Here is a 144,179-nt window from a genome sequence, read left to right on the forward strand (position 1 = left end):
TTGCGCACACAAACAGCTTTTATCAAGAATGAGTAATTTACACAGGTTTTAACATTATTTATTAATGACTAACTGGGCTACACATCACTTGGAAGTTGAAACAAAGAAAAAAAAAGTCATCTGTAACATCGTAACATCTCGTTCTAAATAGGCATATGCAACATTATAGGCCAACATGCCAATAAAAACAATTATTTCTTAACGAATTAAATTAAGATAATACATTCTGAATAAGATGGTTATTTGGGAATAACGAAATTAAGATAAAGGTTCCGTGGTATTTGCTTCGGCACTTTCTTTACATTAATGCCAACATTAGTCTATATCCTCTGTCTAAATTATGTATTTAAGACTAAGTAATATTTAGTTATACATTAAAAAAACCTTTACTCACCAAGATTAGGCTACATTTTTGTTGAGGAAATTATTAAATCCACTGTAAATGGCTTCAGCGTGGTCCTGCGCTTAGGCATTCAGCAGCAGCATTGAACTTGACCGCTCATTTAGCCTATACCGTGCAAAGGCGGAGCACGAGCCCGTGTAAAATGTTAGAAATGAAGCCCGAATCCGACCGAACCCGTCGTGTTCGGGCAAAGATCTTCAGCTCTAAAATAGCCGTTATTTTCTCTGGTAAATTAAATTTAAAATGAACCTCGTCTCGTTGTTTGTCCACTTACATCTGACTTTGTTGACACACGCCATGTGTGCCACCGGAGCGGAAATGACCTAAAACTTTTTCTTCTTTGCAACCATAAAAGGACCTAAACCTTAATCGCAAATCATTATTTATTCGGCAAATAACGTTTCCATCAGCGTTTATCGGATAAGCCATATATCGATCAAGAGAAAATCCAATGAGATCTAACGTATTTCTTTTGAGTCGATATTCATGAAATTCAATCGAATTTTACTGTTTCCATATCGCATTTTTCATTCGATATCACTTAATTCGGATAAAAACATGTGGATGGAAACATGGCTACAGTTTCATTAAACATCCTGACAATTACTACCTTAAGCGAATTATCAGTCAGTTTCTCCACTGTGAACATGGAAAAATTGGCTTTTAACGTTTCAAACCGAGACCAGAAAACGTTGAGCAGCGAAGCGCTCTTAAAACTTAAATCAAATTCACGGTTTTGGGGCAAAGTCAATAAACAGTTCACGTCAGTCACCGAGAAACCCAACACTTTTTGTACTAACTTCCCAAACAGAGAAGGTGATCGCAGACTCGTCCACTTGATCTTAGCCAAAAGGCCGAGAAGCGATACCATAATAAACGCAGCCAAAGGGGGAGCGGGCGAAGGCGCTTGCTTTCGAGGGTAGAGGCTATAGCGGGAATTTAACTCTATACGTTCTCATTGTATAACCCCATTGGCTTGTTTAAAGCACAAATTCACCTAAATTGTATTTTTTCCCCTTAAAACTAAACATATTTTCTTAAATGATTTTGCTAATCAAGAAAATACTTTACTCGTTGCCTTTGTAAGTTTAACAAATACAGCTATGCTTCCAGGTCTGTCGACGTTGCTGTGGTTTTTCGACAGCTGTAATATGAAGGGTAGAGTGAAAAAAAGTGTTTAAGTGTTTTAAACATTTAGTATTTTCTTCCTGTTTTCGAGTAAAAAAGAATTCTTAAATCGAAATACATTTACTTGTTAAGCAAAGTGGCTTAGATTTTAAGTCTTGTTTAGAGAAATAAATTCTAAAATGTAACAGGTTAAGGTCTAAATCAAGTAAAAATATCTGCCAGTGGGGTAAGAAAAATAAACCTAAATTGAGTTTATTATTGAATTAAGTTGAAACAGAAATTAAGTTTATTTTTCTTACCCCGCCGGCAGATATTTTTTGTTTTAAATATAAACCTGTTGATTTTTAGAATTTATTTCAATTATTACAATACATAATATCTTAAGCCACTTTGCTTAACAAGTAAATGCATCTCGATTTAAGAATTGTCAGATATTTACTAGAAAACAAGACAAAAACAGTAAGACAGACATTAATTTACTTTTTTCCTTCCAATCATGAATTTACAGATGGCTGGAAATTTTAAACAAAATAACTAGTGAAGAAGTTTTATTTTAATCCCAATCTACATTAATATGATGAATATGAGTTTACCATTATAATCACACGCAATTTGTTTACTATGAAGTTATGCAGGTCATGTGTTATGTTGTGTGGATCAGGAGTTTGTTTGCCATGGGATTGCTATTGGAACCCAGCTGTGTGTATTCATGTTTCAGGGCACAAAGGATTTTAGTATTAGCAAATAGCCAAGGGTCAAATAGGTCAAGGAAAGGAGACACTGGTCTGGTCTGGGGACTGTCATGTGATTCTTCAAGTTACAAGCCTGAACAGAAACATATTGTTAAAGCATATGGAGGGGAGGGACAAAGACCATATATATTTACCAAGCCTGGCTCAGAGCTTCAGACTGATTTGGAGAATGCCCCCAGAACTTCACTCGGGTTCTGGGGAGATTCCTCAGGCAGGCTCGGCTTCTTATTTTGTCCGGAAAATAAAAGTCTATCTCTTGAAATCAGAACCTAAGACTGAAGATTGTTTAATTTGAGGAAAAGGAAAACCACAACATTTGGTGCCGAAACCCGGGATAGAAAAGAGCTGGACAGTCGCACCACCTGAGCGGATCTGACGAGCAACACAAACAGCGTATGGCCATATACTAAAGGTAAGCACTTTTTGCTTATTTATTAGGTTTGTGTTGTTGGCCAGACTTTGCTCAACGTGGTGAGAAATTTAAGCTCTTCTAAATTTAAGAACCATACATGTTAACTGGGTTTTGATTTCAAGGTTACAATCTAATTAAGGCATCCATGCAGGAATCTGTTACTTTGGCTTTGATGATCAAGGTGAATTGAAACAGATTTTAAGTGAAGAGAACGCGTAAGAGTTGCCTGTATCTGTTGGTTGTAAGTGTATGATACAGAAGTCTATACCAGTGGAGGAGGTGCATGGTATAGAGGTCAATGTCGTGTGGTCGGAAGTGTTTATCGATATTGACAGTATACCGTGTAAAAGTGGTATATTTTATTGTTTTAGTTAACGACCATGTTGTAGGAGGTGTAATGGTCATTCGATTTGGGTATATTAGGTGATATCAAGAGGTGGCATACAAGGTTTTATGTATGAAAATATATGTACTCTGTGTGTTTGAATTTTGAGTGTGTATGCAGCTGAAAAATGTTTGACAGTGAGAGAAATGTGAACGTGCATCTGGCAGGCCGGGAGAAAGTTTCCCTTAGGCAGTCTCTGCGGGCTGTTAAGGGGGGTATATCCTGTGAGTATAGGGTAAATTACTGTGTTAGAGTGTGGAAGAATGAGCCCTAAAAAATAAATAAATAAATGCTAATTGGTTATTACTGAAAAATGGTTGGGTTAACAATTTGGTTTATAGGTTATCAAACATACATTTGAAAATTAAGGTTTGGTAAAACAATTGACACCAGATGGGACATCAAAAGGAGCACAGAACCTGAGACCACAGCTGGCTTTCTCTATGGACAGTGCAATCAGGTGGCCACCTACAGAGATGAGCAGTTTTGCTTGTTAAAAGATTGTATTGTTCACCTGAGATGGCTCGGGGTGGTCAAGTCACAAATGCTCTTCCAAATTTAAGAATAAAATGGGGAAATTAAAAGATTACTAGATTAAATGATAAGAATAAAGGGTTTCATTTTCAAAAGGAATGTGTGCTAGGACAGATGATGGTTTATTGTGTGAATGAGTTTTATTTTTGTCGTTGAGTGGCTTGGATAAAGATTTAATGTTAAGTTGAGAAAATGCCTAAGAAGTTTCGCGAACCTGAGTGTTACCGTGTCGGGGCAGACACGTTGGGGTTCGGAGAGAAGAGTTATTAAGTCCTGCAGGTCAGGTACGGTCTATGTGTTATTTGTCTTGTTGTTTTGGAAGGCCCGGGCTGATGAGAGATATTGTTTTTGTTTTATTTGTCATGTTGGATTGGTAAATTGTGTAAGTGAATCTTTTCCACGTTGATGGAAGTGAAGTGGAATGATGAACTTGGCCAGGTAGTCTAGATAGAGTTGTTTTATTTTATTTGTGTGAGAATGCAATGTGTCTGTGCTGACATAGAGTCTGTGTGTGAATGTCTGAGATGGAAAGAGTGGGGGCTGAGTGAGCAGTGGGTGTGTCTTTCTTCTGTTGCTCTGTAGAGAGCACAGAGAGGTGTTGTGTTACAGGAGTGAAGATTGTTTAAAACTATAAAAAAGGAGATAAAGTTTGAAAATATGAGTAAGAGTATGAATAAGAGACAGTTATAAATGCTGGGTATTAAAAATTAGATTTGAAGACATTGTGGTTCTGAGGTATTGTAGCCAAAAATATTAGTTATTACAGTGAAGTATAAAGCTAATTCTAGAAATTAAATAATTCGTTTAAATGATTGATTAAAATAAAAAAATTGTGCTCAATAGGAAAAGATTGCTTGTCCAAAAAAGGACAGATGTTGGTGATGGTATTTGATTCTATTTGACAAAACACTACAAAATATTATAAAGGAAATTTTATTTTAAAGACACATTGGAAATCTAAGTAACAATTTGGGGAATATATAAATTGGATAAATAAAAACAATAAGTTTGTGAAGTGGTTAAATGAGAAATAATTATAAAATATAAGGTGTGTTATATTGCAAAGAAAAGATTATGGCAGTCACATTAATGGAAAAATAAGGATTAAACAATTGTTGTGTGGAGAATTAGAAAATAAAATAATTGGAGTTCAAATGAGGAAACATTTGATGTGGCATTGTGTGAGGAGAAATGCAATTAAATAAAAATATAAACTAATGAAAGATAAGAGGAGATAATTAACAGACAAAGAAATGCTCATAGAGAGAAGGAGAGAAAGAGAGAGAGAGAGAGAGAGAGAGAGAGAGAGAAAGGGAGGGGGAAGGTCAACTCCCATAGCTCGAGGGAATAGTGAGATTAAAATCTAGCAGGAAGACAGAAGTAAAGCTTTGAAAAGAAAAAACAACAAATTAGAGAGAAAGTAGAGACCAAGTTATTAAAGGTGGAAATAAAGAGAAAAATAAAAAGGACAGGAAAATTATTAAAAGGTGAATGACACAGATAAATTATACAAAGATAAATTATTACAAAATGAAGAGGAGTCTTCATCTGATGATTGAAGGTGGTCACAAAATAAATTCTATTTTAAATCAAAAGGCAATATTTTGCATGGGTCAAGCTAAAACCTTGTGGGCTGATCATTCTGATCCTTTGACATTCAAGAAAGGGAATAAAAGCTGGCGATGAAAAGACAATGGCAAAAACTGTGTGACATCAAAGTGTCGGAGTTGCAAAGACAGGAGAATTCATAAACTGGACTGAGAACACATCCTACAGGAATGGGAATATAACTGTATGTCTCAAGCAGTGAAGGGGGCACTGCACACTGCACAATGTTCTGAAACAATGTTCAGAAAAGACTGAGTGGAGTCCAGAAAGACTCACAAAGACAATATTGTTCTTGGAGACAAGAGAAAAACTGGACTATACTTTTGCTTCTTCATACAAGCCTTTGGGTGAAAAGGGAAATAGTGAAACAGCCGTTCAATGTTTGGCTATAGGACCTTATATCTTATATCTATAGGGACACATACAATCTTTAGGTGAAAATCAGCTAGACAAATTTAAAGGCTGATCAAGAACTTATGCTGATAGGTGTGACTACCTTTTCTGAAATCAAATCAGACTCCTATTAATCTGACAGAAAGAAATGCATAATGAAAATTGGGGTTATTTCTTAAATTTGGTATTCTACAAGAGGAAGTTAGAACTCCAATGATGGTACTAAGCTAAAAAGCAAATATAAATGGCATCGAACCGCTATGGCAGAAAGGAAAATAAAATAGATAAAAGAAATAAATTGAAAAAAACACCATAGGATACTATAATAGGCAAACAAGAAAAAGCTGTGAGAATAGGAAAAAAAGAAATAACTAATTATTGTAACAAACATACGATTTAAGGAAATAAATCTAAATTGTATCTAGTCACGATTTAAGAGCAATAAATGACAAGAAAAGATTGATGATCCAAAAAATGTACATACTTTGCTTACAAGTGTTTCTCCATTTGATAAACATTTTTACTGTGAATTATGATTTGCATAAGAAGTAGATACTTGCATTTACGTATTTAATTATAAGGGAAAATATTATACAGGTTTAGAATGGATGAACTACTATTACAACATGCGGAAAGTTAATTTGGTTGATTAATGCTAAAAAGTTGATAAACTGATTGGTTGTCATTGAGTTATAGGCACACAGGAGAACAGTTGATTTGCCAGCATGGGCAAACAGATGTGGAAGCTAAAAAGGGTCTCAGAGTGTCAGGAGATCTTTTTAGATTGTATAGAAGTGAAAAATATCAGTCATAAATATTATTATCATAGATGTACATGGGGCAAATAAGTGGAATGAGAATAAATCATTTGATTCATGAGAAGAATAAAGATTTTGAGTTGAGATAAGAAGGGAAAAATTGAAGTGACGGATAAGAGTGAAGAAAAATTTGACTATTATCTACATTTACAAGGGATGGTAGATAAAGATGTATAGAAAAGGAATAATCATCAAAGCCATACTTAACAAAATGTGTGAAAATACTAATCATAACAGAACTTAAACTAACAACCGTACACCTTTAACACTGCATGAAATATTCGCCGATAGACCTATGCGTATTGTAAAAACATCTGGAATTAAGTGTTATATGAACAAACTAATTGTCTATGTATTGAGTTATTTGTGTACAGAAAAAGCTGAAAGGAGTTGAGGAGGACATGAGACAACATGACTTGATGAGTGCGAGATGATCTAGCTTATCTGAGGTTCGAGAGGTCGGAGGAGGCCAAACACGGCCACAGGTGGCCTAACTGGGGGAGACAGGATGAGACCAGCCCCAGAATGTCCAAGTGGGGGGAGCAGCCAATGTAGCAGAGCTCGTAGGAAGGAGAGAAGGAGAAAGAATGCCAATGATATGAAAGAAGAAACATCAAAACCAAATTAAAGTAAAAGCAATTCAAGTATACCGACGGATGGAGAGCAAAGTTTTGAGCACCGAGAGGAAGAAGTGAAAAAGAGAAATTGTCAAAAGAAATTGAATTGAAAAGAACGAAGCTGATTACTACAGAAGATTTGCATTTCTACAGTCAATTAAAGAACGAAGCTGATTATTACAGAAGATTTACATTGCTACAGTCATTTAAAGAACAAAGCCAATTACTACAGAAGATTTGCAATGCTACAGTCAATTAAACTTCCTGGCGATGGACTTTTGCCTTGATGGACTTTTGCCTTAAACAAGGCCCAGTGAAAGAACTGCAATAATTTCAAAGGAACAGACTCTGAAAGAAAGACTGAAAACATAGAGACATTGAACAGAGAACTTAAGGTGGACATTTTATGGGAAACATCCCAAAGATAACAATGATACAAATGGGGAATATTTACAGTTAAGGAAATATATTTGCAAAACCAGATTTCAATAATGCAATAACATTTTCAAGTCCACATACTTTGGGGTGATAAATTCAACAAGAATTCTTATGGATTACGAGAAAAAGTTTAAGGTCAATTTATCTGGATAATATTTAGGTCTTTTGGGAAATTCTGAGTTTAAAAAATACATCTGGTAGGCCACAATTTGGAAATTTGTGTCAATGGACGTAAATAACAAAACACTAAAAATAAAAAAGGAAGGATAGATATTTCAGAATGGTACAGTAAAAATTCTAAATGGTACAGTAAGATTACAATCAAGAAAATATAAGCCTTATGGAATTATAGACTTAAGGAAATTAAATAGGAAATGTTTTATAACAAGAATTTTGAATGAATCAACTAAGAAACCTCTAGATCTATTGTGAAGACATAAGTATAACTTAAGGTGTAAAAGGGAGAAAAGAAATGCTATTAGAAGAATATTATAATCAAATCAGAGCAACATATACAATGAAGATATTTGAAGATCAAATAATATCGATTGGGAATTATTCTGGATTGGTAGAAAAAGAAAATATTTGACCTCATTGGGAGGGAGAGAAAAAGTACTTAAATATGAGGGAGACAGGAAATCACTACAAAAGAAGGGTATTTAGAATCTTTATAAAAGGATGACCAAAACAATTAATCATAAATTATATGTAGATTCTGTTGATCAACCAAATGGATACCAAATTAGATTAAGGCATGGGTTTAAGCTAAATAAGGAATTTAATAAAGTTTTGTCAGAATAAGAATACAGAACAAATAAATTATGTACAGTACTACAATCAAAAAGTAGATTATTAAGTTTACAAATAAGGCATTAATTAACTTAGGATAACAACTAGATGCAGCCATTAAAAATACACGATAACATATACTGAATCAATTTTAATTAGAGGTTAGTGGGTAAATGAGGCATTGGTGTCTGGTTAGAGAACCAAATGAAAGTTAAAATATGATGGAAAAATTTACTTGAAATCAACAAGAATGTTATCAGGAATTACGTTACAAGACAGTAATGAATTTACAAATAGTAAACGAGAATTCAAGCACCTCTGATAAGGATGGAAAAAATTAATTTAAATTGTGATCAAGAATTATTATGGATGATTTACTTAGTTATATTATGGGTTATTTCCATTTACTAGTTTTATTTGAATTAATTACATTTATGCGTGTACTATGCAATCTTTAATTAGTTTATTATTGGTTATTTACATTTAATTGTTTTATTTGGAGTACTTTACTTTCATTTGTGTTGCAATCTTTACTTAGTATATTAGTGGTTCACATTTTATTGTGTTATTCGAGTTAATCTACATTTATTTGTGTTTTTGATGCCATCTTTACCTAGTTTTATTATTGGTTATTGCTCTTTACTTTGTTTATTTGAATTAACTTACAGTTATACTTGTTTATTATAATGAATTTTTGAGTTTTTATGCTTCAATTCAGCATCAATTAGTTATATTTACTCGTTTTGAATTTGAATATTGAATCTTTAACATTTAATTTGTGTTTATTATGCATACTTTACTTTTGTTTTATTATTTTTTACTTGGATTCATTAACGTTGACTTTACATTTACGATGCTTTATCATATACTATACATAGCTAAAATGATAACTGTAAGCGTAGAACCAATTGCGCACAAACTGTTTAGGGCTTAAGTACTTTTACTTTTACATTCAAGTCAAAATGAGAATGGAAAGATGTTTGTCTTATTGTCCATAGTTCGAAGTGCAGTGGCATAATTTAGTAATTGGTAAGGTATAGTGGCTTTCTTTAGCCACAATATATTAATAATTGAAACGCTGAATTATGAAACTGCACTCCGGATTAAAATAAACAGGAAAGGTGAGGCTAAATTAAGCCTCAGAGCGGGGATTATGAAGAAGTTTTATTTTAATCCCAATCTACATTAATATGATGAATATGAGTTTACCATTATAATCACACGCAATTTGTTTACTATGAAGTTATGCAGGTCATGTGTTATGTTGTGTGGATCAGGAGTTTGTTTGCCATGGGATTGCTATTGGAACCCAGCTGTGTGTATTCATGTTTCAGGGCACAAAGGATTTTAGTATTAGCAAATAGCCAAGGGTCAAATAGGTCAAGGAAAGGAGACACTGGTCTGGTCTGGGGACTGTCATGTGATTCTTCAAGTTACAAGCCTGAACAGAAACATATTGTTAAAGCATATGGAGGGGAGGGACAAAGACCATATATATTTACCAAGCCTGGCTCAGAGCTTCAGACTGATTTGGAGAATGCCCCCAGAACTTCACTCGGGTTCTGGGGAGATTCCTCAGGCAGGCTCGGCTTCTTATTTTGTCCGGAAAATAAAAGTCTATCTCTTGAAATCAGAACCTAAGACTGAAGATTGTTTAATTTGAGGAAAAGGAAAACCACAACACTAGACATACCTATTCGGGTCTGCTCCCGTTTGCTGTGATGAAGGGGGTCTTAGTCCAAAGCACATTTTGAGGAATGCTTCTTATTTCTTTAGAATTAATTTCTATTTATTTTCAATTACAAAGTATGCAATCTGATTTTCTTATCGCGGTGTGTGTTTTATTCCTAGTTTGCTTGCATGGATTTGCTTTATTGATTTTTATTTTTTTTTGCTTGTTGCATTTAACCCTCTGGGGTCCGACCATTTTGGGACACTGTCAGAGGTTCTGACATGCTCTTGCATTTGGTCTTTTTTCAGTTGCTTTAAAACATAATAATGGCAAGTGTCTCATACCACTGCGTTCAGCACAAACTGAGCTAAAATATTATATGAGCTACATGTATGTAAATGTTTGTATTTTTGAGAGAAAACGGTTTATGCGTGGTTTTTAAAAAAGCAACTTTTTTAAGTCACTGATATAAGTCCACAAAACACATACTAAACATGTTTTAGAGTTTTTTCTTTAAAATGATGTGAAAATCATACTGCCTACTTATTCACATAAAACAATGTATTGATTTAGAAATTGTAAGACACTTTTTGTTTAGAGGGGCTGTATGCGAGAAGGATTGATTGACAGCTAGCAAACAAAGACTTGCATAATGAGCTGCATAATGAGCCTTTAGGCAGGAATCTGAGAGTGAACTACAGTAAAGAATGTGAGGACAAATGTATACATGTTTGTTTGAGGTTTATTAAATTAACAATATAATCAATATAGAAATGATGGTCAGTAGGACATTTTCAGTTTATTTGGAAACATACCCTATTCAAAAACTTTGTATAAACTAAGAAACTGATACACAACAGAGCTGTAAACTTCATGTGGCTCATGTTTCCATATAACTTTATGTCGAAAAAGTGTTTTTCCACTTCATAGTTTTGTACTGATGAGAGAGATGCAGACCTCTAAGAGAGTTATAAACAGCTGTTAGCATAAGTTGTCCACAGAAATACCCTTACATATATAACTGATGGGTAAATGTCACTGATACTACATTCATATAAACTATCTTGTACATAAACTAAATCTCAGATAAACATCTGCAGCGATTAGTTATATAAAAAGCTGTTTTCAGATGACTGTTTTCAGATGCCCATCCCCTTATCGTCTAGCTTCTGTTTTAAACGCGTCTCTGTAAGCGCGTATGAACTTTAAAAACACATCGCATATGGCGCGTCCATGTGCGCGAGCTCGCGTCTCCTAACGCGGCGCTCATAAAAACGGTGTCGCGTGTAAAGCGCAATGTATGGAATTGCCTTGCATGTAAACAATATGGAATCATTTTACAGCAAATCCCGCAGTGCAGCAAGTTGCCATGAAGGATGTGTCTAACGCTGTAAAACATGTAAAAGATATCCGGCATTACAGGAGGTCACGGGATTTGTTTGTAAATAAGCATGTTAACATGGAATCATATTACAGCACACACTTAAAAGATACAGCAGTTCAGGGTTACTGAAAGTTGCCACGAAGGATATAAGTGAATAACTGTGTTTAACACTGTTACAGCATGCAACAGTGAAATCCGCCCAGTGAGATCGCGTCCGTTTGTAAACAATGCGAAAGTTTTTCAATCCGAAGCGTACAGTCTGTGAGGTTGCTTACTGTATGTAGGCTGAACTGCACAAGCCATGAGCATATTAAGTTACATGATAGCAAATATAAATGGTATAAATTAACTGTTAACGTTACATACTTCTAATCCAGCTGCAGTCCGTCCTCCATTGTTCTTCTAAGGTAATGTTAAAGATAAATGCTTCTCTTCCTCAATGTCCAGACATAAATGAAGATATTCCTCACGTGTGTGTATAAAGTTTATAATCCAAACATGCGGTGAAAAGTCTTTAAATCTGATAAAACTTTACGCTTTGCTTATCGTTTGAACAGCTCGTGTTTTCATTACCATGTCAACAGCTGTGGGCTTGACCAAATTAAAGATAATGAAGTCAGCCAAGAAAAACGGTACTCTCTTTACTTCAATGCAGATTACATAAACAGGCATTATTTGTTTTCGATTATATTTAGCTTGTTTAAAGGACAAGTTCGGTATTTTACACTTAAAGCCCTGTTTTCAGATTGTTTATGATGAAATAGAACGGTTTTGACTGAAATTTCGACATATGCGGCTGCCCAGAGAATTTTTGGGTGTTTGTGTTTCAGCTCCTACCTTTAGAATGGGTTTAATGGTGCACTGGAACAATTATTCCTAAAATGAATTAAACTTTCGTTTACAAATACGTGAAACTCACCGAGTGGTCAGGGGTGGTATGCTCACACAAAAATCGCCGCAAAATACGCACTCCAACAGGTCTTATCCTAATTTTTGCCAACTCCATTGACTTGTATTAGTTGTGCTGTGAGGTACGGTATTACTCCGCGCCGGGAACTTTGTTTCTATTCTTGCAATTGGCAATGGCGGATTAGCGCCACCAACTGGGCTGGAGTGTCTATTATTCAAGCTCTAAGCGGAAGAATGTACGGGTGTGAGGCGTTTGGAAAAATAGGTCCACAAGTTAACAACGAATGCTAAAACAGCTGTTGGAAAGCATCTTTTAACGCGATTTTTGTGTGAGCATATCATTGAACACCCCTGACCACTCGGTGAGTTTCACGTCTTTGTAAACGAAAGTTTAATGCATTTTAGAAAGGATTGTTCCAGTGCACCACCAAACGCATTGGAAAGGCAGGAGCCGAAACACAAACACCCAAAAATTCTTTATTAATGATGGAGTATTTTAAGTTGGTTCTGCCATGATAAGGAAAAAACACGTCAAAACGCGGCGCCGCGTTTTTGGACCCCAGGGGGTTAAATGCACATTTGATTTTTTGCCGCATTATTCCGTGTTAATGTTTATGCAGTCCTGCAGTTTTTTTTCTTTACGCGTGTATATAAGTGTATGTACCATTTATATAACTCTTTCCACATGTAACATCTGAGCTGTGGTTTTTGAGACTTAAACAGAAGGCGAGAGTATGTTTGTGTGCTTTGGTTTTGGTTTATTTTTGGTTCATCACTGCTTTTAAAAATTATGCACTGATTTTCTGTGTGGTTTTTCCCTTCTGTTAAAAAGTGGATTTAGGGTGTGTCTCATTTCTCTGTCTTAACCCTTCCCCTTACCACTTCACCTCGGTTTTGCACGTTCATGTGAGGCGAAGTGGTGTCTCAATTCTCAGTTTGATCAAGGGCTAGGGCCAAGGCGTAGGGATACATAGCCCTTGAAACGAAGTGTGATAATGACCACACTTGAAAGAGAGGGGTAAACGTTAACGTAGGAATATCTCAGGAGAGCCAGCATCAATATGTTTTATTGATAAACGTCGAAATGTCAAGGAGTCGCAAAAATGAAAGTAACTTTATTTTCTGCAGTTTAATTGAGATTATATTATGACACACATGTTTTATGACACTTTTAATAAAATGTTCAAGCGGTTTTAATTGTAATGTTTTTGTTTTGAATCGCTAGTTAAGGCGCTAGCTAGCAGCTAAGTTATGTGCTATTTGTTGAGCTCCGCTCAGGCAATCGATACCACAACCTGAGACAACGGCATCTTCTTTGTTTGTCAACGCTTGTCTGTTTACGTAGCAGCCGGTTAGCGGCAAGGGAAAGTGACGCAAACAGTAATCGAGTGGCGTCTCATTTTTTAGATGAACAATCTTTCTTACCCCTTTCCCCTTTACTCGGTTTCGAGGGGCAAGGGGAAGACGAAGACAAAGGGGAAGGGGTAAGACAGAGAAATGAGATTGGCCCTTAATCTAGTCTCTCCAATTGTGAGTAAATAACTGGTGGGCTGTAAATGGTGTTTTTTTAAATATTTTTAAGCACTTTCTGTAAAAATAAATTTGTACTATTTTTGGAAAGTCACGTCTATTTAATCCCATCCGAACCAGCAGGGTCCTTTTCATATTTTTGTAATTTTTTGTTTGTTTAATTTGTCTCTTGGGTTCAATCTATTTTCCTGTGTGAATAAATAACCCAGGTGACCTAGTCGGTTCCTTTTCATACCTTTAACCAAAGGTTACACATCCAAGCAAACGAGGAATAACACATACGATTAGATCATCACGTCGCATCCTTTGGAATTAATAAGAAATAATTATTCAGTCTAAAGAAATAAGAAGTAAAACGTGTATGTACTTCTCCAAATGTGCACACTTTGGACAAAGACCCCCGTCATTACAGTAAACAGGAGCAGACGCAAACAGTTGTGTATGTCTCGTTATTTTATTTGAAATTTACAGCTGTCTTACATGTGATATATTTTCATAATACGAAATGCTAAAAAATTATTTGAAACATTATTCAGTCATTTCCAAGTAACACCTAAATGGACAATATCTGCTATTGTTATTTTTGACAAGTAAATTCGTTTTTGGAAGAAAACATGCAGTTGTCAGTCCATATTATATTGAGTGGCCATCGTAGTGGTGGAGCTGGAAGGATGTTTTCCCTACTTCCGGTCAAAGCCGCCATTTTGTGAAATGGGCATGTAGGCGACGCTGGAGCATGCCGCCATTGTCTCTGTTCAACAAAACAATTGTGTGTTTATATAGATATATTCGATTTTTTTCCTCAATCAATCACCGAATACAAGGTGCAACTCGATGCCATCTGACCCTTCTCTCTGGTTTATGTTTGTAAGGAAAATAGAGGGCGAAATTCCATTTCAGTCAAACATTCCTTCGTGCCACGCTGCTTTTTGTCTTAGAACGAAAAAAAAAACATGTGCTCCATCTACACAATTCATTTTCCTGTTTACGCTTAAAACAAGCAAATAAATATGCCTACAGGGTAAGAAAAACGTGAACTTATTTCAAGAAAAACTGTCCTACCCCACTGGCTGATTTTTTTGCTTGTTTAAATTCACTTCAACTGCATATATAAATATATTGTCTACAAACTAGATCATCGGGCAGATGTTTATCTTTTTAGTATCCACCAAAGACACATGCGAACATGCATATGGGCCAAACTTTTCCACAATACACATTCATTGTGTGCACGCGCCATTGTCTTTGTTCAACGCGACAAGTCTGTAATGTTTTTCTTTGAACGAGGTGCTCCGCCTAAATAATTTGACCAATTTTTACATGGGTTTATTCCTCGTTGTTGTCGTTTTTTCTTTGATAACAATCTATATAGCGCTTTCCACAATCGTTTCGGTGTTAGCTTTACGTGGAATAGAAACACAGAAAAGTACTGAGCGATGGAGAAACAAGGAACGCGCAACGTATTTTAAAACACGGGTTAGAACCCGATCTGGCAACCACGCAAAAAAGAAGCAAACTCTGGTTTTAAACTCACCTTATTTGTACCCGTAAAGTGCCCGATTCAATTCATGGAGTTGACGGAGCAAGACTCGCTTCCACTTCCAAAGGTCAAAAATCCAATTAAATGTGTATTCCACAGTGACCAAATGATCTTAACCAAAATGCCGAGAAGCGATACCGCAATGGGAGCCGGAGAAGGCGCTGGCTGTCGGGAGGGAGGTTGGTGGGTCAGACGTCCGGCACCGATGGTCTGGGTCCATTCCTCAATGTGTGCATTTCACTCTATACGTGTAAAAACAACAACATACAAATACATACAGAAACAGTTATCACTTATACAAAAAGAAACATGAAGGTAAAGCTTCAGTTAATTTGCTTGCTGATTGCTTTTTGCATGCACATACAAAACTGAACAAAACTGATATACTAAACAAAATAGGCCCCAAAATGCCAAGTAGAGGTAACTGCAGACTGGAGCAATGGGCGTGCCATAAGGTTGGAAAGAAATGGGGCGTGCCATGAGGAATGGGCGTGCCGTAAGGTATTTTCAATTGGACGCGAAAAGCTTCCTGGTCCACATAAAAGCAAGCCATAAACTTAATCACTAATTACACAAATAATTATAAAAGACAAAATACATGTCTTATACTGTAAAAATAGCAATAATGATGGAATACATTCTAAAGTATGTTACCTTCGAAACCTGTATGACGCGGGTTACATGACGTCATCGCCACCGCGACTTTTTTAGGATCAGTCATTAAAAAACATTCATACTGTTTGTGATAAATAAACTTTTTATAACACATCACTTGAAGATATTAAACATTTATTTTGTATTGCCCTTTCTCTATTTAATTTTGGACTGACTTTGAAATAGATAAACTTCCTAAAATAGAAACTCCTAGATGTAGAATTTAGAACCTCACATTTTACTTTGTTTCCAAAACCCATATTTTTCTGAAAAACTAAACTATATAATTGAATTATTTTAAGCATAAAACAAATAAAAGAAACCCTTTTATTATAAGACTGATCTCACAGTATACTTTGAAACCCTTTCAAACATGACTATAACTACCTTGATTCATAAACTTCTATTTTTGTATTTATTTGTATTTTTCATTTTATATTTGTTATTCTCTGATTTACACATTTTGAGCTTTGTATTCATCGTTTTTTATTGCATTACACTTGAAATGTCTGTACTTAAACTTAATAATAAAATAAAAAATAATAAAAAAACAAATTATTTTAAAGATAAAAATGTCTCATGACACTATTAAAGTTAAACTTATTTTGTACTTTCACTTAAAGTACATACAAATTAAAAGTAATGTTATTTTTATAATAATGGTACAGCAAATATTTGCTGTATAAAGGCATATATACATGTTTGATCAAACACTGACCCTATAATTATAAAATACAGTAAAAACGGTTTAATAAACTTCTTTTAGATGACATTAATCAATTAGGCAAAACAAACACCATTGTATCCAAAAAACATTTATTCAGTAGTCACTTTTACAATTATGTTTTTAAACGTCAATTGAATTTGTCCTCAAAGGCTTGTGTTCTAAGTCAAAACTCATTCCTTCACCGATTCATACTGTAGGTGCAGTCTATAGAACAGAAACCATCAAACTCTCTATCTGAATAGAACGCGCAGTGAAGACCCCCTTCATAACGAACCGTGCGAAGTATGTGGCTTTGCAAATGACTGTGTATCTTCTGATATTCACAAAGTATAAAACACTGAGAGCTTTGAAATCGGACCCAAGAAACGCAAGCAAGGTCCAACCCCAAAGTACACTTACTAATCAAGTTCATATACATTAACTCTTTCACCGCCAGCGTTTTTTTTTTAAAGTTGCCAGCCAGCGCCAGCGTTTTTCATGATTTTCACAAAAGTTTAATGCCTTCCAGAAAATGTTCTTCATTAAATATATAAACATACAATACAACAAATGAAAGAACAGACCCTCTGCTTTCAAACAAAAAAAAAAAACGTTTCATCCTACCTTGAGTAGTTCTTTTGTAATCAGCTTTTGAATATGGGTAGGTTTCTGCAAAAACACCACATTTTGAGCAAAAAGCAGAAATAATTCAATTTTTGTGACTGACTTTTCATAGAGATCCCATTCAGAGCGATCTTTAAAACAGACACGGACATGCAGCAGCTTGCCTTAGGGCAATACTTCCGAGTTTAAAAAGTTGCGGAAGGGCGCCACCTAGTGGATAATAGCGGAAAGATGGAAATACTCGCCATCTCGTCAATGGCGGGGAAAGAGTTAAGGTTTCTTATGAAAACATTTTAATTATTATTTACATAAAATAAACGTAATACAGCCACACAACAAACTTATGAAAATATTTTAATCGCTATTTTGCATGAGAATTTTTTAAAGCAGCCACACAATAAATAAAAACTATCACCACAATGCTCACCACTATTATTTCCCTTATCTAATGTGTTAATATTTTTTATTGTAACAATTTATGATTTGCAAAAATAACTGTTGCATCTGTGTAGATTAGATAAGCGAAGTGTGTGCGCCTTGTGCACGCTATTCATTATGGTCAAGCATGCGCCCTTAAAATAGAATAATGAACCACGCGCAACGCGCCACTGACTTTAGACTAGTTATTTTTGTTCAGTGGCGCAATTGTTTTTTGAAACTGCAAAATAGCATCAGGGATGTTTTGTGCCGGAACACGCCTCCTTTTTTGCGCTGAACCGCCCATGGAGCGCAAGTTCATTCCCTAGTTTGCCGACGTGCGTCTGTGGAGGGAAAAACCCGCTGTGCGCCGGTGCAAAATACGAATGATACATGCGTCACGGACAAAGTCAATTGCGCTGGGTGCAAGATAGGGCCCCATGTGTCTTTACGGCATAAACAGATTCCGAAAAATCATTGGCAGTGTACGTAAATGAACCAAAAATCAAATGGTCCTGGACCAAGTTTAATTATAATATGAATGGGCCTTTCTTCAATGTATCGTGTCTAACAGATACCAAGTTGCAAAGTTTGTCTCACCTGTGGGCCACAACACTTCGTTCTGTCTTAGTATACGTCTTAGTTCTCAGTCCAGATCTCGCCCACACACTGCAAACGGACCAGAAAAGAAACGTTAGTTTGTAAGTAGAAATGATAAGTGGACTCAGATTTGTTCCAAAATGTATTAAATGAAATTCACATGGTGTGCTTTGTCTAACATAAAGGAGAAAATGCACTGTTAAGTAATTGTCTGAACCAAGTCATCTTGTTGCTTTAACGTCTTTCTGTTTACCTTTCTGTTACCTTTACCTTTTACCTTTCTGCTTGTTAACAGCAAACATCATCATTAGTGTTCAATTATCACTTTATTCGTTACTTCATTATTTTATTAATGTTAAATAGGGCTGCATGGTTTGGGATATTTTCCCCATTGCGGTTATTGATGCTAATATTGCGATGTGGGTTGCGGTTTTAATAGATGGTATCATGAGTCAACTTGATGGGTTTTAAAGGAAAATGCACACACAGTTTAGTGATAATGCTAAAATGTGTATTTGTAAAACTAGAAATGTTTTCCACGTGAAATTGCCACTTGATGTAGCAACTTTAATTTTGCAAATCTTGCACAATACCTCTCTCTGCTCAGTGTCAGTAATCCTAAACCCAAAATACCACCATACAACAGATGTAGTTTTTTTATTTTAGCTACCAGATCACTGTCAATCTCCTCTGCAGCCATCTTCACTCTGGTATTTCCGCGCTGCGCACACACAAGTGACGACGCACACCACACACATGCATGCCACACGTGCACCGCCTTTTTTGTTTGTTTTTCTTTCTTTTTTTAAACAGCAAGGAAAATCATCAAACGGTTATCAAAAAGTTTGTGTTAACAAGTCCACACATTTATTTATTTAATATAATTGCAACATTTTGCTGTCATATAATCACACAGGCTGACATCGCGATTGCGATGCGATTCATTGTGCAGCACTAATGTTAAACACACCTTCAGTATCATCAGTGTACTCAAATAGATATGACTGAGCAGTGTTGATTTACCACCAGGGATTTTGATTAGTGATCGACCGATATATCGGCCGGTCGATACATCGGGCCGATTTTAGCAGGTTTTAGGTGTATACGCAGTTTTTCCCCCGGCATTATTTACAGACAGGCGTCCACAGGCAGCTCTGTGTTGCTTGAGACTGCCTGCAGCCCGTGCATTGCCCCTCCACCCACAAACCTGCTCTGGTAAGTTTTAAACTTCAAAAGCATCTTTTAGCTATTTGCAGGGACGGATTGGCAATCTGTGCGTTCTGGAAAAGTCCAGAACGGCCGTTCAACTGAGGGCCGTCGCAAAAAAAATCTAATAACGCAATATGAACAGCCAACAGCAAGGGCACTAATACGATCACTTATATGCTGCTACGTGTAAAAAAAAGTAGAAGAAGAGGAGTCGGCCTACAAGCTGTGATTGGTCCGCGGATTTCCGGAATTTGCGAGCCTGAATTCGCGAGCCTGAGCATCCACAGCCTGGTCATGATGAGGGACAGACAGAGTTAACTTCACATCAGCAAGAGGTCCTGTAAGTGCCAGTAGTAGCAGGACAAGTGACATTATAATATAAAATACACAATATAAAAACAAATAAAATTCACGTGAAAATTAATGTAATGCGCAGCTACTGTTAGAGAGAGACGTTTGTGTGAGTGTGGAGGCTCGCGTTGCGGACCAAGCGCCAACTTTTAACCGGAGAGAGCTCAAAAGCTGATGGATTTGCGAATGCACGGGACGCAGTCTGAGCGCATACACGCACACTTTGGGAAAGATAAAACAATTGCATGGAAGTGACTGAAGAGATCTAAAGTGCATGCACACTCTCTGGGCTAGAGTGGAGAGAAATTCAGCGCATACCTGAATGCACACGTCCCAGTTTTGTCCGAAATCAAAGGAAACCCACAAGAGGAGAGGTTCGCGCATCATTTTAATGTAGGCTACTTTGTGCAAAAATAATGCCCTCTCGACATTTGCCATTTAAAGTCTTAAATAACTTTTAACAGAAACCATGATCAAGCTGTTGTTAATAAATATTTAAAGTTTGTCTAGGGTTTTTTTGTTTATCTTTTTAGTCTTTTTAGTTTAGTTTTTAGTTATCTTCTACACCGTGCTCCACTGTTAATATATTAATTTCAAGTTAATCTATTTATGCCTTTCTAGCATGTTTTTATGCACCTAAATAAATGATATAATCTATACTAATATTAACAGCTAAATAATGTAGTCTTAACTTGGGTGGTCAGTAGAGGTCGACCGATTTATCGGCCGGCCGATTAATTGGCCGATTTTTGGCATATTTTAAAAGATCGGCTTTGGCCGATTTTGCTGCAAAATTAGGCCGATTAATAGGCAGGCGCATCTGCGGGCACCTAAGCGCTGTTGTAGAACTCGTGACGCTGCCTCTTGCTGCAAGCAGATCGCTCCCGTCTCGTGTGTGTACAGCCATGCCTTGTTCACAAACAGCTTTACTAAATGATGGCGGGATCGCGCGAATTAAGCAGCCAGTACAACAGCACGACGGGCTTATGTCTCGCGGTGCACTGTCTGTGCAAAGATTAGGCTCATTTCATGTGATTAATGAGTGATGATGAGTTTTGTTTGCGTGACAGAGTGAGAAGAGCCGCGCGCGCACGCTTTCTGTCTCCCTGCTTTTATTACTCAAAACAAAACTGACTCGATGACGAAAGGTCGGAAGATCAAATCATATCCACCGAGGAAATATTTTTCGTGTCGTTACAGTAACACTTTGTTTACAGTTTTGCGCTGCTCAGCCTGGATAACAACACAGCGCATCCGATTTGCGAACTGACTTCTTTGAACGGATTCGTTTGAATGAACGGTTGAAAAAAAAGATCTGTCCCAACACTAAACTCACAAGACGTCACTGTCAGCACAATCAGTCACTTATAGCGCCTCAGAAATGAGAATGTAAATGTGTTTAGAAAGATTGCCCTAAATAACAGTCTCAACTAAAAAACAGACATTTACAATGTTAACTTTATGATGAATAAATATTTTATCAGGTCTACCAAATAAGGATTTTATCCTACAAAGCAATAAAAGCCATGGTAAAAAACTGATCAAAGATGATGACACTGTGTAAGGTAATATCTGTGTCTGATAAATGCATGGTGCAGAGGAGGTTGTAAAACTCTTCAGAAAAACCGGTCATATTTTTTTAAATACTTTGACTTAAATAGTGACATTTTTACATTTAAAATATCTGCTAATGATGAGAACATTTTGATTATTATGTACATATAGAAAATCGGCCAAACATATCGGCCATCGGCTGCCCTGATTTCTAAAAATCGGCATTGGCCAGAGAAAAAGCATATCGGTCGACCTCTAGTGGTCAGTCTGCATTTGAAAGTCAATCTGCATCTAATCTAGCTAAATCGAGTACAATTACTCGCCTTACTCAAATTTAAGTCATTTTAGGATGCCAAAGTCAAGTTTAATCATATAAAATTTATTTTACCAGCAACAAAGTTGTGGCCAGTGAAAATGCTGAGTGGCTAGCTTTGGAAAAACAACTAGCCACTTTGGCTGGTGAGCAAAAAAGTTATTGTCAAGCCCTGTACGCGACATACAATAAAACTCACATTTGAAATAAAAAAGCTCATAACACAACAAGACATGATGAGAAAAGCAACAGCAGTAAGGCTTCAATGTAAATTAGGGCTGTTGAAACAAATTTCAGTAATCATAATATAATTCAAATATTAAAAAAAATAATACTAATCGAATGTTAAAACTACTATTCGAATGGATTTAAAAATATTTTTTATGTGTTCACTATCTAACGCATTTATGCTGTTAAATACCGCTAGCTACCTCGACCCGCATTTCCATCGGCTAATTCATTTGAAACAAGACCAGCAGCAGGAGGTACGTGAGAAAGAGAAAGCGGAGCTGATAGCGATTGCGGAGGAAGGTTATGAGGAAGACGAGAACGGAGCAGCCAAGGTGAAGAGGACAGTGTCAGGAGAAAACCGCTCTCAGTCGGGACGACCGTTTTGGGAATGTCTTCAATGCTAATTTGTTTGGATAAGTTTGTCTTTTCGACCAGTGACAAAATACTTGTTCAAGATCACACTTCCTTTAAGGTGTGTTTAAATGAAAAAAGAATAGTGAAATTGGAGGCCAGGGGATGTGTGTGCTGTGTGTAAGTATTGCATAACTAATGATGCGATCTACGCAGCCCTCATACGTGAACAAAGAGAACTGCGTTGATAATGAAATTTTTCATTAAAGTTGACAACTGTGTTAATTTTATGTCTAAGCTTAGTCATTAATTAGCAAGAAAAGATATCACCTGTTATTAAATAATTACATGTTTATTAGTAATACTGCAATGTCTTCTAGTGGACATAATTTAAAACAAGTCAACTATACAAGCTCATAGTGGCATTGGCAATGCATAAGCCCGTTTTTACAACGTGTGTAGATAGGTATAGTAAATATTAATAAGTCAAATTTGAGCATTAAATAATCGATTATAAATCGAATATTAAAAAAATAATGAATGAAATTCGAATGGGATAATAGAGGAATATTGACAGCCCTAATGTAAATGTATGATTTTGTCAGACAATTATAAATCGAGTCTATATATCACGATTTCTGCAGAGTTACAGATGTGGCCCTTAAAAATGCGCGTCTCTGAGAGCAGAATGCCGCGAGGACTTCCGAAATTCTGCGAGATCCCGCAGAAGGGGGGTTCGGTGGGGGATGCAGGAAATACAAAAACCTGTAGATGGCAGTCGTGTTTCATGTAAGCCATAATGACGACAATTTGTGTGCTTGACTTCATGCTGAGCGTATACTCTATGATTTTGAAGTAACATGACACGGATTTTCTGTGTTTAGGAGATACTCTTTGATGCCATACAAATGCAGGCTTTTTTGGCAAACCTTTCGTTGGCGAAGTTTTCTTTGCCAGTTACATAAACAGTGACATATTCTTCATAAAATTTCGACTCAAACGCGCATCATTTGTCTTATTTTTTTCCGTGTACTTACAGTAGAAGAGACGTGATATATGATAACTGTCTTATAACAAAATAACTCGCGAAGACCTTTGAAGAGACCGAGCGCATTTACGCAATATCATTAACTAATTTATCTAATTTTACATTTAGTTCATTTTTGCATCTGAACGTTTAATAGCTTTAACATGGTTGTGTTGTGCTTTTCTGCATTACTGAACAGTAGGAATATAAGTAGAAATATAAGAAAATATAAGTTAAGCGTGTTGTGTGTATTTCCTAATTATAAGCCTTTGGGAAATTGCACCAAATCTAAACGTGCATAAAAACATGAACATGTCATTTAAATAAGCGAAAAATCTTTTTTATGAGCTCAAAATTTTGAATATAATGTGCTATTGCAAAAAATTGCCCATCTCTAATGCGAATATTCATCTTTAAAGTTGAAGAAACCAAAAAGTAATGTACTGATAAGCATTCGTCAAACATAAATAAATAAATATATATATTAGGGATGTGCCCGAAGCAGAATACGTTATTCGCAAGGGCACGGATAATGGCTTTAAAACGAATAACGAATTCATCCGAATAACAGAAAAAATATTCGGCCAGACATCATAACGTGTTTACTGGAACAGCTAAATTATAAAGCCCTTAAAGCACGTATAATATGTGTGTGAAGTGAATGAGTGTAATCTATAAATTACATGAATGACATTTTCTGCGCGTCCCTTATTTAGAAACGCGAGATGTTTTGGAATTAGTTTTAAAACGCTGCTAATATCAAACGTCTTTTAATCCAACTGTTAAAAACTACCCTTTTAGTTTATTTTATTTTATTTAATTACACAAGACCAGAAACCCTTGATAAAATGCTGCACTCTGATAATAAAATATTCGTTAATAACTCCGTGTCTCTATGACTTCGGTCCTCTTTTAATTACTTCAAGTTAAAGCCAGCTTCATTGTCAAGGTGAATATAAAATTAAGAAGTAAATAGATAAAAATATGAAAATGTAACATTTTAAAAGCAAAATTTATACTGAAGATTATTATGACATGAATTGCAATTAACATAAAAAGTTAGATAAATTGTAATTGTAAATAACAACTGAAACATTTATATTACATCTTTCTAATTACCTTATTGTTTAAAATCATTTTGCTTGTTTTGAACTAAGTCAAAACTGACTTTAAATAATAGAGCTGTTATTTGAAATTATAAACGAATATCTGATTATTTATTAATTTAGATGAAGATTAATGAGAAAGTTTTTTTAAACAATTCGTTCTGTTCGCTCAAACGCTGTAGGCTATGTACATATTTAATAATGAGCTTAACAAGTTTGTTGTAATGCTTAATATGCTTTCGTAAATTCTTTCCAAAACAGATGTTTTTTTACTATTCTGTCAGTGCAGGTACTTGCGTGTCTGTGCGTTGCGTTTCGGATCTGTCAGTCAGCGCGAGTCTTGTTGATCTTAATAACTTTTTAACATAAATCAGTCCCGAACTTTATCTCTGTTAATAACTATTTAAACATCAAGCAAGTCTTGCATTTTATTTTCAAATTCCTGCATGTTTTTAAACCGAAACCAAGATGTCAGACATGACACGCATCTTAGTATTAATCATTTCACTCTCAGAAAACGTATTAGATGTTTAATTAATAGAGTACTTGAAAACATCCCACTCATTTAGACAGAATGGGTCATATATGTAATGTGCTGAAAGACACAATAAACGCTTAAAGCGCTCTCAAATTCAACGCACATAGGCACAAGCTGTATGAGGCTTTGAAAATGAGAAGTTTGTTTTCCATGGCTATTATTAATGAGAATCAAGTTATTTGTCTTTTTGATTAAAAAAAATGTAATATTATTTTTAATAAATATTTACAGTTATTTAAGTTAGAATTATAATAAAAGCAAAAATTCATTTAAAATTGTAAAACAAATTTAATGCTTACTTTACTTACAAATTCAGAAAATATTTTTACAGTGAATAAATAAAACGACATGAAGGAAGTTAATTTCAAAATGTAATTATTGCACATGGTTAAGCTACTAGTTTTAGCAGCTACCAGTGACAATTAAAAACCACCCACCCCCAGGTCTGCCAATTCTTTGCCAACCCCCAATGCTATAACAAAGGAACTGCAAGAGAATCAAGAGAAAACCGGTTTTTCAAGTATTCACCAGCGTGTGGCGTTTTATTTCCCACCCTTGCAGTTCCTTTGTTTAAATGCAAATCTAGGCCTACTACATGCGCTGTAAGTTCTTTTAAATGAATGTTTATAACTTATAAAATTAAGTGGATATCGGGTAACGTAATTTGATATATGTTGATATAACCTGGGCTCTCAAGTCCCACGCATTCGCCATGAGACACGCGCATTTCTGTGAGTTCACGGTCACACGCCAAACCGTGTAAGCTATTTCTCACGCTGAGAAGTAAAATAGAACTTTTCCTAATAAAGGATGTGCTGGTATACACAGAGCATTCCTGTCGAGTTTAGCAGTACGGTTCTTAGGTGTGGTCAACTTTACGCAGCGCGTGCAAGAGCCGACAAGCAGATGACATCAGAATACCGCGAGAAATAAGGCAGAGGAGGTTGGTTTCAATCGCTCTCGCGGTACTCTGATGTCATCCACTCATGTTTGAGTCTGTATCAGATAAAAATACAGATTTTGAGGAACAAGTTATTGTTTGGAGATTGTCAATGGACGTTTCTTAGTGGTAAGTTTGTTTTTTCAGTATGGACCAAAACGCCAAATGCATAAAATAAAAATGAAGTAATATTGTAATGTCTTGGCATGATATGTTTTCTAAAATGTTTAAAAATGAACAAATCAGTTGTGCGAAACTACACAGATATATATTTTTTTAATGAAACATATTCAGTGGTTTCAGTGCCTCAGTGCCTCAGTGCCTCATGGTGGGGTTGAACCGCTGGTTCAGTTTACTCCATTCACTTTGCCCCATTTTGGGAAAACTGCCTAGTTTAGTAATTCAGGCTAATCTTTAGCTAAATCATTCACATGATTTTATACATTAGCCTATCACCAATATTTATGGTATAAATAATTAGACCTGAAAAAATCTATTTTGACATAACGACCTGGTATGTATACATTTTACTTTAATCATAACTCTTTAATTTTTCCTTCTCTTTAACATAGCCAAACAGAAATTATGGTTGCTACCTGTATTTGTGGTCACACGGCTACAAATCTGGTTGCCTAGATAAAGGGGGTGGGTTAACTTTCCCACTGGCTTATTTTGACCCACTCTCCCCTACTTGGTTTGAGAAACGGCCATTGTTTACAGAAGCCGGAGCGCGAGCTACAAACTACAGAGCGAGTGCGTGGGTGCACAATGGTGAAAGAGCAACACACGATGTAAATAACTAAACCAGTGTTCGCAGTACAGACACTTTATATTTTAGCGTACTGCGTACCTTCACTTTCTTTTGCGTGCCACCACTTCTCATGTTGCTGGTACTCTGCTGTAAAGAGTCAAAGGCCGTTTCTATGTGGCGCTGCGCAGACAGTTCGGCACCGAAGACATCAAAGTACCTTGAGAGCAAGTCGAAATGTTACAAATGGTCCGACTTTACCTTTGCTCTCGCAGTACTCTGATGTCATAAGCCGACCAGTCAGCGCCGCACCATTTAAAGTCGAACACACAAAGCGTCAAGGTCTGGGCCCGGTTTCCCAAAAGAATCGTAAGGCTAAGTAGATCGTAAAAACGATTGTACGAATCATCTTAGAATTACGGACCGTTTCGCAAAAGCTTCATAACTTAGCACTTGAAAATCAGTGCTAATCCGGAGTAGTCGTTAATAGAGTTACAAGGTCACCTGCAGGACAACCAACAAATTGCACTTCAGCAATGACGATAATGTAATGTTTTAAATGTATATTTATTTATTTATTGGGTTCTTCATTGTTTATTTGTTTAAATTACTTTAATATAATATATTTAAAATTAAAATGAGAAATCAAATTTAAATGACTAAACATAAATTAATAAAGAAGTAAAACATATTTGGTAAATTTTGGTAAAAGTTGGTACTAGCAAATTGATAAATGGTTCCTACCAATTTGCTTCTATAATTAATCTACTGTAAAAATAATTGTTTTGAAGTGAAATGGCATCTGATTAAGGAACCCAAATAATATGTACGGTACAATGCAATAATCCCTAATAATAAAAAACATAGATAATAAAAACAAATAATAATAATAATCTAAACTATTTCATAAAATGCAGAATGCATTTCGCAGTGGGAGAAGTCCTAACTAAATACGGAAAAGAATATTTCATTAGGCACAAATTTTTAAAACATTTAAATAATTTTAAACCAATAATTGTTTAATGACTAAACTTTATAATATTTACTCATTAAACAATAATGGGAAATATTATAAAAAAAACATTAGTGCACATCGGCTGAAGATCATTAGCCTAAACAAGCTTCTGCTACAAATTCGAGTCATTCTATAGGTGACATTTCAGCACTTGACAAACGGATAGCGACTCGTAAGTAGCACTTAAAACTCAGCTGCGAGCGATCGTTTAACGTGCATCTTTGGGAAACGTACGTACATGAACAACGAATGTTCGTTAAGTAGCTCGTAGAAACCGCTCTTAAGTGCTAAGTTCAATCGTTATCGGGAAACCCAGCTCTGGAGGAAAAGCATATGCCCGGAACCCACGCACGCAGATACCCTCAGAAAACGGCAGATTCATTAACCCTCACCCACGTGTGCATGTTTGTAAGTAGTAGAAGCCAGCGTGATGTTTGCTTTGACAGTTTTTAATAAAAATATTTTAAAAAATCAATTGATATTTGACGTCTATTAACAATAATATATTTATATACTATATATACTTATATGACTTGCACATTGTGTGTTGCTTTAGTTTACTATAAAGTGCTCATTTGGTTTGGTGTATTTTGAGTGTGGCAGTCATTCTATTAGCTCCAATCAATCACAAATCATCGCTTCTCCTATTTCTTAGTAGGTGAACTGAATCTAATCTGCTGTCATCTGCAGTTATATTTACAGAGACCAGTATTCATTAGATTTTAAGAACTTTTTTGCCACTTTTAAAACTGTAAAACTAAATAAAAAAGATCATATGATATGCCGAATGAGCATATAAACATATGTTTTCTTGTTCGCTCCACGGGTTTAAACGCCGTTATTTTCCTAAAGAATAATGTTAAAACTTTATTGGTGGTGGTTGAGAATAATTTATATGGCAGAATAATTTATATTGCATTTTAGCGCAATATAAGTGTATCATATTGTTATTCTTAATATAAGATAATACTCATATATTTTTACAACACTTTTAACTTTAAAACATACATATAAAGATGCTTAGTACAATAGCTTTGCTTCTGACAACAAGTTTCTGTAATAAATCAGTAAATCAATCACAAAATGTTTTGACAGTGCCGAATAAAATGCTTGTCAATTCAAACAAAGCTGAAAGGTGTATAAAACCGCTTGAATTAACAATATCTGAACTGTGCTCTTTTGCATACCTCTACTTTTCTCATGTCTTTCTTTATACCACATTTATCTCTTTAAAATATTGCTACTTTTAGAAATAATTTGTTTGCATTTTTGTGTATACTGCACACTTTATTTACATCATCTATACCCATAATAACATTTTCTACGTTTTTCTTTCAATAAAGATAAACACATTTATTATTGTCTTAACTTAAAACTTTGTTTTTTTTAATTTATAAATTAGATTATATATAAATAAGTTTTAAAAACGAATGTCTGAGATAAGATATCTGGAAGGAGACGCAGCGTGTTTGTCGCTATAGCCACATGTTATTAAATGTATTAATTTACTCACACATTTCACAAAGTATACAAATTGTAGGTGTAAATATTCATAAACTCAACACTTCGGAGGTGTTTTCCGTCCGTAAAAGCTGTTCGCTATTTTATTAGATGTAGCATACGCTTATAATATAATATAAATTTTAAATTAAAATGTCTGTTCTATTTCTAATCATTTATTTTGGTTTGACCAAATAAAAATACATAAGTGACATTAGGAGATTTTATTAAGTTAATTAATACACTTTTTATATAAATAAGTTTTGAAAAGTGTTGAATACGAATGTCTGAGATAAGGTATCTGGAAGGAGACTCGGCGTGTTTGTTTATAAAGCCACATGTTATTAAATTGATTATTTTACACACACATTTCACAAAGTACATATTGTAAGTGTAAATATTCATAAACTCAACACTTCGGGGGTGTTTTTTGTATGTAAAAGGCGTATTTCTCTGTTCGATAATTTATTAGATGCAGTATAGTTTCCATATAAAGTCAATTTTAAATAAAATTTCTGTTCTATGTCTAGTCATTTCTTTTGGTTTGACCAACTAAAAAATACATAAGTGACATTAAGAGATTTTATAAAGTTATTTTAATCCATTATTTTAATGATATTTACAAAGCCACTGTATATTTTTACAGATATGAATTAGCCTACGGCTGAAAGGATTTTTAAAAATCACAACACATATGCGCAAAAAAGGTATTATTAAAGGTATTATAAATATAAATATGTAAAACTAAAGATATCATATGCCAACTGTACAGTATGTAAGCATAGGCCTATGTTTTCTTGTTCGCTCTAAGTGGGTTTAAACAATGTTTTTCAAACGAATAATTTTTAAACTTTATTGGTGGTGGTTGAGAAGAATTCCTCTTTCCATTCCTCTTTCCATATGTAAAGCATTTTAGCGCAATATACATGTGTCATATTATTGTTCTTAATATATAAGAATACTAATATATTTTTACAACACTTTTAACTGTAAAACATGTATTTTTTATACCACATTAATCTCTTTAAAATATTGATACTTTTAGAAAAACGGACATAATTATAAATATTATGAACAAACAATGAAACGAAGTCAAAATTCGACAACACAAATAATTAGGATATTCATTGTAAATAGAGTTAAGTGTATTAGGCTCACACTAAATTCTCCGTTGCACTAAGTATAAATGCATTGTACATACAGTCATCGTTGTATGCACTGTTATGCTGGCAAAAAGGGGTTGACGTCACTTTGCTGTTTTAATAGCAATGTTAAATATACGGCAATGCCCTTATTAACTTCTGGAAACAACCGCAATGACAACGCATATAAAAAAAATTAAGAGTTTTTTATGCGCCACCTGGTGGATTTTCTGTGAAGCGAAAAACATTAGGGGAAAAGGCAAAGTAGCCCCCCCGAAAACACTTGCAGAATTCTGCGTGACTCCGCGAGACGATTTGGCGAATGCCGCGGGAGAAAACGCGCATTTTTAAAGGCCACATCTGTAAAGGAATAGCTGGTTGGATTAAACACAAGGGGCCCTATCTTGCACCCAGCGCAATTGACTTTGTCAGTGACGCATGTATCATTCATATTTTGCACCGGCGCACAGCGGGTTTCTCCCTCCACAGACGCACGTCGGCAAACTAGGGAATGAACTTGCGCTCCCTGGGCGGTTCAGCGCAAAAAAGGAGGCGTGTTCCGGCGCAAACCATCCCTGATGCTATTTTGCCGTTTCAAAAAACAATTGCGCCACTGACCAAAAAAAAACTAGTCTTAAAGTCAGTGGCGCGTTGCGCGTGGTTCATTATGCTATTTCAAGGGCGCATGCTTGACCATAATGTATAGCGTGCACAACGCGCACACACTTTGATTATCTAATCTACACAGATGCAACAGTTATTTTTGCAAATCATAAATTGTTACAATAAAAAATATTAACACATGAGATAAGGGAAATCATTGTAGCATTGTGGTGATAGTTTTTATTTTTTGTGTGGCTGCGTTAAAAAATTATCATGCAAATAACGATTAAAATATTTTTATAAGTTTGTTGTGTGGCTGTATTACGTTTATTTTATGTAAATAATAATTAAAATGTTTTCATAAGAAACCTTAATGTATGTGAAGTTGATTTGTAAGTGTACTTTGGGGTTGGACCTTGCTTGCGTTTCTTGGCTTTCAGTGGTGAGGGTGGACGCAGCGATGTCCTCTGCTGGCATCAGGTCCTGTGTAGAGGCAGATACACCTCCCGTTACACGGCGTGCCCGATTTATGCTGGTAAGCTTGGGATTCCCCCGTCTCCTGACATCATTGTAGCGCGTGCGGCGCAACGGCCTGGAATGCCAGCTGATGAGACAATTGCGGCTATTTCTTCTCATGCCTGTTTAACCGACGCTGATTTGGGCGGGTTTCTCCCATCCCCATACAAAACAACTTCTCTGTCTTTGACTGCTCTTACAAGAACGTGGGTCTCCTCGGCTGTGAACCGCTCCTGGCGTGCGCCTGGTAAATCTGTCATAATAATAGCAACCCGCCATGGAACTTGCGCCCTTGCGTTTAAAGGGAATGTTGGATAGCCTTCTGATTGGTTTATTTGACGTTACGCCCAAACCACACCTATGAATAATGAACCTACTTCAGACCAACCCCTTATTGATTTGCGCCTAGCGCAAGACTTATTTGTTTCAGATCGTTAAAATAGGGCCCAAGGTGTTACTGGGTCATGTTTACTCACTACTTTATAGTCTACTCGTTTATGTCTGACAACAGAACAGATAATTAAGAAACAGAACGGAACTTCTTTCCAACACATGCATCATTTAAAATTTGTTTATCATATAAATGTATTAACTACCATTGACAAACAATGAATGAGCAATATATTTATGTATACACCCGACCAACCCCCACCCCCCAAGCTGTAAACCTAGAGGAAACACTGTAAAAACAGTCTGTGGGTGGACATTCATCGTATTGCATTGGTTTTCATTTCTTTCATTGACTTTATTGTATATGAGAGGATATGAGCACACATTTTCTGCTAGAATGGAGACTAAGATATTGAATTAAACGGGAAAATATCAGGCATGCATTGCTACCACTCTAAACTGCTAATATACAAGAAAGTGGGCTAAATAATTGACCAAATATTAGTTTAACCAAAAAATCCTAGCTTGCACTTTCTGTCTGTCTTCCATCAGAGTGCAGTTTTCCTTGTCTTTCATATTTGTGTTTATTGTGGAATTGGCAAAGACCTGGTGGTTGTTTGTGAAAGCTTTACAGACAAAATTAATAGGGCCTAGCCATTTTCATTATTTCACAGCCTTATTATACATCAAAGTGTAATATGAGATTGACAAAATATGAAATAACCTTGCCTGATAGTCTGACAGTATTGTGGCATAGTATCAGGACATTCTTCTGTTGCGCACGGCTAGGGGCCAATGGCCAGATAGTGGGCCTATTTGGGAGAAAGTCCAGGGCTGTTTTTTAGCCCCAGTCTGTCCCTGGCTGTTTGACTGAAATATTGCCATATACTTTGAAAGTGTAAACACGTTGCTCAATATGTGCGTGCATCCATAGCTAAGAAAGTTTGGTGGTCCAAATGGAAAACGCGAATGCCTATAAAACTGCTTGCCATTGTATTTAGGGAGCTTCAAATAGCGTTTAGGCTAACCGTATGCATACGGCAGCTGTTACGAACACTGGTCATTGTATTAAAAAATGCTGACGTTGTTCCGTGATTCCGTGGTATTTGTAAGAGTTTTATTCAGCGGAATTTTCGTCAGCAAAAAAATTAAGAAATTCGACGCTAAGCACTTAGTTCCGAGCAGTTCCCACATGACTTTTATGTGACCGGAGAACTTATTTTGTAAGTTTTGTCAACATTTCCGTTCACTGGGAGCGCAAAGATAGATGCACTCTAGAGCTGCAACTAACGACTATTTTTTCTGTCGACTTATCTAGCGATTATTTTTCCGATTAGTCGACTACTCTAACGATAATTTTTTATTATTAATATAATGTTATTTTTTTGATTAGCTATTTATTCTGTTGGATAATCTGTTTTTCTACTCTCTGTCTGATCTGACAGTCATTGTTTCTTTTATTGTATTTTAACACAACTGAATGCTATTTTCACATATTATCTGTTCTGTTGTCAGACATAAAGACTATTAAAATAGTGACTAAACATGACCCAATAACCTTGTGTTTAACCTTGGGTAAAGCAAGTTTTATCAGAGCTTCTCAGTGATTTTAGTTAGGGATGCACCGATGTAGTGGAAGATTTTTATTATGCTTTATTTTTCATCCTTTTTCATTTTTTAATAACAATCATAAGCTCACAAATTGTGATTCATATGGAGATCATGTTTTTCTGCTAACGTACAGAAATATGCTCTTTCTGTCTTTTCAGCAAGTACAATGTCCAAGGACTTAAACATCATGTACCAGCATGTACTGTCCTATATGACAAGATGTTTAACTGTTTATGTTCTTAATCACTGACAAACTGAAGGTTATCTTCTAGATGACGTAGAAACGGATGATTGTACGTGTTTCAGCATCTTACTATAAATGTGTGTTCAACCTTGTAATCGGGGCTATTGGGTTTAGACTTCTAGTTCTAGCAACAGGGAGTGAGAGCTTATTCTGCAGAATATATAAAATTCAGACAAATAAAATTCTGTTGACAGTGTGTCTGTGTGATCCTTGACTTTCACTCTTCGTGAGGATTATTTGATGCGGCTAAAATTCCACGACAATAATGGCGACGAGGATACGGATTCCAAAGCTGGGGACTCCAGAAGGTTTGGGAGAGACCGACTGATCACCCCTGAGACAAGAGGTCTCGGGCTCCGTACCCCAGGCCTAAGGGAAGGGAGAGTCTCAACCATTTCTGGAGTCAAAGCTGACGGAATCCTGGAAAGAACCGTTGTGGTGGCATCTGAATAGATAATATGGTAAGCGTTTTTCGTTCGTGACCATGGGTCAGGGTAATTCGAAAGAGAGTGAAAGTCAATGGATCTGGAAAATGGTGTGTATACTCGAGTGATCAAATCAAAGGGCACGGGGGCGATGGAAAGTGTAAAAATCTGGGAGAAAAGGTATGATTTTCCTCCTAAAAAGAACACTGAGTGTAAAAGCACTCACTTTATTAAGGGAAAAAATCATTGCGGATGGCAGAGAAATGAGAGCACAGAGTAAGATAAAGACCAAGGACAAACTGACTCAGACTAAGTCAGAGCTAAACATTAAGCAAATGTTTTCCTACATCAGATTCATTACATGAACCTAACTTTCTGTTTTTTCCTCCTCAATATGCACCTGCACGTACCCCACCTGGGGTAGATTTCTCTTATACAAAGGTACCTCTTCTAGACGATGATCTCCAACCCCCTCCAAGAAGACTCCCACAACCACCTGTACAAGAAGCATTACCAAAAATACAAACTGCACCCCCGCCAGCACAAGAACTACCACCTGAGCTAAACTCACCAATCCTCCTCGACAACACTTTGGAAGGGGAAGAGGAGGAAGTTCATATAAAAAACATCAACACAGGAGAGGTAACATCCTGGGAATCCTACCTAAAGCAAATGTTCCTCGGGGACTTCAACCTGAAATTCCAATGAAGGTAAAGCAAACCTGCATCGGATGGGAATCAGGAAAGCTGAGTGAGGTCATTACACATTCTCTACATGCTGAATGCCTGCATGACGAAGAAAAACGAAAGAAGCAGAGAAAGGCCGATCAACAACTAGGGCTGCACGATATATCGAAAATGTATCGCCATCGCGATAACTGTGTAAGCGATATGCATATCACAGGGAGCTGCGATAACTTGCAGTTATTTTACGTGTCTATCATTTGTGTGTTGCATGCTTAGATTGTCCAAATTACACCGATCAGAAGGTGGTTCCCACAAACTTACTTTACTTGAGCGGCTCTCTCAAGTATATTAACAACTGCCCATATATATTTAGCATCAAATTTTGTCTTTTTTTGTCCGTGATAATGACATTATGCGTGCGAGCACATCGTGTCTTTTCTGATGAGTTCGCTGTGCGTTCGCGTGCTTTCTGTTTCTCAATGAATTAGGTGCGACGCAAAGCTCAGTGTCACATTGTATCCTTCCATGTTCCTGAACTTGATCATAGTTGTATCCATTAGAGGTCTTCACGGAAGGACACGAGTCTATATTTTGAAAGGTCAGTCGGGTCCGACTCGGTCCCATTTTAATTACTTCAGGTACCGGGTCTGTTTAAACCCAAGTCGATCAGAGACGGCCGTGAAGAGTGAGCGCTAACACTATAGCGCATGTGCAGTCTCAAGCGTGCCTCCGGTTTCTATGGCGATGAAAACTTACTCTTGTTTATATAAAGTGACGGCCACGCGGTGCACTTTCTTTCTCCCATGTTTATAGTATTATTATCAATGAACCGTCTTTTTATATCTAAAATGTTTGCTACAAAGATGGTAGTAAATAACCAATGTTAATGCCAAGCCCATTGTACTGAACGAGCAGCTCAAACTGTCAAACATCACGTCATGCTGAATCTACATACTTTACATAGAGTATACTTTTGAATCTAAAATAATGACGGATTAAGCTCTTTTAATCTGCAACAGAGGAATAGAAAGAGAGGCACTTTTACTGCTTCTACACAAACCTATCAACTTTATAATCCATAGACCTGCATTGTCTATCATTAATATACTATACATTTTATTGTATAAAGTTAGTCTTTCTACACCTCTCACAATGTTAATAAATCCCTTTAAAGGGGGTCATATTCACAAGTTCATTCAGCTTTGTTCATGTCAAAGAGAAAGAAAAGAGAGTTTGCAGTGGTTGGATTTATGAAATTAATATAAATATTCAATAAATCAAAGTACTGCGTTATGGTCACACATTACTAGTTTTTTGTCACATGTATAGCATAGTTTAATTACATCTTAAGAATATGCATTACCTCTTTATTTCATTGCATATCTAAATGCTAAAATAAAAGCAAATAAAAAAATAATTTCTCTAAGTAAGACATATCGCAAGGCATATCGCCATCGCACCCACCAACAGAACTATCGCATATCGCATATTTTCTCATTATCGTGCAGCCCTATCAACAACTATCTTCAGCTTTTGTCAAGATAGGCGAATGGGGCCAGCAACGGTGTAATCAGCACAGTTTCCCTTCACAAGGACAACGTTTCCAGGAGAACTGGCAGCAGAAAGAACGAGAGAACAGGAGAGCAAAGCAGCGGCGGGAAAATAAGAAAGAAAAAGTTTGCTGGTATTGCGGACAGAAAGGACACTTGAAAAACCAATGTTTCCAATTCCTGAAATGTCAAGAGACACCGGAATCCCAAACGGCGCGGGAACCTTTGCGGGGTGTAAAGAAAAAGGGGACTGAAGCCAGGAGGGGGAAAGAGAGAATCAGACGGAAGGGGGTAAGTCCAATCTTGTTTTTTCTGCGGTTCGAATGCCATATTATCTGCTTGCTAATTCTGTTTTTTCTGATGTGTGTGATAGGGAAAGGAATGCTCTATGCAATGAAGAACTTGCTTTGCTTGATGTTGATCGAGAGGCATACTCTAAATTTCCTCTCTAAGAAATAATGGTTGAGGGACAGGCATTGTTGTTTATGGTAGACTCTGGTGCAACTCACTCTGTCATACGCAAAGATGAATTCCCATTTGTCACCTTGAGTGGGCAGTTTAACTCATCTATGAGTGCTACGGGGCATATAGTGAGGGAAGAATTTACTGCTCCACTCTGTTGTATGCATGACGGTAACGAGTTTATGCATATGTTCTTTTTATCTGACGCGTGTCCGGTAAACCTCATGGGGAGGGATTTGATGTGTAAAATGAATGCTAGCATCTTATGTAACAACCAAGGCCTGAATATTTCTTGTTGGGATCCCAGAATGTCGTCTATGTGTGTGTCTCTGTTATATGTGTATGAATGGGCCTTTCAGAGTGAAGAGTTGCATGCTGAAGGGAAGATAAGATTGCCACAAGCCAGCGAGGTCATTCCAGCTGATAACATGCATTGCACAGCTCATGTTGTTGACACAACAGAGAGAGAGTGGGAAAAGAAATGGTTCGCTGTAAAAACAGAAGGTTTGACTATAACCCAAATATATGCTGGAATGACTCATGGTGTGTGGCACTCGTTAAATTGACAGAAAAGCAAGAACAACTTTTTGATGTTGAAAATTCGGTACCCCATGTTTCCATTGCAAAAAATAACAGTCAGCCATGGGAAAAAGCAGGTGACTTGCAAAGGCCTGTAGTGAGGCTGTTGATTGGGAAATGTTGTCAGATAACGTGCAGTTCTCAGAGCAGATAACAGCACACAGAAGTTGTGTTTCTTTTTTCATTGCTGAGAGAGAGAGAGAGTTATACAGAAAGCTGTTTCTGCAGATTCAAATTTACAAAACATTTTGCAAGCACACATGACATGTGCTAGTATTGATTTACAGCAACAAGTTCTTGACAAAGTACCTGATTACCTGTGGGCTAAAGATAAATATGATGTGGGTTTGATTAAAGGGTGTGAATCAGTAGTTATCACCCCAAAGAGTGATTACAGACCATGTAAACCCCAAATACCCTCTGAAAAGGGAGGCGCTTCAGGCCACCATTTCAGGCCTTATTGGAAAGAGGGATAATTGTTCCCTGCCCACACTCACCTGTAAGCCATTTTTCCTGTACAAAAGGTCAGAGAAGCAGGTCAGCCCACAGAGTGGAGGTTTGTTCAAGATCTCCAAGCAGTAAATACTGCGGTACAAGCAAGGGCACCTAATGTGCCAAACCCTTACACAATTCTCTCACAGATACCAGCTGACAGCCAGTGGTTTTCAGTGTAGTGGATATTTCGAATGCATTTTTCAGTGTTCCTGTCCATCCTGATAGCCAGTTTTGATTTGCTTTTACATTTGAGGGGTATAGCGAGAGCCCCACGATTTACAACCCAGAATTGCATTGTTCATTACAGACACTTGTGTTGGATGACGATGTTGCTTTATTGCAGTACGTGGATGACCTCTTGGTGGCGGCACAGACTCAGCAATCGTGCACAGACAACACCATACGGCTGCTCACTCATCTAGCTGAGGAGGGCCACAATGTCAACCCCAAGAAGGTACAGTGCTCTGTCCAGAAAGTAACCTTTCTAGGACATGAAATTACATCAATGAATAAGTCTCTCTCTCCAAATAGAATAGAGGTGATAGCTAACATACCAAAACCCATTACAAAGAAACAAGTGATGTCATTTTTGTAAGACATCTTATTGCAGGACTTTTATTGCTAACTATTCTGAGATGCAAGAACCATTGCATGACATGATTTATGAGAAACCTTTAGCACCATCAGAGAAGGTAGAATGGACAGAGAAGGCTGAAAGGGCATTTGTGGAACTAAAACAGACATTACAGCAGGCACCCACTTTGGGGCTGCCATATCCAAAAAAAGCCTTTTATTCAAACTGTGGATGAAAGAAATGGCTGTATGACATCTGTTTTGTTGCAAGAACATGGTGACCAGTTGCATATTTTTCAGGTCACCTTGATGCGGTGGCCAGGGGCCTACCAGGATGTCTCAGGGCAGTGGCAGCTGCGGAGAAAGCTGTACAAGCCAGCAGTGAGTTTGTGGGATACGCACAGCTGCGTCTGTTGGTTCCTCACTCTGTGTCTCATATACTGCTTGAACAGCGCACATCTCACTTGTTTGCAGCAAGGTGGCTGCGTTATTCCTGTGCATTGTTACAAATGTCTAATGTCACAGATGAAAGATGTACAGTTCTGAACCCGGCGACATTGTTACCTACACCTAATGAAGGTACACCACATTGTTGTTTGTCTGCCCTACGGGAAGTATGTACACCAAGGCCTGACTCACCGACACACCCATACCTTAATGCACCCTCACATATTTTGTGGATGGTTCCTCTTCCAGAGATGACAGAGGCATGAATAGGATGGGGTGGGCAGGTGTGTCTGACTTTGAAGTCGTGAAATCCGGATGCTTACCACCTCACAAATCTGCAAAGGTGGCTGAATTGCATGCACTAACACAAGCTTGTCAACTTGCTACTAATCAATCTATAACCATTTACATTGACTGCTGGTTTTACTGACAGCTGCTCTCCTAGAGCAAGTTTTACTCCTTTCTCAAATAGCTGTGTGCAAATGCAAAGCGCACACCAAGGAACAGGATGTGATATCCAGAGGCAATGCACGCGCTGACGCAGCGGCAAAACAAGCGTTTCTCATGACTACTAACGTAGATTTTTCTCTTACACAGATTTCCCAGGAAAAGGAAGTTGAAACAGCACAGGAGTCACTAATAAGCATGCAACATTTTCTCTCCCAACAGAAATAGCTCTATGGAAATCGTGTGGAGCTACCAAGACTCCTGAAGGGATTTGGATGGGTCCAAATCAAAAACCTTGTTTACCTAAACACTTTTATTCTCATTTTGCTAGGTTGAACATGGTTTAGACCACGTGTCCAAAGGAGGAATGCTGACAGCCATGGCACAAAATTGGTTCACAAAGGGTTTTTCTCCTGTAGCACAGAGACACTGTGAAAACTGTCATATATGTCTAGGTAATGATGTTGCAAGAGGGGTAAAAACTGCACCTGTGAGGCATCCCATTCCTGAGGGACCATTCACACATGTAATGATGGATTACATTGAATTGACACCAGCAGAAGGTAAACGTTACTGTTTGATGATGACAGACATGTTTTCGAAGTGGACTGAAGCCACGCCCACCAAACATGCAGACAGTGCTGGGGTGACAAAAATGTTGTTGAAAGACATTATTCCCAGATGGGGATTCCCAAAAAAAATTTCCAGTGATAATGGAGCACCCTTCACTGCTCAGGTGGTAAAAGATGTGGGTAAATTTTTGCAAATAAATTTGACCAATCACTGCGCCTACCACCCACAAAGTGGAGGTGCAGTGGAAAAAGAGAATGGCACCATCAAGGCAAAACTAAGCAAAATGTGTGAAGAAACAAAATTGAATTGGGTTCAATGCTTACCACTGGTACTCATGTACATGAGAATGAGGGTCAGAGACCGAACAAAATTGTCCCCTTTTGAAATACTTTTTGGAAGACCCCCACATATGGGGTGGGAACCACACAGGGCGACAGGTGATACCCTTCAAAATGAAAATGAAATGTTGCTGTATTGTATTTCTATGTCTTCCATTTTTCAAAATATCTCAAAACAGGTTAAAGCAGCACTACCACACCCCGCAGAGGGACCTTTGCACAACATCAAACCAGGAGATTTCGTGTTGGTGAAAAACCTGAGGAGGAAATCCTGGAAGGCTAGACGGTGGGAGGGGCCATTTCAGGTTCTGCTGACGACCCACACCGCCGTGAAGGTCGCGGAGCGTGCCACCTGGGTGCACGTTGCCCATTGCTGGAGGGTTGGTCCTGGACTGCAAGGTGTGAACCAAAGGGAGGACGACTCCAGTATTCTAGGGGTGGTTTGGACACGCGCACAACATTTTTAATAATAGCTTGGCACAACTGCACCGTGTGGTCATACCAAACCCGAACCTACAAAGGAAATTAATCAACAAGGGCTCACGACTCCAACTCTAACTGTGCTCCAGAGCTCACGACCCCAACTCTAACTGTGCTCAACATCTTCACTACAATTAAAAAAAAACCTATGTAACGATGAGAGTCATGAAGCTATGAATAAATCATAAAAAGGGAGGAGTGTAGTGGAAGATTTGTATTATGCTTTTATTTTCATATTATTATGTTTTATTTTTCATCCTATTTTTCATTTTTAATAACAATCATAAGCTCACAAATTGTGATTCATATGGAGATCATGTTTTGCTGCTAACGTACAGAATTATGCTCTTTCTGTCTTTTCAGCAAGTACAATGTCCAATGACTTAAACATCATGTACCAGCATGTACTGTCCTATATGACAAGATGTTTAACTGTTTATGTTCTTAATCACTGACAAACTGAAGGTTATCTTCTAGATGACGTAGAAAGGGATGATTGTATGTGTTTCAGCATCTTACTATAAATGTGTGTTCAACCTTGTAATCGGGGCTCTTGGGTTTAGACTTCTAGCACCAGGGAGTGAGAGCCTATTCTGCAGAATATATAAAATTCAGACAAAGAAAATTCTGTCGACAGTGTGTCTGTGTGATCCTTGACTTTCACTCTTAGTGAGGATTATTTGATGCGGCTAAAATTCCACGACACCGATACCACATTTTCCATCTCCGATCCGATTCCGATACCCGAATTCTGAGTATCGGCCAATTCCGATATCTGCCGATCCGATACTACTGTATCTACTGTTTCTTGAACAATTTAAATTACACACGCACACTATATAAATGTGTATAGTGCTTTCTGATAAATCTAGCATAATATAATTATATTATTTATAATTATAATTTTAAAGTAAAAAACAATAATTTAAAATGATTTACAAGTTACAAGAACATTAGTAATTATTAACCATGGCAGTGTTTAGGAGAAAGTAAAATAGGCACCTTTGATCAAATAAGTATGCTAAATATATTTTCCTTAATTGCGCAAAAAGTCACAGTAAAAAAGCTTTAGTGTGAAGATGGTTATTTTGGGAATTATGCGCTTAACTGGACCTTTTATGCACATTTCGAGTGCAGAATTAATGCGCCTAAATCATATTGAGTGCGCAATACTGTGCTTCCTGGATGCAGCATTGATGCTATAGAAGCATCCTCACATGGGAATCCTTGCTCCGCAATGGAAAGTTACGTTCATAACTATTAAAACACAAAGAGATTAGATGCATCGTGTGGTCAGCACATACTGAATTGCATCCATTCAACAGCTTACTGAGACTTTATAAAATCAGATCTTTAATAAAGCCTAACGTTACAGTTATTGTGTGTGTGCGTGTGTTGAATGACGCGTTTTCATCTGTCCGCTTCTCATCAGTGGATTAACTCAGTTTGCAAGTAAGTTACAGTGTTTCTGTGAACATTAATATCTTTAAATGTGAGTTTGTTCCTTCACATGAAGCTATTGAGTGTAAGATGACTTTGATTATAGTGCATAAAAACGTTTATGGTGCGTTTATAATACTTTGACGTTTTAATCGCTTGTCAGTGACAACCATGGGTAATGTGCAGTATCGGAGTTGGATCGGTCCTGTTAGTCCGATATCCGATCCAGCAAAAAAGGCCGGATCGGCCCCAATACCGATCCAGAATATCGGATCGGTGCATCCCTAATTTTAGTCCAGTCCGAATGCTCCATTGTCAGTAGATTACGTCGACTTTTACCTTCTGTAAAAAGGTCCGGAGAAATTACCTCAGGTAATACTAAACCAGTGCGAATAGACCAGCTGTAAATATACACATAAATTGGGTCATTTCCTTTTAATTTGTGGGTTTCTTTTAAAGGAACAGTATGTAAAAATGTATATCAATTAATCATAAAATGGCCCTGATATGTCACAAGACATTAAGAAATTTTTTCATTTCAAATACTTATATCACTGACAACAGTGGTATGGCCAGGATATTGTTATTTAAAAAGTGGAGTTGCAGCCCTCAACTGATTTTTATGTTGTCATTTTGTGTACTGGCCACTAGTTGTTGGATTGCAGTACCAGTTTTAGCCACAAGTTTTGTGAGTGCAATACCAGTTTTGGTCACAATTTTACATACTGTTCCTTTAAATTAGGGATGTTCACATTGACCGTTTAACCGTTAACTGAAGGTAAGAATTTATGACTGATTTACATTATCAGTTAAAATAAAAAAATATTTGTTAATACATGGTGCGTGTCGTCATGAGCCGACAGACATTTCGCCACTTTTCTATCTTTAATTTGTGAATGTCCTGTAAATGACACAAATGATTGCTGCCCTGACGGTCTAATAAAGTAATCATTTGTATTAGAAATCATTTGTATGCGTGTTTGGAAGCTGAACGCGCGCGTGTTCGCGCAAGATGACGCGGTCCGTCTCTCGCACATCCGGACAGACGTTCGCTGATGGCCTCTGACCCTGAACATACACGTCTTTTTTTGCACAAACGGAGAAAGACGACGCAAAACCAAAACTTTCAGAAAAGCGTCCTGCTTTAGAAATGACCACTGTGGTAGATGAAACAGAGACAATCTGCCCTTTGGATATTAATCCTCTGGACAGATCGCGTGCTTTTTAATAAGGTAATGTTGCGTGGATATCTGATATGTATGTATGAATCCTGGTTCTGTTGTTGATCTGTCGCTGCTGTTTGCACGTTCAAATTAAATGTTTTGTTTTTACTAGTTCACAGACAACCGTCAACTGTATTTTTACTCAATGACAATTATATATTAAAATCGTATAAGTTAACGGTAAATGTTCGGTTTAGAAGCTACGGTTGTCGGTCGGGAAAATTAACTGCATCCCTACTTTAAATATAAAAGCGCTTAAAGAAGCATACTTGCATTCTAGGCGGAAATACAAGTCACTAGCTGGCAAGTCAGTTCCTGAATTACACGACACAAACCTTTTTTTAAAAAAAGTCAAATTTACTTCTCAGAGGCAAGGAACTGTTTCTGAAACTGACGTTCTCCCAAAACTGAAATTAAACACAGTGTTTCGCGTTTCCCTTGCCTGTTTCATATTGTTTGCACATCTGATATCAAGAAGCAAGGTATTGCGCACATGACGACGAGAGGTGATTTATAAACGTGACATCGCAGACAATTTCGGCGCAAATTAAAAAAATTGCATTACACAGAGTTACTACAGAAGAACCAGTGTGTGTGGGAAAACACTGCTAACCTTTCATGATACTCTCGAATCAGTCGTCTTCTCTGTCAGTAACATCTGACGTTTACGTGAAAATGCAAGTACACAGAGGAATCCGCATGGAAAACACAGCCAACTTTTAATTTTTCACTCAGTGTCACGTGTGAGAGGCGCTGTCGAGGGGTTTTACGCAGAGAGAGAGAGAGAGCGAGCGGGCGCGTGCACAAGAGAGGCACCACTGAGCGCTCACAACAATAAATGAAGCCATTTTAAATGAAACTAAAAATGTAAATGTTGTGGCCATTGTTGATTTTGTGGCGCACACAAACAAATCAATGCATGGGAAACACTGGCACTGCCAGAAGCCGCCATAACGCGAGATAAATGTAAATAGCGTGACGCGTCGACGCATTTTTCGCATGTCGACGTATTTTCGTAGTCGACGTAATAGGCTAGTTGCACGAAGCCGCCATATTGGATTTCCGGCCAGCGTCTGTGGGCGGGGATACTTCCGGTTTCACTAACCGCAATGGCGTTTTACACAAGGTGTCTGATGGATCTGCCAAAAATCACTATAAACGATGTACATCGCATCATACAAACCTCCTCGGCGGCACCAAAAAGTAAGCGCGAAAAGGGATTTAAAATGTATGTGTCTAGTTACATCGATAACTATGAAGGTAAGTGATAAATATATGACATGGCAGTTGAAGCTAAATATGGCTAGCCTAGCTAACGACCACTACCAGTTAGATAAATATTAACCTAAATAACTTTCTGAGTGATTTGTGTAATTACACAGTGTCCTTGTCTGAATTGTGTTAATATGTTATGACATATTTGTAGTTTCAAACAAAGATGACGCAGGAAAAGTGAACGTCCGGGCAATTTGCTACAGATCTATGAGGAAACACGAAAAACCTCACAGCCTTAGAGTCAGTTTAGCGTCAGTCTTGTTCAGGGGTTTTTATGTGGCTAGTGTAAATTCTGTTGAAAATTGTTCGTGATCATAATATATACTGGAAATCTAAATATCATTTAACTAACAAGCTTTCACAGTAATGAGTTAGCTAGCTTACATTCACGCTATCAAGTAAGCTAGCTCACGTTAGCAAGTTACATAGTAAATGTATCGTAAACAATTTAATTCTTGCATTATCAGAGATTTCAGGTATCTAGCTCTCATGGAAACCCCTGACCATGGATGTGACGGTTGATGTTCTCTGTTCAGAGGTGTTCTGTTCCACCTAAACCTGTTCAGTGTTCATTTTTATACAAACATTTATTAAATGTACCATGGATGTTGATGTTCAACTTCTCTGTTCAGAGGTGTTCTGTTCCACCTAAACCTGTTCAGTGTTCATTTTTATACAAACATTTATTAAATGTTATTCAAGATGGTCATTATAGACTAGCTTATTGTCATGACTATTTAGGGTTATCTGATAAGCGATGTCTCATATATTAATATGTATATATTTTTTTGAAGATTAGCTTAGTGGATAGATCCCCTGTTGAGATGTGTGATGCTGAGTGTTCGTGTGTGGCTGGAACAGCACTATGCAATCATAATGTTGCACTGCTGTATCAAACTGCACACTATTCCCAGCTAAACCTTCGCGCAGTCCCTCCAGTTTTGAGTTGCACAGAGACAGAGCAAAGCTGGCACAAGCCAAGAATAATGGTAAGTCTCTGAGCATTAAAAAATTACATTTCAAACATTTCATTAGACACATTTCATCATGTCACTTTTAAAATTTGTCTATTTTATTTCTTAGGGTGTGAAGCCAGGTCGAGTGAGTGACATGGTTGTTGTATCGGCCAAGACTGTTGCATGTGGTGTAAGGTAATGTTTTATTGTTTTTGCACAAAATTGTTTATTCAACAATGTAATATCGACTTAATGTATTTTACTTGCATGATTATTTCCTAATTTTAATGTAAATGTGATTTTAAATATTTTGCGGTTTTAATTCTGTCAGTGAGGGATGATGTCATGCCTTGTTTTATTTTTAGTTTTGACAGGAGTAATGTTTAAATCTTAATTTATTCTTTATACTCTAGTGACCTGTTGTGTTAAAAAACAGCAACTGAATTTTCATTCCTTATCCTTATTTTGTCCATCTATTTTTTTTCCAGGAGCACACTTTACAAAGCAGTGCAAGGAGACCTGCCTGATCAGGATGTTCTTAAAGTAGCAGATGTTTACAAAGACTTCTCAACAGAGATTGCACCACTCATTACCATGATGGCAATTAATGCTGACATTCCATTAGTTGAATCTTTTCTTGGAAAAGTCCAAGAAGGCAGTCCCATCTCCTTCCGACATCCACTGCCAGTGAGTCGGATAGTAATTTTTCATCCAGATGCCCCTCCTCCACCACTTCTACCCCTAGATGGCTACAGGCTTGAGCCTACCAGCTGCACGTTTGTATGCAGTCAACAACAACACTTACATCTGCAATCACTGGAGACTACATTGGACATGGCCAGAAAAATAGAGGCAGCCACAAGGGAACAGAGTGACTCTGTAGAATGGCACAGATTAAGAAAGACTCGGATCACCTCTTCTCGCTTCAGGGAGGTCTGCCATGTTCGTAGAAACAGCTCATCAGAACACCTTGCTGACCGAATTCGTAGAGGAACAGCACAGACAGCAGCAATGAAAAGGGGCCTTTCACTGGAACCTGTAGCCATTCAGGAGTACTGCAAATCAAAAAACATTAACTACTGGCCTTGTGGGTTTGTCATCCACCCTGATGCTCCCTGGTTAGGGTCGTCACCTGATGGTGTGGTCTTTGATCCAACTGAAAGAGCACCCTTTGGCCTGGTTGAAATAAAATGTCCGAATGCAAAAAGCTATGTTGATTGTACCTATCTAAAATTGCACTGTGGCAACATGAAATTAAAATCGCAGCACAGCTACTACTGGCAGGTCCAAGGACAGCTTTTGATCACAGGAATGGAATGGTGTGATTTTGTTGTTTTTGCAGAAGATGACATGTTGATTCAGCGTATTTACAGAGACAATGAAGTATTCAAAATCATTAGAGAGAAGGGAGATTACTTTTTTTATTATTATTACATGTAAACAATGTACAGTGAATGTTGCATAGTTTGCATTTATTATATTGAGATTATTTTATGTGACATAAATACTATTAAAATAATAACATTTGTACAATAAACTTTGTAACAAAGTTTTTGAAGCTGTTAAAACTCATTTGAGGTGCACAGTGTTTTATATACAGACTACTACACAGGGTGACTAAAAGGTGGTCTTTATTTTAATTCCAGGGTGTTCAGTGCTGCTTCTAGAGAGCTACTGCCCCACATGGTTCAGCTCCAACATTAAACATACCTTAACCAAGTAAACGATTTAGTGATTTTACAATTTAATGCAGATGGGCTTAATTGGGTTTGCAACTGAAATGTGCAGGACAGTGGTCCTCCAGAAGCAGGGCTGAACATTCCTGTAATAATTTTTAAAAGTTTGCCAGTTTAAATGTCAGTAAACACTTCATATTTTATTGATATTCTAAATGCAAAGATGGTTGTAAATTACTTTTTCATTTAGCATTTAACTGACCATGACTTTACCAGTGGTCCATTCTGGTAGTTGACCAGAAAGCAAGCTACACTAAATAGCTGGTCGATGCTTCCGCACACTGACAATGGTATGGGTTTGTCAAAGAGTTTGTTCTCCTTCACCCTCCGGATACACCTCTCAACATGTACCCTCAATCTGGCAATGGATTGTGTATGCTGGACATCCTCCCTGGACATCTGAGAATTTCTTGACCGGAAGGCAGGTCGGTACACTTTGCAAGGGACCAGATCATCTACTAAAAAGCCCTTGTCAACCATAATAGCTGTGTCTGAGGTAAGGCATTTGATTATTCCAGAAAGTTTAAAAATTTCCCGGTCGCTAATGAAGCCTGCGTAAAGCCCTGAAACAAAGGTAATGGCACCATGTGGTGCAATGCCAATCATGGCCTTCAGTGTAGTGTGCGATTTATATTGAGAAAACACCTCACTTTGAAGAAGTAGAGAGGAAGGTGTTTGACAGTTTAATTCAGTGCAGTCCAGTATCACTTGAGTGTCGGGGAATGCAGAAAACTCTGGTGGTAACAAAGCTTTGACCTCTTCCTTTGGTATCCACAAGCGGATGGAGCCAAGCAGAATGTACAGAAAGTGTGACCATGTCACAATGATTCTGCTAGCTGTGGTGCGATGAATACCAAACCGCTCGCCTAGATCCCTGAGAAGCAGGCCCACAGAGAGGTGCATCAGAAACAGCAGTAGCTCATCTATGGGTGCAAGTTTCTGTGAAAATAATGTAAGATTTAGATACAGAATAACTTTGTGAGTACAAGTCACGACTATGCAACACATTTGATTTTAAACATTATTTTCACAATGATTACAATCTTTGACATGGTTTTACTCATCCAATATTAAACATATCAAAATTATACTTTCACAGAATGTTCTTTACACTATGTAGAATTATTTTATGTAGAAAACAGGAAATTTCAAAAACTTTAGCTGGGTTTGCATTAACGGGGTCACATAATACCTTATTGTATTGAGTATTGTGACCTACTATTTTACCACTATTTAGTTCCATACCGTTGTTCTTGTTTGGGTGAGTTCCTCAAAGTTGGCAACCTTGGCCCTGGTTATTCGCACCATCTTGGTTTTTGCAGCAGGCTCAATCAGTTCCCAAAATGCCATCAAATGCTTGTATGAGGCAAACCTAAGAATAAAATGATAGTTGATATGTAAATATATGGTCAGTCATAATCAAATTTGACAGACATTCATATCCATTTAATGATGTATAAACAACATATATCCTACAGTCAACATATATATCCCACAGTTAACATATATCCTACTGACAAATAGACGTGAATGAAAACGGGTTAATAAGGGTATCCAACATCAATAGAAACAAACCTTGTGTAAAAACGAATATTCTCGTCGGATCCAGCGATGCGTTGTAAACCAAAGCGACACTGCAACTGCATCGTTTCCAGTTGGTGTTGTAGTTCATCGACTTTCATTTGTAGCTCCTCGTAGCTCACAGCAAGTTCCCCTGCCATCTCTGATGTTACTAGAGTTACAGAGTAGTCGTGATCGTGGGCCGTTTGTATTTCATTCATCTCGGAGTCTGACGGAGATGTCTCAGGCGGGGGGCATCTTGGTCGACGATCCCAAACATTTTCTCTTGGGTTTGGTACAGTGTATTGGTTCCAGGCAAAAAGAGAAGGGACAGTTCCTTTCTTTAGTTTTCTAAGTATCCCGGTCGTTGAGACAAAATCTTCTCGTTTAAAATGTATACTGCAGGGACTTCCGGGTTCACGATGTAGTGAGAGGTCGCGTGTGTGTGCGCTCCGTTTTCTTGTTTGCTTACGTGCTTATAATAGTTATCATTTCTTATATTTTGTACGCGATACAGTGCCTTTGGTGTCAAGGGATCAGAATCAATACAGAAATGGGCAAAAATACGAAACCCGGCGGTGTTAAAAACCAAGAAGCCTCAGGTAAAGACGGTGAAGCATCCGACATGGCGACGGCACCTACGCCTTTAACGGTAGAAGTCCTCGTGTCGGAGCTCGAGAAGTCAAGGCGAAGTTTGACAGACGAATTCACAACTTTGCTAAACTCTTCTTTATCCCCTTTACAATCGTCTCTGGAGAGTATTCACAGCACTTTGACTTCACACGCCACCACTATTTCGGAGATGGAGACTGCTCTCACTGACCACAGTGACAGGATTACGGAGTTGGAGAACGAAGTCACTTCGCTAAAGACCAAATTAACGGCGGCGTCAGACCTAAATGCAACGCTTGGTTCTGCAGTAGACGATTTGGTTTCCCGATCGAAACGACAGAATTTGCGGGTGGTAGGTTTCCCGGAGGGGATCGAGGGCAGAAACACAAGAGACTTTATCACCGACTTTTTCTCTAACACTCTGAAAGATGTCCTATCAGCCCCTCCTGAAATCGATCGTGCCCATAGAAGTTTGGCACCCAAGCCTCGTCATGGCGACAGACCGCGGCCGCTTATAGTCAAGTTCCACAGGTTTTTAGATAAAGACACTGTTCTGCGTTGGGCCAAGGAACACAAAGAGATCTCCTATCAAGGTCACAATATAAAGATCTACGAGGATTTCAGCGCGGGTGTCGCCAAAAAACGCGCAGCCTTCAATAGGGTGAAATCAAGTTTGTACAAAAAGGGCATACGCTTCGGTATGATTTATCCAGCTCGTCTGCGTATAACTCATAACGGTGAGCACGTTTTTGACACCCCCGAAGCAGCTGAACGTTACTTTCAGGAACATATTCAAGACAGATAATGTGCAGTTGCGTTGCCCTCTCTCAACAGTCAGTGACAGTGAACTATTTCATATGCTGTCTCACGGTCTCACACCAGTAAGGTGCCACCAATCAGCATGGTTCATTCTGGTGCGCTGTTCCACATTTACAAGGGTTTCTTCAGTTGGACCGTTTTTTTTTTTGACATATAAAGAAACAATTGTTTCTATAGTATGTGTTGATAATTGCGGTATTTTGTAAATACTATTATTACGTTTGTCTTGTTATTAGTATAATTCATTCTCGGAGTGGATTTCACTGCATGGTTTTCCGGTTGTACTACGTCTTAGTCCTGCAACTCGTGAAGGTTTCTATGTCGAGTTTAGGATATTTGTTTTTTTGTTGTTCTTTGTGTTCTATTTGTTGTAAAGTTGTTTATACTTATATGGAGGAGAATGTTTATTTAATTGCATTTTTTCCCCTCTGCTTTAGTTTGCAGGGATTTTCTTTTCTCTTTTTTACAGCATGGATAGTTTTAATACAGGGCTAAATAGTGGAGGATTTTCTGTTAAACTTGTTAGTTGGAATGTTCGAGGCTTAGGAGGACCAATCAAACGTTCTAGAGTGTTTTCTCATCTCAAAAATTTGAATTCGGATATTGTTTTCCTTCAGGAAACACATCTACGTAACATAGACCACATTAGATTACGAAAACCCTGGATAGGCCAGGTGTTCCATTCTAACTTTAACAGCAGATCCAGAGGTACTGCTATTGTTGTGCATAAACGAGTTAATTTTTCTCCCTCTCAGATTATTTCAGATCCTGAGGGACGTTACGTTATAGTTGCTGGCCATCTTTTTCACATTTCAGTTGTATTTGTAAATATTTATGCACCAAACTGGGACAATCCCACATTTTTTACTTCCCTTTTTTCCTCTATTCCGAATCTGAACTCTCATTATCTTATATTGGGAGGGGATTTCAACTGTGTCATAAATCCAAAGTATGATCGGTCCAACCCTAAAACTTTAGAACAAACAGCCATGGCTAAGGCAGTGTCAGCATTTATGGATCAGATTGGTTGTATCGATCCATGGCGCTACTTGAATCCTTCAAAAAAGGAATTCTCTTTTTTTTCTAATGTTCATCAAACCTATTCACGTATTGATTATTTTTTCGTGGATAAAGCTCTTTTGCCATTAGTCTGTACCTCTGAATATTCGGCTATAGTTATTTCTGATCATGCCCCACATTCCCTCAGCTTGAATTTTGCCCATATTAAAGGGAGGGCAAATCAGTGGAGGTTTGATTCAGGATTACTATCAGATGAAAAATTTTGTGAGTATATTAGTAATAATATTGATATATTTATTGAGACTAATAAATCAGATTCGGTTTCTCCCTCCTTACTATGGGAAACATTTAAAGTGGTAATCCGGGGTCATATTATCTCATACTCTGGCTATAGGTACAAGCAAAGAAAACAAAAACTACAAGACTTGGTCAATTCTATTATTGAGATTGACAGGCAGCTTCTTAATAATCCTACCCCTGATCTGCACGCTAAGAAAGTGGAGCTAAAAACAGAATTTGATTTGCTCAGTACCAAAAATGCTGAATATATGTTGCGAAGAACTAAGGCAACTTATTATGAGTATGGAGATAAAGCTGGCCGGCTATTAGCATCTCAGCTTAAGGGACTAGCAGCCTCTCGTTTAATCACTCAAATCTATGATTCCTCTGGTTCTCTAATTAAAAATCCATCTGGCATTAATGATGTTTTTTTCTCTTATTATTCTAACCTATATAAATCAGAATCTCCCGATGATAATTCTGTTATGGATAATTTTTTAGACAGTCTAGATATTCCTCATGTTGATGCAACTATAGTGGAGAATCTGGAGAGGCCTTTAGAGTTAGACGAGATTTTGCAAGGCCTTCAATTAATACAAAGTGGTAAGGCAGCGGGACCAGATGGCTTTCCGAACGATTTTTACAAAAGGTTTGCCAAACAATTGGCACCTTTATTATTAGACATGTATAACGATTCTTTAATCAATGGCTCTCTTCCCTTAACCCTAACTCAGGCTTCAATTTCACTTATACTTAAACGTGATAAGAATCCGGATGAATGTGGCAACTGGAGGCCCATTAGTTTGTTAAATTCAGATGTCAAATTATTAGCTAAAGTGCTGGCCTGCCGCCTGGATCCATGCCTTCCTAAAATAATTTCTGAAGATCAAACCGGTTTTATTAGAGGGCGACAATTATCTTCAAATATTCGACGACTTTTAAATATTATTTTTTCCCCTTCTACCTCTGCTTCTAGTGAGATGATTATTTTATTGGACGCTGAAAAGGCTTTTGACCGGGTTGAGTGGAAGTATTTGTTTACTATATTAGACAGATTTGGTCTAGGCCCTTATTTTACATCATGGATACGCCTTTTATACACTGCACCTGTTGCCAGTGTGAGAACTAACCTTTTGTGTTCACAATATTTTCCCCTCACAAGAGGTACCCGTCAGGGGTGTCCTCTTTCTCCATTATTGTTTGCCTTAGCTATAGAACCTCTGTCCATAGCTTTGAAAAAGTCCTTACTTTTCTCAGGTATCACAAGGGGAGGGATAGAACACCGTGTCTCACTCTATGCTGATGACCTTTTGCTTTATGTTTCAAATCCTGTCGGCTCGGTCTCTAATTTGCTGCATATTTTTGACACTTTTGGATCCTTTTCTGGATATAAGCTCAATATAAATAAAAGTGAATGTTTCCCAGTAAATAATTTGGCTAAACAAATTCTGTCTGGGATGTTGCCATTTCAGATATCCTCCACAAAGTTTCGTTACTTGGGAGTAATTATTTCACATTCCTTTGATTTATTATATCAGTATAATTTCTCTAAACTGCTCACACAAGTTAAAACAGATCTGCAACGTTGGGATAAACTACCTCTTACTTTATTTGGTAGAATCCAATCAATTAAAATGAATATTTTACCTAGGTTTTTATTTCTTTTTCAGACTCTCCCAGTTTTTTACCCAAGTCCTTTTTTAAACTTTTGGATGGGATTATTTCTACTTATATATGGCAGGGCAGACCTCCTAGGTTAAAGAAGACATATCTTCAGAGACATAAAAAAGATGGGGGTCTTGCGCTGCCTAATTTTTTGATTTATTACTGGGCAGCAAATATCAATAAAATTCATAGCTGGTATAATTCTCCGCATTTAGATTGGTGTAGGCTAGAAGCACAGTCCTGCCCCTCATCTTCGCTTTCTGCCTTGGTATGTGCTCCTCTTTCCAACCGCCCCTCAAAGTTAACTACTAATCCAGTAGTATGTACCTCTCTTAAGATCTGGAGGCAGTTTAGACAACATTTTAAGCTTGCTAATGCCTCTCTTTATGGACCTATCTGCAATAATCATCTATTTGTCCCCTCAACCTTAGATTCTGTATTCGTTTCATGGAAAATTAAAGGCCTCATGTACTTTTCAGACTTATTTATTGATAGAGTTTTCTCTACTGTTTCTAAGCTTGCTGAAAAATTCAGTTTACCACAATCTAATATGTTTCGTTTTTTTCAAGTACGCAGTTTTGTTCAATCTCATTGTCCTACGTTTCCGGATTTGCCTGAATCTTCTTTACTTGAGAAGTGCTTAGTACAGAACTATAGGTCTGTATCCTCCCTATATCATTTAATTCTTCCCTATGTTTTGCCTTCTTCCTCTCGTTTTAAAAATCAGTGGGAAGAAGAACTCGGCTGTAGTCTGGATTTGGAATGGTGGGAATTAGCTGCTTCTAGAGTGAACTCTTCATCATCCTGTGCCAGATTGAGTCTGATTCAATTTAAAGTTTTTCATAGAATTCATTTTACTAATCTCAAATTAAGTAAATTATTTCCAGATGTAGAGGCTTCTTGCGATAGGTGCTCTATCGCTCCTGCTGACCATACCCATATGTTTTTTTCTTGTTCGAAACTTAAAAAATTTTGGTATTCCTTTTTTGATACTTTTTCTAAAGTTTTGAATATCCCACTTGAACCGTGTCCTCTGATTGCTATTTTCGGTGTTCCATCGGCCCTGAATATAAACACAAAAAAGTATGCCAATGTTCTTGCCTTTGCCTCGCTAATAGCTCGCAGACGAATTTTATTACATTGGAAATCTTCTAAACCTCCTCCCACTTTTTCATGGCTAGAAGATTTGTTATCTTTTATATACATTGAAAAAATTAAGTTTGCTTTTAGAGGTTCCAATGACAAGTTTTACAAGGATTGGGGTCCTCTACTTGCTTTTGTTAAAAACACATCACTTACTTTTGCTGATCCTTAATATGTTTGTTTAATAATTCCACAGATTCATCGGTTTATTTTTCTATTCAATTTTTTATTCCTTTTTATGATTATTCTATTCATTTATTTATTTACCTTTTTTTCAATTGAAATATGTATTTATTCTCCTCCTTCGGGGTGGGTGGGGGGTGGTGACTGAGGGTTGGGATTGTTCATGTTTGTGTCAACCCTTAGTACTTGTTAAAGGAATAGTCTACTCATTTTCAATATTAAAATATGTTATTACCTTAACTAAGAACTGTTGAATCATCCCTCTGTCATCTGTGTGTGTGCACTAGGGCTGGGTAAAAATATCGATTCATCAATGCATTGCAATTATTTTTTTCTCAATTCAATATCGATTCATCAAATCCTATGAATCGATTCAGCCCCCCCAGCCAGTGGCGGCTATGTGGGCAACACTCTAGTGAGAGCGTTCAGCGTTGTACAAGACGCGCTATATTCAAAACAGAAAGATCAAAGATGGCAAACAGCAGCACTTCTTTCAAGCCTGTACAATCAACGTGATCAAACATTAGCAGAGGTGGAAAGTTAAGAATTACATTTACTCATGTTACTGTAAATGAGTAGTTTTTTGTGTACTTTTACTTTTTTGAGTAGTTTTTAAAATCTGTACTTTTACTTAAGTATGTTTTGTTTAAAGTATTGTACTTCGCTACATTTTAAATCATATCCGTTACCGAGTAAATTTTTTTTTTAAAAAGCAAGGTGATAAAGACACGCAACAGATGATTGATGGGCGGGGGAACGCGCAAAAAGAACCATGGAGACGGACGAGACAGGTGCGCGCTAATGCAGACCCGCCTCAGTTCAAATCTTATGAAAGAAACCCCTGGTCATATTTAAGCGACCACTTTCCACTGACGCGAAGCGAGTGTTTCATTCCTATGAAAGGTAGGATTCATGCTCTCGAGTACGAAATTGCAGACCGGGTTTTACAGCTCATTTGCACGACGCGTTTTTAATACAATGCGCATTATCCTCCGCAGTCTAGCAGCTTCGCGTCCTCGTGAATGCGCAGGTCATTAGACATGAGAGAGAGAGAGAGAGAGAGAGAGAGAGAGAGAGAGAGAGAGAGAGAGAGAGAGAGAATAAAGGTCTGACATCAGGTACCCAGGGAAGCTAGAAGCTTATAAACGTGTCAAAGTATGACATGGCACTCATCTCATTATATGCTCATTTAAACTAGATATATAGTTTAATAAAATAATGTATGTTACCAGCAATACATCAATTACAACCTTACTATAGTGATTGTATTTACAAGCTGCTGACCACCTTCAAAAGTGCATAACTCACATGTAAAATCATTAAATAATTCCATTAATGTTTCTTAGTTTAAAAAAGCTTTTTATTTTATTAACTTTTTGTTATTGCACTTTAATTGTAAAGATGTTCCTACAATTAAAAATAACTAGTTTGAGATTTATATTCCATTGTCGTTTTTGAACTATACTAAATTCCTCCACCTCTCCCCACTGTAAAAAAATTAACTTTTACTCTGAGTAAAGTTCAAATGACTTACTTTTACTTGAGTAGATTTTTAGACCAGTAACTTTACTTTTACTTAAGTAAAATATTTTAGTACTTTTTCCACCTCTGAACATTAGTAATACTACACACATTATTAAAAAATATACTCAGGTACTTAATTGCTTGTGTATTTACTTATTATTGAATCGATATCGAAGGAAGTTAATCAATATTGAATTGAATCGAATCGAATTGAATCGAAGCATCAAGAATCGAAATCGAATCGAATTGTGAAATTCCTAACAATACCCAGCCCTAGTGTGCACGTAAGCACTGGAGCGCGCTGCTACGCTACGATAGCATTTAGCTTAGCCCCATTCATTCAATGGTACCATTTAGAGATAAAGTTAGAAGTGACCAAACACATCAACGTTTTTCCTATTTAAGACGAGTAGTTATACGAGCAAGTTTGGTGGTACAAAATAAAACACAGCGCTTTTCTAAGCGGATTTAAAAGAGTAACTATATTTTATGGCGTAATAGCACTTTTGGGAGTACTTCACAAACGTGAATAGCGTAAAGAAAAAACTTGAAAATCAACCATTCTGATGACTGGCGTCCCCATCCGAGTCACCACCTCAGACAACAACAGTCATAAACTCACAAACACAAATACACTCAGTAATGGGCTTAATAAAGAAGGCTTAACTATGATTTTATCTGTGTTAACCTATGATATCAGTTATTGATGTATTTTAAATATTTACGTATTACTAGGCTTATCATACATGCATTGAAGTTTTAAAATGTATCTAATATAATACTGTAATTAAATTGAATGTTTTGGATACCACCATTACATTATTTTGTGCATGTAAAACACAAGCAGCAATGTTTTTATTGAATTCAATTTTGAATTAAATTGAATGTTTTGCATAACACCATTAAATTATTTTGTGAATGTTAAACACAAGTAAATGTTTTATTTATTGGAGATAAAATGGCTGTTTAATTAATAAAATACTTCTGTTTGTTAGGCACTAACAAGTGAAAATAGTTAGGTTTAAGTACATTGATTAAAACCTGATAGCTGTAATGCTTCTGTGCAGAAGAAAGCCCGTGAGCCACGAAGGTAAGTTTGCGAGCAGATTCATCTCCACTTATTAGACAGCAGTCCGCTCATCGTGTTTTGTATTGCATCACTTAAAGATCGTAAACCTTTAAAATCGAGTTTAGTAAGATGTATACTACAGTCAGCTTTGGTTAACTATTGAAGCATCGTCTTTAAGGCTCAATGTGACCGCAGTATTTGTTGAACACTGCTGGCTGCGGCGACGTCTGTGTCCGTACCATTTTATCAATGAGAGCATAAGTTCGTATCTCTCTGCTCCCGAGCCATAAAGCTCGTCTTTAATTGAAATAATGTTTAATAACTTAAAAAATATGGCGTTTTTTTTAATTTCCTGAAAAATAATGGTTTTGGAGATACGGGGATCCCGCCCGACAGCGGCGAAATTGTAGATGGGACATTTGTAAAAAAAACAAAAATTCCCCCTCTGTCTGGGCCCCATCCCGCCAATCGGGCCCTAGGCACGTGCCTAGTTTGCCTTTGGGTTAATCCGGCTCTGGCTAAGGCTAATGGGAAAAAAAATCGGCATCGGCACAAAAAAAAATCCATATCGATCGATCCCTAATTTTGATCTGTAACTGAATTCAGTCAAAGCAACAAGATGACTGTCTGATGACTCGAATGAGTTAAAGTATTACTCCTCCCAACAAAATGAAAATTGACTGATTATTTACCATCATGTCACCCAAGAAGTAATCTATTACTTTTTCAACAGAACACAATCAGAGTTATATTAAATAATTTCCTGGTTCTTTACATGTATATATTGTATTTATATTTTAACTTTATAATGGCATTAACTGGGATCAATGTTTTTCAAAGCTCAAAAGTATATCCATCCATCATTAAAGTAATGGATATATAACCCAGTGGGTTAATAAGTGTCTTCTGAAGAAAAACACTTTGTGAGAAAAAACGCTTAGGTTACTCACTTAACCCCGGTTCCCTGAAATAACGGGAAGGAAGCATTGCGTCAGTTGCTGACGCTATGGGGGAAACGGCTGTTTACCGTTTAAACCTATTGGTTAACGTCTGTACAAAGTACAGACCAATGACGTTTGAACCGGAGCGCGAGATGCACACGTCCTTATATAAGCGCGGGTCAAGCGTCAAGAGCTCATTATTATTCGACTGAAGCACGCAGCCGAATAACACTCGCTGCGTAGACGTTTGTAGCACGGCAAGAGACGCAATGCTTCGTTTCCGTTATTTCAGGGAACCGGGGTTACGTGAGTAACCTAAGCGTTCCCTTTCAATACGGTTCACTTCACATTGCCTCAGTTGCTGACCATATAAAATGTTAACGCGCATACGGTGGGGTTTAAAACGCACCGGGAGCACATAACATAGCAAAATACAACGAGATCACCGAGTGCGCCGCGGGTGTGCGAGATAAGTAAATTCAGAGTCCTGTTGGTGAGCTCGCCGAGCGCACTGTGGTGTACACATAAAACGCATGAGCGTGCATGATTGAGCCGAGAGAACCTGCGCTTGTAGAGCAGGGACGTCTAAGCTGTACAATCTGACAAACGTAGACGGCAAAGACCAGCCAGCCGCGTAGCAGATATTAAATATAGATACCCCTGTAGACCAAGTCCATGAAGAAGCCAAACTCGCACAGAGTGGGCTCTATATAGGACATAGCTCATAGAGGGGCGTGAGCCAGTGCGATGGCTTCAACGATTCATCTAAATAACCACTGTTAGCAACAGGCATACGTAGTGAGTGATCTGCGAAGCTCACGAACGGCCGATCTGACTATAATATGCAGCAGAACGGTTCATAGCGTGGGATTATACAGATACCACAATAGTGTGAACCCAAGTGCGCCCTCGAGCGCATCGGGATGCATATAGGTAGTATTATAGTGCACAGATTGGAGCTTTCCAAGCACGGCGTAAATGTGTATTTACTATAAATTGCACGGGCACAGGTGAACACTTGAGTACATTGTGAATGCATATAGATGAATCAGAGTGTTATAATGCACAGGCCGGCAAGATTCTCGAGCGCGCCGTCATGTGTTCTGATAATAAATTGTGCGCACACGGGTGAACTCTTCAGTGCACCGTGAATGCGTATAGATACAGTAAATCAGTGCACAGAACGCGCCGTGAATGTGTACAGATATGATTGATGAACGTAACAGTGGGCACCCAACGCACCGTGAATGTACACAGATGAACAACATTGTATGTGTCACAAAGCATAACACAGCCGTGTATACAGGTGAGCTTTTCCAAGCGCATCTTTAGTGTATACCGAAATGTTATAGCGTGCATATGTGAGCTTCTCTAAGTGCACGGTGCATGCATATAATTAAAAACCATATCGTGCATACAGGTGAGCTAACAGGCGCACCTTTAATGCAACAAACCTCAGTGCGCGAAGCAGGGATGTCGAAGCTTTAAACTGACAACGTGGACGGCGGGGACCAGCCGGCCATGTCACAAATGTCAAATGAGAAACCTCTAAGACTATGCCCGAGGAGCTAATCCATACATGGAGTAGACTAACCACGAGTGAGCATCATTGTCACGGGAGGTGATAACGTCAACGATCCATAAATAACCTGTATTGACAGGTGCGCTAGTGAGTGATCTGTGACGCAGATGAACAGCTGATCGTCTGATGTACGTCAGACGTATCTGTCATACAGGACCTTGGACAGTTCCAGAGCGCGGTGCCTCAGCTTGTACAGGGGTGAGATCTCAGTCTGGTTCGGTAAATAATGAAACCACCGTAGTTTGCCCGACCGCATTATGACAATGACACGGTCGAGAGTGCTGCAGTGCTAAAATCATCCCCTTAATGGATCGTATGTACAGTACAAGGTGATTGATATGAGACAAACGGGCGTTCCACGCGCCGAAGGCTGATTGCTGTCGTAAAGCGTGTTCAACCCACAGCAGATGCTGGCGAATTCGTAATGATAGCACTTCATGCAGCTGTGTGTAACTTAAAGCATAAGCCTCCCGGCCGTCAGCTCGGGGCGGGACCTTTGCTTAGTCAAACTGAAGTGGTCTTATGAACAGAATGCCACGATATTCAGCTTTCTGGGGCACGTTAGAGGGGTACGTGAGCCGGTCTTAAATGAGATTACCCTTAATATCTCCGAGTATTAAACCGTCATAAACCGCTTGGCTGTAAGCCTTTGAGTGGCCGTCTGGAGAGGGCACGATTCAAACGCTTGGAGCCATGAAAAAGTCTGAGGCTGCCGTCTCTCTAGGATGAGAAAATAACAGCCGTAAGACCGTGCTCGTTTGCGCCGTCAGTATCTTAGAGGAGAAACTGAGGTGGGCTGCGAGCGAATTTGGCAGAAAGGTGTTAGAGACACCGTACAGCCGTGGGGTGTCAATACACAGTATAGTAAGCACGGAAATTGCTCTTAGAGGAATTCAATACCGTTCGCCACTATAGTGAGGTCGCATAACCGACAGTATTACACAGTATGTTTTTTGGATAAACAGCACACAGAAAACATTTCAGGGCAATCCAGCCGAGGCGCGACTTCTCCCAGACAGTTCGTTCTCTGTCGACGCAGCTGTGCTGCAAAGACCAGAGCTCGGTTGTTCAGGTGCACGAGCCTCAGTAGTGACGGTGACCAGAACGGCTCACAGAGCAGAGCAGTATGTCTAAGTGGTTTAATGTCAGACTGGACCCCTCACAGAGAGGAAGTCTGCGGTGAGGCCCGTGGTTTTGCCGTTTATTAAAGGGCAGAAAAAACGGGTATATAGGAATGTATTAATATTCTGCGCACTGATATAGGACGGGACTGAATAAAGGGAGGTATTCGGGCCTCAGTATATTATAAACAAATTCGTTCTGCCTCTGATTCCGTCTAAACCAGAGAGAAATGACTGGGCAGACGAATAATGAGCTCTCCCGAAGTGAGACAGACTCAGGCCGGTTAAGCTCTTATAATAAGTGTTTTTAGCGCTCCAATAGAGGCGTGTCCGCCTTATCGAGCAGACGAATGAGATCGCGCCACTCCAGGAGGGGAGGGGCATGAAGCTCTGTATAGACGAATAGTGAGCTCTACCGGAGTGAGACAGACTCAGGCCGGTTAAGCTCTTATAGTGAGTGTTCTTAGTGCTCCAAAAGCGGTGTGTCCGCCCTATCGAGCAGACGAATGAGATCGCGTCGCCCCAGAAGGGAAGGGGCATGAAGCTCTGTAATCGTTGAACACTACATTAAGAGACAGCGAGCCGTAAGACCGCGTGCTAACTCTAAGAAGCCGTTAAGAGACCTCACCACTGTGGGGAAAGGAGCGAGGGACTCCGCGAGCGTAGAGCACGAGTGGCTGTGCTATGACAGGAAACGGGGCAGACCCGCCCGTGTTTGCTTGTCGTATGCATCTACCTTAGTTCTACGGTTCCCCCGCTTGTTCATCTCAACGAGAGGAACTGCAGAGGGGAGCAGCAACACAGATAGAACAGCCATGCATCGTATGAACGGTATCACCCGATGCACTCGGGGGATTCATATAAATGTGCCAGAGATCTCGCCACTGAATGTGAGAGGAGCGAGGGACTCTGTGAGAGTAAAGCATGAACGGTTGCGTTGTGACAGAACACAGGGGGGGTTAGCCCGGGTGTGCTTGTCTATGCATCCATCTAGTCTCATGGCTCGCCGCGTGTTCATCCCGGCGAGAGAGGAACAGCAGGGGGAGCACGAAACATGGATAGGACAACCGATGCATACAAGCGTGGTCCCGGCGTGGGAGGTGTCAGACCGGTGAAGCGCTCGGGGGAAATTAATAGCAGAGAGGCTCACTCGAGCCGCTGTGCTGGACGCTATTACAACAGCGCCTGCTTTTTACTTATAGCTTTATATTAAAAATATCGATCTTACCGGGTGGCCGCAGGTGAGACCTCGTCAGGCATGTGTCCGCTTGCACTGGGCCCGTCCCACGGCAGGCGAAGGCTATATTCGGTCCTCGGCCGGAACGCGGATGGGTAAGATGCTTTACCTGGATTCTGCTATCTTCGTTTCTAAGCCGGAAAACGGCAGGGGAAGACGCTAGGCCTGGACTAGGTGAGGCTTCTTCTTCTTCGGAGCAGAGAGAGGTTCCTGCAGAAGGAGAAAATTAATGAGCTCTTGACGCTTGACCCGCGCTTATATAAGGACGTGTGTATCCCGCGTGCAGGCTCAAACGTCATTAGCCGTGTTTGGACTATCGGGCTTCAATCGGGCGTGCCAGTGCCTGCTGAGGCCTGTGGCGTTTGCATTGTCACTTCCGGGGCATGATCGTGCTTCACTGGTGCTTCGTTGGGGCTTAAGGCTTGGCTTTTCTGGCCCGCCGAATTCCTTGGGCCAGAGCGGGCTTCTCGGGGCTATGGGAGGGGTAAAGGTCAAAGGCGGAGTTTATCTGAGTCTCTGGCAAGATGCGCATCCATCTGTCTGCAGATTTAAAATTTAAAAAATAATTGGGATCACCTGTAATTTACTGTTTAACGGAAGATGCCTGCTATGTTTGTACTTCGGACTGAAGAAAATGATCTGCATTTGTAAAAAACAAAGACACGTTACAACGCCAAACTCGCCACGCTAAGGATCCGGCGCACACCGCTACCGGTTCGGGAGAAGTTTATAAAGTTTCGGGCACAGAACAAAGTGTTTAAAGTGCAACAGTGCTGAGAAATTAAAGATGTGTGTTGGATCATCATTTCATCATCCATATATTAAGCGATCACTCGAGTTACGATGGTATCTACAGTCGGTGAGTTAACATGCTACATAATGTTTGCATACAAAACACTTAAAATACAATACAAATAACGATTGCATAAGTGTCTTACATGGGTGTTTATTGTGTTTTTTGTGTTATATTGTCATCTCTGTTGAATTTTTTAGTCAGCCCTTAGAAAAAGTAACCATGGTTTTATTATATTAGTCATCATAGCCATGCTTTCTGGTACTTTGGAGATTAATTTAACTCTTATATGAATGTAGCAAACTTTATATGTTGGTATACTGTATGTGTATTTACAAACCCTTTATACAAAACATCACATGTGCTGCTTTATTCTTTTGTGTCCGTTTTACAGAAAAAATGCCAACGTAAAGCTTTCAGTTTGTCATCCAGGAGTTTTTATTTTGTATATGAGAGATGACACAGCAACAAATGCAAGAGCAGGAGATGAAACGAAGATGATGATGATGAGACGACAGGAGCCATGGATGTTGAAATCCGTCCGCAGGAGATGTCTTTAAATACACCTGTTTGTGCACTGATATAAACTTCATATGTAAATAAAGTACTGCGCTATTTTTACTATGGCTGCTTGTCAGTTTATTGAAAATGATTGCTTAATAAGGATCACATCTGAAACACAGAAATGGTAAGATGCAACAAAATGGTAAATATAACCATCAACTTAACCACTGTAACATAGCTTTTTAAATACTTGTGTATATTCAGAGTTGATTCTTAACAAGTAAATATTCTAATGATTTCTCCAACGTTTTGATTTTTGAGATGCAAGTAAAGTGATTTTAAGGGCGGGGTTTTCTGAAGCGCTGCGGCGCTATTGGCTTGACAATGCAAACGCGTCGTGATTTTGGCTACACAGCTGGAGGTCTGAGGCTATTGGCTCTGTGAGGCCTGTTTGAAGCCCTGGCTCGCACAGGCCCGATAGTGCAAAACCGGCTATTGGTCTGTATTTTTTACAGACATTTTCCAATAGGCTTCAAACGCGGAGTAAACAGGAGTTTCCCCCATAGCGTCAGCAACTGACGCAATGCGAAGTGAACCGTATTGAAAGGGAACTATTCATATTTACAGCTTTTTGTGATAGAGACAAGACATTTACAAGGAAAAAGACAATTTAAATATGGCGGTCGGTGCGTGTTATCGCTTGGATGTCATGTATCTCATGACTAGTCATAATATGAATTGTGATGAAACTAGAGGTGCAACTAACGACTATTTCTTCTGTCGACTAATCTAGCGATTATTTTTCCGATTAGTCGACTACTCTAACGACTATTTTTTATTATTAATACAGTGTTCTTTTTTTTGATTAGCTATTTAATTTGTTGGATAATCTGTTTTTCTACTCTCTGTCTGATTTGAGAGTCATTGTTTGTTTTATTGTATTTTAACACAACTGAATGCTATTTTCACATATTATCTGTTCTTTTGTCAGACATATAGGGGCGGTTTCCCAGACAGGGATTAGACTAGTCCTAGACTAAAATAAATATAAGAGCTGTCCAAACTAAAAACATCTTGCACTAACATATCTTAAAATACACCAGTGCCCTTAGTTTGGCCTCAAAATGCACACAAGTAATGTTTTTAGTAAGGCATGTTTGTTTAAACTAATTATATTTCCTTATTAAACTAAGGTCTAGTCCTGGCTTAAGCTAATCTCTGTCCAGGAAACCACCCCAAAGACTATTAAAATAGTGACTAAACATGACCCAATAACCTTGTGTTAATCCAACCAGCTGTTACTTTAACTACTAAGTTACTAAAATCTTGATTTATAAATGCGATATCGCAGACAATTCGGCGCAAATTAAAAAATTGCCATTACACAGAGTTACTACAGAACTCATGCGCGGGCATAGGAGAGAGAGAGAGCTTGCGCACAAGCACATAGAAAGCCAGTGTGTGTGGGAAAACACTGCTAACCTTTCATGATAAATGCATGATAAATCAGTCGTCTTCTCTGACAGTAACATCTGACGTTTATGTGAAAATGCAAGTACACAGAGGAATCCGCATGGAAAACACAACTTTTAATTCTTTCACTCAGTGTCATGTATGAGAGGCGCTGTCTAGGGGCTTCACGCAGAGAAAGAGAGAGCGCGCGTGCACAAGAGAGGCACCACCGAACGCTCACAACAATACATGAAGCCGTTTTAAATGAAAATAAAAATGTAAATGTTGCGGCCATTGTTGATTTTGTGGCGCACACAAACAAATCAATGTATGGATAACACTGCCAGGAGCAGAAGCCGCCATTACGCGAAATGAATGTAAACAGCGACGCGTCGACGCATTTTACGCATGTCGGCGTATTTTCATAGTCGACGTAATCGATGGCGTCGACGCGTCGTTGCAGCACTAGATGAAACACAGTAGAGACACATGAGAACCAATGTGATTTGAGTTGTTATTGTCTGTTTACATTACATATGCATAGTAACTCACTTAAAGCTTATTATATATAAATATTTTCTCACAAGCCTATCATTTTGCATCAGAAGACCCACTGGGTTATATATGGATCACTTTAAATGATGGATGGATGCACTTTTGGAGCTTCAAAACATTGATGCCCAGTCAATGCCATTATTAAGCATTTGAAGAACCAGGACCAGTGGCGGACAATGACTTATTTTTCAAGGGCGCACAATGCAATGTGAAGCTTGTCACAACATGTATGTAGCCTGTCATGTGTTTGGTTCGTCATTTTAAAATGTGTGTCAGGCGTGTCGAGTGAACCCATGTGAATCACGTATCATGTCAAAAAAGTGCCTGCTGCACACACGTCTGAAGGGTTTATGATAAAAGATACTCGCATAATCTCATGTGTTATCAGAGTTTAGTGTTAAGTGAATGTCTTGCGTGTATTTTGTGAATGTTAGCGTCTCTTTTATCATAAACGGTTTTGACACGTGTGCAGCAGGCGCCCACCTTGACAAAACACGTGATGCACATGGTTCACATGACACAACAAACACATATTTTGAAAACACAAGCAAAACACGACACTCTGAACACATATTTTGAATTCACAACTCTCAGAAGAGCAGTCACCAGCCGCCACTGGCCATTAAAGTATTAAATATAACTCTGATTGTGTTTGGCTAAAGAAAGACAAACATCTTGGATGACATGGGGTTGAGTAAATAATCCTTCAAAGCTAAAGGTTTACCTAAAAATTACATCATTAAAAATTACTTAAAGGCACACCATGGAATTTTTTGGCCACTAGGGGGTGCTAGACATGTATTTTTCATGCCTAGTGCCCCTTGAGGCCACAAGCGCCGCAGCACTGTCGCAAAGGAAAGGAACTGGCCAACCTTAAAACTAAACTAAACATTTAAAACGCTAAACGATCAACATTTTGAGACAACAGGGAGAAACACAGTCATGTTACAACTTTCTGATGAGGAACTCGTCGTGGCAGAAGCCATTTCTCAATCTGAAGGTTGCAGCCTCCGGATGTCGTATTTCTAAGCTGCATACGTCATCAAGACTGTCTTATTTCAGAATATTAACAATTATAAAGTTGACTATTACAATTAGTTAATCGTAAATTGTTGCAGTATGCTTATGACTTGCAAATGTAATGCTCAGTTTACCTTAATAAACCAGGTTTGATGACGTATGCAGCCTGCATATTTGACCTCCAGAGGCTGCAGCCTTCCAATTGAGAAAGACCAGAAGTATTTCCTTGCCTTTTTCTAAACAAATATTGTTGCATCGTCTCTCTCTCCCTCGCCACCAGGATTTTCCGCAATGGCGCTCGTTTTTCCTCTCTTTTGTGTGAAAATTGTCGCTCCAAATTTAGAGGTCTTCTCGGGTCCAAAGAAATGTACCCGACCCGAATCACTTCATACCCGAACCCGACGTGCATAAATAAAAAAAATTTAAAGAAAGACCCGACCCGAGACAAACCCGAGAAAATTAGACCCAAGTCCGACCCGAACTAGTGAAAAAATTGTTTTAACCCGACTGGAACCGAATGTAAACGGCACTGACGTGTGTGCATTCTGCAGACCCACACGCAGCAGTCAGACAGAAAGAAACTCCGGTGGCCTTGCAACCAATTTGGCGAGCTGCTCCATTCGTTTTACTTTGTTATCTGACGACGACACCAACGTAACCGCTAAAATGTACATTTATAATTGACTGACATGTTTGTCTCAACGAAAATGAACCTTCCGACAACCACACAATGTCGCAAGCACTCTTGGCAAACAGATGAGAGGTTTGAAAAGGACATTGACGCACACAGGCGAGAGAGTTCGGGTCTTCTCGGGTCCGTTCAGAAAAAACACATTAATTTTTAAATTACCCGAGACCCGATGCCGCTATTATTGTACCCGACCCGTGTCCGCGGCACATGTGAAACTTTTAGACCCGAACCCGATCGGGTCTCGGGTCGGACCTCGGGTTTTCGGATCTAAGTGGACCCGGGAAGACCTCTACTCCAAATCCAATAAACCGATGTGTTTAGGCAAAGAGTTTAGGTCTGCCGCTTTGAAATACGTCACGCGAGTGACAGCGGAACGCAGCAAATGAGGAAGAGAGAAACGCTCGGATCTGATTGGTGAATGAATAGGGTTTGGTTTTACACTGTGTGAGTTTGAGCAAGTTTGAGTGCTATAGCATCCTGGATTGTAATGTAAATACCATAGACACAGTAAGAGAAAGGTAAATACGTGAACACAGCATCTGAATACAGGGAACTATATGTAAGATAATCGCCGTCATTTATAAAGATCACATTTATGTATGAATCAAGATTGTGAGTTTATATTAAAAAATTGCCTTAAAGGGGAATCGAACCCGGGTCGCCCGTGTCATAGATCCGTGACACTAACACGGTGCCACAGAGTCATATAATAGAAGTTGCTCTCTACACTCCTTAAGTAGCCTTCAGCAAAATTCACGTTAAAAACAAATTGTGTGGAGGAAGTGACGTATGCCGTAAAGCAGTCGAATTTTGTCGGGTTTTTTTGTGCTCTGGTTACTACCAGAAACCCTAAGTTTTAAAATATGAGTAAAAGTGATACAGACCCCGTCAGGCTATGGTAGACATGTCATTCAACCTATTTAAAGTCGATGTACTATCACAAGGGTCTTGAAAATGTATTATGAAGGTTGAAAAATTACATGGTGTCACTTTAACATCATTTATCAAAATATCTTGTTTTGTGTATATCACAATAAATAAACTAATGCGGGTTAAGAACATAAACAGGGCCTGTGTGATTTCTAAAGCACAATGAAAAGACATGTAAAGTTATCTTACCTTGAAATAAAATTTAACACGGACTACTGAAAATCTAATGAATGAAAAAGACAAAAAATTATATATTACGCACAAATGTTAAGTACAACATTGCAGTATAGTGCTTAGTATAATGTGTTTCAAATAAGTAAATTCAACTTACATTATTTGTATAGCATATTAGGGATAGGCACGAGTACTCGATTGCTCGTGTACTCGAACGTAGCATCGATGATCGACCATTGAAAAAAATGATCATGTGGGTTTATTTATTTATGTTTTATGGATATGGCGGCATTGGCTAGCTGGTTAGCATTACAAGTGCATCTGATAGTGAAAGAGCTACGCAGACCGGCGTATGACATCAGTTACGTTACCATGCGTGATTCAAAAACAAACGGTGCGGCAGCAACCCGCCGATCCGCACAATGCACGGCAGCCCGCCGATCCCGTGAAGCAACCCGCGGCCGCCGATCCGTGCAATACACGGCAGCCCGCCGATCCAGTGAAGCCGGCCACACCTCACATCACTGAGGCACAATGGTTTAAAAGGATGCCGTGATTTTCGGAAATACAGTCAGTCAGATGCAAAATGTACAGCGCCGTCGAAAGTTCAATGGGTTATCATCAAATATCAAGAGATACCAGAGAGCCATACGAGCATCCTGAACAGGTATGGGACGACGCCATGACACAGCTAATCGCTAAAATGATAGCAAAGACTTAAACCTGCTTAATGTTATGAAGCTTGTGCTTTGACTGGACGTGTTTAAAAGCGCGCTGTTTATGATGCACAGCAACAACAGGAGTTAAACTTTCTGTACATAACTTAGTTGAAAACTTAGATGAAGTCTTGCATTTTATGCAGACAGATGCACGTTGTACATTTATGTTGTATAAAGGCTTAATATTATGCAGAGTGCGTCATGTAGAAAGCGCTTCGGTTTGTGTTTATTAACCCTTTAGTTTCACTTCATCACACAGCTATTCCTGTAAGAGGTTTCTGTTAAAAAACATTTAATTAATTAATAATCTAGTATGTGTTCATTGTTCTCTCATAGTTTATTCAAAATTAAGTTTTATTTGAGTGTTTTTAATAAAAATATTTTAATTTTCGCCATGACGTGTACGCCCGCCCCTTTGATTGCCCCGCCCCCAGTTAAGGCATAAAAAAAATAAGTTTGGTTCTGGTTGGTTGTCAGTTTAGGTCATGGGTCGGTAGGGATTTTATTTTATTTTTATTTTTTTCAGTGGCAGCAAGGGATAGGTAGGAAATTGTTACATTTTTAAATCGTATAGCGGATATATGAGGTGACTTTGGCTATATTGCGTGTTTGTCTCATGCAGCGCAGCACGTCTCCACGGATTATCTCTTTTGTCATAATCAGGATTTGACATTAACTTTTTTGCTCACCAGCCAAAGTGGCTAGTTTTTCAAAGTTACTAGCCACTCAGCATTTTCACTGGCCAAATTTTTGTTGCTGGTAAAATCAATTTTATATGATTAAACTTGACTTTGGCATCCTAAAATGACTTTAATTCGAGCAAATTTACTTGCTTAATTAGATGCAGACTGAATTTCAAATGCAGCCTGACTACCCAAATTAAGACAACATTTATTAGCTGGTATATAGCTGGTATATCAGTATAGATCATATCATATATTTAGGTGCATGAAAAACATGCTAGTAAGTAAGGCATAAATAGATTAACTTTGAATGAATATATTAAAAGTAGAGCAGGGGTGTAGAAGAAACACTAATTCTAAACTGAAAAGATAAACACAAAACCCATCGACAACCACTTTAAATATTTATTAACAACAGCAGCAAATACTGTCAAGAAATGTACATTAATTTTACTGTCAGCTAGTTTATGCATTTGTATTTTATAAGCTTGATCATGGTTACTGATAAAAGTGATTTAAGACTTTTTAATGACAAATGTTGAGAGGGCATTATTGTAACATTAAAATGATGCGCAAACCTCTCAGCTGGCGGGTTTTCTTTGATTTCGTGTGCATTCAGGTATGCGCTGAATTTCTCTTCGCTCTTGCCCTGAGAGTGTGTGTAGAGGTCCAAGAAATAAATGTGCATAAACAAAGAAAAACAGATACCCAATGTGCATAAACAAAGAAAAACAGATACCCCACAAAATTAAATGGTAGAAAAAAACTGTTTAGTACATGTACCTGATTCTGTTCTGTGTAGTATGGACTCATTAATGTGTTTTTGGACTGATCCTTAAATTGTTATTATCTTTGCCGCCTGTAGAGGGCGCCTAGCGCTTCTGAGTAATAGAGGCTGCAGAGCTCAGGTCAGAGTTCATTAAACATTGCAAGAGCTCAGCAGCATAAACGAGTCTCTCTTATTTCTCTGCAGGTGAGCAAAAATATGGTTTGTCAATCACTTAAAATGAAACTAAATGAGTCTTGATGTTGTTGTGATATGTTTGAGAGCATAAAAATGCAATTACGTTTGTTTAAAAAAGGTTATTTAGTTAGTTTTGTCAAATTCATAATTAAATTGTGTAATACACGAATGAATATGCAAAGAAACTATAAAATATATGCAAGTATGTACACAAAATGAGTTCATGAATGTGTTAAAAGAGTTTTATGTATGGATTGTGAGTTTAAAGGGATGTGTATATGAGTTTAATGTGCATTTGAGTCTGAGCCAAAATGGTGGTGTGTGTATTTGTGTTAGAGCCAAAATGGTGGCGCCCATGTGACAAATAATTTGAAACAAAATGGCGTGTTTAAAGCCTGTTTAATGAAAAGAGGACATTGAAATCCATGTTTTGTTAATGATTATGAGAACTGTGAATATGTGAGTAAAATACAAGGGAAACATTTGTGATATAAATCGCAATATATAATGTGAATGTGATGATAAATATGATATAATGTGAGTATTTACAGTCATCCAGAATACACAATGTAATGTATTTTTCACATTGATGCTCTATTGACTTAAAGGAACAAATACGGACTTTAAATAGACAATTGATTTGAACACATGGACATTTAAATACATAGTTGATAAGAAGTGTATTTTCTTTTATTGTGTTACTGTGTTCTTTATCTTGGAAATGAATAGATGTTGTTCATGTTGACCTTATTTTATAGAAAACAGAGAAAGGAAAGAAAGGTCAGAGTTCATTAAACATTGCAAGAGCTCAGCAGCATAAACGTGTCTCTCTTATTTCTCTGCAGTGTATTCATTCAACTTGCCCCTCTGGGTTTCTCGGGCCTGGAGCGGGTAACAATTTGGGGGCTCGGCCGGGATTAGCGCCACCGGCTGGTTGGGTGCTAATCTGAATCAAATAACCACAGTCAAGCAATATCGGTCCAGATTGATGAGCTAAACGAGCAGATACCAGTGTTCTAGTGATGGCAACCCTTCGAGAACTACGCTGGGATATTGAGAAACAGCTCCACCTGCTGGTCGGCGAGTTGAAACACCAGGTGCTGTACAGAGTAGCTGAATTCTGCCAGAAGGAAGGAGGAGAGTCTTTGCCAAGCAAGGGTGCTACGGAAGTGGAACTCTATGACTTCATCGTTGACTTTCTGCGTGGAGCGCAACTGCAGAGTCTGGAGGACCAAGGCATGTCCTGCTTGCTTACGCTCCAAGACCTCATCGATGAGCTGAATGCTCCAGAGTTACCTTCTGTTTTAGAAGAGGATTCAGAGACTGCTACAGCCAAATCACCTCCAGCATCGACACCAACTTCTGCAAAGGTTCAGGTAGAACGGACTGTAAATATGTTGTCCTCTGTAATAACTGAGAGTACTTCACCACAGCCAATTGTAACTGAACATGTGACTGGCTTGATTAAATTCTCAGATGTAGCTGCATACTTGCCACGTAGAGAGTTTAAAATTTATGGTGGACAAATTTCTGATTCAAACTCTGATCTTAGTTACAGTAGCATCTGTAAACAAATTGATGAAGGTTTGGCAGAAAAATTCACAGAATCTGAAATCATTAGAACTGTCTTTAAAGTAATTAAACCAGGTACCTTTAAAGAGATGCTCATCACCAAAGATAGTCTCACTATTGCAGAACTTAAACGGTTTCTTAGGGCTCACCTTAGAGACAAAAGCAGCACTGAATTGTTTCAAGAGTTAAGTAATGCAAAGCAGCAGGACAAAGAAGCACCTCAGCAATTTGTGTACAGGCTCATGGGTCTAAGACAGCGAGTTTTGTTTGCATCACAGCAACTAGGAGCTGAGTTTCAGTATGATAAGAAGTTAGTGCAGGGTGTGTTCCTTCATTCACTCTATCAGGGGCTAAATGAACGTTATGGATATGTGAGGAGAGACATTAAGTCTGCTGTTGCTGCACAAACAATTACAGATGATCAGATTCTTGAACTAGTAACTCAGTCAGTGAGCGAAGAGGCAGAGAGACAAAAACGCCTTGGTCCAACAAGTAAACCAGAAATCACTGTCGCTAGTGCGATACAGCAAAGTGATACAGAGACAGGACCTACCTCACAGATGCAAGTAGAGGTTAAAGCTAACCGTGATGCTATACATGAACTGTCTGCTCTAGTGTCTGCCCTAACAAAAAACCTGGAGAAAGTTGTGTCCATGGGAAGCAGTCCACAGCAGCCAACAGCTGCAGTAGCCATAGCGAATACCAAGCCACAACCTAGATCTGCAGCAAAGGGCAAATGTACACAGTGTCAATCCCTGGGTAATGATCACTGCACACACTGTTTCCGTTGTGGCCAAGCTGGGCACAGAGCAGTGGGGTGCCTAATGAAAAGTAATCAAACGTTAAAAGAGTCGAGGTCACTGGGACGGGACCACCAGTGACTGAGATGCCTCTTGTGTCCCAACCCCATGTGAATGCTATCCAAGGTGATGTGTCAGCCTCCCAAAATCCTGTTAAGAAAATGCAAAAAAATAAGGGGAGAAAAGTTGCACAGTTAATTGGTAGTCGTTGTATGATTGCCTGTCATTTAAATGGGGTACAAACACAGATGCTCTTAGATAGCGGAGCCCAGGTTAGCATTATTGGAAAAGAGTGGCTGCAACAAAACTTACCCAGAGTCCAAATTCAACCACTGGAGACCCTATTAGCAGATCGACAGCTCAAAGTCACAGCAGCAAATGGAACAGTAGTGCCCTTTGAAGGGTGGGTCGAAGTTCTGCTTGAGATAACCAGTGATAAGCATGGAAACATCACTATCTACGTACCCATGTTAGTTAGTCAAGAGGGAGTAGATTGTCCGCTGTTGGGTTTCAACGTGATTGAAGAGATCATTCGAGAAAATGGTGACACTGTGACAGAAGTCCATCTAACTGATTTGCTCTCAGAGGCTATGAACTTACAGAAAGGCATGGCAGAGGCGCTGGTCTCCACTGTTACTTCTGACACGCCCTGGAATGTTCAGTCAAGTGTGGTAAAAACAGGAAAAGTAGGCACTACCATTCACCGTGGCCAAATCCTGAATATAAGATGCAGACTTAAGGCCTGGTCTATAGGCGGTATGATGATGTTTGAGCCTTTAATCGGACACAGTCTCCCAGAGGGCTTGGAACTATTTCCAGCAGTTGTGAATGTACCCCGGGGTGCCTCAAAAATTGTGAGAATACCTATTCAGAATCTTACCAGTCAAGACATCTACCTGCCAGGCAGACTGCCATTAGGTACTGTTGAACCAATCATGGAAACTAAACCTGTACGTCTGGGATCTGATATTACAGGAATCGAGAAGCCTAAATTCAGGCCTTTTTGTGTACCACTCAAACTGGCTTGAAGGACAACAATTGTCATGCGGAAAACTGCCTCACTCAGGAAACAGCAGACAGATGGTGGCATCCACCAGTAGACCTTGACCATCTTAATGAACAGGAACGGGAATAAGTGGAACAGATGTTGTTTGAGGAATCGGATGTGTTTGCCCGTGATGAAGGAGAAATTGGTTGCATCCCTAGCCTGCAACTGAAAATCAACCTTACTGATAATACACCAGTTCAAAAGTGTTACAATGCTATTCCAAAACCTCTTTATAGAGAAGTAAAGGATTACGTGCATAATCTTTTGGATAAGGGATGGATAGCAAAATCAACATCTTCCTACTCTTCTCCTGTGGTTTGTGTACGGAAGAAGGACAACAGCCTACGCTTGTGTGTTGACTTTCGAGACCTGAACCGCAAGACTGTACCGGATCGACATCCTCTACCTAGGATTCAAGATCTTCTTGACAACCTTGGTGGTAACACTTGGTTCTCCATTTTAGATCAGGGTAGCGCCTACCACCAAGGGTTTGTCAGTGAGGAGTCAAGACATGCTACAGCTTTTAGTACTCCATGGGGCCTATATGAATGGGTCCGTATCCCATTCGGCCTAACGAATGCCCCAGCAGCATTTCAGAGATGTATGGAGGGGGTGCTAGAGAGTATACGAGATGAATGCTGTACTCCGTACTTGGATGATGTCCTGTGCTTTTCAAAGACATTTAATGACCACTTGGAACATCTTAGGATGGTCCTGCAACAAATGAGAAGGCATGGAATCAAACTTCGTCCAAAAAAGTGTGAATTCTTTAAGAGACAAATTCGATACATTGGCCGTTTAGTGTCAGGAGAAGGAATTCAAATTGACCCCCAGGACCTGGAGGCGGTAAGAGCCCTGAAAAACAAACAGCCACGAACAGTTGGAGAAGTACGGACCTTGCTTGGGTTCTTTAGTTATTATCGTTCGTTTATCCAGGACTTCTCTCGCCTTGCAAAGCCTCTGTTTGAACTACTCCAATGTTCACCAGATGATAGCGGAAGTGGTGTAACCTCCTCACCTAGCAAGAAAAAGGGTAAAGGTAGAGCACAAGATAAAGGACAACTGCATTCCAGAACACCAGTTACCTGGACATCTGTACATCAAGATGTTGTGTCCAAATTCATTGATATCCTGACCAGTCCATCCATATTGGCATATCCAGATTTTGATTTGCCCTTTATTCTACACACCGACGCTTCAAATGAAGGCCTTGGAGCAGCACTTTATCAGCAGCAGGGTAACCAACTTCGTGTCATTGGCTATGGATCCTGCACCCTAACCCCTGCGGAAAAAAATATCATCTTCATTCCGGTAAACTGGAGTTCCTAGCACTCAAGTGGTCAATTTGTGACAAGTTTAGGGACTACCTTTATTACGCACCAACTTTCACAGTTTACACGGATAACAACCCGTTGACCTACGTCCTCAGTACGGCCCGGTTGAACGCAGTGGGGCATCGCTGGGTGGGTGAATTAGCTGATTTCCATTTTGACATACGATACAGACCTGGAAAATCCAATGCTGATGCGGACACACTGTCAAGGTATCCCCTAAAGCTTCAAAACCACATGGGAGAGTATAACTTGACAATGACACCAGAAGCCATTGCCACGGTGTGGCAGGGAAGTAAAGCAGTCCTGGATGATGATATTCCATGGGTAGCAGCATTACAACTTAACACAGCTTGTGAAGAACCTACTGTGACAGAAAGCAGTGTCCTGTGCATTACCCCTGAAAATATTCAGGCTGCTCAACATGAAGATGTTGCAATTGCTGAAGTCATTGCATTAAAGGAAAAAGGAGGAATGTTAAATGAAAGTAAAAGACAGCAGGTAACAAAGGCAGCACGGCGGCTTCTCTACGAGTGGAGTAAACTGGAATTGGAAGATGGAATACTGTATCGGAGGACAGGACAGTATAAGCAATTAGTTCTCCCCCAGAAGTTCAAAACACTGGTGCTAAAGAAACTTCACAATGAGATGGGACATGTTGGAGTGGAAAAAGTACTCCAGTTAGCTCGAGAGAGGTTTTACTGGCCCTCGATGAAGCAAGAGATTGAGGAGTATGTGACAACGAAATGTATGTGTATCAAGCAAAAATACCCTCACCTTCATCAAAAAGCACCAATGGGTTCCATTTCATCAAGTGCACCATTCGAACTAGTGTGTGTAGACTATCTCCACCTAGAGCCAAGTAAGGGAGGATATGAGTACATTTTGGTCTTAGTAGACCATTTCACCAGGTTCGCACAGGCCTATCCCACAAAGAATAAGTCTGGTACAACTGCAGCCGAAAAGATTTTTCAAGACTTCATTCCCCGTTTCGGGTACCCCGAGAAACTTCACCATGACCAGGGGAAAGAATTTGAGAATGGCTTGTTTCGCAGATTACAACAGCTGTCGGGAATCGCACACTCCCGTATCACTCCATACCACCCCCAATGCAATCCTGTGGAAAGACTGAATCGAACACTCCTTCAGATGTTGCGCACTTTAGAGGAGGAAAAGAAAAGTGAGTGGAAAGATCACCTACCACATATAGTGCACGCCTATAACTGCACTAGGCACGATGCGACAGGTTTTTCCCCATTTTTCCTGTAGTACGGCAGAATTCCACGGTTGCCAGTTGATTTACTATTTAACCTAGGGGATGAAATGGAGAAAGCCAAGCCTCAAATTTTCGTCCAAAAGTGGGCAGACAGAATGAGACAAGCTTACCAGATAGCAGCAGAGAACAGTGAAAAGTCTTCTGCCAAAGGAAAAAAATACTATGATCGTACAGTGAGAGGTGCCGTTCTTCATCCTGGTGACAGAGTATTAGTTAGAAACATGTCAGAAAGAGGTGGGCCGGGTAAGCTACGTGCCTATTGGGAGAGAGAAGTGCACCGAGTGGTGGAACGAGTGGGAGATAGCCCAGTGTACAAGGTACAGCCAGAGATGGGTAAAAAGACCTTACGTGTGCTCCATCGCAATCTTCTAATGGCTGTTAATGAACTTCCAGTGGAAGAACCTGCACCTGTGAGTAAGGAAACAATGAGAGTTAAACCAAGACCGTTGTTGACCACTCAGACAAAAGAATGCACAGACATTGATACCTCTGATGAGGAGGAACAGACTTACCATTACAACCTACGGAAAACAATCCCTTGTTACCAACTGGTCAAACTTCCTCACAAGAAAACCAAAACTGTACCTGTGGTGCCTCAAAACCAGATTGGCCTTCGTCCAACTGCCAGAGAGTTCCATCCTGCAAAGCCGAGTAGTCCAGTGCAGAACCAGGTTCTAGAGCAGAGTCAAGGAGAAGAGGTACTCGACCTGGAATCAGACCAAGTCACTCCAGATGGAGAGCAGAGTGGAATAGATCATATGGAAGTAGCAATGGATGAAGGACAGAGCATTGAGAATGAAAGAGAGGTAGAACAGAGACAGGAGGAGGAAGTAAGGAGATCACAGAGAGCTGGAAGACCAAAGGAAGTGCTCACATATGACACTCTGGGTAGACCCACATATCGGCCATGGTGAGCAGATTTGAAATCAATACAGCTCACACAGCCACCCTATTACCAGCATGAAACCTCTCACTTTCAGTACATTCCAACTCATCCTTGCTGTTATTGGTGCCATAAAGTCTACTAATTAGAGTTGAAGTGAAACAAAGCTGTAGATTAAAGAACAATAAGATGTCAGGAGCCATCTAAAAAAAAAATAGGGGAGAGTGTAGAGGTCCAAGAAATAAATGTGCATAAACAAAGAAAAACAGATACCCAATGTGCATAAACAAAGAAAAACAGATACCCCACAAAATTAAATGGTAGAAAAAAACTGTTTAGTACATGTACCTGATTCTGTTCTGTGTAGTATGGACTCATTAATGTGTTTTTGGACTGATCCTTAAATTGTTATTATCTTTGCCGCCTGTAGAGGGCGCCTAGCGCTTCTGAGTAATAGAGGCTGCAGAGCTCAGGTCAGAGTTCATTAAACATTGCAAGAGCTCAGCAGCACAAACGTGTCTCTCTTATTTCTCTGCAGGTGAGCAAAAATATGGTTTGTCAATCACTTAAAATGAAACTAAATGAGTCTTGATGTTGTTTTGATATGTTTGAGAGCATAAAAATGCAATTACGTTTGTTTAAAAAAGGTTATTTAGTTAGTTTTGTCAAATTCATAATAAAATTGTGTAATCCACGAATGAATATGCAAAGAAACTATAAAATATATGCAAGAATGTACACAAAATGAGTTCATGAATGTGTTAAAAGAGTTTTATATATGGATTGTGAGTTTAAAGGAATGTGTATATGAGTTTAATGTGTATTTGAGTCCGAGCCAAAATGGTGGTGTGTATTTGTGTTAGAGCCAAAATGGCGCCGCCCATGTGACAACTAACGTGAAACAAAATGGCGTGTTTAAAGCCTGTTTAATGAAAAGAGGACATTGAAATCCATGTTTTGTTAATGATTATGAGAACTGTGAATATGTGAGTAAAATACAAGGGAAACATTTGTGATATAAATCGCAATATATAATGTGAATGTGATGATAAATATGATATAATGTGAGTATTTACAGTCATCCAGAATACACAATGTAATGTATTTTTCACATTGATGCTCTATTGACTTAAAGGAACAAATACGGACTTTAAATAGACAATTGATTTGAACACATGGACATTTAAATACATAGTTGATAAGAAGTGTATTTTCTTTTATTGTGTTACTGTGTTCTTTATCTTGGAAATGAATAGATGTTATTCATGTTGACCTTATTTTATAGAAAACAGAGAAAGGAAAGAAAGGTCAGAGTTCATTAAACATTGCAAGAGCTCAGCAGCATAAACGTTTCTCTCTTATTTCTCTGCAGTGTATTCATTCAACTTGCCCCTCTGAGTTTCTCGGGCCTGGAGCGGGTAACATGTGCACGCAATTTATATCTAATCAATAACTTCCATGCAATTGTTTTATCTTTCCCGAAGTGTGTATGCGCTAAGACTGCGTCCTCTTGTGCATTCGCAAATCCGTCAGCTCTTGCGCGCTCTCTGGAAGGTGACGCTTTGGTCCGCAACGCCCCGCTGATCGCGTGCACGTCTCTCAACAAACGGTCTCTTTGCGTTGCGCTGGGTGCAGAGTGCTCATGGAAGTTGTCGCATTGCGTATTGTTTATCATTTCGCATAACTTTTAAGAAAACTACAATTAAAAAATTATATTCAACCTGGCAAAGTGGCTAGTGGGATTGGCTGTCTTACCCGCCACGGCCGAAATACCCGCATTTGGCGGGTGTTAATGTCAAGCCCTGGTCATAATACCATAAATTCAAATATATAATTCACTTTCTGACCGCAAAAATGAGCCTTGGTTTGTCCTCTCTGGAAGAGAAAAGCCCACTTGCATATCGTTGTTCAGCTCGTCTTTTTTAGGTCTGTAAGTTACAACTTTCGGCGGGCGCAAAAGATTACGTTGCTGTGCACGAAAAAGCATCTCGAATGCACACCAAAAGTTACCAGTGCTTTTGTAAGTGACGACAACGATGTGTGAACGATTGTGTTAACGACCGTGTAGCTGCCTTGTTTTTAGCATTGGTAGAGGACGTTGCATCGCGTGCTTTACAAAAACGGTGCTGTACTAAAAGGTAAATTATAGTTCGCCTCAAAGTTTTTGTGTATTTATTTAATGTGTATTATTTCTTCCCCAAGCTCATAAAATAAATTTGGGTCGCACATAAATTGGCAGGGTCGGTCGGAAACCGGAACCAAACAAATTTTTTTCTTATCCCTAATCAAGTACTCGTTCTTCAGACCTATGGATTAATCGAAATGAAAAAATGACATAAATGCACATCCCTATAGCATAGGGAAAAATTCTGTTAATGTGAACACTTAACAGGGGGAAGATGAAATTATCTCCAAAAGGCATAAAGTTAAACATGAAACACAGATAATTACCACTGTGTGTAGTCCAGTGCTGGCATCGTCTGAAATCCTTGCAAGGGCCGATGTCATCTTTCCATTTGTGTTAGGTCATCTGACAGAAGCAGGATCCAGACTGCAGCTCACATAATTGCTAGTAGAAATAGAAAAGGAAATTGAGAATATTAGCGTGACTGCTGTTCATAGCTTTTTAGGTAGTGGATAGATGAACATTGAGAACACAAGCACCAGGGAAGCAGTAAGTGTGCGTCTTACCTACACCTGATGTAGCGTGTAAATGGCGGCCGACGGAGGCCCCGGTGATCCCAACATAGCATCCGGTCTCATGAAGGGGGGAAAAGTGGGGATCTCAAAAGCCTGAGGCAATGTGGGGGGAGAAGTGCTGGCTCGTGTCTTCCACTGTCGGTTTACTGGCATTGGAGAGAAGCTCATCTGGATAGACCGCATCCTAGATGTACATTGCCTGCACAGAGAAACAGATGGCTTAAGGCTCTTTTCCATTGCATAGTACCCTACGGTTTAGTTTAGTTTGGGTCGGGTCAGCTCACCTCACTTTGGTTAGCTTTTCCAATGAGTTTAGTATCACTTCGCAGTGGGAGGGATAATAGGCGTGTCGTTATATTTGCGCTGCCTACAGCTGTGACACCATACAAGTGAGAGGAGAGGGTCGTTGTATATTTCCATACATTCATTTCTCAGTCCGCCACAAAATTTAAATTGGCCACCACAAATAGATGTTTGCACATCGCGTTTATCACTACCTCTGTATCACATGACAGTTTCTGTTCAAACACCCAACGGCGCTCCGAAGAGCCTCACTGAAGTTGCATTTAAGCATATAATGCTGACGTGCTTGTGGCGAATGTTCCGCCACAAACTGCAAGTCTGGAAAAAACTGTTATGGTGTCCCTGATTCTCAACATGTGGATGTTTTTCATCGCTAAAAGGGAGTTTGGGAACTTATAGCAGAGCACAGATGACAACATGTTTGCTCGAGACAGCGCAAGCTAGCACTAAAGGTAAAGCTAAGCGATGACGCTGTTAGTGACGTTTCTTTCAGACCAATCAGTGATCTACTGTGTTTTCGAGTCACGTTTGGTATCAGCTCGGGTCGCTTGGAACCCCAACCGAGGTGGTACGAAAAAAGTATCGTGTACCACGTACTGCACTTAATGGAAAAGCTCCCAAAAGTAAGCTGACCCAACACAAACTAAACCAAACCATGGGGTACTATGCAATGGAAAAGCGCCATTAGAGGTGGCAGGTGCGCGCGGCACTCTATGTCCTTTCTCCGATAAAACTAATATGACAGTATGGTAAAGATCAAAAACACTTAGGTTTAAAGTCAAATACTAAAAATGTTTGTAACAGCTGGTTAAAAACAGCTTGCAGCAAATTATGTTGTGATCTGTTTTGCAAAGACATAAAACATAACAATTGAATATTACAGATTTACATAGTACTTGGGTATAATTTAAACGTTTAAACAGATAATGAAAAAATATTACTGACACATTAATCTATGAAAATGTATTTCCAAATCCTAAATGGTGGTACAGAAACATTAATTTATCACATAAGTGACTGGAAAGCAGTGAAAGGGAAGGACATCATAAATGATGTCCAGTTACACCCACTAAAATGTCTTGAGGTGTCGGTCAGTGAAACACTTACACAGCAGTGCCAATGACCTGTTTACACACAAGAAGAGAGAACACATGTGAGGCAAATATTAGCTAAGAAAAATTCAATCAATGCATTCAGTCATTTCCAGCCCTTGATGCCGTTACAATCCACGGTATGGCAAATGACTATGATATGAAACACCTGTTCATTAAATCACTGTACACTTCATACATCTGGCAGGGTTGAAACTTAAAATAATTTTCTTATTTCACAAATGTGAATGAACGTAAATGAGATTGCACTGTGCATAACAAATTGGTTGTCAAAGAATCTGAACTAACTTACATAATGTCAATGTAAACATCTCTTGTTTTGTTTTTAAATTTGCTGACATTGCAAGCACTCAAACTATCATACAGATTATAATAATACACTTAACACAGTAACTAAAACTGCCAGAGGGGCATCATAAATATATATAGAAAAAAATAATATTATTTACACAAACTAAATGTGTTTAAAATGAAAATTTAAAATGAAAATGAAAGATATTTGCAAAAGTTTTTCTAACAAACGGGAGTGAACAATTAACCATAATATTATGTTTATCATTTAAACACCAAACAAACACTCATAATGAAATGAAACACCCAAAATTACCATGTTGTTGAAGTCAATATATAAGCATCCTCATATTTTTCCTAACATTTAAATTACCTCAGAGTACTTCCAACTGCTGTTCAGACAAGCAATGGCCACCTTTCATCGTTTATATAGTAACAAAACCACAATACTGAACAAGTTAAAGGTATTTAGATTGATTTTAAGTAAAAACTTAACATATTTTTGTCATAGCATAACTAAAAACTAGATGAGAAGTTACCTTTCTGTCCAAAACATTAACGTTACAACCGGGTCAAGCTACACCAACAAGCTATCATTGGCTGACACGTATTGTTTTACAAAAATATTTTTTTAACTACAAAAAAATAATGCAAATTACTCTCTATTAAATAATCCACAGGCATTTTAGCAAAAATGCCTCAAATCTGAATAGCACTGCTAGTACATCTAATTTTACAACTACTTTATTTGCTGTGCTGTAGTAGACGGAGTGCCTTATACAAACTTTTAAGGGTCACAGACTGAATAAGATTTTTTATCGAATTTATCGAAAACTTACCTGAAAACCACGGACGTCGGCGACGTCAGCTTCTCTCAGCTCCCGCACTTTTGTTCATGGCAAGACGAGACTACTTCTTCTTCTGCTTCTTCTACTCAAGTTTAATGGCAGTTGGCAAACCAAACTTAAATGGTGCATTCCCGCCACCTACTGGATTGGAGTGTGGATAACGTTATGGTAGTAGTGACCTAAATCCTGTTAATTAAAAAAGTATCTTTTAAGTAATTAAATATTCCTTCATATACTTTAACCTGCTTTGGGCAATCACCTAATAATGTTTGCATAGACACAACGTTCATTTCCAACTCGCTTAATGCTTGAAATAACTTAAATCTTTCTCTATCATAAGCCTCACATTTTAATAATACATGTTCAACTGTTTCCATATTTTCAGAGCCACATTTTTCACAATACCCAGTCTGGTGTTTCCCAATTCTGAACATACTTTGATTTAATAAACAATGGCCAATGCGCATTCTTGAAATTAAAACATCCTTCTTCCTGTTTCCAATGCTTCTTCTTTCCAAACCTACTGTTCTTTGAATGTTGTATAAATGTCTACCCTTATTTCCACTGTCCCACTCCTTCTGCCATTTATTCCTAATTTCCTTACCAATTATACTTTTTATATCAGTCTTACTTAATGCAATTTTAATATCAACTTCTGAAAATTGTATGGCCTGTTTAGCTAAACTATCCACTTCTTCATTTAGACGAGACTACTTCTTCTTCTTTATTTTATTGGCGGATCACATCTCATTGGTGTATACCGCCACCCACTGTACAGGAGTGTGCAAAGAGACTTAACAGACTATAATCAGACACTATCAAATTAATTAAAAAAAAAAAAAAAAGGATCCTAGATCCTCTTAATTAAACCTGACTCACTCAAAAAGATAAATAGGGATTTAATCTTATCACTCTTCATTCCTTCTTCCTTAAGGGTGTTTTCTATGCCACTTTCAGCCTCTCTTTCTTTCCATTGTTGTCTATATTCTGTGTACTTCCTGCAATTAAACAAAACATGATCTACATTTTCCATAACTTGACATTCAGTACATAAACTGTTATTCTTCCCTATTATCCTGAGTGTGCCATTAAGACCTGTATGACCCAATCTTAGTCTACTATAAACCACTTCTTCCCTTCTGCTAAGACCTAATGTTATTCTTTTCCTCCACACATTTTCCTCAATTGTATGGTAATGCCTTGCATTGTATTCTACCTTCCATTCATTTTGCCATTTCAAAAGCATTTCTGATTTTATTTTAGCTTTGGCTTCACCTTTCCCAATTGAAATATTAATTCCTATATGTTCTTTTTCTAACATTTTCTTCGCAATTTTGTCAGCCATTTCATTTCCTTTTAACCCAACATGTGCTGGAACCCAACAAAACTGAACTAAAATTCCAAGGTTCTTTATACTCAATAAAAAATGTCTTGCCTCTAATATCAAATCCTCTCTTATTGAATTTGTCAAGACGAGACTGGAGTGGCTTCCGGGGGTTACGGAATATATCGCCATCTGTTGGTTTGGCATGCTCTTGACAGCGCTTAATACCGGGGTTTTGCGTGTTCGCGTTGACGCGGAATTGTGTTTTTTTTTCCACAAAGGTGGGGAACAACTCTGTTTCTAAAAACATCAGTGTACGTGTGAAATAAGCCAACAATCACTTATTTTACCTCACTTACAACTCTACTCACTCTACTTGGGTATAAACGGTGGCTGGCAACCAGCTTATGTGCATTACTGCCACCTACTGTTCGGAATATGGAACAGAGCTTTGTTCTCATTAAAAGCAAAAAAGCACTGCTATTTAATCTACATGTCTATTATATTAAAACATTTACATTTACTTAACGAATTCCATTTTTTTTCTTTACTTACTATTATATTATTTATGATGAAACAAGTCGTTTAAAGGCATTTCCACCTCAGAAAAGCATTTTAGAGTGAGAATTCAACATTTCAAGTTGGAATGTGACTTTTCATGCAAAAGTGCCCAATTCTGCTTAAAATGCTTATAGGAGCATTCTTATGATGAAACAAGTAGTTTAGAGACATTTCCAGCTCAAAAAAGCATTTTAGAGTGAGAATTCAACATTTCAAGCTGGAATGTGACTTTTAATGCAAAAGTGCACAACTCTGCTTAAAATGCTTACAGGAGCATTCTAACGATGAAACAAGCCGTTTAAAGTGATTTCCAGCTCAGAAAAGCAGTTTAGAGTGAAAAATCAACGTTTCAGGGTGAAATGTGACTTTTCATGCAAAAGTGCACAACTCTGCTTAAAATGCTTAGGAGCATTCTAAAGATGAAACAAGCCGTTTAAAGTGAATTCCAGCTCAGAAAAGCAGTTTAGAGTGAAAAATCAACGTTTCAGGCTGAAATGTGACTTTTCATGCAAAAGTGCACAACTCTGCTTAAAATTCTTACAGGAGCATTCTAACGATGAAACAAGCCGTTTAAAGTGATTTTCAGCTCAGAAAAGCAGTTTAGAGTGAAAAATCAACGTTTCAGGCTGAAATGTGACTTTTCATGCAAAAGTGCACAACTCTGCTTAAAATGCTCACAGGAGCATTCTAACGATGAAACAAGCCGTTTAAAGTGATTTCCAGCTCAGAAAAGCAGTTTAGAGTGAAAAATCAACGTTTCAGGCTGAAATGTGACTTTTCATGCAAAAGTGCACAACTCTGCTTAAAATGCTTACAGGAGCATTCTAAGCCGTTTAAAGTGATTTCCAGCCCAGAAAAGCAGTTTAGAGTGAAAAATCAACGTTTCAGGCTGAAATGTGACTTTTCATGCAAAAGTTCACAACTCTGCTTAAAATGCTTACAGGAGCATTCTAACGATGAAACAAGCCGTTTAAAGTGATTTCCAGCTCAGAAAAGCAGTTTAGAGTGAAAAATCAACGTTTCAGGCTGAAATGTGACTTTTCATGCAAAAGTGCACAACTCTGCTTAAAATGCTTACAGGAGCATTCTAAGCCGTTTAAAGTGATTTCCAGCTCAGAAAAGCAGTTTAGAGTGAAAAATCAACGTTTCAGGCTGAAATGTGACTTTTCATGCAAAAGTGCACAACTCTGCTTAAAATGCTTACAGGAGCATTCTAACGATGAAACAAGCCGTTTAAAGTGATTTCCAGCTCAGAAAAGCAGTTTAGAGTGAAAAATCAACGTTTCAGGCTGAAATGTGACTTTTCATGCAAAAGTGCACAACTCTGCTTAAAATGCTTACAGGAGCATTCTAACGATGAAACAAGCCGTTTAAAGTGATTTCCAGCTCAGAAAAGCAGTTTAGAGTGAAAAATCAACGTTTCAGGCTGAAATGTGACTTTTCATGCAAAAGTGCACAACTCTGCTTAAAATGCTTACAGGAGCATTCTAAGCCGTTTAAAGTGATTTCCAGCTCAGAAAAGCAGTTTAGAGTGAAAAATCAACGTTTCAGGCTGAAATGTGACTTTTCATGCAAAAGTGCACAACTCTGCTTAAAATGCTTACAGGAGCATTCTAACGATGAAACAAGCCGTTTAAAGTGATTTCCAGCTCAGAAAAGCAGTTTAGAGTGAAAAATCAACGTTTCAGGCTGAAATGTGACTTTTCATGCAAAAGTGCACAACTCTGCTTAAAATGCTTACAGGAGCATTCTAACGATGAAACAAGCCGTTTAAAGTGATTTCCAGCTCAGAAAAGCAGTTTAGAGTGAAAAATCAACGTTTCAGGCTGAAATATGACTTTTCATGCAAAAGTGCACAACTCTGCTTAAAATGCTTACAGGAGCATTCTAACGATGAAACAAGCCGTTTAAAGTGATTTCCAGCTCAGAAAAGCAGTTTAGAGTGAAAAATCAACGTTTCAGGCTGAAATGTGACTTTTCATGCAAAAGTGCACAACTCTGCTTAAAATGCTTACAGGAGCATTCTAACGATGAAACAAGCCGTTTAAAGTGATTTCCAGCTCAGAAAAGCAGTTTAGAGTGAAAAATCAACGTTTCAGGCTGAAATGTGACTTTTCATGCAAAAGTGCACAACTCTGCTTAAAATGCTTACAGGAGCATTCTAAGCCGTTTAAAGTGATTTCCAGCTCAGAAAAGCAGTTTAGAGTGAAAAATCAACGTTTCAGGCTGAAATGTGACTTTTCATGCAAAAGTGCACAACTCTGCTTAAAATGCTTACAGGAGCATTCTAACGATGAAACAAGCCGTTTAAAGTGATTTCCAGCTCAGAAAAGCAGTTTAGAGTGAAAAATCAACGTTTCAGGCTGAAATGTGACTTTTCATGCAAAAGTGCACAACTCTGCTTAAAATGCTTACAGGAGCATTCTAAGCCGTTTAAAGTGATTTCCAGCTCAGAAAAGCAGTTTAGAGTGAAAAATCAACGTTTCAGGCTGAAATGTGACTTTTCATGCAAAAGTGCACAACTCTGCTTAAAATGCTTACAGGAGCATTCTAACGATGAAACAAGCCGTTTAAAGTGATTTCCAGCTCAGAAAAGCAGTTTAGAGTGAAAAATCAACGTTTCAGGCTGAAATATGACTTTTCATGCAAAAGTGCACAACTCTGCTTAAAATGCTTACAGGAGCATTCTAAGCCGTTTAAAGTGATTTCCAGCTCAGAAAAGCAGTTTAGAGTGAAAAATCAACGTTTCAGGCTGAAATATGACTTTTCATGCAAAAGTGCACAACTCTGCTTAAAATGCTTACAGGAGCATTCTAACGATGAAACAAGCCGTTTAAAGTGATTTCCAGCTCAGAAAAGCAGTTTAGAGTGAAAAATCAACGTTTCAGGCTGAAATGTGACTTTTCATGCAAAAGTGCACAACTCTGCTTAAAATGCTTACAGGAGCATTCTAACGATGAAACAAGCCGTTTAAAGTGATTTCCAGCTCAGAAAAGCAGTTTAGAGTGAAAAATCAACGTTTCAGGCTGAAATGTGACTTTTCATGCAAAAGTGCACAACTCTGCTTAAAATGCTTACAGGAGCATTCTAAGCCGTTTAAAGTGATTTCCAGCTCAGAAAAGCAGTTTAGACTGAAAAATCAACGTTTCAGGCTGAAATGTGACTTTTCATGCAAAAGTGCACAACTCTGCTTAAAATGCTTACAGGAGCATTCTAACGATGAAACAAGCCGTTTAAAGTGATTTCCAGCTCAGAAAAGCAGTTTAGAGTGAAAAATCAACGTTTCAGGCTGAAATGTGACTTTTCATGCAAAAGTGCACAACTCTGCTTAAAATGCTTACAGGAGCATTCTAACGATGAAACAAGCCGTTTAAAGTGATTTCCAGCTCAGAAAAGCAGTTTAGAGTGAAAAATCAACGTTTCAGGCTGAAATGTGACTTTTCATGCAAAAGTGCACAACTCTGCTTAAAATGCTTACAGGAGCATTCTAACGATGAAACAAGCCGTTTAAAGTGATTTCCAGCTCAGAAAAGCAGTTTAGAGTGAAAAATCAACGTTTCAGGCTGAAATGTGACTTTTCATGCAAAAGTGCACAACTCTGCTTAAAATGCTTACAGGAGCATTCTAACGATGAAACAAGCCGTTTAAAGTGATTTCCAGCTCAGAAAAGCAGTTTAGAGTGAAAAATCAACGTTTCAGGCTGAAATGTGACTTTTCATGCAAAAGTGCCCAACTCTGCTTAAAATGCTTACAGGAGCATTCTAACGATGAAACAAGCCGTTTAAAGTGATTTCCAGCTCAGAAAAGCAGTTTAGAGTGAAAAATCAACGTTTCAGGCTGAAATGTGACTTTTCATGCAAAAGTGCACAACTCTGCTTAAAATGCTTACAGGAGCATTCTAAGCCGTTTAAAGTGATTTCCAGCTCAGAAAAGCAGTTTAGAGTGAAAAATCAACGTTTCAGGCTGAAATGTGACTTTTCATGCAAAAGTGCCCAACTCTGCTTAAAATGCTTACAGGAGCATTCTAAGCCGTTTAAAGTGATTTCCAGCTCAGAAAAGCAGTTTAGACTGAAAAATCAACGTTTCAGGCTGAAATGTGACTTTTCATGCAAAAGTGCACAACTCTGCTTAAAATGCTTACAGGAGCATTCTAACGATGAAACAAGCCGTTTAAAGTGATTTCCAGCTCAGAAAAGCAGTTTAGAGTGAAAAATCAACGTTTCAGGCTGAAATGTGACTTTTCATGCAAAAGTGCACAACTCTGCTTAAAATGCTTACAGGAGCATTCTAACGATGAAACAAGCCGTTTAAAGTGATTTCCAGCTCAGAAAAGCAGTTTAGAGTGAAAAATCAACGTTTCAGGCTGAAATGTGACTTTTCATGCAAAAGTGCACAACTCTGCTTAAAATGCTTACAGGAGCATTCTAAGCCGTTTAAAGTGATTTCCAGCTCAGAAAAGCAGTTTAGAGTGAAAAATCAACGTTTCAGGCTGAAATGTGACTTTTCATGCAAAAGTGCACAACTCTGCTTAAAATGCTTACAGGAGCATTCTAACGATGAAACAAGCCGTTTAAAGTGATTTCCAGCTCAGAAAAGCAGTTTAGAGTGAAAAATCAACGTTTCAGGCTGAAATGTGACTTTTCATGCAAAAGTGCACAACTCTGCTTAAAATGCTTACAGGAGCATTCTAACGATGAAACAAGCCGTTTAAAGTGATTTCCAGCTCAGAAAAGCAGTTTAGAGTGAAAAATCAACGTTTCAGGCTGAAATGTGACTTTTCATGCAAAAGTGCACAACTCTGCTTAAAATGCTTACAGGAGCATTCTAACGATGAAACAAGCCGTTTAAAGTGATTTCCAGCTCAGAAAAGCAGTTTAGAGTGAAAAATCAACGTTTCAGGCTGAAATGTGACTTTTCATGCAAAAGTGCACAACTCTGCTTAAAATGCTTACAGGAGCATTCTAACGATGAAACAAGCCGTTTAAAGTGATTTCCAGCTCAGAAAAGCAGTTTAGAGTGAAAAATCAACGTTTCAGGCTGAAATGTGACTTTTCATGCAAAAGTGCACAACTCTGCTTAAAATGCTTACAGGAGCATTCTAAGCCGTTTAAAGTGATTTCCAGCTCAGAAAAGCAGTTTAGAGTGAAAAATCAACGTTTCAGGCTGAAATGTGACTTTTCATGCAAAAGTGCACAACTCTGCTTAAAATGCTTACAGGAGCATTCTAACGATGAAACAAGCCGTTTAAAGTGATTTCCAGCTCAGAAAAGCAGTTTAGAGTGAAAAATCAACGTTTCAGGCTGAAATGTGACTTTTCATGCAAAAGTGCACAACTCTGCTTAAAATGCTTACAGGAGCATTCTAAGCCGTTTAAAGTGATTTCCAGCTCAGAAAAGCAGTTTAGAGTGAAAAATCAACGTTTCAGGCTGAAATGTGACTTTTCATGCAAAAGTGCACAACTCTGCTTAAAATGCTTACAGGAGCATTCTAACGATGAAACAAGCCGTTTAAAGTGATTTCCAGCTCAGAAAAGCAGTTTAGAGTGAAAAATCAACGTTTCAGGCTGAAATGTGACTTTTCATGCAAAAGTGCCCAACTCTGCTTAAAATGCTTACAGGAGCATTCTAACGATGAAACAAGCCGTTTAAAGTGATTTCCAGCTCAGAAAAGCAGTTTAGAGTGAAAAATCAACGTTTCAGGCTGAAATGTGACTTTTCATGCAAAAGTGCACAACTCTGCTTAAAATGCTTACAGGAGCATTCTAAGCCGTTTAAAGTGATTTCCAGCTCAGAAAAGCAGTTTAGAGTGAAAAATCAACGTTTCAGGCTGAAATGTGACTTTTCATGCAAAAGTGCACAACTCTGCTTAAAATGCTTACAGGAGCATTCTAACGATGAAACAAGCCGTTTAAAGTGATTTCCAGCTCAGAAAAGCAGTTTAGAGTGAAAAATCAACGTTTCAGGCTGAAATGTGACTTTTCATGCAAAAGTGCACAACTCTGCTTAAAATGCTTACAGGAGCATTCTAACGATGAAACAAGCCGTTTAAAGTGATTTCCAGCTCAGAAAAGCAGTTTAGAGTGAAAAATCAACGTTTCAGGCTGAAATGTGACTTTTCATGCAAAAGTGCACAACTCTGCTTAAAATGCTTACAGGAGCATTCTAACGATGAAACAAGCCGTTTAAAGTGATTTCCAGCTCAGAAAAGCAGTTTAGAGTGAAAAATCAACGTTTCAGGCTGAAATGTGACTTTTCATGCAAAAGTGCACAACTCTGCTTAAAATGCTTACAGGAGCATTCTAACGATGAAACAAGCCGTTTAAAGTGATTTCCAGCTCAGAAAAGCAGTTTAGAGTGAAAAATCAACGTTTCAGGCTGAAATGTGACTTTTCATGCAAAAGTGCACAACTCTGCTTAAAATGCTTACAGGAGCATTCTAAGCCGTTTAAAGTGATTTCCAGCTCAGAAAAGCAGTTTAGAGTGAAAAATCAACGTTTCAGGCTGAAATGTGACTTTTCATGCAAAAGTGCACAACTCTGCTTAAAATGCTTACAGGAGCATTCTAACGATGAAACAAGCCGTTTAAAGTGATTTCCAGCTCAGAAAAGCAGTTTAGAGTGAAAAATCAACGTTTCAGGCTGAAATGTGACTTTTCATGCAAAAGTGCACAACTCTGCTTAAAATGCTTACAGGAGCATTCTAAGCCGTTTAAAGTGATTTCCAGCTCAGAAAAGCAGTTTAGAGTGAAAAATCAACGTTTCAGGCTGAAATGTGACTTTTCATGCAAAAGTGCACAACTCTGCTTAAAATGCTTACAGGAGCATTCTAACGATGAAACAAGCCGTTTAAAGTGATTTCCAGCTCAGAAAAGCAGTTTAGAGTGAAAAATCAACGTTTCAGGCTGAAATATGACTTTTCATGCAAAAGTGCACAACTCTGCTTAAAATGCTTACAGGAGCATTCTAAGCCGTTTAAAGTGATTTCCAGCTCAGAAAAGCAGTTTAGAGTGAAAAATCAACGTTTCAGGCTGAAATGTGACTTTTCATGCAAAAGTGCACAACTCTGCTTAAAATGCTTACAGGAGCATTCTAACGATGAAACAAGCCGTTTAAAGTGATTTCCAGCTCAGAAAAGCAGTTTAGAGTGAAAAATCAACGTTTCAGGCTGAAATGTGACTTTTCATGCAAAAGTGCACAACTCTGCTTAAAATGCTTACAGGAGCATTCTAACGATGAAACAAGCCGTTTAAAGTGATTTCCAGCTCAGAAAAGCAGTTTAGAGTGAAAAATCAACGTTTCAGGCTGAAATGTGACTTTTCATGCAAAAGTGCACAACTCTGCTTAAAATGCTTACAGGAGCATTCTAAGCCGTTTAAAGTGATTTCCAGCTCAGAAAAGCAGTTTAGACTGAAAAATCAACGTTTCAGGCTGAAATGTGACTTTTCATGCAAAAGTGCACAACTCTGCTTAAAATGCTTACAGGAGCATTCTAACGATGAAACAAGCCGTTTAAAGTGATTTCCAGCTCAGAAAAGCAGTTTAGAGTGAAAAATCAACGTTTCAGGCTGAAATATGACTTTTCATGCAAAAGTGCACAACTCTGCTTAAAATGCTTACAGGAGCATTCTAACGATGAAACAAGCCGTTTAAAGTGATTTCCAGCTCAGAAAAGCAGTTTAGAGTGAAAAATCAACGTTTCAGGCTGAAATGTGACTTTTCATGCAAAAGTGCACAACTCTGCTTAAAATGCTTACAGGAGCATTCTAACGATGAAACACGCCGTTTAAAGTGATTTCCAGCTCAGAAAAGCAGTTTAGAGTGAAAAATCAACGTTTCAGGCTGAAATGTGACTTTTCATGCAAAAGTGCCCAACTCTGCTTAAAATGCTTACAGGAGCATTCTAACGATGAAAAAAGCCGTTTAAAGTGATTTCCAGCTCAGAAAAGCAGTTTAGAGTGAAAAATCAACGTTTCAGGCTGAAATGTGACTTTTCATGCAAAAGTGCCCAACTCTGCTTAAAATGCTTACAGGAGCATTCTAACGATGAAACAAGCCGTTTAAAGTGATTTCCAGCTCAGAAAAGCAGTTTAGAGTGAAAAATCAACGTTTCAGGCTGAAATGTGACTTTTCATGCAAAAGTGCACAACTCTGCTTAAAATGCTTACAGGAGCATTCTAAGCCGTTTAAAGTGATTTCCAGCTCAGAAAAGCAGTTTAGAGTAAAAAATCAACGTTTCAGGCTGAAATGTGACTTTTCATGCAAAAGTGCCCAGCTCTGCTTAAAATGCTTACAGGAGCATTCTAAGCCGTTTAAAGTGATTTCCAGCTCAGAAAAGCAGTTTAGAGTGAAAAATCAACGTTTCAGGCTGAAATGTGACTTTTCATGCAAAAGTGCACAACTCTGCTTAAAATGCTTACAGGAGCATTCTAACGATGAAACAAGCCATTTAAAGTGATTTCCAGCTCAGAAAAGCAGTTTAGAGTGAAAAATCAACGTTTCAGGCTGAAATGTGACTTTTCATGCAAAAGTGCCCAACTCTGCTTAAAATGCTTACAGGAGCATTCTAACGATGAAACAAGCCGTTTAAAGTGATTTCCAGCTCAGAAAAGCAGTTTAGAGTGAAAAATCAACGTTTCAGGCTGAAATGTGACTTTTCATGCAAAAGTGCACAACTCTGCTTAAAATGCTTACAGGAGCATTCTAAGCCGTTTAAAGTGATTTCCAGCTCAGAAAAGCAGTTTAGAGTGAAAAATCAACGTTTCAGGCTGAAATGTGACTTTTCATGCAAAAGTGCACAACTCTGCTTAAAATGCTTACAGGAGCATTCTAACGATGAAACAAGCCGTTTAAAGTGATTTCCAGCTCAGAAAAGCAGTTTAGAGTGAAAAATCAACGTTTCAGGCTGAAATGTGACTTTTCATGCAAAAGTGCACAACTCTGCTTAAAATGCTTACAGGAGCATTCTAAGCCGTTTAAAGTGATTTCCAGCTCAGAAAAGCAGTTTAGAGTGAAAAATCAACGTTTCAGGCTGAAATGTGACTTTTCATGCAAAAGTGCACAACTCTGCTTAAAATGCTTACAGGAGCATTCTAACGATGAAACAAGCCGTTTAAAGTGATTTCCAGCTCAGAAAAGCAGTTTAGAGTGAAAAATCAACGTTTCAGGCTGAAATGTGACTTTTCATGCAAAAGTGCACAACTCTGCTTAAAATGCTTACAGGAGCATTCTAACGATGAAACAAGCCGTTTAAAGTGATTTCCAGCTCAGAAAAGCAGTTTAGAGTGAAAAATCAACGTTTCAGGCTGAAATGTGACTTTTCATGCAAAAGTGCACAACTCTGCTTAAAATGCTTACAGGAGCATTCTAACGATGAAACAAGCCGTTTAAAGTGATTTCCAGCTCAGAAAAGCAGTTTAGAGTGAAAAATCAACGTTTCAGGCTGAAATGTGACTTTTCATGCAAAAGTGCACAACTCTGCTTAAAATGCTTACAGGAGCATTCTAACGATGAAACAAGCCGTTTAAAGTGATTTCCAGCTCAGAAAAGCAGTTTAGAGTGAAAAATCAACGTTTCAGGCTGAAATGTGACTTTTCATGCAAAAGTGCACAACTCTGCTTAAAATGCTTACAGGAGCATTCTAAGCCGTTTAAAGTGATTTCCAGCTCAGAAAAGCAGTTTAGAGTGAAAAATCAACGTTTCAGGCTGAAATGTGACTTTTCATGCAAAAGTGCACAACTCTGCTTAAAATGCTTACAGGAGCATTCTAACGATGAAACAAGCCGTTTAAAGTGATTTCCAGCTCAGAAAAGCAGTTTAGAGTGAAAAATCAACGTTTCAGGCTGAAATGTGACTTTTCATGCAAAAGTGCACAACTCTGCTTAAAATGCTTACAGGAGCATTCTAACGATGAAACAAGCCGTTTAAAGTGATTTCCAGCTCAGAAAAGCAGTTTAGAGTGAAAAATCAACGTTTCAGGCTGAAATGTGACTTTTCATGCAAAAGTGCACAACTCTGCTTAAAATGCTTACAGGAGCATTCTAAGCCGTTTAAAGTGATTTCCAGCTCAGAAAAGCAGTTTAGAGTGAAAAATCAACGTTTCAGGCTGAAATGTGACTTTTCATGCAAAAGTGCACAACTCTGCTTAAAATGCTTACAGGAGCATTCTAAGCCGTTTAAAGTGATTTCCAGCTCAGAAAAGCAGTTTAGAGTGAAAAATCAACGTTTCAGGCTGAAATGTGACTTTTCATGCAAAAGTGCACAACTCTGCTTAAAATGCTTACAGGAGCATTCTAACGATGAAACAAGCCGTTTAAAGTGATTTCCAGCTCAGAAAAGCAGTTTAGAGTGAAAAATCAACGTTTCAGGCTGAAATGTGACTTTTCATGCAAAAGTGCACAACTCTGCTTAAAATGCTTACAGGAGCATTCTAAGCCGTTTAAAGTGATTTCCAGCTCAGAAAAGCAGTTTAGAGTGAAAAATCAACGTTTCAGGCTGAAATGTGACTTTTCATGCAAAAGTGCACAACTCTGCTTAAAATGCTTACAGGAGCATTCTAACGATGAAACAAGCCGTTTAAAGTGATTTCCAGCTCAGAAAAGCAGTTTAGAGTGAAAAATCAACGTTTCAGGCTGAAATGTGACTTTTCATGCAAAAGTGCACAACTCTGCTTAAAATGCTTACAGGAGCATTCTAACGATGAAACACGCCGTTTAAAGTGATTTCCAGCTCAGAAAAGCAGTTTAGAGTGAAAAATCAACGTTTCAGGCTGAAATGTGACTTTTCATGCAAAAGTGCCCAACTCTGCTTAAAATGCTTACAGGAGCATTCTAACGATGAAAAAAGCCGTTTAAAGTGATTTCCAGCTCAGAAAAGCAGTTTAGAGTGAAAAATCAACGTTTCAGGCTGAAATGTGACTTTTCATGCAAAAGTGCCCAACTCTGCTTAAAATGCTTACAGGAGCATTCTAACGATGAAACAAGCCGTTTAAAGTGATTTCCAGCTCAGAAAAGCAGTTTAGAGTGAAAAATCAACGTTTCAGGCTGAAATGTGACTTTTCATGCAAAAGTGCACAACTCTGCTTAAAATGCTTACAGGAGCATTCTAAGCCGTTTAAAGTGATTTCCAGCTCAGAAAAGCAGTTTAGAGTGAAAAATCAACGTTTCAGGCTGAAATGTGACTTTTCATGCAAAAGTGCACAACTCTGCTTAAAATGCTTACAGGAGCATTCTAACGATGAAACAAGCCGTTTAAAGTGATTTCCAGCTCAGAAAAGCAGTTTAGAGTGAAAAATCAACGTTTCAGGCTGAAATGTGACTTTTCATGCAAAAGTGCACAACTCTGCTTAAAATGCTTACAGGAGCATTCTAACGATGAAACAAGCCGTTTAAAGTGATTTCCAGCTCAGAAAAGCAGTTTAGAGTGAAAAATCAACGTTTCAGGCTGAAATGTGACTTTTCATGCAAAAGTGCACAACTCTGCTTAAAATGCTTACAGGAGCATTCTAACGATGAAACAAGCCGTTTAAAGTGATTTCCAGCTCAGAAAAGCAGTTTAGAGTGAAAAATCAACGTTTCAGGCTGAAATGTGACTTTTCATGCAAAAGTGCACAACTCTGCTTAAAATGCTTACAGGAGCATTCTAACGATGAAACAAGCCGTTTAAAGTGATTTCCAGCTCAGAAAAGCAGTTTAGAGTGAAAAATCAACGTTTCAGGCTGAAATGTGACTTTTCATGCAAAAGTGCCCAACTCTGCTTAAAATGCTTACAGGAGCATTCTAACGATGAAAAAAGCCGTTTAAAGTGATTTCCAGCTCAGAAAAGCAGTTTAGAGTGAAAAATCAACGTTTCAGGCTGAAATGTGACTTTTCATGCAAAAGTGCACAACTCTGCTTAAAATGCTTACAGGAGCATTCTAACGATGAAACAAGCCGTTTAAAGTGATTTCCAGCTCAGAAAAGCAGTTTAGAGTGAAAAATCAACGTTTCAGGCTGAAATGTGACTTTTCATGCAAAAGTGCACAACTCTGCTTAAAATGCTTACAGGAGCATTCTAACGATGAAACAAGCCGTTTAAAGTGATTTCCAGCTCAGAAAAGCAGTTTAGAGTGAAAAATCAACGTTTCAGGCTGAAATGTGACTTTTCATGCAAAAGTGCACAACTCTGCTTAAAATGCTTACAGGAGCATTCTAACGATGAAACAAGCCGTTTAAAGTGATTTCCAGCTCAGAAAAGCAGTTTAGAGTGAAAAATCAACGTTTCAGGCTGAAATGTGACTTTTCATGCAAAAGTGCACAACTCTGCTTAAAATGCTTACAGGAGCATTCTAACGATGAAACAAGCCGTTTAAAGTGATTTCCAGCTCAGAAAAGCAGTTTAGAGTGAAAAATCAACGTTTCAGGCTGAAATGTGACTTTTCATGCAAAAGTGCACAACTCTGCTTAAAATGCTTACAGGAGCATTCTAACGATGAAACAAGCCGTTTAAAGTGATTTCCAGCTCAGAAAAGCAGTTTAGAGTGAAAAATCAACGTTTCAGGCTGAAATGTGACTTTTCATGCAAAAGTGCCCAACTCTGCTTAAAATGCTTACAGGAGCATTCTAACGATGAAACAAGCCGTTTAAAGTGATTTCCAGCTCAGAAAAGCAGTTTAGAGTGAAAAATCAACGTTTCAGGCTGAAATGTGACTTTTCATGCAAAAGTGCACAACTCTGCTTAAAATGCTTACAGGAGCATTCTAACGATGAAACAAGCCGTTTAAAGTGATTTCCAGCTCAGAAAAGCAGTTTAGAGTGAAAAATCAACGTTTCAGGCTGAAATGTGACTTTTCATGCAAAAGTGCACAACTCTGCTTAAAATGCTTACAGGAGCATTCTAACGATGAAACAAGCCGTTTAAAGTGATTTCCAGCTCAGAAAAGCAGTTTAGAGTGAAAAATCAACGTTTCAGGCTGAAATGTGACTTTTCATGCAAAAGTGCACAACTCTGCTTAAAATGCTTACAGGAGCATTCTAACGATGAAACAAGCCGTTTAAAGTGATTTCCAGCTCAGAAAAGCAGTTTAGAGTGAAAAATCAACGTTTCAGGCTGAAATGTGACTTTTCATGCAAAAGTGCACAACTCTGCTTAAAATGCTTACAGGAGCATTCTAACGATGAAACAAGCCGTTTAAAGTGATTTCCAGCTCAGAAAAGCAGTTTAGAGTGAAAAATCAACGTTTCAGGCTGAAATGTGACTTTTCATGCAAAAGTGCACAACTCTGCTTAAAATGCTTACAGGAGCATTCTAACGATGAAACAAGCCGTTTAAAGTGATTTCCAGCTCAGAAAAGCAGTTTAGAGTGAAAAATCAACGTTTCAGGCTGAAATGTGACTTTTCATGCAAAAGTGCACAACTCTGCTTAAAATGCTTACAGGAGCATTCTAACGATGAAAAAAGCCGTTTAAAGTGATTTCCAGCTCAGAAAAGCAGTTTAGAGTGAAAAATCAACGTTTCAGGCTGAAATGTGACTTTTCATGCAAAAGTGCCCAACTCTGCTTAAAATGCTTACAGGAGCATTCTAAGCCGTTTAAAGTGATTTCCAGCTCAGAAAAGCAGTTTAGAGTGAAAAATCAACGTTTCAGGCTGAAATGTGACTTTTCATGCAAAAGTGCCCAACTCTGCTTAAAATGCTTACAGGAGCATTCTAACGATGAAACAAGCCGTTTAAAGTGATTTCCAGCTCAGAAAAGCAGTTTAGAGTGAAAAATCAACGTTTCAGGCTGAAATGTGACTTTTCATGCAAAAGTGCCCAACTCTGCTTAAAATGCTTACAGGAGCATTCTAACGATGAAACAAGCCGTTTAAAGTGATTTCCAGCTCAGAAAAGCAGTTTAGAGTGAAAAATCAACGTTTCAGGCTGAAATGTGACTTTTCATGCAAAAGTGCACAACTCTGCTTAAAATGCTTACAGGAGCATTCAAGCCGTTTAAAGTGAATTCCAGCTCAGAAAAGCAGTTTAGAGTGAAAAATCAACGTTTCAGGCTGAAATGTGACTTTTCATGCAAAAGTGCACAACTCTGCTTAAAATGCTTACAGGAGCATTCTAACGATGAAACAAGCCGTTTAAAGTGATTTCCAGCTCAGAAAAGCAGTTTAGAGTGAAAAATCAACGTTTCAGGCTGAAATGTGACTTTTCATGCAAAAGTGCACAACTCTGCTTAAAATGCTTACAGGAGCATTCTAACGATGAAACAAGCCGTTTAAAGTGATTTCCAGCTCAGAAAAGCAGTTTAGAGTGAAAAATCAACGTTTCAGGCTGAAATGTGACTTTTCATGCAAAAGTGCCCAACTCTGCTTAAAATGCTTACAGGAGCATTCTAAACGATGAAACAAGCCGTTTAAAGTGATTTCCAGCTCAGAAAAGCAGTTTAGAGTGAAAAATCAACGTTTCAGGCTGAAATGTGACTTTTCATGCAAAAGTGCACAACTCTGCTTAAAATGCTTACAGGAGCATTCTAACGATGAAACAAGCCGTTTAAAGTGATTTCCAGCTCAGAAAAGCAGTTTAGAGTGAAAAATCAACGTTTCAGGCTGAAATGTGACTTTTCATGCAAAAGTGCACAACTCTGCTTAAAATGCTTACAGGAGCATTCTAACGATGAAACAAGCCGTTTAAAGTGATTTCCAGCTCAGAAAAGCAGTTTAGAGTGAAAAATCAACGTTTCAGGCTGAAATGTGACTTTTCATGCAAAAGTGCACAACTCTGCTTAAAATGCTTACAGGAGCATTCTAACGATGAAACAAGCCGTTTAAAGTGATTTCCAGCTCAGAAAAGCAGTTTAGAGTGAAAAATCAACGTTTCAGGCTGAAATGTGACTTTTCATGCAAAAGTGCCCAACTCTGCTTAAAATGCTTACAGGAGCATTCTAACGATGAAACAAGCCGTTTAAAGTGATTTCCAGCTCAGAAAAGCAGTTTAGAGTGAAAAATCAACGTTTCAGGCTGAAATGTGACTTTTCATGCAAAAGTGCACAACTCTGCTTAAAATGCTTACAGGAGCATTCTAACGATGAAACAAGCCGTTTAAAGTGATTTCCAGCTCAGAAAAGCAGTTTAGAGTGAAAAATCAACGTTTCAGGCTGAAATGTGACTTTTCATGCAAAAGTGCACAACTCTGCTTAAAATGCTTACAGGAGCATTCTAACGATGAAACAAGCCGTTTAAAGTGATTTCCAGCTCAGAAAAGCAGTTTAGAGTGAAAAATCAACGTTTCAGGCTGAAATGTGACTTTTCATGCAAAAGTGCACAACTCTGCTTAAAATGCTTACAGGAGCATTCTAACGATGAAACAAGCCGTTTAAAGTGATTTCCAGCTCAGAAAAGCAGTTTAGAGTGAAAAATCAACGTTTCAGGCTGAAATGTGACTTTTCATGCAAAAGTGCACAACTCTGCTTAAAATGCTTACAGGAGCATTCTAACGATGAAACAAGCCGTTTAAAGTGATTTCCAGCTCAGAAAAGCAGTTTAGAGTGAAAAATCAACGTTTCAGGCTGAAATGTGACTTTTCATGCAAAAGTGCCCAACTCTGCTTAAAATGCTTACAGGAGCATTCTAAGCCGTTTAAAGTGATTTCCAGCTCAGAAAAGCAGTTTAGACTGAAAAATCAACGTTTCAGGCTGAAATGTGACTTTTCATGCAAAAGTGCACAACTCTGCTTAAAATGCTTACAGGAGCATTCTAACGATGAAACAAGCCGTTTAAAGTGATTTCCAGCTCAGAAAAGCAGTTTAGAGTGAAAAATCAACGTTTCAGGCTGAAATGTGACTTTTCATGCAAAAGTGCACAACTCTGCTTAAAATGCTTACAGGAGCATTCTAACGATGAAACAAGCCGTTTAAAGTGATTTCCAGCTCAGAAAAGCAGTTTAGAGTGAAAAATCAACGTTTCAGGCTGAAATGTGACTTTTCATGCAAAAGTGCACAACTCTGCTTAAAATGCTTACAGGAGCATTCTAACGATGAAACACGCCGTTTAAAGTGATTTCCAGCTCAGAAAAGCAGTTTAGAGTGAAAAATCAACGTTTCAGGCTGAAATGTGACTTTTCATGCAAAAGTGCCCAACTCTGCTTAAAATGCTTACAGGAGCATTCTAACGATGAAAAAAGCCGTTTAAAGTGATTTCCAGCTCAGAAAAGCAGTTTAGAGTGAAAAATCAACGTTTCAGGCTGAAATGTGACTTTTCATGCAAAAGTGCACAACTCTGCTTAAAATGCTTACAGGAGCATTCTAACGATGAAACAAGCCGTTTAAAGTGATTTCCAGCTCAGAAAAGCAGTTTAGAGTGAAAAATCAACGTTTCAGGCTGAAATGTGACTTTTCATGCAAAAGTGCCCAACTCTGCTTAAAATGCTTACAGGAGCATTCTAACGATGACAAAAGCCGTTTAAAGTGATTTCCAGCTCAGAAAAGCAGTTTAGAGTGAAAAATCAACGTTTCAGGCTGAAATGTGACTTTTCATGCAAAAGTGCACAACTCTGCTTAAAATGCTTACAGGAGCATTCTAACGATGAAACAAGCCGTTTAAAGTGATTTCCAGCTCAGAAAAGCAGTTTAGAGTGAAAAATCAACGTTTCAGGCTGAAATGTGACTTTTCATGCAAAAGTGCACAACTCTGCTTAAAATGCTTACAGGAGCATTCTAACGATGAAACAAGCCGTTTAAAGTGATTTCCAGCTCAGAAAAGCAGTTTAGAGTGAAAAATCAACGTTTCAGGCTGAAATGTGACTTTTCATGCAAAAGTGCCCAACTCTGCTTAAAATGCTTACAGGAGCATTCTAACGATGAAACAAGCCGTTTAAAGTGATTTCCAGCTCAGAAAAGCAGTTTAGAGTGAAAAATCAACGTTTCAGGCTGAAATGTGACTTTTCATGCAAAAGTGCCCAACTCTGCTTAAAATGCTTACAGGAGCATTCTAACGATGAAACAAGCCGTTTAAAGTGATTTCCAGCTCAGAAAAGCAGTTTAGAGTGAAAAATCAACGTTTCAGGCTGAAATGTGACTTTTCATGCAAAAGTGCACAACTCTGCTTAAAATGCTTACAGGAGCATTCTAAGCCGTTTAAAGTGATTTCCAGCTCAGAAAAGCAGTTTAGAGTGAAAAATCAACGTTTCAGGCTGAAATGTGACTTTTCATGCAAAAGTGCACAACTCTGCTTAAAATGCTTACAGGAGCATTCTAACGATGAAACAAGCCGTTTAAAGTGATTTCCAGCTCAGAAAAGCAGTTTAGAGTGAAAAATCAACGTTTCAGGCTGAAATGTGACTTTTCATGCAAAAGTGCACAACTCTGCTTAAAATGCTTACAGGAGCATTCTAACGATGAAAAAAGCCGTTTAAAGTGATTTCCAGCTCAGAAAAGCAGTTTAGAGTGAAAAATCAACGTTTCAGGCTGAAATGTGACTTTTCATGCAAAAGTGCACAACTCTGCTTAAAATGCTTACAGGAGCATTCTAACGATGAAACAAGCCGTTTAAAGTGATTTCCAGCTCAGAAAAGCAGTTTAGAGTGAAAAATCAACGTTTCAGGCTGAAATGTGACTTTTCATGCAAAAGTGCCCAACTCTGCTTAAAATGCTTACAGGAGCATTCTAACGATGAAAAAAGCCGTTTAAAGTGATTTCCAGCTCAGAAAAGCAGTTTAGAGTGAAAAATCAACGTTTCAGGCTGAAATGTGACTTTTCATGCAAAAGTGCACAACTCTGCTTAAAATGCTTACAGGAGCATTCTAACGATGAAACAAGCCGTTTAAAGTGATTTCCAGCTCAGAAAAGCAGTTTAGAGTGAAAAATCAACGTTTCAGGCTGAAATGTGACTTTTCATGCAAAAGTGCACAACTCTGCTTAAAATGCTTACAGGAGCATTAACGATGAAACAAGCCGTTTAAAGTGATTTCCAGCTCAGAAAAGCAGTTTAGAGTGAAAAATCAACGTTTCAGGCTGAAATGTGACTTTTCATGCAAAAGTGCACAACTCTGCTTAAAATGCTTACAGGAGCATTCTAACGATGAAACAAGCCGTTTAAAGTGATTTCCAGCTCAGAAAAGCAGTTTAGAGTGAAAAATCAACGTTTCAGGCTGAAATGTGACTTTTCATGCAAAAGTGCACAACTCTGCTTAAAATGCTTACAGGAGCATTCTAACGATGAAACAAGCCGTTTAAAGTGATTTCCAGCTCAGAAAAGCAGTTTAGAGTGAAAAATCAACGTTTCAGGCTGAAATGTGACTTTTCATGCAAAAGTGCACAACTCTGCTCTGCTTAAAATGCTAACGATACAGGAGCATTCTAAGCCGTTTAAAGTGATTTCCAGCTCAGAAAAGCAGTTTAGAGTGAAAAATCAACGTTTCAGGCTGAAATGTGACTTTTCATGCAAAAGCACAACTCTGCTTAAAATGCTTACAGGAGCATTCTAACGATGAAACAAGCCGTTTAAAGTGATTTCCAGCTCAGAAAAGCAGTTTAGAGTGAAAAATCAACGTTTCAGGCTGAAATGTGACTTTTCATGCAAAAGTGCACAACTCTGCTTAAAATGCTTACAGGAGCAAGCCGTTTAAAGTGATTTCCAGCTCAGAAAAGCAGTTTAGAGTGAAAAATCAACGTTTCAGGCTGAAATGTGACTTTTCATGCAAAAGTGCCCAACTCTGCTTAAAATGCTTACAGGAGCATTCTAACGATGAAACAAGCCGTTTAAAGTGATTTCCAGCTCAGAAAAGCAGTTTAGAGTGAAAAATCAACGTTTCAGGCTGAAATGTGACTTTTCATGCAAAAGTGCCCAACTCTGCTTAAAATGCTTACAGGAGCATTCTAAGCCGTTTAAAGTGATTTCCAGCTCAGAAAAGCAGTTTAGAGTGAAAAATCAACGTTTCAGGCTGAAATGTGACTTTTCATGCAAAAGTGCACAACTCTGCTTAAAATGCTTACAGGAAAAATCAACGTTTCAGGCTGAAATGTGACTTTTCATGCAAAAGTGCACAACTCTGCTTAAAATGCTTACAGGAGCATTCAAGCCGTTTAAAGTGAATTCCAGCTCAGAAAAGCAGTTTAGAGTGAAAAATCAACGTTTCAGGCTGAAATGTGACTTTTCATGCAAAAGTGCACAACTCTGCTTAAAATGCTTACAGGAGCATTCTAACGATGAAAAAAGCCGTTTAAAGTGATTTCCAGCTCAGAAAAGCAGTTTAGAGTGAAAAATCAACGTTTCAGGCTGAAATGTGACTTTTCATGCAAAAGTGCACAACTCTGCTTAAAATGCTTACAGGAGCATTCTAAGCCGTTTAAAGTGATTTCCAGCTCAGAAAAGCAGTTTAGACTGAAAAATCAACGTTTCAGGCTGAAAAGTGACTTTTCATGCAAAAGTGCACAACTCTGCTTAAAATGCTTACAGGAGCATTCTAAGCCGTTTAAAGTGATTTCCAGCTCAGAAAAGCAGTTTAGAGTGAAAATCAACGTTTCAGGCTGAAATGTGACTTTTCATGCAAAAGTGCACAACTCTGCTTAAAATGCTTACAGGAGCATTCTAACGATGAAACAAGCCGTTTAAAGTGATTTCCAGCTCAGAAAAGCAGTTTAGAGTGAAAAATCAACGTTTCAGGCTGAAATATGACTTTTCATGCAAAAGTGCACCACTCTGCTTAAAATGCTTACAGGAGCATTCTAACGATGAAACAAGCCGTTTAAAGTGATTTCCAGCTCAGAAAAGCAGTTTAGAGTGAAAAATCAACGTTTCAGGCTGAAATGTGACTTTTCATGCAAAAGTGCACAACTCTGCTTAAAATGCTTACAGGAGCATTCTAACGATGAAACAAGCCGTTTAAAGTGATTTCCAGCTCAGAAAAGCAGTTTAGAGTGAAAAATCAACGTTTCCGGCTGAAATGTGACTTTTCATGCAAAAGTGCACAACTCTGCTTAAAATGCTTACAGGAGCATTCTAACGATGAAACAAGCCGTTTAAAGTGATTTCCAGCTCAGAAAAGCAGTTTAGAGTGAAAAATCAACGTTTCAGGCTGAAATGTGACTTTTCATGCAAAAGTGCCCAACTCTGCTTAAAATGCTTACAGGAGCATTCTAAGCCGTTTAAAGTGATTTCCAGCTCAGAAAAGCAGTTTAGACTGAAAAATCAACGTTTCAGGCTGAAATGTGACTTTTCATGCAAAAGTGCACAACTCTGCTTAAAATGCTTACAGGAGCATTCTAACGAAGAAACAAGCCGTTTAAAGTGATTTCCAGCTCAGGAAAGCAGTTTAGAGTGAAAAATCAACGTTTCAGGCTGAAATGTGACTTTTCATGCAAAAGTGCACAACTCTGCTTAAAATGCTTAAGACGCTGAACAGATCGTGCATCGGAGCTCCGTCGAGTTCTTCATCTAAAAGCCTATTTTTTACCATCTTATTCCTATTTATATATTAAGTTTTACCTAGGAATACTTTACCGTGAGGATTATTGAGCAGTACTACCACGTGAAGCTATTTATCACTAATAAACACCCACAGTGTTAGCATATAGCCCGCTAGCTTCAACAAACGCTGCCGACTGAAGCTAGCATTTTCCGATCTAATGGCGGATTCATCTGATATATGCTTTTCTGACCTGTCCTCGCCTGAGCGGGAAGCTACGAAGGAGTTGATCGGTTTGAGCAGATCCAACGCGAGCTACAGCGCCCACTTCACCATGTCTCCGGACGTCCACAAGCGACCGAGGAATGCGACAAACGAGTACTCCACGCGATGCAGCTTTACGGACCGTAAGCGAGTGAACGGAGACGCCATTGCCCAACATGAAAGCGATCGGGAAGCTGTGGAGGAGCCGCTGCCCGGCCTTCGCAGATTCAGCATGCCCAACATCACCCTGGACCCAGACGTTCGCAGGCGACTGAGGCGTACCACAACCAAACCCCCAACGCGATGCAGCTCCGCGGAGCGCGTTCGGGTAAACAAAGACGCCATCGCCCAGCATGAAAGCGGTAAGACTCCGCTTGTTATTGTAACATGTACTACTTGCTACATGTATAGTTTAGCTTCTGCCGTTAGCATAGATGGGTTTACATGCACTAAGTGTATTGAAGTATTAAGATTAACTGAGAAGGTTGCTGAACTAGAATCACGCATCCGAACGCTAGTTGAGGATAGCAAAACCGCTAATGTTACTGTTGTAAATACTGTATCGAGCGAAAAGACTAATGGCTCGGTTCCGACATCAGATGCTAATGTAAGCATTACAAACAATGTATCGAGCGCACATAGTGTTCCGACATCAGATGCTAATGTAAACATTATAAATACTGTATCGAGCGCGCATAGTGTTTATCATAAAACACATGGCTCGGTTCCGACATCAGAGTCAAATCGGCGGTCTAACTGGGTGACTGTCAGGCGGCATAGTCATATACGGCGTCCATCTAAGACCCATAACGTTACGGTACTTTCTAACAGATTCGATCCCCTAAGGAATACACTAGCTGAAACACCTGTTAAAAGTGCCCTGGTCATTGGAGATTCTATACTCAGGAACACTAACATTGAGGCACCAAACACCCTAGTCGACTGTATACCGGGAGCCAGAACGTCTGACATTAGATCCAAACTTAAAGTGCTGGCTAATGCTAAACGGAAGTTTTCTAAGATTGTTATTCACGCCGGAACAAATGACACCAGACTCCGACAGTCGGAAATCACCAAAGATAATATTAAGGAGATGTGTGAAATTGCAAAAACAATGTCAGACAATGTAATATGCTCTGGTCCCCTCCCCGCCTACCGGGGAGATGAAACACATAGTAGATTAGTGTCTCTCAATGGCTGGATGTCAAAGTGGTGCCCTCAGCATAATGTAGGGTTTATAGACAATTGGAAGCATTTCTGGGGTAGACCATTTCTCCCAACCCGAGATGGCCCTCATCCGACATCAGAAGGAAGTGCCACACCCACCAGAAACCTGACCAATATTCCCAATTCCGATACAGTATGACCATCCAGGGCCCAGGCCAGGAAACAGACGGATCAGCCCAACCGTCCGTCCGCCAGCTGGCATGACATGTCCAGATCACATACATCCCAGAACCTCGAGTCGACCCCACCAGAACATCAACACACCTCAACTGCATCTGCTCCCCGAACCAGCAAACACAGAGCACCGCCCGCCACATCACGTACAAATTTGACCAACATAAAATTAGAAAACAATACATTACAAGATGAACCTCGAATGTTAAAATTCGGCCTTCTTAACATTAGATCGCTTACCAATAAAGAACCTATTGTTAATGAAATAATTAATGACCAAAACTTAGATGCACTCTGTTTAACAGAAACCTGGCTTAAAGCAGACGACTACATTAGTTTAAACGAATCCACCCCACAAGACTATTATTATAAACACGAACCTAGGTTAAAGGGGAGAGGGGGTGGTGTAGCTACAATATACAACAAAATTTTAAAAGTAAACCAAAAATCTGACCTAAAATTTAAATCATTTGAACTAATGTTGTTAAATATGGAAATAACTGATCGTAACCACAAACAGCTCTCTTTTGCCTTAGCTACAATCTATAGACCTCCGGGCCACCATGCAGATTTCCTTAAAGAAATAGCAGATTTTCTGTCTGAGCTTGTAGTCACTGTAGATAAAGCTCTTATCGTTGGTGATTTTAATATTCATGTGGATAACCATAAAGATGCTTTAGGACGTGCGTTTATGGATGTTCTAAATTCTCTCAATATTAGACAAAACGTGACAGGGCCAACGCATACTCGTAAGCACACATTAGACTTAATTCTGTCACTCGGGCTTAATATTAATGACATCAAAATATCACCTCAGAGTGATGCAGTTTCTGACCATTACCTTGTGTCATACACTGTACTTCTAGATAGGATCACTCAATCCACAACATGCTACAGATTAGCCAGAACAATAATTTCCACCACTAAAGATAGCTTTATTAGCACTCTTCCAGACCTGTCCCAAATTAAACATGCAGATAACTGTGATGATCTAGATATTGTAATAGAAAACCTAAACAATGTCTGTTCTAACACATTGGATGCCGTTGCTCCCATTCGAAAAAAGAGAATCAAAGAAAAGCCGCCAGCTCAATGGTATGATCATCACACCGCAGCTCTTAAAAAGGCAACTAGGAAAATGGAAAGAAATTATAGAAGCACAAAATTAGAAGTATGGCGTGCAGCATGGAAAGATAGTGTTAAACACTACAGACAGGCTATTAAAACCGCCAGATCTACCTATCTTAGCAAGCTTATAAATGAGAATCATAATAACCCTCGTTTCCTCTTTGGCACCGTTGCAAAACTGACTAGAAACAAAGAACAAACAGTAACCAATAGTAAACTCCAACACAATAGTAACGACTTCATGAACTTCTTTTCTAACAAAATTACGGCTATAAGGGAAAACATCGTAGCTACACAGGCAGCCACCACTCTACCCGTTAGTTCACTTAACACTAGACTACCACACGAACATCTTGATTCATTTAAACCTACTACAATAGAAGAGCTCTCTAAACTAGTAACGTCATCCAAATCATCGTCCTGTATATTAGACCCCGTTCCCACAAAACTACTTAAAGAGGTATTTCCTGTAGTGTCAACCCCGGTTCTAAATATCTTTAACTCATCGCTAGAAATAGGATACGTTCCAACATCTTTCAAACTAGCAGTTATTAAACCGCTGATCAAAAAACCACAGCTTGATCAGGGAGAGCTTAATAACTTTAGACCAATCTCAAATCTCCCTTTTCTTTCGAAAATATTAGAAAAGGTAGTGGCAAGCCAGTTACGCACATTTTTGACAAATAATAGTACATATGAAAAGTTCCAATCAGGATTCAGGCCCCACCATAGCACAGAGACAGCGTTGCTTAGAGTTACAAATGACCTCCTATTAACATCCGATCGTGGTGAAATCTCAATTCTTATATTATTAGACCTTAGTGCAGCCTTTGACACAATAGATCATACAATCTTACTCAATAGACTAGAAAACTATGTTGGTATCAGTGGTCAGGCGCTAGCATGGTTTAGGTCGTATCTAACCAATCGCTATCACTTTGTTTATGTAAACGAGGAAGAGTCATATCACTCCCTGGTTAAATACGGTGTACCGCAGGGATCGGTTTTAGGTCCTATCCTGTTCTCGTTATACATGTTACCTCTAGGAGACATTATCAGGAAACATAACATAAGTTTTCACTGCTATGCGGATGATACCCAGCTTTACATCTCCTCACATCCCAGCGAAACACACACGTTTTCTAAGCTAACAGACTGCCTTAGCGATGTTAGTGACTGGATGGCACATAACTTTCTTAAGCTGAACTCCAATAAGACAGAGATACTTATTATTGAACCGAATCGCTACAAACATAATATGTCAGATTACACGTTGCACATTGATGGCTGCACTGTGGTGCCATCTTCCACGGTAAGGAACTTAGGTGTGATGTTCGACAGCAACTTATCCTTCGATAGTCATATCGCCAACGTCTGCCGTACAGCTTTCTTCCACCTTAGAAATATCTCGAAAATACGCCATATACTGTCTACATCTGACGCAGAGAAGCTTATCCATGCTTTTATGACCTCTAGAATAGACTATTGTAACTCGCTACTCGGGGGATGCCATGCAAATCAAGTAAACAAGCTTCAGCTAGTTCAAAACGCTTCCGCAAGGGTACTTACTCGATCTAAAAAGTACGACCACATAAGCCCAATTCTGGCATCTTTACACTGGCTACCAGTTAAATATCGCATACAATTTAAAATATCACTACTCACCTACAAAGCTTTAAATGGCCTAGCACCCTCATACCTTAGAGAATTACTATCAGAATACAATCCATCACGCACACTACGGTCACAAAATTCTGGTCTCTTGATTATCCCTAGACTATCAAAAGTGTCTAAAAGTGGAAGGTCATTTTCCTACTTAGCCCCTAAGCTCTGGAATGATTTACCAACCGATGTCCGAGAATCAGACACAGTCGATAATTTTAAATCTAGACTTAAAACTTTTCTCTTCAACAAAGCATTCGCATAATTTGTCTAGTAAAAGTACTTAACTCGAAATAGTTATTTGTACCGAACAAAGCACTCGCGGTCATAAAACAGACCAACCAAATAAATAAATAAAAACCTTATCTTAACGTAGTCGGATTGCGATTTTGGAACTTTCGTGTTCTTGTGAATAGTATGCCATACAAACCCGTTTGCCACTGATCGTGCATTAACGGCGTCAGTGGGGCATCCAGCCTTAGTCAAACGGGTTGGCACGTATGGTTGGGTTGGGCTTTTGGCGCTTTCTTTATATTGCGAATACTATGCCATACAGACCCGTTTGCCACTGAACCTGCATTAACGACGACAGTGGGGCTTCTAGCCTTAGTTAAACGGGTTGGCACGTATGGTCGGGTTGCGATTTTGGCGCTTTTTTGTGTCTTGTGAATAGTATGCCATACAGACCCGTTTGCCACTGAACCTGCATTAACGACGACAGTGGGGCCTCCAGCCTTAGTCAAACGGGTTGGCACGTATGGTCAGGTTGCGATGTTGGCGTTTTCTCATGATCTTGTAAATAGCATGCAATATAGACCCGTTTGCCACTGAACCTGCACTAACGACGACAGTGGGGTTACAGGCCTTAGTCAAACGGGTCGACAGGTTTCATTTTCTCTTTCTCTTAAAAATCAGAAGGTGACCCTTAGTTACCATATATACCGTCGCAGTGGGCCCCCAATTTGCAAAATCCTCAACTGTGGATAATATAATTATGCCGCAATAGTTAGTCTGTCTGAAACTAAGCTGATTAAACCACATCACTGTGTGACACTTGCATTACATGTGAACGGCCCCTACGCTAATATGATTTTGTTTTTCTCTCCCTGTCCTGTCCTCGACCCTGAGGACAATGGGACAAACAGACCCAGTTCCGGTAGATGTAAAGTCGACTCACCTCTGATCTACTGGTCGTCCATCACTGTGATGCCCAGCTGATGCCTGACCAACGACCACCGGCAGAACCCGCTTAAACCCCGCTTAATCCCCGCTTAATCTCCTTATCCGTTTATATGTGTTTATATACATATATATCTCCCAAGGGTTTTTCCCTCCTAGGACTTTTTTTTTTTTTTTTTTTTTTTTTTTTTCCTCGGCTCAACAACCCGGGGTTTTTGTTTTTTTTCTCCTAGGGGGTTTTTTACCCCGGGGAGGTAGCCTGCTTGGGCTTAATTTAGCATCTTCTCCTAGACGTTACATTAGTAATACGCTCGTTCATAATGTCATAGCCTCAGCAAATTTGACAGCTTATGCTATTGTGTATTATGTTGTGCTATCTGTCATTTCTCTGTGCTTTTACTGCTTCTATTAATGTAAAGCTGCTTTGAAACAATTGAGTATTGTGAAAAGCGCTATATAAATAAAATTGAATTGAATTGAATTGAAATGTGACTTTTCATGCAAAAGTGCACAACTCTGCTTAAAATGCTTACAGGAGCATTCTAACGATGAAACACGCCGTTTAAAGTGATTTCCAGCTCAGAAAAGCAGTTTAGAGTGAAAAATCAACGTTTCAGGCTGAAATGTGACTTTTCATGCAAAAGTGCCCAACTCTGCTTAAAATGCTTACAGGAGCATTCTAACGATGAAAAAAGCCGTTTAAAGTGATCTCCAGCTCAGAAAAGCAGTTTAGAGTGAAAAATCAACGTTTCAGGCTGAAATGTGACTTTTCATGCAAAAGTGCACAACTCTGCTTAAAATGCTTACAGGAGCATTCTAACGATGAAACAAGCCGTTTAAAGTGATTTCCAGCTCAGAAAAGCAGTTTAGAGTGAAAAATCAACGTTTCAGGCTGAAATATGACTTTTCATGCAAAAGTGCACAACTCTGCTTAAAATGCTTACAGGAGCATTCTAAGCCGTTTAAAGTGATTTCCAGCTCAGAAAAGCAGTTTAGAGTGAAAAATCAACGTTTCAGGCTGAAATATGACTTTTCATGCAAAGTGCCCAACTCTGCTTAAAATGCTTACAGGAGCATTCTAAGCCGTTTAAAGTGATTTCCAGCTCAGAAAAGCAGTTTAGAGTGAAAAATCAACGTTTCAGGCTGAAATGTGACTTTTCATGCAAAAGAGCACAACTCTGCTTAAAATGCTTACAGGAGCATTCTAAGCCAATTAAAGTGATTTCCAGCTCAGAAAAGCAGTTTAGAGGCAAAAATCAACGTTTCAGGCTGAAATGTGACTTTTCATGCAAAAGTGCACAACTCTGCTTAAAATGCTTACAGGAGCATTCTAAGCCGTTTAAAGTGATTTCCAGCTCAGAAAAGCAGTTTAGAGTGAAAAATCAACGTTTCAGGCTGAAATATGACTTTTCATGCAAAAGTGCACAACTCTGCTTAAAATGCTTACAGGAGCATTCTAAGCCGTTTAAAGTGATTTCCAGCTCAGAAAAGCAGTTTAGAGTGAAAAATCAACGTTTCAGGCTGAAATGTGACTTTTCATGCAAAAGTGCACAACTCTGCTTAAAATGCTTACAGGAGCATTCTAACGATAAAACAAGCCGTTTAAAGTGATTTCCAGCTCAGAAAAGCAGTTTAGAGTGAAAAATCAACGTTTCAGGCTGAAATATGACTTTTCATGCAAAAGTGCACAACTCTGCTTAAAATGCTTACAGGAGCATTCTAAGCCGTTTAAAGTGATTTCCAGCTCAGAAAAGCAGTTTAGAGTGAAAAATCAACGTTTCAGGCTGAAATATGACTTTTCATGCAAAAGTGCACAACTCTGCTTAAAATGCTTACAGGAGCATTCTAAGCCGTTTAAAGTGATTTCCAGCTCAGAAAAGCAGTTTAGAGTGAAAAATCAACGTTTCAGGCTGAAATATGACTTTTCATGCAAAAGTGCACAACTCTGCTTAAAATGCTTACAGGAGCATTCTAAGCCGTTTAAAGTGATTTCCAGCTCAGAAAAGCAGTTTAGAGTGAAAAATCAACGTTTCAGGCTGAAATATGACTTTTCATGCAAAAGTGCACAACTCTGCTTAAAATGCTTACAGGAGCATTCTAAGCCGTTTAAAGTGATTTCCAGCTCAGAAAAGCAGTTTAGAGTGAAAAAATCAACGTTTCAGGCTGAAATATGACTTTTCATGCAAAAGTGCACAACTCTGCTTAAAATGCTTACAGGAGCATTCTAAGCCGTTTAAAGTGATTTCCAGCTCAGAAAAGCAGTTTAGAGTGAAAAATCAACGTTTCAGGCTGAAATGTGACTTTTCATGCAAAAGTGCCCAACTCTGCTTAAAATGCTTACAGGAGCATTCTAAGCCGTTTAAAGTGATTTCCAGCTCAGAAAAGCAGTTTAGAGGCAAAAATCAACGTTTCAGGCTGAAATATGACTTTTCATGCAAAAGTGCACAACTCTGCTTAAAATGCTTACAGGAGCATTCTAACGATGAAACAAGCCGTTTAAAGTGATTTCCAGCTCAGAAAAGCAGTTTAGAGTGAAAAATCAACGTTTCAGGCTGAAATATGACTTTTCATGCAAAAGTGCACAACTCTGCTTAAAATGCTTACAGGAGCATTCTAACGATGAAACAAGCCGTTTAAAGTGATTTCCAGCTCAGAAAAGCAGTTTAGAGTGAAAAATCAACGTTTCAGGCTGAAATATGACTTTTCATGCAAAAGTGCACAACTCTGCTTAAAATGCTTACAGGAGCATTCTAAGCCGTTTAAAGTGATTTCCAGCTCAGAAAAGCAGTTTAGAGTGAAAAATCAACGTTTCAGGCTGAAATATGACTTTTCATGCAAAAGTGCACAACTCTGCTTAAAATGCTTACAGGAGCATTCTAAGCCGTTTAAAGTGATTTCCAGCTCAGAAAAGCAGTTTAGAGTGAAAAATCAACGTTTCAGGCTGAAATATGACTTTTCATGCAAAAGTGCACAACTCTGCTTAAAATGCTTACAGGAGCATTCTAAGCCGTTTAAAGTGATTTCCAGCTCAGAAAAGCAGTTTAGAGTGAAAAATCAACGTTTCAGGCTGAAATATGACTTTTCATGCAAAAGTGCACAACTCTGCTTAAAATGCTTACAGGAGCATTCTAAGCCGTTTAAAGTGATTTCCAGCTCAGAAAAGCAGTTTAGAGTGAAAAATCAACGTTTCAGGCTGAAATATGACTTTTCATGCAAAAGTGCACAACTCTGCTTAAAATGCTTACAGGAGCATTCTAACGATGAAACAAGCCGTTTAAAGTGATTTCCAGCTCAGAAAAGCAGTTTAGAGTGAAAAATCAACGTTTCAGGCTGAAATATGACTTTTCATGCAAAAGTGCACAACTCTGCTTAAAATGCTTACAGGAGCATTCTAAGCCGTTTAAAGTGATTTCCAGCTCAGAAAAGCAGTTTAGAGTGAAAAATCAACGTTTCAGGCTGAAATATGACTTTTCATGCAAAAGTGCACAACTCTGCTTAAAATGCTTACAGGAGCATTCTAAGCCGTTTAAAGTGATTTCCAGCTCAGAAAAGCAGTTTAGAGTGAAAAATCAACGTTTCAGGCTGAAATATGACTTTTCATGCAAAAGTGCACAACTCTGCTTAAAATGCTTACAGGAGCATTCTAAGCCGTTTAAAGTGATTTCCAGCTCAGAAAAGCAGTTTAGAGTGAAAAATCAACGTTTCAGGCTGAAATATGACTTTTCATGCAAAAGTGCACAACTCTGCTTAAAATGCTTACAGGAGCATTCTAAGCCGTTTAAAGTGATTTCCAGCTCAGAAAAGCAGTTTAGAGTGAAAAATCAACGTTTCAGGCTGAAATATGACTTTTCATGCAAAAGTGCACAACTCTGCTTAAAATGCTTACAGGAGCATTCTAAGCCGTTTAAAGTGATTTCCAGCTCAGAAAAGCAGTTTAGAGTGAAAAATCAACGTTTCAGGCTGAAATATGACTTTTCATGCAAAAGTGCACAACTCTGCTTAAAATGCTTACAGGAGCATTCTAAGCCGTTTAAAGTGATTTCCAGCTCAGAAAAGCAGTTTAGAGTGAAAAATCAACGTTTCAGGCTGAAATATGACTTTTCATGCAAAAGTGCACAACTCTGCTTAAAATGCTTACAGGAGCATTCTAAGCCGTTTAAAGTGATTTCCAGCTCAGAAAAGCAGTTTAGAGTGAAAAATCAACGTTTCAGGCTGAAATATGACTTTTCATGCAAAAGTGCACAACTCTGCTTAAAATGCTTACAGGAGCATTCTAAGCCGTTTAAAGTGATTTCCAGCTCAGAAAAGCAGTTTAGAGTGAAAAATCAACGTTTCAGGCTGAAATATGACTTTTCATGCAAAAGTGCACAACTCTGCTTAAAATGCTTACAGGAGCATTCTAAGCCGTTTAAAGTGATTTCCAGCTCAGAAAAGCAGTTTAGAGTGAAAAATCAACGTTTCAGGCTGAAATATGACTTTTCATGCAAAAGTGCACAACTCTGCTTAAAATGCTTACAGGAGCATTCTAAGCCGTTTAAAGTGATTTCCAGCTCAGAAAAGCAGTTTAGAGTGAAAAATCAACGTTTCAGGCTGAAATATGACTTTTCATGCAAAAGTGCACAACTCTGCTTAAAATGCTTACAGGAGCATTCTAAGCCGTTTAAAGTGATTTCCAGCTCAGAAAAGCAGTTTAGAGTGAAAAATCAACGTTTCAGGCTGAAATATGACTTTTCATGCAAAAGTGCACAACTCTGCTTAAAATGCTTACAGGAGCATTCTAAGCCGTTTAAAGTGATTTCCAGCTCAGAAAAGCAGTTTAGAGTGAAAAATCAACGTTTCAGGCTGAAATATGACTTTTCATGCAAAAGTGCACAACTCTGCTTAAAATGCTTACAGGAGCATTCTAAGCCGTTTAAAGTGATTTCCAGCTCAGAAAAGCAGTTTAGAGTGAAAAATCAACGTTTCAGGCTGAAATATGACTTTTCATGCAAAAGTGCACAACTCTGCTTAAAATGCTTACAGGAGCATTCTAAGCCGTTTAAAGTGATTTCCAGCTCAGAAAAGCAGTTTAGAGTGAAAAATCAACGTTTCAGGCTGAAATATGACTTTTCATGCAAAAGTGCACAACTCTGCTTAAAATGCTTACAGGAGCATTCTAAGCCGTTTAAAGTGATTTCCAGCTCAGAAAAGCAGTTTAGAGTGAAAAATCAACGTTTCAGGCTGAAATATGACTTTTCATGCAAAAGTGCACAACTCTGCTTAAAATGCTTACAGGAGCATTCTAAGCCGTTTAAAGTGATTTCCAGCTCAGAAAAGCAGTTTAGAGTGAAAAATCAACGTTTCAGGCTGAAATATGACTTTTCATGCAAAAGTGCACAACTCTGCTTAAAATGCTTACAGGAGCATTCTAAGCCGTTTAAAGTGATTTCCAGCTCAGAAAAGCAGTTTAGAGTGAAAAATCAACGTTTCAGGCTGAAATGTGACTTTTCATGCAAAAGTGCACAACTCTGCTTAAAATGCTTACAGGAGCATTCTAAGCCGTTTAAAGTGATTTCCAGCTCAGAAAAGCAGTTTAGAGTGAAAAATCAACGTTTCAGGCTGAAATATGACTTTTCATGCAAAAGTGCACAACTCTGCTTAAAATGCTTACAGGAGCATTCTAAGCCGTTTAAAGTGATTTCCAGCTCAGAAAAGCAGTTTAGAGTGAAAAATCAACGTTTCAGGCTGAAATATGACTTTTCATGCAAAAGTGCACAACTCTGCTTAAAATGCTTACAGGAGCATTCTAAGCCGTTTAAAGTGATTTCCAGCTCAGAAAAGCAGTTTAGAGTGAAAAATCAACGTTTCAGGCTGAAATATGACTTTTCATGCAAAAGTGCACAACTCTGCTTAAAATGCTTACAGGAGCATTCTAAGCCGTTTAAAGTGATTTCCAGCTCAGAAAAGCAGTTTAGAGTGAAAAATCAACGTTTCAGGCTGAAATATGACTTTTCATGCAAAAGTGCACAACTCTGCTTAAAATGCTTACAGGAGCATTCTAACGATGAAACAAGCAGTTTAAAGTGATTTCCAGCTCAGAAAAGCAGTTTAGAGTGAAAAATCAACGTTTCAGGCTGAAATATGACTTTTCATGCAAAAGTGCACAACTCTGCTTAAAATGCTTACAGGAGCATTCTAAGCCGTTTAAAGTGATTTCCAGCTCAGAAAAGCAGTTTAGAGTGAAAAATCAACGTTTCAGGCTGAAATATGACTTTTCATGCAAAAGTGCACAACTCTGCTTAAAATGCTTACAGGAGCATTCTAAGCCGTTTAAAGTGATTTCCAGCTCAGAAAAGCAGTTTAGAGTGAAAAATCAACGTTTCAGGCTGAAATATGACTTTTCATGCAAAAGTGCACAACTCTGCTTAAAATGCTTACAGGAGCATTCTAACGATGAAACAAGCAGTTTAAAGTGATTTCCAGCTCAGAAAAGCAGTTTAGAGTGAAAAATCAACGTTTCAGGCTGAAATGTGACTTTTCATGCAAAAGTGCCCAACTCTGCTTAAAATGCTTACAGGAGCATTCTAAGCCGTTTAAAGTGATTTCCAGCTCAGAAAAGCAGTTTAGAGTGAAAAATCAACGTTTCAGGCTGAAATATGACTTTTCATGCAAAAGTGCCCAACTCTGCTTAAAATGCTTACAGGAGCATTCTAAGCCGTTTAAAGTGATTTCCAGCTCAGAAAAGCAGTTTAGAGTGAAAAATCAACGTTTCAGGCTGAAATATGACTTTTCATGCAAAAGTGCACAACTCTGCTTAAAATGCTTACAGGAGCATTCTAAGCCGTTTAAAGTGATTTCCAGCTCAGAAAAGCAGTTTAGAGTGAAAAATCAACGTTTCAGGCTGAAATATGACTTTTCATGCAAAAGTGCACAACTCTGCTTAAAATGCTTACAGGAGCATTCTAAGCCGTTTAAAGTGATTTCCAGCTCAGAAAAGCAGTTTAGAGTGAAAAATCAACGTTTCAGGCTGAAATATGACTTTTCATGCAAAAGTGCACAACTCTGCTTAAAATGCTTACAGGAGCATTCTAAGCCGTTTAAAGTGATTTCCAGCTCAGAAAAGCAGTTTAGAGGCAAAAATCAACGTTTCAGGCTGAAATATGACTTTTCATGCAAAAGTGCACAACTCTGCTTAAAATGCTTACAGGAGCATTCTAAGCCGTTTAAAGTGATTTCCAGCTCAGAAAAGCAGTTTAGAGTGAAAAATCAACGTTTCAGGCTGAAATATGACTTTTCATGCAAAAGTGCACAACTCTGCTTAAAATGCTTACAGGAGCATTCTAACGATGAAACAAGCCGTTTAAAGTGATTTCCAGCTCAGAAAAGCAGTTTAGAGTGAAAAATCAACGTTTCAGGCTGAAATATGACTTTTCATGCAAAAGTGCACAACTCTGCTTAAAATGCTTACAGGAGCATTCTAAGCCGTTTAAAGTGATTTCCAGCTCAGAAAAGCAGTTTAGAGTGAAAAATCAACGTTTCAGGCTGAAATATGACTTTTCATGCAAAAGTGCACAACTCTGCTTAAAATGCTTACAGGAGCATTCTAAGCCGTTTAAAGTGATTTCCAGCTCAGAAAAGCAGTTTAGAGTGAAAAATCAACGTTTCAGGCTGAAATATGACTTTTCATGCAAAAGTGCACAACTCTGCTTAAAATGCTTACAGGAGCATTCTAAGCCGTTTAAAGTGATTTCCAGCTCAGAAAAGCAGTTTAGAGTGAAAAATCAACGTTTCAGGCTGAAATATGACTTTTCATGCAAAAGTGCACAACTCTGCTTAAAATGCTTACAGGAGCATTCTAAGCCGTTTAAAGTGATTTCCAGCTCAGAAAAGCAGTTTAGAGTGAAAAATCAACGTTTCAGGCTGAAATATGACTTTTCATGCAAAAGTGCACAACTCTGCTTAAAATGCTTACAGGAGCATTCTAAGCCGTTTAAAGTGATTTCCAGCTCAGAAAAGCAGTTTAGAGTGAAAAATCAACGTTTCAGGCTGAAATATGACTTTTCATGCAAAAGTGCACAACTCTGCTTAAAATGCTTACAGGAGCATTCTAAGCCGTTTAAAGTGATTTCCAGCTCAGAAAAGCAGTTTAGAGTGAAAAATCAACGTTTCAGGCTGAAATATGACTTTTCATGCAAAAGTGCCCAACTCTGCTTAAAATGCTTACAGGAGCATTCTAAGCCGTTTAAAGTGATTTCCAGCTCAGAAAAGCAGTTTAGAGTGAAAAATCAACGTTTCAGGCTGAAATATGACTTTTCATGCAAAAGTGCACAACTCTGCTTAAAATGCTTACAGGAGCATTCTAAGCCGTTTAAAGTGATTTCCAGCTCAGAAAAGCAGTTTAGAGTGAAAAATCAACGTTTCAGGCTGAAATATGACTTTTCATGCAAAAGTGCACAACTCTGCTTAAAATGCTTACAGGAGCATTCTAACGATGAAACAAGCCGTTTAAAGTGATTTCCAGCTCAGAAAAGCAGTTTAGAGTGAAAAATCAACGTTTCAGGCTGAAATATGACTTTTCATGCAAAAGTGCACAACTCTGCTTAAAATGCTTACAGGAGCATTCTAAGCCGTTTAAAGTGATTTCCAGCTCAGAAAAGCAGTTTAGAGTGAAAAATCAACGTTTCAGGCTGAAATATGACTTTTCATGCAAAAGTGCACAACTCTGCTTAAAATGCTTACAGGAGCATTCTAACGATGAAACAAGCCGTTTAAAGTGATTTCCAGCTCAGAAAAGCAGTTTAGAGGCAAAAATCAACGTTTCAGGCTGAAATGTGACTTTTCATGCAAAAGTGCCCAACTCTGCTTAAAATGCTTACAGGAGCATTCTAAGCCGTTTAAAGTGATTTCCAGCTCAGAAAAGCAGTTTAGAGTGAAAAATCAACGTTTCAGGCTGAAATATGACTTTTCATGCAAAAGTGCCCAACTCTGCTTAAAATGCTTACAGGAGCATTCTAAGCCGTTTAAAGTGATTTCCAGCTCAGAAAAGCAGTTTAGAGTGAAAAATCAACGTTTCAGGCTGAAATATGACTTTTCATGCAAAAGTGCCCAACTCTGCTTAAAATGCTTACAGGAGCATTCTAAGCCGTTTAAAGTGATTTCCAGCTCAGAAAAGCAGTTTAGAGTGAAAAATCAACGTTTCAGGCTGAAATATGACTTTTCATGCAAAAGTGCACAACTCTGCTTAAAATGCTTACAGGAGCATTCTAAGCCGTTTAAAGTGATTTCCAGCTCAGAAAAGCAGTTTAGAGTGAAAAATCAACGTTTCAGGCTGAAATATGACTTTTCATGCAAAAGTGCACAACTCTGCTTAAAATGCTTACAGGAGCATTCTAACGATGAAACAAGCCGTTTAAAGTGATTTCCAGCTCAGAAAAGCAGTTTAGAGTGAAAAATCAACGTTTCAGGCTGAAATATGACTTTTCATGCAAAAGTGCACAACTCTGCTTAAAATGCTTACAGGAGCATTCTAAGCCGTTTAAAGTGATTTCCAGCTCAGAAAAGCAGTTTAGAGTGAAAAATCAACGTTTCAGGCTGAAATATGACTTTTCATGCAAAAGTGCACAACTCTGCTTAAAATGCTTACAGGAGCATTCTAACGATGAAACAAGCCGTTTAAAGTGATTTCCAGCTCAGAAAAGCAGTTTAGAGGCAAAAATCAACGTTTCAGGCTGAAATGTGACTTTTCATGCAAAAGTGCCCAACTCTGCTTAAAATGCTTACAGGAGCATTCTAAGCCGTTTAAAGTGATTTCCAGCTCAGAAAAGCAGTTTAGAGTGAAAAATCAACGTTTCAGGCTGAAATATGACTTTTCATGCAAAAGTGCCCAACTCTGCTTAAAATGCTTACAGGAGCATTCTAAGCCGTTTAAAGTGATTTCCAGCTCAGAAAAGCAGTTTAGAGTGAAAAATCAACGTTTCAGGCTGAAATATGACTTTTCATGCAAAAGTGCCCAACTCTGCTTAAAATGCTTACAGGAGCATTCTAAGCCGTTTAAAGTGATTTCCAGCTCAGAAAAGCAGTTTAGAGTGAAAAATCAACGTTTCAGGCTGAAATATGACTTTTCATGCAAAAGTGCCCAACTCTGCTTAAAATGCTTACAGGAGCATTCTAAGCCGTTTAAAGTGATTTCCAGCTCAGAAAAGCAGTTTAGAGTGAAAAATCAACGTTTCAGGCTGAAATATGACTTTTCATGCAAAAGTGCACAACTCTGCTTAAAATGCTTACAGGAGCATTCTAAGCCGTTTAAAGTGATTTCCAGCTCAGAAAAGCAGTTTAGAGTGAAAAATCAACGTTTCAGGCTGAAATATGACTTTTCATGCAAAAGTGCACAACTCTGCTTAAAATGCTTACAGGAGCATTCTAAGCCGTTTAAAGTGATTTCCAGCTCAGAAAAGCAGTTTAGAGTGAAAAATCAACGTTTCAGGCTGAAATATGACTTTTCATGCAAAAGTGCCCAACTCTGCTTAAAATGCTTACAGGAGCATTCTAAGCCGTTTAAAGTGATTTCCAGCTCAGAAAAGCAGTTTAGAGTGAAAAATCAACGTTTCAGGCTGAAATATGACTTTTCATGCAAAAGTGCACAACTCTGCTTAAAATGCTTACAGGAGCATTCTAAGCCGTTTAAAGTGATTTCCAGCTCAGAAAAGCAGTTTAGAGTGAAAAATCAACGTTTCAGGCTGAAATATGACTTTTCATGCAAAAGTGCACAACTCTGCTTAAAATGCTTACAGGAGCATTCTAAGCCGTTTAAAGTGATTTCCAGCTCAGAAAAGCAGTTTAGAGTGAAAAATCAACGTTTCAGGCTGAAATATGACTTTTCATGCAAAAGTGCCCAACTCTGCTTAAAATGCTTACAGGAGCATTCTAAGCCGTTTAAAGTGATTTCCAGCTCAGAAAAGCAGTTTAGAGTGAAAAATCAACGTTTCAGGCTGAAATATGACTTTTCATGCAAAAGTGCACAACTCTGCTTAAAATGCTTACAGGAGCATTCTAAGCCGTTTAAAGTGATTTCCAGCTCAGAAAAGCAGTTTAGAGTGAAAAATCAACGTTTCAGGCTGAAATATGACTTTTCATGCAAAAGTGCCCAACTCTGCTTAAAATGCTTACAGGAGCATTCTAAGCCGTTTAAAGTGATTTCCAGCTCAGAAAAGCAGTTTAGAGTGAAAAATCAACGTTTCAGGCTGAAATATGACTTTTCATGCAAAAGTGCACAACTCTGCTTAAAATGCTTACAGGAGCATTCTAAGCCGTTTAAAGTGATTTCCAGCTCAGAAAAGCAGTTTAGAGTGAAAAATCAACGTTTCAGGCTGAAATATGACTTTTCATGCAAAAGTGCACAACTCTGCTTAAAATGCTTACAGGAGCATTCTAAGCCGTTTAAAGTGATTTCCAGCTCAGAAAAGCAGTTTAGAGTGAAAAATCAACGTTTCAGGCTGAAATATGACTTTTCATGCAAAAGTGCACAACTCTGCTTAAAATGCTTACAGGAGCATTCTAAGCCGTTTAAAGTGATTTCCAGCTCAGAAAAGCAGTTTAGAGTGAAAAATCAACGTTTCAGGCTGAAATATGACTTTTCATGCAAAAGTGCACAACTCTGCTTAAAATGCTTACAGGAGCATTCTAAGCCGTTTAAAGTGATTTCCAGCTCAGAAAAGCAGTTTAGAGTGAAAAATCAACGTTTCAGGCTGAAATATGACTTTTCATGCAAAAGTGCCCAACTCTGCTTAAAATGCTTACAGGAGCATTCTAAGCCGTTTAAAGTGATTTCCAGCTCAGAAAAGCAGTTTAGAGTGAAAAATCAACGTTTCAGGCTGAAATATGACTTTTCATGCAAAAGTGCACAACTCTGCTTAAAATGCTTACAGGAGCATTCTAAGCCGTTTAAAGTGATTTCCAGCTCAGAAAAGCAGTTTAGAGTGAAAAATCAACGTTTCAGGCTGAAATATGACTTTTCATGCAAAAGTGCACAACTCTGCTTAAAATGCTTACAGGAGCATTCTAACGATGAAACAAGCCGTTTAAAGTGATTTCCAGCTCAGAAAAGCAGTTTAGAGTGAAAAATCAACGTTTCAGGCTGAAATATGACTTTTCATGCAAAAGTGCACAACTCTGCTTAAAATGCTTACAGGAGCATTCTAAGCCGTTTAAAGTGATTTCCAGCTCAGAAAAGCAGTTTAGAGTGAAAAATCAACGTTTCAGGCTGAAATATGACTTTTCATGCAAAAGTGCACAACTCTGCTTAAAATGCTTACAGGAGCATTCTAAGCCGTTTAAAGTGATTTCCAGCTCAGAAAAGCAGTTTAGAGTGAAAAATCAACGTTTCAGGCTGAAATATGACTTTTCATGCAAAAGTGCACAACTCTGCTTAAAATGCTTACAGGAGCATTCTAAGCCGTTTAAAGTGATTTCCAGCTCAGAAAAGCAGTTTAGAGTGAAAAATCAACGTTTCAGGCTGAAATATGACTTTTCATGCAAAAGTGCACAACTCTGCTTAAAATGCTTACAGGAGCATTCTAAGCCGTTTAAAGTGATTTCCAGCTCAGAAAAGCAGTTTAGAGTGAAAAATCAACGTTTCAGGCTGAAATATGACTTTTCATGCAAAAGTGCACAACTCTGCTTAAAATGCTTACAGGAGCATTCTAAGCCGTTTAAAGTGATTTCCAGCTCAGAAAAGCAGTTTAGAGTGAAAAATCAACGTTTCAGGCTGAAATATGACTTTTCATGCAAAAGTGCACAACTCTGCTTAAAATGCTTACAGGAGCATTCTAAGCCGTTTAAAGTGATTTCCAGCTCAGAAAAGCAGTTTAGAGTGAAAAATCAACGTTTCAGGCTGAAATATGACTTTTCATGCAAAAGTGCACAACTCTGCTTAAAATGCTTACAGGAGCATTCTAAGCCGTTTAAAGTGATTTCCAGCTCAGAAAAGCAGTTTAGAGTGAAAAATCAACGTTTCAGGCTGAAATATGACTTTTCATGCAAAAGTGCACAACTCTGCTTAAAATGCTTACAGGAGCATTCTAAGCCGTTTAAAGTGATTTCCAGCTCAGAAAAGCAGTTTAGAGTGAAAAATCAACGTTTCAGGCTGAAATATGACTTTTCATGCAAAAGTGCACAACTCTGCTTAAAATGCTTACAGGAGCATTCTAAGCCGTTTAAAGTGATTTCCAGCTCAGAAAAGCAGTTTAGAGTGAAAAATCAACGTTTCAGGCTGAAATATGACTTTTCATGCAAAAGTGCACAACTCTGCTTAAAATGCTTACAGGAGCATTCTAAGCCGTTTAAAGTGATTTCCAGCTCAGAAAAGCAGTTTAGAGTGAAAAATCAACGTTTCAGGCTGAAATATGACTTTTCATGCAAAAGTGCACAACTCTGCTTAAAATGCTTACAGGAGCATTCTAAGCCGTTTAAAGTGATTTCCAGCTCAGAAAAGCAGTTTAGAGTGAAAAATCAACGTTTCAGGCTGAAATATGACTTTTCATGCAAAAGTGCACAACTCTGCTTAAAATGCTTACAGGAGCATTCTAAGCCGTTTAAAGTGATTTCCAGCTCAGAAAAGCAGTTTAGAGTGAAAAATCAACGTTTCAGGCTGAAATATGACTTTTCATGCAAAAGTGCACAACTCTGCTTAAAATGCTTACAGGAGCATTCTAAGCCGTTTAAAGTGATTTCCAGCTCAGAAAAGCAGTTTAGAGTGAAAAATCAACGTTTCAGGCTGAAATATGACTTTTCATGCAAAAGTGCCCAACTCTGCTTAAAATGCTTACAGGAGCATTCTAAGCCGTTTAAAGTGATTTCCAGCTCAGAAAAGCAGTTTAGAGTGAAAAATCAACGTTTCAGGCTGAAATATGACTTTTCATGCAAAAGTGCACAACTCTGCTTAAAATGCTTACAGGAGCATTCTAAGCCGTTTAAAGTGATTTCCAGCTCAGAAAAGCAGTTTAGAGTGAAAAATCAACGTTTCAGGCTGAAATATGACTTTTCATGCAAAAGTGCACAACTCTGCTTAAAATGCTTACAGGAGCATTCTAAGCCGTTTAAAGTGATTTCCAGCTCAGAAAAGCAGTTTAGAGTGAAAAATCAACGTTTCAGGCTGAAATATGACTTTTCATGCAAAAGTGCACAACTCTGCTTAAAATGCTTACAGGAGCATTCTAAGCCGTTTAAAGTGATTTCCAGCTCAGAAAAGCAGTTTAGAGTGAAAAATCAACGTTTCAGGCTGAAATATGACTTTTCATGCAAAAGTGCACAACTCTGCTTAAAATGCTTACAGGAGCATTCTAAGCCGTTTAAAGTGATTTCCAGCTCAGAAAAGCAGTTTAGAGTGAAAAATCAACGTTTCAGGCTGAAATATGACTTTTCATGCAAAAGTGCACAACTCTGCTTAAAATGCTTACAGGAGCATTCTAAGCCGTTTAAAGTGATTTCCAGCTCAGAAAAGCAGTTTAGAGTGAAAAATCAACGTTTCAGGCTGAAATATGACTTTTCATGCAAAAGTGCACAACTCTGCTTAAAATGCTTACAGGAGCATTCTAAGCCGTTTAAAGTGATTTCCAGCTCAGAAAAGCAGTTTAGAGTGAAAAATCAACGTTTCAGGCTGAAATATGACTTTTCATGCAAAAGTGCACAACTCTGCTTAAAATGCTTACAGGAGCATTCTAAGCCGTTTAAAGTGATTTCCAGCTCAGAAAAGCAGTTTAGAGTGAAAAATCAACGTTTCAGGCTGAAATGTGACTTTTCATGCAAAAGTGCCCAACTCTGCTTAAAATGCTTACAGGAGCATTCTAAGCCGTTTAAAGTGATTTCCAGCTCAGAAAAGCAGTTTAGAGTGAAAAATCAACGTTTCAGGCTGAAATATGACTTTTCATGCAAAAGTGCACAACTCTGCTTAAAATGCTTACAGGAGCATTCTAAGCCGTTTAAAGTGATTTCCAGCTCAGAAAAGCAGTTTAGAGTGAAAAATCAACGTTTCAGGCTGAAATATGACTTTTCATGCAAAAGTGCACAACTCTGCTTAAAATGCTTACAGGAGCATTCTAAGCCGTTTAAAGTGATTTCCAGCTCAGAAAAGCAGTTTAGAGTGAAAAATCAACGTTTCAGGCTGAAATATGACTTTTCATGCAAAAGTGCACAACTCTGCTTAAAATGCTTACAGGAGCATTCTAAGCCGTTTAAAGTGATTTCCAGCTCAGAAAAGCAGTTTAGAGTGAAAAATCAACGTTTCAGGCTGAAATATGACTTTTCATGCAAAAGTGCACAACTCTGCTTAAAATGCTTACAGGAGCATTCTAAGCCGTTTAAAGTGATTTCCAGCTCAGAAAAGCAGTTTAGAGTGAAAAATCAACGTTTCAGGCTGAAATATGACTTTTCATGCAAAAGTGCACAACTCTGCTTAAAATGCTTACAGGAGCATTCTAAGCCGTTTAAAGTGATTTCCAGCTCAGAAAAGCAGTTTAGAGTGAAAAATCAACGTTTCAGGCTGAAATATGACTTTTCATGCAAAAGTGCACAACTCTGCTTAAAATGCTTACAGGAGCATTCTAAGCCGTTTAAAGTGATTTCCAGCTCAGAAAAGCAGTTTAGAGTGAAAAATCAACGTTTCAGGCTGAAATATGACTTTTCATGCAAAAGTGCACAACTCTGCTTAAAATGCTTACAGGAGCATTCTAAGCCGTTTAAAGTGATTTCCAGCTCAGAAAAGCAGTTTAGAGTGAAAAATCAACGTTTCAGGCTGAAATATGACTTTTCATGCAAAAGTGCACAACTCTGCTTAAAATGCTTACAGGAGCATTCTAACGATGAAACAAGCCGTTTAAAGTGATTTCCAGCTCAGAAAAGCAGTTTAGAGTGAAAAATCAACGTTTCAGGCTGAAATATGACTTTTCATGCAAAAGTGCACAACTCTGCTTAAAATGCTTACAGGAGCATTCTAAGCCGTTTAAAGTGATTTCCAGCTCAGAAAAGCAGTTTAGAGTGAAAAATCAACGTTTCAGGCTGAAATATGACTTTTCATGCAAAAGTGCACAACTCTGCTTAAAATGCTTACAGGAGCATTCTAAGCCGTTTAAAGTGATTTCCAGCTCAGAAAAGCAGTTTAGAGTGAAAAATCAACGTTTCAGGCTGAAATATGACTTTTCATGCAAAAGTGCACAACTCTGCTTAAAATGCTTACAGGAGCATTCTAAGCCGTTTAAAGTGATTTCCAGCTCAGAAAAGCAGTTTAGAGTGAAAAATCAACGTTTCAGGCTGAAATATGACTTTTCATGCAAAAGTGCACAACTCTGCTTAAAATGCTTACAGGAGCATTCTAAGCCGTTTAAAGTGATTTCCAGCTCAGAAAAGCAGTTTAGAGTGAAAAATCAACGTTTCAGGCTGAAATATGACTTTTCATGCAAAAGTGCACAACTCTGCTTAAAATGCTTACAGGAGCATTCTAAGCCGTTTAAAGTGATTTCCAGCTCAGAAAAGCAGTTTAGAGTGAAAAATCAACGTTTCAGGCTGAAATATGACTTTTCATGCAAAAGTGCACAACTCTGCTTAAAATGCTTACAGGAGCATTCTAAGCCGTTTAAAGTGATTTCCAGCTCAGAAAAGCAGTTTAGAGTGAAAAATCAACGTTTCAGGCTGAAATATGACTTTTCATGCAAAAGTGCACAACTCTGCTTAAAATGCTTACAGGAGCATTCTAAGCCGTTTAAAGTGATTTCCAGCTCAGAAAAGCAGTTTAGAGTGAAAAATCAACGTTTCAGGCTGAAATATGACTTTTCATGCAAAAGTGCCCAACTCTGCTTAAAATGCTTACAGGAGCATTCTAAGCCGTTTAAAGTGATTTCCAGCTCAGAAAAGCAGTTTAGAGTGAAAAATCAACGTTTCAGGCTGAAATATGACTTTTCATGCAAAAGTGCACAACTCTGCTTAAAATGCTTACAGGAGCATTCTAAGCCGTTTAAAGTGATTTCCAGCTCAGAAAAGCAGTTTAGAGTGAAAAATCAACGTTTCAGGCTGAAATATGACTTTTCATGCAAAAGTGCACAACTCTGCTTAAAATGCTTACAGGAGCATTCTAAGCCGTTTAAAGTGATTTCCAGCTCAGAAAAGCAGTTTAGAGTGAAAAATCAACGTTTCAGGCTGAAATATGACTTTTCATGCAAAAGTGCACAACTCTGCTTAAAATGCTTACAGGAGCATTCTAAGCCGTTTAAAGTGATTTCCAGCTCAGAAAAGCAGTTTAGAGTGAAAAATCAACGTTTCAGGCTGAAATATGACTTTTCATGCAAAAGTGCACAACTCTGCTTAAAATGCTTACAGGAGCATTCTAAGCCGTTTAAAGTGATTTCCAGCTCAGAAAAGCAGTTTAGAGTGAAAAATCAACGTTTCAGGCTGAAATATGACTTTTCATGCAAAAGTGCACAACTCTGCTTAAAATGCTTACAGGAGCATTCTAAGCCGTTTAAAGTGATTTCCAGCTCAGAAAAGCAGTTTAGAGTGAAAAATCAACGTTTCAGGCTGAAATATGACTTTTCATGCAAAAGTGCACAACTCTGCTTAAAATGCTTACAGGAGCATTCTAAGCCGTTTAAAGTGATTTCCAGCTCAGAAAAGCAGTTTAGAGTGAAAAATCAACGTTTCAGGCTGAAATATGACTTTTCATGCAAAAGTGCACAACTCTGCTTAAAATGCTTACAGGAGCATTCTAAGCCGTTTAAAGTGATTTCCAGCTCAGAAAAGCAGTTTAGAGTGAAAAATCAACGTTTCAGGCTGAAATATGACTTTTCATGCAAAAGTGCCCAACTCTGCTTAAAATGCTTACAGGAGCATTCTAAGCCGTTTAAAGTGATTTCCAGCTCAGAAAAGCAGTTTAGAGTGAAAAATCAACGTTTCAGGCTGAAATATGACTTTTCATGCAAAAGTGCACAACTCTGCTTAAAATGCTTACAGGAGCATTCTAAGCCGTTTAAAGTGATTTCCAGCTCAGAAAAGCAGTTTAGAGTGAAAAATCAACGTTTCAGGCTGAAATATGACTTTTCATGCAAAAGTGCACAACTCTGCTTAAAATGCTTACAGGAGCATTCTAAGCCGTTTAAAGTGATTTCCAGCTCAGAAAAGCAGTTTAGAGTGAAAAATCAACGTTTCAGGCTGAAATATGACTTTTCATGCAAAAGTGCACAACTCTGCTTAAAATGCTTACAGGAGCATTCTAAGCCGTTTAAAGTGATTTCCAGCTCAGAAAAGCAGTTTAGAGTGAAAAATCAACGTTTCAGGCTGAAATATGACTTTTCATGCAAAAGTGCACAACTCTGCTTAAAATGCTTACAGGAGCATTCTAAGCCGTTTAAAGTGATTTCCAGCTCAGAAAAGCAGTTTAGAGTGAAAAATCAACGTTTCAGGCTGAAATATGACTTTTCATGCAAAAGTGCACAACTCTGCTTAAAATGCTTACAGGAGCATTCTAAGCCGTTTAAAGTGATTTCCAGCTCAGAAAAGCAGTTTAGAGTGAAAAATCAACGTTTCAGGCTGAAATATGACTTTTCATGCAAAAGTGCACAACTCTGCTTAAAATGCTTACAGGAGCATTCTAAGCCGTTTAAAGTGATTTCCAGCTCAGAAAAGCAGTTTAGAGTGAAAAATCAACGTTTCAGGCTGAAATATGACTTTTCATGCAAAAGTGCACAACTCTGCTTAAAATGCTTACAGGAGCATTCTAAGCCGTTTAAAGTGATTTCCAGCTCAGAAAAGCAGTTTAGAGTGAAAAATCAACGTTTCAGGCTGAAATATGACTTTTCATGCAAAAGTGCACAACTCTGCTTAAAATGCTTACAGGAGCATTCTAAGCCGTTTAAAGTGATTTCCAGCTCAGAAAAGCAGTTTAGAGTGAAAAATCAACGTTTCAGGCTGAAATATGACTTTTCATGCAAAAGTGCACAACTCTGCTTAAAATGCTTACAGGAGCATTCTAAGCCGTTTAAAGTGATTTCCAGCTCAGAAAAGCAGTTTAGAGTGAAAAATCAACGTTTCAGGCTGAAATATGACTTTTCATGCAAAAGTGCACAACTCTGCTTAAAATGCTTACAGGAGCATTCTAAGCCGTTTAAAGTGATTTCCAGCTCAGAAAAGCAGTTTAGAGTGAAAAATCAACGTTTCAGGCTGAAATATGACTTTTCATGCAAAAGTGCACAACTCTGCTTAAAATGCTTACAGGAGCATTCTAAGCCGTTTAAAGTGATTTCCAGCTCAGAAAAGCAGTTTAGAGTGAAAAATCAACGTTTCAGGCTGAAATATGACTTTTCATGCAAAAGTGCACAACTCTGCTTAAAATGCTTACAGGAGCATTCTAAGCCGTTTAAAGTGATTTCCAGCTCAGAAAAGCAGTTTAGAGTGAAAAATCAACGTTTCAGGCTGAAATGTGACTTTTCATGCAAAAGTGCACAACTCTGCTTAAAATGCTTACAGGAGCATTCTAAGCCGTTTAAAGTGATTTCCAGCTCAGAAAAGCAGTTTAGAGTGAAAAATCAACGTTTCAGGCTGAAATATGACTTTTCATGCAAAAGTGCACAACTCTGCTTAAAATGCTTACAGGAGCATTCTAAGCCGTTTAAAGTGATTTCCAGCTCAGAAAAGCAGTTTAGAGTGAAAAATCAACGTTTCAGGCTGAAATATGACTTTTCATGCAAAAGTGCACAACTCTGCTTAAAATGCTTACAGGAGCATTCTAAGCCGTTTAAAGTGATTTCCAGCTCAGAAAAGCAGTTTAGAGTGAAAAATCAACGTTTCAGGCTGAAATATGACTTTTCATGCAAAAGTGCACAACTCTGCTTAAAATGCTTACAGGAGCATTCTAAGCCGTTTAAAGTGATTTCCAGCTCAGAAAAGCAGTTTAGAGTGAAAAATCAACGTTTCAGGCTGAAATATGACTTTTCATGCAAAAGTGCACAACTCTGCTTAAAATGCTTACAGGAGCATTCTAAGCCGTTTAAAGTGATTTCCAGCTCAGAAAAGCAGTTTAGAGTGAAAAATCAACGTTTCAGGCTGAAATATGACTTTTCATGCAAAAGTGCACAACTCTGCTTAAAATGCTTACAGGAGCATTCTAAGCCGTTTAAAGTGATTTCCAGCTCAGAAAAGCAGTTTAGAGTGAAAAATCAACGTTTCAGGCTGAAATATGACTTTTCATGCAAAAGTGCACAACTCTGCTTAAAATGCTTACAGGAGCATTCTAAGCCGTTTAAAGTGATTTCCAGCTCAGAAAAGCAGTTTAGAGTGAAAAATCAACGTTTCAGGCTGAAATGTGACTTTTCATGCAAAAGTGCCCAACTCTGCTTAAAATGCTTACAGGAGCATTCTAAGCCGTTTAAAGTGATTTCCAGCTCAGAAAAGCAGTTTAGAGTGAAAAATCAACGTTTCAGGCTGAAATATGACTTTTCATGCAAAAGTGCACAACTCTGCTTAAAATGCTTACAGGAGCATTCTAAGCCGTTTAAAGTGATTTCCAGCTCAGAAAAGCAGTTTAGAGTGAAAAATCAACGTTTCAGGCTGAAATATGACTTTTCATGCAAAAGTGCACAACTCTGCTTAAAATGCTTACAGGAGCATTCTAAGCCGTTTAAAGTGATTTCCAGCTCAGAAAAGCAGTTTAGAGTGAAAAATCAACGTTTCAGGCTGAAATATGACTTTTCATGCAAAAGTGCACAACTCTGCTTAAAATGCTTACAGGAGCATTCTAAGCCGTTTAAAGTGATTTCCAGCTCAGAAAAGCAGTTTAGAGTGAAAAATCAACGTTTCAGGCTGAAATATGACTTTTCATGCAAAAGTGCACAACTCTGCTTAAAATGCTTACAGGAGCATTCTAAGCCGTTTAAAGTGATTTCCAGCTCAGAAAAGCAGTTTAGAGTGAAAAATCAACGTTTCAGGCTGAAATATGACTTTTCATGCAAAAGTGCACAACTCTGCTTAAAATGCTTACAGGAGCATTCTAAGCCGTTTAAAGTGATTTCCAGCTCAGAAAAGCAGTTTAGAGTGAAAAATCAACGTTTCAGGCTGAAATATGACTTTTCATGCAAAAGTGCACAACTCTGCTTAAAATGCTTACAGGAGCATTCTAAGCCGTTTAAAGTGATTTCCAGCTCAGAAAAGCAGTTTAGAGTGAAAAATCAACGTTTCAGGCTGAAATATGACTTTTCATGCAAAAGTGCACAACTCTGCTTAAAATGCTTACAGGAGCATTCTAAGCCGTTTAAAGTGATTTCCAGCTCAGAAAAGCAGTTTAGAGGCAAAAATCAACGTTTCAGGCTGAAATATGACTTTTCATGCAAAAGTGCCCAACTCTGCTTAAAATGCTTACAGGAGCATTCTAAGCCGTTTAAAGTGATTTCCAGCTCAGAAAAGCAGTTTAGAGTGAAAAATCAACGTTTCAGGCTGAAATATGACTTTTCATGCAAAAGTGCACAACTCTGCTTAAAATGCTTACAGGAGCATTCTAAGCCGTTTAAAGTGATTTCCAGCTCAGAAAAGCAGTTTAGAGTGAAAAATCAACGTTTCAGGCTGAAATATGACTTTTCATGCAAAAGTGCACAACTCTGCTTAAAATGCTTACAGGAGCATTCTAAGCCGTTTAAAGTGATTTCCAGCTCAGAAAAGCAGTTTAGAGTGAAAAATCAACGTTTCAGGCTGAAATATGACTTTTCATGCAAAAGTGCACAACTCTGCTTAAAATGCTTACAGGAGCATTCTAAGCCGTTTAAAGTGATTTCCAGCTCAGAAAAGCAGTTTAGAGTGAAAAATCAACGTTTCAGGCTGAAATATGACTTTTCATGCAAAAGTGCACAACTCTGCTTAAAATGCTTACAGGAGCATTCTAAGCCGTTTAAAGTGATTTCCAGCTCAGAAAAGCAGTTTAGAGTGAAAAATCAACGTTTCAGGCTGAAATATGACTTTTCATGCAAAAGTGCACAACTCTGCTTAAAATGCTTACAGGAGCATTCTAAGCCGTTTAAAGTGATTTCCAGCTCAGAAAAGCAGTTTAGAGTGAAAAATCAACGTTTCAGGCTGAAATATGACTTTTCATGCAAAAGTGCACAACTCTGCTTAAAATGCTTACAGGAGCATTCTAAGCCGTTTAAAGTGATTTCCAGCTCAGAAAAGCAGTTTAGAGGCAAAAATCAACGTTTCAGGCTGAAATGTGACTTTTCATGCAAAAGTGCACAACTCTGCTTAAAATGCTTACAGGAGCATTCTAAGCCGTTTAAAGTGATTTCCAGCTCAGAAAAGCAGTTTAGAGTGAAAAATCAACGTTTCAGGCTGAAATATGACTTTTCATGCAAAAGTGCACAACTCTGCTTAAAATGCTTACAGGAGCATTCTAAGCCGTTTAAAGTGATTTCCAGCTCAGAAAAGCAGTTTAGAGTGAAAAATCAACGTTTCAGGCTGAAATATGACTTTTCATGCAAAAGTGCACAACTCTGCTTAAAATGCTTACAGGAGCATTCTAAGCCGTTTAAAGTGATTTCCAGCTCAGAAAAGCAGTTTAGAGTGAAAAATCAACGTTTCAGGCTGAAATATGACTTTTCATGCAAAAGTGCACAACTCTGCTTAAAATGCTTACAGGAGCATTCTAAGCCGTTTAAAGTGATTTCCAGCTCAGAAAAGCAGTTTAGAGTGAAAAATCAACGTTTCAGGCTGAAATATGACTTTTCATGCAAAAGTGCACAACTCTGCTTAAAATGCTTACAGGAGCATTCTAAGCCGTTTAAAGTGATTTCCAGCTCAGAAAAGCAGTTTAGAGTGAAAAATCAACGTTTCAGGCTGAAATATGACTTTTCATGCAAAAGTGCACAACTCTGCTTAAAATGCTTACAGGAGCATTCTAAGCCGTTTAAAGTGATTTCCAGCTCAGAAAAGCAGTTTAGAGTGAAAAATCAACGTTTCAGGCTGAAATATGACTTTTCATGCAAAAGTGCACAACTCTGCTTAAAATGCTTACAGGAGCATTCTAAGCCGTTTAAAGTGATTTCCAGCTCAGAAAAGCAGTTTAGAGTGAAAAATCAACGTTTCAGGCTGAAATATGACTTTTCATGCAAAAGTGCACAACTCTGCTTAAAATGCTTACAGGAGCATTCTAAGCCGTTTAAAGTGATTTCCAGCTCAGAAAAGCAGTTTAGAGTGAAAAATCAACGTTTCAGGCTGAAATATGACTTTTCATGCAAAAGTGCACAACTCTGCTTAAAATGCTTACAGGAGCATTCTAAGCCGTTTAAAGTGATTTCCAGCTCAGAAAAGCAGTTTAGAGTGAAAAATCAACGTTTCAGGCTGAAATATGACTTTTCATGCAAAAGTGCACAACTCTGCTTAAAATGCTTACAGGAGCATTCTAAGCCGTTTAAAGTGATTTCCAGCTCAGAAAAGCAGTTTAGAGTGAAAAATCAACGTTTCAGGCTGAAATATGACTTTTCATGCAAAAGTGCACAACTCTGCTTAAAATGCTTACAGGAGCATTCTAAGCCGTTTAAAGTGATTTCCAGCTCAGAAAAGCAGTTTAGAGGCAAAAATCAACGTTTCAGGCTGAAATGTGACTTTTCATGCAAAAGTGCCCAACTCTGCTTAAAATGCTTACAGGAGCATTCTAAGCCGTTTAAAGTGATTTCCAGCTCAGAAAAGCAGTTTAGAGTGAAAAATCAACGTTTCAGGCTGAAATATGACTTTTCATGCAAAAGTGCACAACTCTGCTTAAAATGCTTACAGGAGCATTCTAAGCCGTTTAAAGTGATTTCCAGCTCAGAAAAGCAGTTTAGAGTGAAAAATCAACGTTTCAGGCTGAAATATGACTTTTCATGCAAAAGTGCACAACTCTGCTTAAAATGCTTACAGGAGCATTCTAACGATGAAACAAGCAGTTTAAAGTGATTTCCAGCTCAGAAAAGCAGTTTAGAGGCAAAAATCAACGTTTCAGGCTGAAATGTGACTTTTCATGCAAAAGTGCCCAACTCTGCTTAAAATGCTTACAGGAGCATTCTAAGCCGTTTAAAGTGATTTCCAGCTCAGAAAAGCAGTTTAGAGTGAAAAATCAACGTTTCAGGCTGAAATATGACTTTTCATGCAAAAGTGCACAACTCTGCTTAAAATGCTTACAGGAGCATTCTAAGCCGTTTAAAGTGATTTCCAGCTCAGAAAAGCAGTTTAGAGTGAAAAATCAACGTTTCAGGCTGAAATATGACTTTTCATGCAAAAGTGCACAACTCTGCTTAAAATGCTTACAGGAGCATTCTAACGATGAAACAAGCAGTTTAAAGTGATTTCCAGCTCAGAAAAGCAGTTTAGAGTGAAAAATCAACGTTTCAGGCTGAAATATGACTTTTCATGCAAAAGTGCACAACTCTGCTTAAAATGCTTACAGGAGCATTCTAAGCCGTTTAAAGTGATTTCCAGCTCAGAAAAGCAGTTTAGAGTGAAAAATCAACGTTTCAGGCTGAAATGTGACTTTTCATGCAAAAGTGCACAACTCTGCTTAAAATGCTTACAGGAGCATTCTAAGCCGTTTAAAGTGATTTCCAGCTCAGAAAAGCAGTTTAGAGTGAAAAATCAACGTTTCAGGCTGAAATATGACTTTTCATGCAAAAGTGCACAACTCTGCTTAAAATGCTTACAGGAGCATTCTAAGCCGTTTAAAGTGATTTCCAGCTCAGAAAAGCAGTTTAGAGTGAAAAATCAACGTTTCAGGCTGAAATATGACTTTTCATGCAAAAGTGCACAACTCTGCTTAAAATGCTTACAGGAGCATTCTAACGATGAAACAAGCAGTTTAAAGTGATTTCCAGCTCAGAAAAGCAGTTTAGAGGCAAAAATCAACGTTTCAGGCTGAAATGTGACTTTTCATGCAAAAGTGCCCAACTCTGCTTAAAATGCTTACAGGAGCATTCTAAGCCGTTTAAAGTGATTTCCAGCTCAGAAAAGCAGTTTAGAGTGAAAAATCAACGTTTCAGGCTGAAATATGACTTTTCATGCAAAAGTGCACAACTCTGCTTAAAATGCTTACAGGAGCATTCTAAGCCGTTTAAAGTGATTTCCAGCTCAGAAAAGCAGTTTAGAGTGAAAAATCAACGTTTCAGGCTGAAATATGACTTTTCATGCAAAAGTGCACAACTCTGCTTAAAATGCTTACAGGAGCATTCTAAGCCGTTTAAAGTGATTTCCAGCTCAGAAAAGCAGTTTAGAGTGAAAAATCAACGTTTCAGGCTGAAATATGACTTTTCATGCAAAAGTGCACAACTCTGCTTAAAATGCTTACAGGAGCATTCTAAGCCGTTTAAAGTGATTTCCAGCTCAGAAAAGCAGTTTAGAGTGAAAAATCAACGTTTCAGGCTGAAATATGACTTTTCATGCAAAAGTGCACAACTCTGCTTAAAATGCTTACAGGAGCATTCTAAGCCGTTTAAAGTGATTTCCAGCTCAGAAAAGCAGTTTAGAGTGAAAAATCAACGTTTCAGGCTGAAATATGACTTTTCATGCAAAAGTGCACAACTCTGCTTAAAATGCTTACAGGAGCATTCTAAGCCGTTTAAAGTGATTTCCAGCTCAGAAAAGCAGTTTAGAGTGAAAAATCAACGTTTCAGGCTGAAATATGACTTTTCATGCAAAAGTGCACAACTCTGCTTAAAATGCTTACAGGAGCATTCTAACGATGAAACAAGCAGTTTAAAGTGATTTCCAGCTCAGAAAAGCAGTTTAGAGGCAAAAATCAACGTTTCAGGCTGAAATGTGACTTTTCATGCAAAAGTGCCCAACTCTGCTTAAAATGCTTACAGGAGCATTCTAAGCCGTTTAAAGTGATTTCCAGCTCAGAAAAGCAGTTTAGAGTGAAAAATCAACGTTTCAGGCTGAAATATGACTTTTCATGCAAAAGTGCACAACTCTGCTTAAAATGCTTACAGGAGCATTCTAAGCCGTTTAAAGTGATTTCCAGCTCAGAAAAGCAGTTTAGAGTGAAAAATCAACGTTTCAGGCTGAAATATGACTTTTCATGCAAAAGTGCACAACTCTGCTTAAAATGCTTACAGGAGCATTCTAACGATGAAACAAGCAGTTTAAAGTGATTTCCAGCTCAGAAAAGCAGTTTAGAGTGAAAAATCAACGTTTCAGGCTGAAATGTGACTTTTCATGCAAAAGTGCACAACTCTGCTTAAAATGCTTACAGGAGCATTCTAAGCCGTTTAAAGTGATTTCCAGCTCAGAAAAGCAGTTTAGAGTGAAAAATCAACGTTTCAGGCTGAAATATGACTTTTCATGCAAAAGTGCACAACTCTGCTTAAAATGCTTACAGGAGCATTCTAAGCCGTTTAAAGTGATTTCCAGCTCAGAAAAGCAGTTTAGAGTGAAAAATCAACGTTTCAGGCTGAAATATGACTTTTCATGCAAAAGTGCACAACTCTGCTTAAAATGCTTACAGGAGCATTCTAAGCCGTTTAAAGTGATTTCCAGCTCAGAAAAGCAGTTTAGAGTGAAAAATCAACGTTTCAGGCTGAAATATGACTTTTCATGCAAAAGTGCACAACTCTGCTTAAAATGCTTACAGGAGCATTCTAAGCCGTTTAAAGTGATTTCCAGCTCAGAAAAGCAGTTTAGAGTGAAAAATCAACGTTTCAGGCTGAAATATGACTTTTCATGCAAAAGTGCACAACTCTGCTTAAAATGCTTACAGGAGCATTCTAACGATGAAACAAGCAGTTTAAAGTGATTTCCAGCTCAGAAAAGCAGTTTAGAGGCAAAAATCAACGTTTCAGGCTGAAATGTGACTTTTCATGCAAAAGTGCCCAACTCTGCTTAAAATGCTTACAGGAGCATTCTAAGCCGTTTAAAGTGATTTCCAGCTCAGAAAAGCAGTTTAGAGTGAAAAATCAACGTTTCAGGCTGAAATGTGACTTTTCATGCAAAAGTGCACAACTCTGCTTAAAATGCTTACAGGAGCATTCTAAGCCGTTTAAAGTGATTTCCAGCTCAGAAAAGCAGTTTAGAGTGAAAAATCAACGTTTCAGGCTGAAATATGACTTTTCATGCAAAAGTGCACAACTCTGCTTAAAATGCTTACAGGAGCATTCTAAGCCGTTTAAAGTGATTTCCAGCTCAGAAAAGCAGTTTAGAGTGAAAAATCAACGTTTCAGGCTGAAATATGACTTTTCATGCAAAAGTGCACAACTCTGCTTAAAATGCTTACAGGAGCATTCTAACGATGAAACAAGCAGTTTAAAGTGATTTCCAGCTCAGAAAAGCAGTTTAGAGGCAAAAATCAACGTTTCAGGCTGAAATGTGACTTTTCATGCAAAAGTGCCCAACTCTGCTTAAAATGCTTACAGGAGCATTCTAAGCCGTTTAAAGTGATTTCCAGCTCAGAAAAGCAGTTTAGAGTGAAAAATCAACGTTTCAGGCTGAAATATGACTTTTCATGCAAAAGTGCACAACTCTGCTTAAAATGCTTACAGGAGCATTCTAAGCCGTTTAAAGTGATTTCCAGCTCAGAAAAGCAGTTTAGAGTGAAAAATCAACGTTTCAGGCTGAAATATGACTTTTCATGCAAAAGTGCACAACTCTGCTTAAAATGCTTACAGGAGCATTCTAAGCCGTTTAAAGTGATTTCCAGCTCAGAAAAGCAGTTTAGAGTGAAAAATCAACGTTTCAGGCTGAAATATGACTTTTCATGCAAAAGTGCACAACTCTGCTTAAAATGCTTACAGGAGCATTCTAAGCCGTTTAAAGTGATTTCCAGCTCAGAAAAGCAGTTTAGAGTGAAAAATCAACGTTTCAGGCTGAAATATGACTTTTCATGCAAAAGTGCACAACTCTGCTTAAAATGCTTACAGGAGCATTCTAAGCCGTTTAAAGTGATTTCCAGCTCAGAAAAGCAGTTTAGAGTGAAAAATCAACGTTTCAGGCTGAAATATGACTTTTCATGCAAAAGTGCACAACTCTGCTTAAAATGCTTACAGGAGCATTCTAACGATGAAACAAGCAGTTTAAAGTGATTTCCAGCTCAGAAAAGCAGTTTAGAGGCAAAAATCAACGTTTCAGGCTGAAATGTGACTTTTCATGCAAAAGTGCCCAACTCTGCTTAAAATGCTTACAGGAGCATTCTAAGCCGTTTAAAGTGATTTCCAGCTCAGAAAAGCAGTTTAGAGTGAAAAATCAACGTTTCAGGCTGAAATATGACTTTTCATGCAAAAGTGCACAACTCTGCTTAAAATGCTTACAGGAGCATTCTAACGATGAAACAAGCCGTTTAAAGTGATTTCCAGCTCAGAAAAGCAGTTTAGAGTGAAAAATCAACGTTTCAGGCTGAAATGTGACTTTTCATGCAAAAGTGCCCAACTCTGCTTAAAATGCTTACAGGAGCATTCTAAGCCGTTTAAAGTGATTTCCAGCTCAGAAAAGCAGTTTAGAGTGAAAAATCAACGTTTCAGGCTGAAATATGACTTTTCATGCAAAAGTGCACAACTCTGCTTAAAATGCTTACAGGAGCATTCTAAGCCGTTTAAAGTGATTTCCAGCTCAGAAAAGCAGTTTAGAGTGAAAAATCAACGTTTCAGGCTGAAATATGACTTTTCATGCAAAAGTGCACAACTCTGCTTAAAATGCTTACAGGAGCATTCTAAGCCGTTTAAAGTGATTTCCAGCTCAGAAAAGCAGTTTAGAGTGAAAAATCAACGTTTCAGGCTGAAATATGACTTTTCATGCAAAAGTGCACAACTCTGCTTAAAATGCTTACAGGAGCATTCTAACGATGAAACAAGCCGTTTAAAGTGATTTCCAGCTCAGAAAAGCAGTTTAGAGTGAAAAATCAACGTTTCAGGCTGAAATATGACTTTTCATGCAAAAGTGCACAACTCTGCTTAAAATGCTTACAGGAGCATTCTAAGCCGTTTAAAGTGATTTCCAGCTCAGAAAAGCAGTTTAGAGTGAAAAATCAACGTTTCAGGCTGAAATATGACTTTTCATGCAAAAGTGCACAACTCTGCTTAAAATGCTTACAGGAGCATTCTAAGCCGTTTAAAGTGATTTCCAGCTCAGAAAAGCAGTTTAGAGTGAAAAATCAACGTTTCAGGCTGAAATATGACTTTTCATGCAAAAGTGCACAACTCTGCTTAAAATGCTTACAGGAGCATTCTAACGATGAAACAAGCCGTTTAAAGTGATTTCCAGCTCAGAAAAGCAGTTTAGAGTGAAAAATCAACGTTTCAGGCTGAAATGTGACTTTTCATGCAAAAGTGCCCAACTCTGCTTAAAATGCTTACAGGAGCATTCTAAGCCGTTTAAAGTGATTTCCAGCTCAGAAAAGCAGTTTAGAGTGAAAAATCAACGTTTCAGGCTGAAATATGACTTTTCATGCAAAAGTGCACAACTCTGCTTAAAATGCTTACAGGAGCATTCTAAGCCGTTTAAAGTGATTTCCAGCTCAGAAAAGCAGTTTAGAGTGAAAAATCAACGTTTCAGGCTGAAATATGACTTTTCATGCAAAAGTGCACAACTCTGCTTAAAATGCTTACAGGAGCATTCTAAGCCGTTTAAAGTGATTTCCAGCTCAGAAAAGCAGTTTAGAGTGAAAAATCAACGTTTCAGGCTGAAATATGACTTTTCATGCAAAAGTGCACAACTCTGCTTAAAATGCTTACAGGAGCATTCTAACGATGAAACAAGCCGTTTAAAGTGATTTCCAGCTCAGAAAAGCAGTTTAGAGTGAAAAATCAACGTTTCAGGCTGAAATGTGACTTTTCATGCAAAAGTGCCCAACTCTGCTTAAAATGCTTACAGGAGCATTCTAAGCCGTTTAAAGTGATTTCCAGCTCAGAAAAGCAGTTTAGAGTGAAAAATCAACGTTTCAGGCTGAAATATGACTTTTCATGCAAAAGTGCACAACTCTGCTTAAAATGCTTACAGGAGCATTCTAAGCCGTTTAAAGTGATTTCCAGCTCAGAAAAGCAGTTTAGAGTGAAAAATCAACGTTTCAGGCTGAAATATGACTTTTCATGCAAAAGTGCACAACTCTGCTTAAAATGCTTACAGGAGCATTCTAAGCCGTTTAAAGTGATTTCCAGCTCAGAAAAGCAGTTTAGAGTGAAAAATCAACGTTTCAGGCTGAAATATGACTTTTCATGCAAAAGTGCACAACTCTGCTTAAAATGCTTACAGGAGCATTCTAACGATGAAACAAGCCGTTTAAAGTGATTTCCAGCTCAGAAAAGCAGTTTAGAGGCAAAAATCAACGTTTCAGGCTGAAATGTGACTTTTCATGCAAAAGTGCCCAACTCTGCTTAAAATGCTTACAGGAGCATTCTAAGCCGTTTAAAGTGATTTCCAGCTCAGAAAAGCAGTTTAGAGTGAAAAATCAACGTTTCAGGCTGAAATATGACTTTTCATGCAAAAGTGCACAACTCTGCTTAAAATGCTTACAGGAGCATTCTAACGATGAAACAAGCCGTTTAAAGTGATTTCCAGCTCAGAAAAGCAGTTTAGAGTGAAAAATCAACGTTTCAGGCTGAAATATGACTTTTCATGCAAAAGTGCACAACTCTGCTTAAAATGCTTACAGGAGCATTCTAAGCCGTTTAAAGTGATTTCCAGCTCAGAAAAGCAGTTTAGAGTGAAAAATCAACGTTTCAGGCTGAAATATGACTTTTCATGCAAAAGTGCACAACTCTGCTTAAAATGCTTACAGGAGCATTCTAAGCCGTTTAAAGTGATTTCCAGCTCAGAAAAGCAGTTTAGAGTGAAAAATCAACGTTTCAGGCTGAAATATGACTTTTCATGCAAAAGTGCACAACTCTGCTTAAAATGCTTACAGGAGCATTCTAACGATGAAACAAGCCGTTTAAAGTGATTTCCAGCTCAGAAAAGCAGTTTAGAGTGAAAAATCAACGTTTCAGGCTGAAATATGACTTTTCATGCAAAAGTGCCCAACTCTGCTTAAAATGCTTACAGGAGCATTCTAAGCCGTTTAAAGTGATTTCCAGCTCAGAAAAGCAGTTTAGAGTGAAAAATCAACGTTTCAGGCTGAAATGTGACTTTTCATGCAAAAGTGCACAACTCTGCTTAAAATGCTTACAGGAGCATTCTAAGCCGTTTAAAGTGATTTCCAGCTCAGAAAAGCAGTTTAGAGTGAAAAATCAACGTTTCAGGCTGAAATATGACTTTTCATGCAAAAGTGCACAACTCTGCTTAAAATGCTTACAGGAGCATTCTAAGCCGTTTAACCCTCAAGAGATCCTTAAAAAAACTTACGTATGTGTTCCTAAGGACAGAAAATGTCACCTTCCCAAAAACTGCTCTAAAATATCATACATCAATATTTTTCCCACTTTAAACGATTCAGTCTTGTAAAACTACTTCTGCTTGAAACATACATATAAAATATTAATTAGATTTGTGAAAATTTTAACCCTTTATATGCCATTTTGTTTACATTAACCCCTGTTTTTTTAACAGGAAAAAACAAAAAAACTAAATATTTTCCAAAAAAAACTTTTGAACTACCATTTGATTATTTTAATTATTAGACCCTGGGATGGGTCAAAGATTGGTGGCAAAATTTATTTTGATGCATTGTTACTTTTTGAACAGGGTCAAATTTTGTAAAAAACTCACACTTGTGATCCTAAGGACAGAAAATGTCACCTTCCCAAAAACCTCTCTAAAATATCATACATCAATATTTTTTCCCACTTTAAACGATTCAGTCTTGTAAAACTACTTCTGCTTGAAACATACATATCAAATATTAATTAGATTTGTGAAAATTTTAACCCTTTATATGCCATTTTGTTTATATTAACCCCTGTTTTTTTAACAGGAAAAAAACAAAAAACTAAATATTTTCCAAAAAAAAACTTTTGAACTACCATTTGATTATTTTAATTATTAGACCCTGGCATGGGTCAAAGATTGGTAGCAACATTGATTTTAATGCATTGTTATTTTTTGAACAGAGTCAGATTTTATAAAAAACTCACACTTGTGTTCCTAAGGCCACAAAATGTCACCCTCCCAAAACTGCTCTAAAAATATCATACATCAATATTTTTTTCCACTTTAAACGATTCAGTCTTTTAAAACTACTTTGCCTGAAACATACATATCAAATATTAATATAATTTGTGAAAATTTTAACCCTTTATATGCCTGTTTGTTTACATTAGCCCATGTTTTTTTAACAGAAAAAACAAAAAAACTAAATATTTTCCAAAAAACACATTTGAACCACCATGTGATTATTGTTATTATTATACCCTGAGATGGGTCAAAGATTGGTAGCAACATTAATTTTCATGCATTGTTATTTTTTGAACAAGGTCAGATTTTATAAAAAACTTCCTTAAGTGTTCCTAAGGCCACAAAATGACACCTTCCTAAAAATTGCTCTAAAAATATCATATGTCAACATTTTACACTTTAAATGATTCAGTCTTTTAGAACTACTTCTGACTGAAACATACATATGAAATATTAATTAAATTTTAACCCTTTACATGCCAGTTTGTTTACATTAACCCATGTTTTTTTAACAGAAAAAAACAAAAATCTAAATATTTTCCCCCAAAAAAACATTTGAACTACCATTTGATTATAATTATTATTAGACCCTAGGATGGGTTAAAGATTGGTAGTAACTTTGATTTAAAGGCATTGTTATTTTTTTAACAGGGACAGATTTTATACAAAACTCACACTTCCTAAGGCCAAAATGATTTTAAGGCCAAAATGACACCTTCCCAAAAACTGCTCTAAAAATATCATACATCAATCATTTTTTTCCTTTTTAAACTATTAAATCTTTTAACACTAATTCCTGAAACATACATGTCAAATTTTAATTAAATTTGTGGAAATTTTAACCCTTTAAATGCCAATATGTTAACATTAATCGAACCACAGTGTTCGGCTGATGTCGTGAAAACTTTTGTGGGACATCGTAGCCCAGATAGTGACCTGTCCTCATTTCTCACTCCAGAGACTGAGGGCTGATTCATTTTTTATCTGTAAACACCGGTCAGAATGAGCAGCCCCACATAAGCCTGCAGTTTCTCTGTCTCAAGATCTCTCCAGTCTGTGACTGTCTCCCATGTAGGTTTGTCATGGCCCCAATATGCTGCAGGATTTCATGCATCAATGAAAAGCTTGAAGTCAGGGCACTGATTTGGGCAGTGGCATAGTGTGTGAGCCCTGGGATCAAATCTCTGGCTGTTGGGAAGTAGCGGAGCGTCTCCATGTTTGTGGGAGACCAGAAGATTTTTCAATTTTTGATGTCCATCCTGTCACCACTTCATCCATCTCCTCTCCGCTCTCACCTTCTGACAAGTCTTCTGAAGATCCTTCTAATGAATTAGGCTCCAGCTGATCTACTTCTACATCTGAGGCCTCCGTGTCGACCTCAGAATCCTCGGAGGAAGATGAGGAGCCATCCTCGCTCTTGAAATACATGATTATTTCAGGAGCCTTGTGTG

General features: G+C 38.3%; 2 protein-coding genes and 1 long non-coding RNA gene across 6 annotated transcripts; 1 reads left to right on the forward strand and 2 right to left on the reverse strand.

Annotated features, from left to right (window-relative positions):
* Positions 1-15,404: 15,404 nt before the first annotated feature.
* Positions 15,405-83,246, reverse strand: LOC129434887 (uncharacterized). 4 transcript variants are annotated; one of them, XR_012369466.1, is made up of 6 exons: positions 82,783-83,246; positions 81,648-81,664; positions 80,229-80,436; positions 79,989-80,106; positions 18,314-18,382; positions 15,405-15,554 (listed from the first exon to the last, which is right to left on the reverse strand). It is a non-coding gene; the product is annotated as an uncharacterized lncRNA (long non-coding RNA). The 4 variants fall into 4 exon arrangements; XR_012369468.1 differs by lacking the exon at positions 18,314-18,382; XR_012369467.1 differs by lacking the exons at positions 15,405-15,554; positions 18,314-18,382 and adding an exon at positions 62,236-62,352.
* On the forward strand, positions 41,607-47,188 carry LOC129434886 (uncharacterized). Its single transcript, XM_073867397.1, has 3 exons — positions 41,607-45,684; positions 45,779-45,846; positions 46,140-47,188. The coding sequence occupies exons 1-3, from the start codon at positions 45,520-45,522 to the stop codon at positions 47,089-47,091; spliced, it is 1,185 nt and encodes a 394-aa protein (XP_073723498.1). The 5' UTR covers positions 41,607-45,519; the 3' UTR covers positions 47,092-47,188.
* On the reverse strand, positions 47,048-49,426 carry LOC129434885 (uncharacterized). Its single transcript, XM_055193500.2, has 3 exons — positions 48,963-49,426; positions 48,633-48,759; positions 47,048-48,326 (listed from the first exon to the last, which is right to left on the reverse strand). The coding sequence occupies exons 1-3, from the start codon at positions 49,166-49,168 to the stop codon at positions 47,574-47,576; spliced, it is 1,086 nt and encodes a 361-aa protein (XP_055049475.2). The 5' UTR covers positions 49,169-49,426; the 3' UTR covers positions 47,048-47,573.
* Positions 83,247-144,179: the final 60,933 nt, after the last annotated feature.

Source organism: Misgurnus anguillicaudatus, chromosome 5, assembly GCF_027580225.2.
Source record: "Misgurnus anguillicaudatus chromosome 5, ASM2758022v2, whole genome shotgun sequence".
In the NCBI taxonomy this organism is placed as follows: domain Eukaryota; kingdom Metazoa; phylum Chordata; class Actinopteri; order Cypriniformes; family Cobitidae; genus Misgurnus; species Misgurnus anguillicaudatus.

What these genes read in the sequence shown, in the direction of transcription:
- LOC129434886 (XM_073867397.1), top strand. Translation starts at nt 45,520, where the DNA reads ATGTGTGATGCTGAGTGTTCGTGTGTGGCTGGAACAGCACTATGCAAT. An exon ending in GGCACAAGCCAAGAATAATG is followed by an intron (nt 45,685 to 45,778) that starts GTAAGTCTCTGA and finishes TTTATTTCTTAG; the next exon opens with GGTGTGAAGCCAGGTCGAGT. An exon ending in ACTGTTGCATGTGGTGTAAG is followed by an intron (nt 45,847 to 46,139) that starts GTAATGTTTTAT and finishes TTTTTTTTCCAG; the next exon opens with GAGCACACTTTACAAAGCAG.
- LOC129434885 (XM_055193500.2), bottom strand. Translation starts at nt 49,168, where the DNA reads ATGAATGAAATACAAACGGCCCACGATCACGACTACTCTGTAACTCTA. An exon ending in AATATTCGTTTTTACACAAG is followed by an intron (nt 48,760 to 48,962) that starts GTTTGTTTCTAT and finishes TTTTATTCTTAG; the next exon opens with GTTTGCCTCATACAAGCATT. An exon ending in TCACCCAAACAAGAACAACG is followed by an intron (nt 48,327 to 48,632) that starts GTATGGAACTAA and finishes TTATTTTCACAG; the next exon opens with AAACTTGCACCCATAGATGA.